The sequence below is a fragment of the Spea bombifrons genome, chromosome 1 (genome assembly GCF_027358695.1).
Source record: "Spea bombifrons isolate aSpeBom1 chromosome 1, aSpeBom1.2.pri, whole genome shotgun sequence".
NCBI classification, from domain to species: domain Eukaryota; kingdom Metazoa; phylum Chordata; class Amphibia; order Anura; family Pelobatidae; genus Spea; species Spea bombifrons.
Genome location: NC_071087.1, coordinates 125673247 through 125817425, shown reverse-complemented (window position 1 = coordinate 125817425; position 144179 = coordinate 125673247). Strand labels below are relative to the sequence as shown.

General features: G+C 43.2%; 3 protein-coding genes across 9 annotated transcripts; 2 read left to right on the top strand and 1 right to left on the bottom strand.

Annotated features, from left to right (window-relative positions):
* Positions 1 to 50398: 50398 nt before the first annotated feature.
* Positions 50399 to 57960, top strand: RNF34 (ring finger protein 34). 2 transcript variants are annotated; one of them, XM_053472696.1, is made up of 7 exons: positions 50399 to 50501; positions 52798 to 53010; positions 53537 to 53932; positions 54469 to 54522; positions 54809 to 55007; positions 55873 to 55902; positions 57757 to 57960. In XM_053472696.1, exons 1-7 carry the CDS (start codon positions 50496 to 50498, stop codon positions 57942 to 57944), a joined length of 1086 nt encoding a protein of 361 aa, XP_053328671.1. In that variant the 5' UTR covers positions 50399 to 50495; the 3' UTR covers positions 57945 to 57960. The 2 variants fall into 2 exon arrangements, with proteins under 2 accessions (XP_053328671.1, XP_053328662.1); XM_053472687.1 differs by having other exon boundaries at positions 57751 to 57960.
* Positions 57961 to 61058: 3098 nt separating this feature from the next.
* On the bottom strand, positions 61059 to 105796 carry KDM2B (lysine demethylase 2B). Of its 6 annotated transcripts, none has more exons than XM_053472624.1 (22): positions 105384 to 105792; positions 104239 to 104383; positions 100572 to 100650; positions 99566 to 99612; positions 93962 to 94140; positions 93125 to 93231; positions 87292 to 87385; positions 82819 to 82972; positions 81258 to 81373; positions 79206 to 79332; positions 77488 to 77942; positions 76783 to 76869; positions 69057 to 69281; positions 68686 to 68829; positions 68016 to 68102; positions 67495 to 67764; positions 67283 to 67321; positions 66157 to 66824; positions 63985 to 64148; positions 63678 to 63839; positions 62879 to 63097; positions 61059 to 62314 (listed from the first exon to the last, which is right to left on the bottom strand). In XM_053472624.1, exons 1-22 carry the CDS (start codon positions 105414 to 105416, stop codon positions 62115 to 62117), a joined length of 3801 nt encoding a protein of 1266 aa, XP_053328599.1. In that variant the 5' UTR covers positions 105417 to 105792; the 3' UTR covers positions 61059 to 62114. The 6 variants fall into 6 exon arrangements, with proteins under 6 accessions (XP_053328599.1, XP_053328609.1, XP_053328624.1 ...); XM_053472634.1 differs by having other exon boundaries at positions 67495 to 67755; XM_053472649.1 differs by lacking the exon at positions 67495 to 67764 and having other exon boundaries at positions 105384 to 105796.
* A 22963-nt stretch (positions 105797 to 128759) lies between these two features.
* Positions 128760 to 134450, top strand: ORAI1 (ORAI calcium release-activated calcium modulator 1). Its single transcript, XM_053472733.1, has 2 exons — positions 128760 to 129152; positions 133681 to 134450. The coding sequence occupies exons 1-2, from the start codon at positions 128919 to 128921 to the stop codon at positions 134233 to 134235; spliced, it is 789 nt and encodes a 262-aa protein (XP_053328708.1). The 5' UTR covers positions 128760 to 128918; the 3' UTR covers positions 134236 to 134450.
* Positions 134451 to 144179: the final 9729 nt, after the last annotated feature.

The following is a 144179-nucleotide window of genomic DNA, read 5'->3' as shown; positions in this document are numbered from 1 at the left end:
ATGAAAAACATAATGCTTCTATTAAATGTTTTTTCTGTGTACAAAGATCAAAAGGCCACTAAATCCAAAGCCCGGCCCTTAATATGCCTGTTTTATGCACAACATTTCGAGATTAAGGCTAAATGCCAGCGATGAGTCCTGTTAACTCTGTTTGGCGATTGCAAGCTGTTAGTCTAATGTGCAACAGCGAGAGGTTGTGATGTAATAAGGTGATACATTGTAGTACATTGTTACTGGTTTGCACGGCCGTCGGGGGAATAGGACTGACACCTGTAATGGATTTGTGAATAATATAATCTAGTTAAATGTATACATATAGGAGGGATGTGGCCCCCAAAATGCGTCACTCAGGGCCGATGATACCGGGCTCAGCCCTGGGAAAAGGAGATGCTGACGAGGAAGGATGTGATGGACATGCTAAGGAATCAAAGACTGAACAGCATTGATTAGCGGAAGTTATTTTAAAATACAGAATTTGATAATTATGGAAAAATAAAAAACCTTTAGAAATGAAGAATTATGGGGTCTGATATCACGTGAATGAAGTTAGATTTGGGGTCACATTAAGTGAATGACTTTAAAAGTACTTTTATTTGGGCCATTCCTGTCTCCATAAATTACAATATACTATCTGCTTATGGTGTCATAGAAGCAGAAGCTCTCTTGTGAGGTCATATGTATGTAGAGCTATCTGTGGATAATGGCAGCTGTAGTTATACAAAGTAAACAATAACAAAAAAAATGTAGGTGTTTCTCGAATTTATTCTGATTTTATGTTGTTATTTGGAAACACTCTTGATACCCTCGGCCAGGGCTTAGTCCATCCTTCAGGCCATCCAGTCTGGAGTCACAAAGGAAAAGCCAGAAAGACTCTGGCTGCTCGATAACGAGGAAGAGTCAGATGAAGATGAAGAGGACGTGTCCTCTGTGCTCAACAAAACTGATGGAATCTCCTGAAGTGTCTTCAAGCTTAGATTTGCTGTTGATGTCGGCCGGTACGGGGGAGTTGAACGGCGGCTCTCTATATCCTCCCAATGAATGTCCTGAAAGAATGGATGCCGCCTAATATACCCCGTGATCCAGAGGCGATGCTGAGGATCTTTCATCAAAAGATGCTTCAGGATGTCCGCAGCATCTTCAGAGATGTCTTTGCCGTACCGAGGGCTTCCATTTACAATGGAACCCAACGCTGCCCTCTTGCACTTACCGTGATAGAACGGTAACCTTCCGTTAAGCATGCGGAAAAGAATCACCCCAAACGACCACCAGTCCACGGCAACACCGTATGCTTCCTTCAGATGTATTTCGGGGGCCATGTACATGAATGTTCCGCAGTGTCCTTTCGTCTCTGCTGCTCCAAAAATGCCTTCTGCGACGATACCGAAATCGCAGATCTTGGCATGGCCCTCTCCGTCAAGCAAGATGTTGTCCGGCTTCAGGTCTCGGTGTATAACTCCGCGAGTGTGGAGGAACTGGATGCCGCAGATTATTTCGGCTGAATAAAATGCAGCTGTGGTCTCAGGGAGGCGGCCCACCCTCTTCATATATGACTGGAGGCTCCCACCAGCCATATACTCCATCATGAATAAGGCGCAGGTCTGTGTTTGGAAGCCTGCATATCCATGGCAAAGGAACGGGCTGTCCCGAGCCATCTCCAGGATTCTCCTCTCCTTCAGTAGGTACAGGGGCTTTAAGGCTTTCTTGCGGATGATTTTGACCGCTACCATAGAATCTCTTCTAGGTACAGAAGCCAACATGACTTTTCCAAACGCCCCTTGTCCCAGCACTGAATGGAAGATGAAGCCGGAGGGCGTCATGGGGAGAAGGCTCCTATATTTTTTTGCAATAACACCACTTTCTACCTCACTTCTGCGTCTTTTCATGGGAACCATTCCCCTTCTGCGCTCCTCCAGATGTTCCTCCGCTCCTTCTTTCTCCTGCTTCCCCAGAATCTGGATGTTTTTCTTTTTGGATCTACACCGCTTTTTCTTCCGTTCGGAGAAGCCTGTGCTGGTTCTTGGGCGTCTTTTAGTCCGCTTTGCCCTCAGACACAGGCTGCTCTCCTCCCTCTCATTAGCAGTACGTTTGTTCCTCTTCCTCGCTCTCCCTTTTTCTTCCTCAGTACTGCTGCTCTCTTTCTTCCTTTTCAGGACAGGGTCTCTACTGGCCAAGTGCTCCTCGTTCTGATCCTTATTCTTTATAGCGGTGTGGGCGAAAGCTGTTTTCAGTCGTTTGAAAAACTTCCGCACTTTTCTGGGACAGCATCTCCTTCCAATCCACCTCAGTCCATGGAGTAGACAACAGTCATCCATAGCTCTCCTTTTAAAAGGTTCTCCTTTTAAATCTCCTCAATCTCTGATGTCGTTGGTAACAACACTTCAAGTCCGCTACGAATAGCTGCTTACCAGTGCCGAGCGCCCAACTACACTGAGCAAGCAGGTGAGCGCACTACCGCTTTACAGTGGTGTTAATGTCACAGACGTGTATGATGTCACAGTTCACTCACCCGCACTGTGAGAATTCCGTGCTACTGCTTTATGGACGTAAATACTCTGGTGGATTTCTTTTAATTTATTGATGGGGCGCTATTGTATCTATCATGTAAAATGACCAGGGTGTTAATGTGTGCTGAATTTAAATGCTGCATATAAATGTTTTCCCTCCTGCGTGAAAAACCCATAAATCCCGTTGCCTTATATTTTACCGATTTGCCTCTTTTCTTTGCAGTCCCAATTTTCAGACCTAAATTCTTTTAATCTCCTGTTCGTCGTGGCATTAAAAATGCTTTACTATTATTACAGTAACAGTTTGTTTTTTGGTTATCTTTATATGTCCGTAGCGGCTGCATATTCGCCGTTTGTATGTGTTCTGTCTCTGTTATTTTAGACAATGTGCTTTAGAAGCACCCAGACTCCTTCATCGTACGGCCTGCGGAAAACCATACAATGTCTTAGAGGGACATTTTCGGTAAATGAAGAATTGGACTTTTAGATATTAAGGCTTTAGTTCCACTGCCGTAAATACTCAGCCCATAGAAGAGCATGAGAGAAAACCCACTTTTCTTTAATGCCAAGCAGCCTTATTGTATATCCGGCCCGTGACGTATTCTGGCCGAGGCTGACCGTCCAGAGACGCATTTTACCCTGTTTTTCCCTGTAGCTGTCTCCTGAATACCTGTCAGTACTAAAATTAACATGAAATCCCATTATTCGGGCTACCGCTGCCTCTCAGAGCTCCGCAGACCCAAAATGAAATAAATAGTATATAATATTAATGAAAACAAATTATTCTGTGTAATGATTTTCTGTACCTCCTAACAGTCCTGTTTTTTCTTCTCATATCCTCTGCATGAAAAAGCCCAAACCTCACTTGCCGCTCCTGCACCCCACCTGGAAGCATTTCTGTCGCATCCCACCCTGGCACAGGAGTGTCGCTTCAACTAGATTGACTCGTGTCCGTTGTCAACCCGACCATGTAATTATAGAAGATCGTTGATACCGAGGAGCGATAAAGGCAACATCAGGCTTGGAATATATCAGCTTTACGGCTGTTTGAGAGCGCTCACCTTTCTGTAAGTGCAATCTGGTTTTATTCTATCATATTTGGGCGAGATACTCCTCAGTCCTGTCCCTTTTCTCTATCACTACATTCAGATCCAAAGAGTTGGAATATCACAGAATACTTGTGAGTGCGATACTTACCAGTGACTGATTAATCACACATCACACTTGTAATTACTGGCTACACCAGTCAGTTTTTTTTTCTTTTTCCTCCCCGAATCGACACGCGCGCCCCTAAGTGGATGTGTTTTGGCAATTCTGTTAACAGCCAGAAATGTCCTTGTTTTCCATGAAAACAGCTGAGTGACCCGAAACTATTGAACGGTATTAAAGGGACAGTCCCCTTTTTAAAGCCAGTAACAACTAAATGTAAATGAAAAACATAATGCTTCTATTAAATGTTTTTTCTGTGTACAAAGATCAAAAGGCCACTAAATCCAAAGCCCGGCCCTTAATATGCCTGTTTTATGCACAACATTTCGAGATTAAGGCTAAATGCCAGCGATGAGTCCTGTTAACTCTGTTTGGCGATTGCAAGCTGTTAGTCTAATGTGCAACAGCGAGAGGTTGTGATGTAATAAGGTGATACATTGTAGTACATTGTTACTGGTTTGCACGGCCGTCGGGGGAATAGGACTGACACCTGTAATGGATTTGTGAATAATATAATCTAGTTAAATGTATACATATAGGAGGGATGTGGCCCCCAAAATGCGTCACTCAGGGCCGATGATACCGGGCTCAGCCCTGGGAAAAGGAGATGCTGACGAGGAAGGATGTGATGGACATGCTAAGGAATCAAAGACTGAACAGCATTGATTAGCGGAAGTTATTTTAAAATACAGAATTTGATAATTATGGAAAAATAAAAAACCTTTAGAAATGAAGAATTATGGGGTCTGATATCACGTGAATGAAGTTAGATTTGGGGTCACATTAAGTGAATGACTTTAAAAGTACTTTTTTTTGGGCCATTCCTGTCTCCATAAATTACAATATACTATCAGCTTATGGTGTCATAGAAGCAGAAGCTCTCTTGTGAGGTCATATGTATGTAGAGCTATCTGTGGATAATGGCAGCTGTAGTTATACAAAGTAAACAATAACAAAAAAAATGTAGGTGTTTCTCGAATTTATTCTGATTTTATGCTGTTATTTGGAAACACTCTTGATACACTCGGCCAGGGTTTAGTCCATCCTTCAGGCCATCCAGTCTGGAGTCACGTGAATGAAGTTAGATTTGGGGTCACATTAAGTGAATGACTTTAAAAGTACTTTTATTTGGGCCATTCCTGTCTCCATAAATTACAATATACTATCTGCTTATGGTGTCATAGAAGCAGAAGCTCTCTTGTGAGGTCATATGTATGTAGAGCTATCTGTGGATAATGGCAGCTGTAGTTATACAAAGTAAACAATAACAAAAAAAATGTAGGTGTTTCTCGAATTTATTCTGATTTTATGTTGTTATTTGGAAACACTCTTGATACCCTCGGCCAGGGCTTAGTCCATCCTTCAGGCCATCCAGTCTGGAGTCACAAAGGAAAAGCCCGAAAGACTCTGGCTGCTCGATAACGAGGAAGAGTCAGATGAAGATGAAGAGGACGTGTCCTCTGTGCTCAACAAAACTGATGGAATCTCCTGAAGTGTCTTCAAGCTTAGATTTGCTGTTGATGTCGGCCGGTACGGGGGAGTTGAACGGCGGCTCTCTATATCCTCCCAATGAATGTCCTGAAAGAATGGATGCCGCCTAATATACCCCGTGATCCAGAGGCGATGCTGAGGATCTTTCATCAAAAGATGCTTCAGGATGTCCGCAGCATCTTCAGAGATGTCTTTGCCGTACCGAGGGCTTCCATTTACAATGGAACCCAACGCTGCCCTCTTGCACTTACCGTGATAGAACGGTAACCTTCCGTTAAGCATGCGGAAAAGAATCACCCCAAACGACCACCAGTCCACGGCAACACCGTATGCTTCCTTCAGATGTATTTCGGGGGCCATGTACATGAATGTTCCGCAGTGTCCTTTCGTCTCTGCTGCTCCAAAAATGCCTTCTGCGACGATACCGAAATCGCAGATCTTGGCATGGCCCTCTCCGTCAAGCAAGATGTTGTCCGGCTTCAGGTCTCGGTGTATAACTCCGCGAGTGTGGAGGAACTGGATGCCGCAGATTATTTCGGCTGAATAAAATGCAGCTGTGGTCTCAGGGAGGCGGCCCACCCTCTTCATATATGACTGGAGGCTCCCACCAGCCATATACTCCATCATGAATAAGGCGCAGGTCTGTGTTTGGAAGCCTGCATATCCATGGCAAAGGAACGGGCTGTCCCGAGCCATCTCCAGGATTCTCCTCTCCTTCAGTAGGTACAGGGGCTTTAAGGCTTTCTTGCGGATGATTTTGACCGCTACCATAGAATCTCTTCTAGGTACAGAAGCCAACATGACTTTTCCAAACGCCCCTTGTCCCAGCACTGAATGGAAGATGAAGCCGGAGGGCGTCATGGGGAGAAGGCTCCTATATTTTTTTGCAATAACACCACTTTCTACCTCACTTCTGCGTCTTTTCATGGGAACCATTCCCCTTCTGCGCTCCTCCAGATGTTCCTCCGCTCCTTCTTTCTCCTGCTTCCCCAGAATCTGGATGTTTTTCTTTTTGGATCTACACCGCTTTTTCTTCCGTTCGGAGAAGCCTGTGCTGGTTCTTGGGCGTCTTTTAGTCCGCTTTGCCCTCAGACACAGGCTGCTCTCCTCCCTCTCATTAGCAGTACGTTTGTTCCTCTTCCTCGCTCTCCCTCTTTCTTCCTCAGTACTGCTGCTCTCTTTCTTCCTTTTCAGGACAGGGTCTCTACTGGCCAAGTGCTCCTCGTTCTGATCCTTATTCTTTTTAGCGGTGTGGGCAAAAGCTGTTTTCAGTCGTTTGAAAAACTTCCGCACTTTTCTGGGACAGCATCTCCTTCCAATCCACCTCAGTCCATGGAGTAGACAACAGTCATCCATAGCTCTCCTTTTAAAAGGTTCTCCTTTTAAATCTCCTCAATCTCTGATGTCGTTGGTAACAACACTTCAAGCCCGCTACGAATAGCTGCTTACCAGTGCCGAGCGCCCAACTACACTGAGCAAGCAGGTGAGCGCACTACGGCTTTACAGTGGTGTTAATGTCACAGACGTGTATGATGTCACAGTTCACTCACCCGCACTGTGAGAATTCCGTGCTACTGCTTTATGGACGTAAATACTCTGGTGGATTTCTTTTAATTTATTGATGGGGCGCTATTGTATCTATCATGTAAAATGACCAGGGTGTTAATGTGTGCTGAATTTAAATGCTGCATATAAATGTTTTCCCTCCTGCGTGAAAAACCCATAAATCCCGTTGCCTTATATTTTACCGATTTGCCTCTTTTCTTTGCAGTCCCAATTTTCAGACCTAAATTCTTTTAATCTCCTGTTCGTCGTGGCATTAAAAATGCTTTACTATTATTACAGTAACAGTTTGTTTTTTGGTTATCTTTATATGTCCGTAGCGGCTGCATATTCGCCGTTTGTATGTGTTCTGTCTCTGTTATTTTAGACAATGTGCTTTAGAAGCACCCAGACTCCTTCATCGTACGGCCTGCGGAAAACCATACAATGTCTTAGAGGGACATTTTCGGTAAATGAAGAATTGGACTTTTAGATATTAAGGCTTTAGTTCCACTGCCGTAAATACTCAGCCCATAGAAGAGCATGAGAGAAAACCCACTTTTCTTTAATGCCAAGCAGCCTTATTGTATATCCGGCCCGTGACGTATTCTGGCCGAGGCTGACCGTCCAGAGACGCATTTTACCCTGTTTTTCCCTGTAGCTGTCTCCTGAATACCTGTCAGTACTAAAATTAACATGAAATCCCATTATTCGGGCTACCGCTGCCTCTCAGAGCTCCGCAGACCCAAAATGAAATAAATAGTATATAATATTAATGAAAACAAATTATTCTGTGTAATGATTTTCTGTACCTCCTAACAGTCCTGTTTTTTCTTCTCATATCCTCTGCATGAAAAAGCCCAAACCTCACTTGCCGCTCCTGCACCCCACCTGGAAGCATTTCTGTCGCATCCCACCCTGGCACAGGAGTGTCGCTTCAACTAGATTGACTCGTGTCCGTTGTCAACCCGACCATGTAATTATAGAAGATCGTTGATACCGAGGAGCGATAAAGGCAACATCAGGCTTGGAATATATCAGCTTTACGGCTGTTTGAGAGCGCTCACCTTTCTGTAAGTGCAATCTGGTTTTATTCTATCATATTTGGGCGAGATACTCCTCAGTCCTGTCCCTTTTCTCTATCGCTACATTCAGATCCAAAGAGTTGGAATATCACAGAATACTTGTGAGTGCGATACTTACCAGTGACTGATTAATCACACATCACACTTGTAATTACTGGCTACACCAGTCAGTTTTTTTTTCTTTTTCCTCCCCGAATCGACACGCGCGCCCCTAAGTGGATGTGTTTTGGCAATTCTGTTAACAGCCAGAAATGTCCTTGTTTTCCATGAAAACAGCTGAGTGACCCGAAACTATTGAACGGTATTAAAGGGACAGTCCCCTTTTTAAAGCCAGTAACAACTAAATGTAAATGAAAAACATAATGCTTCTATTAAATGTTTTTTCTGTGTACAAAGATCAAAAGGCCACTAAATCCAAAGCCCGGCCCTTAATATGCCTGTTTTATGCACAACATTTCGAGATTAAGGCTAAATGCCAGCGATGAGTCCTGTTAACTCTGTTTGGCGATTGCAAGCTGTTAGTCTAATGTGCAACAGCGAGAGGTTGTGATGTAATAAGGTGATACATTGTAGTACATTGTTACTGGTTTGCACGGCCGTCGGGGGAATAGGACTGACACCTGTAATGGATTTGTGAATAATATAATCTAGTTAAATGTATACATATAGGAGGGATGTGGCCCCCAAAATGCGTCACTCAGGGCCGATGATACCGGGCTCAGCCCTGGGAAAAGGAGATGCTGACGAGGAAGGATGTGATGGACATGCTAAGGAATCAAAGACTGAACAGCATTAATTAGCGGAAGTTATTTTAAAATACAGAATTTGATAATTATGGAAAAATAAAAAACCTTTAGAAATGAAGAATTATGGGGTCTGCTATCACGTGAATGAAGTTAGATTTGGGGTCACATTAAGTGAATGACTTTAAAAGTACTTTTATTTGGGCCATTCCTGTCTCCATAAATTACAATATACTATCTGCTTATGGTGTCATAGAAGCAGAAGCTCTCTTGTGAGGTCATATGTATGTAGAGCTATCTGTGGATAATGGCAGCTGTAGTTATACAAAGTAAACAATAACAAAAAAAATGTAGGTGTTTCTCGAATTTATTCTGATTTTATGTTGTTATTTGGAAACACTCTTGATACCCTCGGCCAGGGCTTAGTCCATCCTTCAGGCCATCCAGTCTGGAGTCACAAAGGAAAAGCCCGAAAGACTCTGGCTGCTCGATAACGAGGAAGAGTCAGATGAAGATGAAGAGGACGTGTCCTCTGTGCTCAACAAAACTGATGGAATCTCCTGAAGTGTCTTCAAGCTTAGATTTGCTGTTGATGTCGGCCGGTACGGGGGAGTTGAACGGCGGCTCTCTATATCCTCCCAATGAATGTCCTGAAAGAATGGATGCCGCCTAATATACCCCGTGATCCAGAGGCGATGCTGAGGATCTTTCATCAAAAGATGCTTCAGGATGTCCGCAGCATCTTCAGAGATGTCTTTGCCGTACCGAGGGCTTCCATTTACAATGGAACCCAACGCTGCCCTCTTGCACTTACCGTGATAGAACGGTAACCTTCCGTTAAGCATGCGGAAAAGAATCACCCCAAACGACCACCAGTCCACGGCAACACCGTATGCTTCCTTCAGATGTATTTCGGGGGCCATGTACATGAATGTTCCGCAGTGTCCTTTCGTCTCTGCTGCTCCAAAAATGCCTTCTGCGACGATACCGAAATCGCAGATCTTGGCATGGCCCTCTCCGTCAAGCAAGATGTTGTCCGGCTTCAGGTCTCGGTGTATAACTCCGCGAGTGTGGAGGAACTGGATGCCGCAGATTATTTCGGCTGAATAAAATGCAGCTGTGGTCTCAGGGAGGCGGCCCACCCTCTTCATATATGACTGGAGGCTCCCACCAGCCATATACTCCATCATGAATAAGGCGCAGGTCTGTGTTTGGAAGCCTGCATATCCATGGCAAAGGAACGGGCTGTCCCGAGCCATCTCCAGGATTCTCCTCTCCTTCAGTAGGTACAGGGGCTTTAAGGCTTTCTTGCGGATGATTTTGACCGCTACCATAGAATCTCTTCTAGGTACAGAAGCCAACATGACTTTTCCAAACGCCCCTTGTCCCAGCACTGAATGGAAGATGAAGCCGGAGGGCGTCATGGGGAGAAGGCTCCTATATTTTTTTGCAATAACACCACTTTCTACCTCACTTCTGCGTCTTTTCATGGGAACCATTCCCCTTCTGCGCTCCTCCAGATGTTCCTCCGCTCCTTCTTTCTCCTGCTTCCCCAGAATCTGGATGTTTTTCTTTTTGGATCTACACCGCTTTTTCTTCCGTTCGGAGAAGCCTGTGCTGGTTCTTGGGCGTCTTTTAGTCCGCTTTGCCCTCAGACACAGGCTGCTCTCCTCCCTCTCATTAGCAGTACGTTTGTTCCTCTTCCTCGCTCTCCCTCTTTCTTCCTCAGTACTGCTGCTCTCTTTCTTCCTTTTCAGGACAGGGTCTCTACTGGCCAAGTGCTCCTCGTTCTGATCCTTATTCTTTTTAGCGGTGTGGGCGAAAGCTGTTTTCAGTCGTTTGAAAAACTTCCGCACTTTTCTGGGACAGCATCTCCTTCCAATCCACCTCAGTCCATGGAGTAGACAACAGTCATCCATAGCTCTCCTTTTAAAAGGTTCTCCTTTTAAATCTCCTCAATCTCTGATGTCGTTGGTAACAACACTTCAAGCCCGCTACGAATAGCTGCTTACCAGTGCCGAGCGCCCAACTACACTGAGCAAGCAGGTGAGCGCACTACGGCTTTACAGTGGTGTTAATGTCACAGACGTGTATGATGTCACAGTTCACTCACCCGCACTGTGAGAATTCCGTGCTACTGCTTTATGGACGTAAATACTCTGGTGGATTTCTTTTAATTTATTGATGGGGCGCTATTGTATCTATCATGTAAAATGACCAGGGTGTTAATGTGTGCTGAATTTAAATGCTGCATATAAATGTTTTCCCTCCTGCGTGAAAAACCCATAAATCCCGTTGCCTTATATTTTACCGATTTGCCTCTTTTCTTTGCAGTCCCAATTTTCAGACCTAAATTCTTTTAATCTCCTGTTCGTCGTGGCATTAAAAATGCTTTACTATTATTACAGTAACAGTTTGTTTTTTGGTTATCTTTATATGTCCGTAGCGGCTGCATATTCGCCGTTTGTATGTGTTCTGTCTCTGTTATTTTAGACAATGTGCTTTAGAAGCACCCAGACTCCTTCATCGTACGGCCTGCGGAAAACCATACAATGTCTTAGAGGGACATTTTCGGTAAATGAAGAATTGGACTTTTAGATATTAAGGCTTTAGTTCCACTGCCGTAAATACTCAGCCCATAGAAGAGCATGAGAGAAAACCCACTTTTCTTTAATGCCAAGCAGCCTTATTGTATATCCGGCCCGTGACGTATTCTGGCCGAGGCTGACCGTCCAGAGACGCATTTTACCCTGTTTTTCCCTGTAGCTGTCTCCTGAATACCTGTCAGTACTAAAATTAACATGAAATCCCATTATTCGGGCTACCGCTGCCTCTCAGAGCTCCGCAGACCCAAAATGAAATAAATAGTATATAATATTAATGAAAACAAATTATTCTGTGTAATGATTTTCTGTACCTCCTAACAGTCCTGTTTTTTCTTCTCATATCCTCTGCATGAAAAAGCCCAAACCTCACTTGCCGCTCCTGCACCCCACCTGGAAGCATTTCTGTCGCATCCCACCCTGGCACAGGAGTGTCGCTTCAACTAGATTGACTCGTGTCCGTTGTCAACCCGACCATGTAATTATAGAAGATCGTTGATACCGAGGAGCGATAAAGGCAACATCAGGCTTGGAATATATCAGCTTTACGGCTGTTTGAGAGCGCTCACCTTTCTGTAAGTGCAATCTGGTTTTATTCTATCATATTTGGGCGAGATACTCATCAGTCCTGTCCCTTTTCTCTATCACTACATTCAGATCCAAAGAGTTGGAATATCACAGAATACTTGTGAGTGCGATACTTACCAGTGACTGATTAATCACACATCACACTTGTAATTACTGGCTACACCAGTCAGTTTTTTTTTCTTTTTCCTCCCCGAATCGACACGCGCGCCCCTAAGTGGATGTGTTTTGGCAATTCTGTTAACAGCCAGAAATGTCCTTGTTTTCCATGAAAACAGCTGAGTGACCCGAAACTATTGAACGGTATTAAAGGGACAGTCCCCTTTTTAAAGCCAGTAACAACTAAATGTAAATGAAAAACATAATGCTTCTATTAAATGTTTTTTCTGTGTACAAAGATCAAAAGGCCACTAAATCCAAAGCCCGGCCCTTAATATGCCTGTTTTATGCACAACATTTCGAGATTAAGGCTAAATGCCAGCGATGAGTCCTGTTAACTCTGTTTGGCGATTGCAAGCTGTTAGTCTAATGTGCAACAGCGAGAGGTTGTGATGTAATAAGGTGATACATTGTAGTACATTGTTACTGGTTTGCACGGCCGTCGGGGGAATAGGACTGACACCTGTAATGGATTTGTGAATAATATAATCTAGTTAAATGTATACATATAGGAGGGATGTGGCCCCCAAAATGCGTCACTCAGGGCCGATGATACCGGGCTCAGCCCTGGGAAAAGGAGATGCTGACGAGGAAGGATGTGATGGACATGCTAAGGAATCAAAGACTGAACAGCATTGATTAGCGGAAGTTATTTTAAAATACAGAATTTGATAATTATGGAAAAATAAAAAACCTTTAGAAATGAAGAATTATGGGGTCTGATATCACGTGAATGAAGTTAGATTTGGGGTCACATTAAGTGAATGACTTTAAAAGTACTTTTATTTGGGCCATTCCTGTCTCCATAAATTACAATATACTATCAGCTTATGGTGTCATAGAAGCAGAAGCTCTCTTGTGAGGTCATATGTATGTAGAGCTATCTGTGGATAATGGCAGCTGTAGTTATACAAAGTAAACAATAACAAAAAAAATGTAGGTGTTTCTCGAATTTATTCTGATTTTATGTTGTTACTTGGAAACACTCTTGATACCCTCGGCCAGGGCTTAGTCCATCCTTCAGGCCATCCAGTCTGGAGTCACAAAGGAAAAGCCAGAAAGACTCTGGCTGCTCGATAACGAGGAAGAGTCAGATGAAGATGAAGAGGACGTGTCCTCTGTGCTCAACAAAACTGATGGAATCTCCTGAAGTGTCTTCAAGCTTAGATTTGCTGTTGATGTCGGCCGGTACGGGGGAGTTGAACGGCGGCTCTCTATATCCTCCCAATGAATGTCCTGAAAGAATGGATGCCGCCTAATATACCCCGTGATCCAGAGGCGATGCTGAGGATCTTTCATCAAAAGATGCTTCAGGATGTCCGCAGCATCTTCAGAGATGTCTTTGCCGTACCGAGGGCTTCCATTTACAATGGAACCCAACGCTGCCCTCTTGCACTTACCGTGATAGAACGGTAACCTTCCGTTAAGCATGCGGAAAAGAATCACCCCAAACGACCACCAGTCCACGGCAACACCGTATGCTTCCTTCAGATGTATTTCGGGGGCCATGTACATGAATGTTCCGCAGTGTCCTTTCGTCTCTGCTGCTCCAAAAATGCCTTCTGCGACGATACCGAAATCGCAGATCTTGGCATGGCCCTCTCCGTCAAGCAAGATGTTGTCCGGCTTCAGGTCTCGGTGTATAACTCCGCGAGTGTGGAGGAACTGGATGCCGCAGATTATTTCGGCTGAATAAAATGCAGCTGTGGTCTCAGGGAGGCGGCCCACCCTCTTCATATATGACTGGAGGCTCCCACCAGCCATATACTCCATCATGAATAAGGCGCAGGTCTGTGTTTGGAAGCCTGCATATCCATGGCAAAGGAACGGGCTGTCCCGAGCCATCTCCAGGATTCTCCTCTCCTTCAGTAGGTACAGGGGCTTTAAGGCTTTCTTGCGGATGATTTTGACCGCTACCATAGAATCTCTTCTAGGTACAGAAGCCAACATGACTTTTCCAAACGCCCCTTGTCCCAGCACTGAATGGAAGATGAAGCCGGAGGGCGTCATGGGGAGAAGGCTCCTATATTTTTTTGCAATAACACCACTTTCTACCTCACTTCTGCGTCTTTTCATGGGAACCATTCCCCTTCTGCGCTCCTCCAGATGTTCCTCCGCTCCTTCTTTCTCCTGCTTCCCCAGAATCTGGATGTTTTTCTTTTTGGATCTACACCGCTTTTTCTTCCGTTCGGAGAAGCCTGTGCTGGTTCTTGGGCGTCTTTTAGTCCGCTTTGCCCTCAGACACAGGCTGCTCTCCTCCCTCTCATTAGCAGTACGTTTGTTCCTCTTCCTCGCTCTCCCTCTTTCTTCCTCAGTACTGCTGCTCTCTTTCTTCCTTTTCAGGACAGGGTCTCTACTGGCCAAGTGCTCCTCGTTCTGATCCTTATTCTTTTTAGCGGTGTGGGCGAAAGCTGTTTTCAGTCGTTTGAAAAACTTCCGCACTTTTCTGGGACAGCATCTCCTTCCAATCCACCTCAGTCCATGGAGTAGACAACAGTCATCCATAGCTCTCCTTTTAAAAGGTTCTCCTTTTAAATCTCCTCAATCTCTGATGTCGTTGGTAACAACACTTCAAGCCCGCTACGAATAGCTGCTTACCAGTGCCGAGCGCCCAACTACACTGAGCAAGCAGGTGAGCGCACTACGGCTTTACAGTGGTGTTAATGTCACAGACGTGTATGATGTCACAGTTCACTCACCCGCACTGTGAGAATTCCGTGCTACTGCTTTATGGACGTAAATACTCTGGTGGATTTCTTTTAATTTATTGATGGGGCGCTATTGTATCTATCATGTAAAATGACCAGGGTGTTAATGTGTGCTGAATTTAAATGCTGCATATAAATGTTTTCCCTCCTGCGTGAAAAACCCATAAATCCCGTTGCCTTATATTTTACCGATTTGCCTCTTTTCTTTGCAGTCCCAATTTTCAGACCTAAATTCTTTTAATCTCCTGTTCGTCGTGGCATTAAAAATGCTTTACTATTATTACAGTAACAGTTTGTTTTTTGGTTATCTTTATATGTCCGTAGCGGCTGCATATTCGCCGTTTGTATGTGTTCTGTCTCTGTTATTTTAGACAATGTGCTTTAGAAGCACCCAGACTCCTTCATCGTACGGCCTGCGGAAAACCATACAATGTCTTAGAGGGACATTTTCGGTAAATGAAGAATTGGACTTTTAGATATTAAGGCTTTAGTTCCACTGCCGTAAATACTCAGCCCATAGAAGAGCATGAGAGAAAACCCACTTTTCTTTAATGCCAAGCAGCCTTATTGTATATCCGGCCCGTGACGTATTCTGGCCGAGGCTGACCGTCCAGAGACGCATTTTACCCTGTTTTTCCCTGTAGCTGTCTCCTGAATACCTGTCAGTACTAAAATTAACATGAAATCCCATTATTCGGGCTACCGCTGCCTCTCAGAGCTCCGCAGACCCAAAATGAAATAAATAGTATATAATATTAATGAAAACAAATTATTCTGTGTAATGATTTTCTGTACCTCCTAACAGTCCTGTTTTTTCTTCTCATATCCTCTGCATGAAAAAGCCCAAACCTCACTTGCCGCTCCTGCACCCCACCTGGAAGCATTTCTGTCGCATCCCACCCTGGCACAGGAGTGTCGCTTCAACTAGATTGACTCGTGTCCGTTGTCAACCCGACCATGTAATTATAGAAGATCGTTGATACCGAGGAGCGATAAAGGCAACATCAGGCTTGGAATATATCAGCTTTACGGCTGTTTGAGAGCGCTCACCTTTCTGTAAGTGCAATCTGGTTTTATTCTATCATATTTGGGCGAGATACTCATCAGTCCTGTCCCTTTTCTCTATCACTACATTCAGATCCAAAGAGTTGGAATATCACAGAATACTTGTGAGTGCGATACTTACCAGTGACTGATTAATCACACATCACACTTGTAATTACTGGCTACACCAGTCAGTTTTTTTTTCTTTTTCCTCCCCGAATCGACACGCGCGCCCCTAAGTGGATGTGTTTTGGCAATTCTGTTAACAGCCAGAAATGTCCTTGTTTTCCATGAAAACAGCTGAGTGACCCGAAACTATTGAACGGTATTAAAGGGACAGTCCCCTTTTTAAAGCCAGTAACAACTAAATGTAAATGAAAAACATAATGCTTCTATTAAATGTTTTTTCTGTGTACAAAGATCAAAAGGCCACTAAATCCAAAGCCCGGCCCTTAATATGCCTGTTTTATGCACAACATTTCGAGATTAAGGCTAAATGCCAGCGATGAGTCCTGTTAACTCTGTTTGGCGATTGCAAGCTGTTAGTCTAATGTGCAACAGCGAGAGGTTGTGATGTAATAAGGTGATACATTGTAGTACATTGTTACTGGTTTGCACGGCCGTCGGGGGAATAGGACTGACACCTGTAATGGATTTGTGAATAATATAATCTAGTTAAATGTATACATATAGGAGGGATGTGGCCCCCAAAATGCGTCACTCAGGGCCGATGATACCGGGCTCAGCCCTGGGAAAAGGAGATGCTGACGAGGAAGGATGTGATGGACATGCTAAGGAATCAAAGACTGAACAGCATTGATTAGCGGAAGTTATTTTAAAATACAGAATTTGATAATTATGGAAAAATAAAAAACCTTTAGAAATGAAGAATTATGGGGTCTGATATCACGTGAATGAAGTTAGATTTGGGGTCACATTAAGTGAATGACTTTAAAAGTACTTTTATTTGGGCCATTCCTGTCTCCATAAATTACAATATACTATCAGCTTATGGTGTCATAGAAGCAGAAGCTCTCTTGTGAGGTCATATGTATGTAGAGCTATCTGTGGATAATGGCAGCTGTAGTTATACAAAGTAAACAATAACAAAAAAAATGTAGGTGTTTCTCGAATTTATTCTGATTTTATGTTGTTATTTGGAAACACTCTTGATACCCTCGGCCAGGGCTTAGTCCATCCTTCAGGCCATCCAGTCTGGAGTCACAAAGGAAAAGCCAGAAAGACTCTGGCTGCTCGATAACGAGGAAGAGTCAGATGAAGATGAAGAGGACGTGTCCTCTGTGCTCAACAAAACTGATGGAATCTCCTGAAGTGTCTTCAAGCTTAGATTTGCTGTTGATGTCGGCCGGTACGGGGGAGTTGAACGGCGGCTCTCTATATCCTCCCAATGAATGTCCTGAAAGAATGGATGCCGCCTAATATACCCCGTGATCCAGAGGCGATGCTGAGGATCTTTCATCAAAAGATGCTTCAGGATGTCCGCAGCATCTTCAGAGATGTCTTTGCCGTACCGAGGGCTTCCATTTACAATGGAACCCAACGCTGCCCTCTTGCACTTACCGTGATAGAACGGTAACCTTCCGTTAAGCATGCGGAAAAGAATCACCCCAAACGACCACCAGTCCACGGCAACACCGTATGCTTCCTTCAGATGTATTTCGGGGGCCATGTACATGAATGTTCCACAGTGTCCTTTCGTCTCTGCTGCTCCAAAAATGCCTTCTGCGACGATACCGAAATCGCAGATCTTGGCATGGCCCTCTCCGTCAAGCAAGATGTTGTCCGGCTTCAGGTCTCGGTGTATAACTCCGCGAGTGTGGAGGAACTGGATGCCGCAGATTATTTCGGCTGAATAAAATGCAGCTGTGGTCTCAGGGAGGCGGCCCACCCTCTTCATATATGACTGGAGGCTCCCACCAGCCATATACTCCATCATGAATAAGGCGCAGGTCTGTGTTTGGAAGCCTGCATATCCATGGCAAAGGAACGGGCTGTCCCGAGCCATCTCCAGGATTCTCCTCTCCTTCAGTAGGTACAGGGGCTTTAAGGCTTTCTTGCGGATGATTTTGACCGCTACCATAGAATCTCTTCTAGGTACAGAAGCCAACATGACTTTTCCAAACGCCCCTTGTCCCAGCACTGAATGGAAGATGAAGCCGGAGGGCGTCATGGGGAGAAGGCTCCTATATTTTTTTGCAATAACACCACTTTCTACCTCACTTCTGCGTCTTTTCATGGGAACCATTCCCCTTCTGCGCTCCTCCAGATGTTCCTCCGCTCCTTCTTTCTCCTGCTTCCCCAGAATCTGGATGTTTTTCTTTTTGGATCTACACCGCTTTTTCTTCCGTTCGGAGAAGCCTGTGCTGGTTCTTGGGCGTCTTTTAGTCCGCTTTGCCCTCAGACACAGGCTGCTCTCCTCCCTCTCATTAGCAGTACGTTTGTTCCTCTTCCTCGCTCTCCCTTTTTCTTCCTCAGTACTGCTGCTCTCTTTCTTCCTTTTCAGGACAGGGTCTCTACTGGCCAAGTGCTCCTCGTTCTGATCCTTATTCTTTATAGCGGTGTGGGCGAAAGCTGTTTTCAGTCGTTTGAAAAACTTCCGCACTTTTCTGGGACAGCATCTCCTTCCAATCCACCTCAGTCCATGGAGTAGACAACAGTCATCCATAGCTCTCCTTTTAAAAGGTTCTCCTTTTAAATCTCCTCAATCTCTGATGTCGTTGGTAACAACACTTCAAGTCCGCTACGAATAGCTGCTTACCAGTGCCGAGCGCCCAACTACACTGAGCAAGCAGGTGAGCGCACTACGGCTTTACAGTGGTGTTAATGTCACAGACGTGTATGATGTCACAGTTCACTCACCCGCACTGTGAGAATTCCGTGCTACTGCTTTATGGACGTAAATACTCTGGTGGATTTCTTTTAATTTATTGATGGGGCGCTATTGTATCTATCATGTAAAATGACCAGGGTGTTAATGTGTGCTGAATTTAAATGCTGCATATAAATGTTTTCCCTCCTGCGTGAAAAACCCATAAATCCCGTTGCCTTATATTTTACCGATTTGCCTCTTTTCTTTGCAGTCCCAATTTTCAGACCTAAATTCTTTTAATCTCCTGTTCGTCGTGGCATTAAAAATGCTTTACTATTATTACAGTAACAGTTTGTTTTTTGGTTATCTTTATATGTCCGTAGCGGCTGCATATTCGCCGTTTGTATGTGTTCTGTCTCTGTTATTTTAGACAATGTGCTTTAGAAGCACCCAGACTCCTTCATCGTACGGCCTGCGGAAAACCATACAATGTCTTAGAGGGACATTTTCGGTAAATGAAGAATTGGACTTTTAGATATTAAGGCTTTAGTTCCACTGCCGTAAATACTCAGCCCATAGAAGAGCATGAGAGAAAACCCACTTTTCTTTAATGCCAAGCAGCCTTATTGTATATCCGGCCCGTGACGTATTCTGGCCGAGGCTGACCGTCCAGAGACGCATTTTACCCTGTTTTTCCCTGTAGCTGTCTCCTGAATACCTGTCAGTACTAAAATTAACATGAAATCCCATTATTCGGGCTACCGCTGCCTCTCAGAGCTCCGCAGACCCAAAATGAAATAAATAGTATATAATATTAATGAAAACAAATTATTCTGTGTAATGATTTTCTGTACCTCCTAACAGTCCTGTTTTTTCTTCTCATATCCTCTGCATGAAAAAGCCCAAACCTCACTTGCCGCTCCTGCACCCCACCTGGAAGCATTTCTGTCGCATCCCACCCTGGCACAGGAGTGTCGCTTCAACTAGATTGACTCGTGTCCGTTGTCAACCCGACCATGTAATTATAGAAGATCGTTGATACCGAGGAGCGATAAAGGCAACATCAGGCTTGGAATATATCAGCTTTACGGCTGTTTGAGAGCGCTCACCTTTCTGTAAGTGCAATCTGGTTTTATTCTATCATATTTGGGCGAGATACTCCTCAGTCCTGTCCCTTTTCTCTATCACTACATTCAGATCCAAAGAGTTGGAATATCACAGAATACTTGTGAGTGCGATACTTACCAGTGACTGATTAATCACACATCACACTTGTAATTACTGGCTACACCAGTCAGTTTTTTTTTCTTTTTCCTCCCCGAATCGACACGCGCGCCCCTAAGTGGATGTGTTTTGGCAATTCTGTTAACAGCCAGAAATGTCCTTGTTTTCCATGAAAACAGCTGAGTGACCCGAAACTATTGAACGGTATTAAAGGGACAGTCCCCTTTTTAAAGCCAGTAACAACTAAATGTAAATGAAAAACATAATGCTTCTATTAAATGTTTTTTCTGTGTACAAAGATCAAAAGGCCACTAAATCCAAAGCCCGGCCCTTAATATGCCTGTTTTATGCACAACATTTCGAGATTAAGGCTAAATGCCAGCGATGAGTCCTGTTAACTCTGTTTGGCGATTGCAAGCTGTTAGTCTAATGTGCAACAGCGAGAGGTTGTGATGTAATAAGGTGATACATTGTAGTACATTGTTACTGGTTTGCACGGCCGTCGGGGGAATAGGACTGACACCTGTAATGGATTTGTGAATAATATAATCTAGTTAAATGTATACATATAGGAGGGATGTGGCCCCCAAAATGCGTCACTCAGGGCCGATGATACCGGGCTCAGCCCTGGGAAAAGGAGATGCTGACGAGGAAGGATGTGATGGACATGCTAAGGAATCAAAGACTGAACAGCATTGATTAGCGGAAGTTATTTTAAAATACAGAATTTGATAATTATGGAAAAATAAAAAACCTTTAGAAATGAAGAATTATGGGGTCTGATATCACGTGAATGAAGTTAGATTTGGGGTCACATTAAGTGAATGACTTTAAAAGTACTTTTTTTTGGGCCATTCCTGTCTCCATAAATTACAATATACTATCAGCTTATGGTGTCATAGAAGCAGAAGCTCTCTTGTGAGGTCATATGTATGTAGAGCTATCTGTGGATAATGGCAGCTGTAGTTATACAAAGTAAACAATAACAAAAAAAATGTAGGTGTTTCTCGAATTTATTCTGATTTTATGCTGTTATTTGGAAACACTCTTGATACACTCGGCCAGGGTTTAGTCCATCCTTCAGGCCATCCAGTCTGGAGTCACGTGAATGAAGTTAGATTTGGGGTCACATTAAGTGAATGACTTTAAAAGTACTTTTATTTGGGCCATTCCTGTCTCCATAAATTACAATATACTATCTGCTTATGGTGTCATAGAAGCAGAAGCTCTCTTGTGAGGTCATATGTATGTAGAGCTATCTGTGGATAATGGCAGCTGTAGTTATACAAAGTAAACAATAACAAAAAAAATGTAGGTGTTTCTCGAATTTATTCTGATTTTATGTTGTTATTTGGAAACACTCTTGATACCCTCGGCCAGGGCTTAGTCCATCCTTCAGGCCATCCAGTCTGGAGTCACAAAGGAAAAGCCCGAAAGACTCTGGCTGCTCGATAACGAGGAAGAGTCAGATGAAGATGAAGAGGACGTGTCCTCTGTGCTCAACAAAACTGATGGAATCTCCTGAAGTGTCTTCAAGCTTAGATTTGCTGTTGATGTCGGCCGGTACGGGGGAGTTGAACGGCGGCTCTCTATATCCTCCCAATGAATGTCCTGAAAGAATGGATGCCGCCTAATATACCCCGTGATCCAGAGGCGATGCTGAGGATCTTTCATCAAAAGATGCTTCAGGATGTCCGCAGCATCTTCAGAGATGTCTTTGCCGTACCGAGGGCTTCCATTTACAATGGAACCCAACGCTGCCCTCTTGCACTTACCGTGATAGAACGGTAACCTTCCGTTAAGCATGCGGAAAAGAATCACCCCAAACGACCACCAGTCCACGGCAACACCGTATGCTTCCTTCAGATGTATTTCGGGGGCCATGTACATGAATGTTCCGCAGTGTCCTTTCGTCTCTGCTGCTCCAAAAATGCCTTCTGCGACGATACCGAAATCGCAGATCTTGGCATGGCCCTCTCCGTCAAGCAAGATGTTGTCCGGCTTCAGGTCTCGGTGTATAACTCCGCGAGTGTGGAGGAACTGGATGCCGCAGATTATTTCGGCTGAATAAAATGCAGCTGTGGTCTCAGGGAGGCGGCCCACCCTCTTCATATATGACTGGAGGCTCCCACCAGCCATATACTCCATCATGAATAAGGCGCAGGTCTGTGTTTGGAAGCCTGCATATCCATGGCAAAGGAACGGGCTGTCCCGAGCCATCTCCAGGATTCTCCTCTCCTTCAGTAGGTACAGGGGCTTTAAGGCTTTCTTGCGGATGATTTTGACCGCTACCATAGAATCTCTTCTAGGTACAGAAGCCAACATGACTTTTCCAAACGCCCCTTGTCCCAGCACTGAATGGAAGATGAAGCCGGAGGGCGTCATGGGGAGAAGGCTCCTATATTTTTTTGCAATAACACCACTTTCTACCTCACTTCTGCGTCTTTTCATGGGAACCATTCCCCTTCTGCGCTCCTCCAGATGTTCCTCCGCTCCTTCTTTCTCCTGCTTCCCCAGAATCTGGATGTTTTTCTTTTTGGATCTACACCGCTTTTTCTTCCGTTCGGAGAAGCCTGTGCTGGTTCTTGGGCGTCTTTTAGTCCGCTTTGCCCTCAGACACAGGCTGCTCTCCTCCCTCTCATTAGCAGTACGTTTGTTCCTCTTCCTCGCTCTCCCTCTTTCTTCCTCAGTACTGCTGCTCTCTTTCTTCCTTTTCAGGACAGGGTCTCTACTGGCCAAGTGCTCCTCGTTCTGATCCTTATTCTTTTTAGCGGTGTGGGCAAAAGCTGTTTTCAGTCGTTTGAAAAACTTCCGCACTTTTCTGGGACAGCATCTCCTTCCAATCCACCTCAGTCCATGGAGTAGACAACAGTCATCCATAGCTCTCCTTTTAAAAGGTTCTCCTTTTAAATCTCCTCAATCTCTGATGTCGTTGGTAACAACACTTCAAGCCCGCTACGAATAGCTGCTTACCAGTGCCGAGCGCCCAACTACACTGAGCAAGCAGGTGAGCGCACTACGGCTTTACAGTGGTGTTAATGTCACAGACGTGTATGATGTCACAGTTCACTCACCCGCACTGTGAGAATTCCGTGCTACTGCTTTATGGACGTAAATACTCTGGTGGATTTCTTTTAATTTATTGATGGGGCGCTATTGTATCTATCATGTAAAATGACCAGGGTGTTAATGTGTGCTGAATTTAAATGCTGCATATAAATGTTTTCCCTCCTGCGTGAAAAACCCATAAATCCCGTTGCCTTATATTTTACCGATTTGCCTCTTTTCTTTGCAGTCCCAATTTTCAGACCTAAATTCTTTTAATCTCCTGTTCGTCGTGGCATTAAAAATGCTTTACTATTATTACAGTAACAGTTTGTTTTTTGGTTATCTTTATATGTCCGTAGCGGCTGCATATTCGCCGTTTGTATGTGTTCTGTCTCTGTTATTTTAGACAATGTGCTTTAGAAGCACCCAGACTCCTTCATCGTACGGCCTGCGGAAAACCATACAATGTCTTAGAGGGACATTTTCGGTAAATGAAGAATTGGACTTTTAGATATTAAGGCTTTAGTTCCACTGCCGTAAATACTCAGCCCATAGAAGAGCATGAGAGAAAACCCACTTTTCTTTAATGCCAAGCAGCCTTATTGTATATCCGGCCCGTGACGTATTCTGGCCGAGGCTGACCGTCCAGAGACGCATTTTACCCTGTTTTTCCCTGTAGCTGTCTCCTGAATACCTGTCAGTACTAAAATTAACATGAAATCCCATTATTCGGGCTACCGCTGCCTCTCAGAGCTCCGCAGACCCAAAATGAAATAAATAGTATATAATATTAATGAAAACAAATTATTCTGTGTAATGATTTTCTGTACCTCCTAACAGTCCTGTTTTTTCTTCTCATATCCTCTGCATGAAAAAGCCCAAACCTCACTTGCCGCTCCTGCACCCCACCTGGAAGCATTTCTGTCGCATCCCACCCTGGCACAGGAGTGTCGCTTCAACTAGATTGACTCGTGTCCGTTGTCAACCCGACCATGTAATTATAGAAGATCGTTGATACCGAGGAGCGATAAAGGCAACATCAGGCTTGGAATATATCAGCTTTACGGCTGTTTGAGAGCGCTCACCTTTCTGTAAGTGCAATCTGGTTTTATTCTATCATATTTGGGCGAGATACTCCTCAGTCCTGTCCCTTTTCTCTATCACTACATTCAGATCCAAAGAGTTGGAATATCACAGAATACTTGTGAGTGCGATACTTACCAGTGACTGATTAATCACACATCACACTTGTAATTACTGGCTACACCAGTCAGTTTTTTTTTCTTTTTCCTCCCCGAATCGACACGCGCGCCCCTAAGTGGATGTGTTTTGGCAATTCTGTTAACAGCCAGAAATGTCCTTGTTTTCCATGAAAACAGCTGAGTGACCCGAAACTATTGAACGGTATTAAAGGGACAGTCCCCTTTTTAAAGCCAGTAACAACTAAATGTAAATGAAAAACATAATGCTTCTATTAAATGTTTTTTCTGTGTACAAAGATCAAAAGGCCACTAAATCCAAAGCCCGGCCCTTAATATGCCTGTTTTATGCACAACATTTCGAGATTAAGGCTAAATGCCAGCGATGAGTCCTGTTAACTCTGTTTGGCGATTGCAAGCTGTTAGTCTAATGTGCAACAGCGAGAGGTTGTGATGTAATAAGGTGATACATTGTAGTACATTGTTACTGGTTTGCACGGCCGTCGGGGGAATAGGACTGACACCTGTAATGGATTTGTGAATAATATAATCTAGTTAAATGTATACATATAGGAGGGATGTGGCCCCCAAAATGCGTCACTCAGGGCCGATGATACCGGGCTCAGCCCTGGGAAAAGGAGATGCTGACGAGGAAGGATGTGATGGACATGCTAAGGAATCAAAGACTGAACAGCATTAATTAGCGGAAGTTATTTTAAAATACAGAATTTGATAATTATGGAAAAATAAAAAACCTTTAGAAATGAAGAATTATGGGGTCTGCTATCACGTGAATGAAGTTAGATTTGGGGTCACATTAAGTGAATGACTTTAAAAGTACTTTTATTTGGGCCATTCCTGTCTCCATAAATTACAATATACTATCTGCTTATGGTGTCATAGAAGCAGAAGCTCTCTTGTGAGGTCATATGTATGTAGAGCTATCTGTGGATAATGGCAGCTGTAGTTATACAAAGTAAACAATAACAAAAAAAATGTAGGTGTTTCTCGAATTTATTCTGATTTTATGTTGTTATTTGGAAACACTCTTGATACCCTCGGCCAGGGCTTAGTCCATCCTTCAGGCCATCCAGTCTGGAGTCACAAAGGAAAAGCCCGAAAGACTCTGGCTGCTCGATAACGAGGAAGAGTCAGATGAAGATGAAGAGGACGTGTCCTCTGTGCTCAACAAAACTGATGGAATCTCCTGAAGTGTCTTCAAGCTTAGATTTGCTGTTGATGTCGGCCGGTACGGGGGAGTTGAACGGCGGCTCTCTATATCCTCCCAATGAATGTCCTGAAAGAATGGATGCCGCCTAATATACCCCGTGATCCAGAGGCGATGCTGAGGATCTTTCATCAAAAGATGCTTCAGGATGTCCGCAGCATCTTCAGAGATGTCTTTGCCGTACCGAGGGCTTCCATTTACAATGGAACCCAACGCTGCCCTCTTGCACTTACCGTGATAGAACGGTAACCTTCCGTTAAGCATGCGGAAAAGAATCACCCCAAACGACCACCAGTCCACGGCAACACCGTATGCTTCCTTCAGATGTATTTCGGGGGCCATGTACATGAATGTTCCGCAGTGTCATTTCGTCTCTGCTGCTCCAAAAATGCCTTCTGCGACGATACCGAAATCGCAGATCTTGGCATGGCCCTCTCCGTCAAGCAAGATGTTGTCCGGCTTCAGGTCTCGGTGTATAACTCCGCGAGTGTGGAGGAACTGGATGCCGCAGATTATTTCGGCTGAATAAAATGCAGCTGTGGTCTCAGGGAGGCGGCCCACCCTCTTCATATATGACTGGAGGCTCCCACCAGCCATATACTCCATCATGAATAAGGCGCAGGTCTGTGTTTGGAAGCCTGCATATCCATGGCAAAGGAACGGGCTGTCCCGAGCCATCTCCAGGATTCTCCTCTCCTTCAGTAGGTACAGGGGCTTTAAGGCTTTCTTGCGGATGATTTTGACCGCTACCATAGAATCTCTTCTAGGTACAGAAGCCAACATGACTTTTCCAAACGCCCCTTGTCCCAGCACTGAATGGAAGATGAAGCCGGAGGGCGTCATGGGGAGAAGGCTCCTATATTTTTTTGCAATAACACCACTTTCTACCTCACTTCTGCGTCTTTTCATGGGAACCATTCCCCTTCTGCGCTCCTCCAGATGTTCCTCCGCTCCTTCTTTCTCCTGCTTCCCCAGAATCTGGATGTTTTTCTTTTTGGATCTACACCGCTTTTTCTTCCGTTCGGAGAAGCCTGTGCTGGTTCTTGGGCGTCTTTTAGTCCGCTTTGCCCTCAGACACAGGCTGCTCTCCTCCCTCTCATTAGCAGTACGTTTGTTCCTCTTCCTCGCTCTCCCTCTTTCTTCCTCAGTACTGCTGCTCTCTTTCTTCCTTTTCAGGACAGGGTCTCTACTGGCCAAGTGCTCCTCGTTCTGATCCTTATTCTTTTTAGCGGTGTGGGCGAAAGCTGTTTTCAGTCGTTTGAAAAACTTCCGCACTTTTCTGGGACAGCATCTCCTTCCAATCCACCTCAGTCCATGGAGTAGACAACAGTCATCCATAGCTCTCCTTTTAAAAGGTTCTCCTTTTAAATCTCCTCAATCTCTGATGTCGTTGGTAACAACACTTCAAGCCCGCTACGAATAGCTGCTTACCAGTGCCGAGCGCCCAACTACACTGAGCAAGCAGGTGAGCGCACTACGGCTTTACAGTGGTGTTAATGTCACAGACGTGTATGATGTCACAGTTCACTCACCCGCACTGTGAGAATTCCGTGCTACTGCTTTATGGACGTAAATACTCTGGTGGATTTCTTTTAATTTATTAATGGGGCGCTATTGTATCTATCATGTAAAATGACCAGGGTGTTAATGTGTGCTGAATTTAAATGCTGCATATAAATGTTTTCCCTCCTGCGTGAAAAACCCATAAATCCCGTTGCCTTATATTTTACCGATTTGCCTCTTTTCTTTGCAGTCCCAATTTTCAGACCTAAATTCTTTTAATCTCCTGTTCGTCGTGGCATTAAAAATGCTTTACTATTATTACAGTAACAGTTTGTTTTTTGGTTATCTTTATATGTCCGTAGCGGCTGCATATTCGCCGTTTGTATGTGTTCTGTCTCTGTTATTTTAGACAATGTGCTTTAGAAGCACCCAGACTCCTTCATCGTACGGCCTGCGGAAAACCATACAATGTCTTAGAGGGACATTTTCGGTAAATGAAGAATTGGACTTTTAGATATTAAGGCTTTAGTTCCACTGCCGTAAATACTCAGCCCATAGAAGAGCATGAGAGAAAACCCACTTTTCTTTAATGCCAAGCAGCCTTATTGTATATCCGGCCCGTGACGTATTCTGGCCGAGGCTGACCGTCCAGAGACGCATTTTACCCTGTTTTTCCCTGTAGCTGTCTCCTGAATACCTGTCAGTACTAAAATTAACATGAAATCCCATTATTCGGGCTACCGCTGCCTCTCAGAGCTCCGCAGACCCAAAATGAAATAAATAGTATATAATATTAATGAAAACAAATTATTCTGTGTAATGATTTTCTGTACCTCCTAACAGTCCTGTTTTTTCTTCTCATATCCTCTGCATGAAAAAGCCCAAACCTCACTTGCCGCTCCTGCACCCCACCTGGAAGCATTTCTGTCGCATCCCACCCTGGCACAGGAGTGTCGCTTCAACTAGATTGACTCGTGTCCGTTGTCAACCCGACCATGTAATTATAGAAGATCGTTGATACCGAGGAGCGATAAAGGCAACATCAGGCTTGGAATATATCAGCTTTACGGCTGTTTGAGAGCGCTCACCTTTCTGTAAGTGCAATCTGGTTTTATTCTATCATATTTGGGCGAGATACTCATCAGTCCTGTCCCTTTTCTCTATCACTACATTCAGATCCAAAGAGTTGGAATATCACAGAATACTTGTGAGTGCGATACTTACCAGTGACTGATTAATCACACATCACACTTGTAATTACTGGCTACACCAGTCAGTTTTTCTTTCTTTTTCTTCCCCGAATCGACACGCGCGCCCCTAAGTGGATGTGTTTTGGCAATTCTGTTAACAGCCAGAAATGTCCTTGTTTTCCATGAAAACAGCTGAGTGACCCGAAACTATTGAACGGTATTAAAGGGACAGTCCCCTTTTTAAAGCCAGTAACAACTAAATGTAAATGAAAAACATAATGCTTCTATTAAATGTTTTTTCTGTGTACAAAGATCAAAAGGCCACTAAATCCAAAGCCCGGCCCTTAATATGCCTGTTTTATGCACAACATTTCGAGATTAAGGCTAAATGCCAGCGAAGAGTCCTGTTAACTCTGTTTGGCGATTGCAAGCTGTTAGTCTAATGTGCAACAGCGAGAGGTTGTGATGTAATAAGGTGATACCTTGTAGTACATTGTTACTGGTTTGCACGGCCGTCGGGGGAATAGGACTGACACCTGTAATGGATTTGTGAATAATATAATCTAGTTAAATGTATACATATAGGAGGGATGTGGCCCCCAAAATGCGTCACTCAGGGCCGATGATACCGGGCTCAGCCCTGGGAAAAGGAGATGCTGACGAGGAAGGATGTGATGGACATGCTAAGGAATCAAAGACTGAACAGCATTGATTAGCGGAAGTTATTTTAAAATACAGAATTTGATAATTATGGAAAAATAAAAAACCTTTAGAAATGAAGAATTATGGGGTCTGATATCACGTGAATGAAGTTAGATTTGGGGTCACATTAAGTGAATGACTTTAAAAGTACTTTTTTTTGGGCCATTCCTGTCTCCATAAATTACAATATACTATCAGCTTATGGTGTCATAGAAGCAGAAGCTCTCTTGTGAGGTCATATGTATGTAGAGCTATCTGTGGATAATGGCAGCTGTAGTTATACAAAGTAAACAATAACAAAAAAAATGTAGGTGTTTCTCGAATTTATTCTGATTTTATGCTGTTATTTGGAAACACTCTTGATACACTCGGCCAGGGTTTAGTCCATCCTTCAGGCCATCCAGTCTGGAGTCACGTGAATGAAGTTAGATTTGGGGTCACATTAAGTGAATGACTTTAAAAGTACTTTTATTTGGGCCATTCCTGTCTCCATAAATTACAATATACTATCTGCTTATGGTGTCATAGAAGCAGAAGCTCTCTTGTGAGGTCATATGTATGTAGAGCTATCTGTGGATAATGGCAGCTGTAGTTATACAAAGTAAACAATAACAAAAAAAATGTAGGTGTTTCTCGAATTTATTCTGATTTTATGTTGTTATTTGGAAACACTCTTGATACCCTCGGCCAGGGCTTAGTCCATCCTTCAGGCCATCCAGTCTGGAGTCACAAAGGAAAAGCCAGAAAGACTCTGGCTGCTCGATAACGAGGAAGAGTCAGATGAAGATGAAGAGGACGTGTCCTCTGTGCTCAACAAAACTGATGGAATCTCCTGAAGTGTCTTCAAGCTTAGATTTGCTGTTGATGTCGGCCGGTACGGGGGAGTTGAACGGCGGCTCTCTATATCCTCCCAATGAATGTCCTGAAAGAATGGATGCCGCCTAATATACCCCGTGATCCAGAGGCGATGCTGAGGATCTTTCATCAAAAGATGCTTCAGGATGTCCGCAGCATCTTCAGAGATGTCTTTGCCGTACCGAGGGCTTCCATTTACAATGGAACCCAACGCTGCCCTCTTGCACTTACCGTGATAGAACGGTAACCTTCCGTTAAGCATGCGGAAAAGAATCACCCCAAACGACCACCAGTCCACGGCAACACCGTATGCTTCCTTCAGATGTATTTCGGGGGCCATGTACATGAATGTTCCGCAGTGTCCTTTCGTCTCTGCTGCTCCAAAAATGCCTTCTGCGACGATACCGAAATCGCAGATCTTGGCATGGCCCTCTCCGTCAAGCAAGATGTTGTCCGGCTTCAGGTCTCGGTGTATAACTCCGCGAGTGTGGAGGAACTGGATGCCGCAGATTATTTCGGCTGAATAAAATGCAGCTGTGGTCTCAGGGAGGCGGCCCACCCTCTTCATATATGACTGGAGGCTCCCACCAGCCATATACTCCATCATGAATAAGGCGCAGGTCTGTGTTTGGAAGCCTGCATATCCATGGCAAAGGAACGGGCTGTCCCGAGCCATCTCCAGGATTCTCCTCTCCTTCAGTAGGTACAGGGGCTTTAAGGCTTTCTTGCGGATGATTTTGACCGCTACCATAGAATCTCTTCTAGGTACAGAAGCCAACATGACTTTTCCAAACGCCCCTTGTCCCAGCACTGAATGGAAGATGAAGCCGGAGGGCGTCATGGGGAGAAGGCTCCTATATTTTTTTGCAATAACACCACTTTCTACCTCACTTCTGCGTCTTTTCATGGGAACCATTCCCCTTCTGCGCTCCTCCAGATGTTCCTCCGCTCCTTCTTTCTCCTGCTTCCCCAGAATCTGGATGTTTTTCTTTTTGGATCTACACCGCTTTTTCTTCCGTTCGGAGAAGCCTGTGCTGGTTCTTGGGCGTCTTTTAGTCCGCTTTGCCCTCAGACACAGGCTGCTCTCCTCCCTCTCATTAGCAGTACGTTTGTTCCTCTTCCTCGCTCTCCCTCTTTCTTCCTCAGTACTGCTGCTCTCTTTCTTCCTTTTCAGGACAGGGTCTCTACTGGCCAAGTGCTCCTCGTTCTGATCCTTATTCTTTTTAGCGGTGTGGGCGAAAGCTGTTTTCAGTCGTTTGAAAAACTTCCGCACTTTTCTGGGACAGCATCTCCTTCCAATCCACCTCAGTCCATGGAGTAGACAACAGTCATCCATAGCTCTCCTTTTAAAAGGTTCTCCTTTTAAATCTCCTCAATCTCTGATGTCGTTGGTAACAACACTTCAAGCCCGCTACGAATAGCTGCTTACCAGTGCCGAGCGCCCAACTACACTGAGCAAGCAGGTGAGCGCACTACGGCTTTACAGTGGTGTTAATGTCACAGACGTGTATGATGTCACAGTTCACTCACCCGCACTGTGAGAATTCCGTGCTACTGCTTTATGGACGTAAATACTCTGGTGGATTTCTTTTAATTTATTGATGGGGCGCTATTGTATCTATCATGTAAAATGACCAGGGTGTTAATGTGTGCTGAATTTAAATGCTGCATATAAATGTTTTCCCTCCTGCGTGAAAAACCCATAAATCCCGTTGCCTTATATTTTACCGATTTGCCTCTTTTCTTTGCAGTCCCAATTTTCAGACCTAAATTCTTTTAATCTCCTGTTCGTCGTGGCATTAAAAATGCTTTACTATTATTACAGTAACAGTTTGTTTTTTGGTTATCTTTATATGTCCGTAGCGGCTGCATATTCGCCGTTTGTATGTGTTCTGTCTCTGTTATTTTAGACAATGTGCTTTAGAAGCACCCAGACTCCTTCATCGTACGGCCTGCGGAAAACCATACAATGTCTTAGAGGGACATTTTCGGTAAATGAAGAATTGGACTTTTAGATATTAAGGCTTTAGTTCCACTGCCGTAAATACTCAGCCCATAGAAGAGCATGAGAGAAAACCCACTTTTCTTTAATGCCAAGCAGCCTTATTGTATATCCGGCCCGTGACGTATTCTGGCCGAGGCTGACCGTCCAGAGACGCATTTTACCCTGTTTTTCCCTGTAGCTGTCTCCTGAATACCTGTCAGTACTAAAATTAACATGAAATCCCATTATTCGGGCTACCGCTGCCTCTCAGAGCTCCGCAGACCCAAAATGAAATAAATAGTATATAATATTAATGAAAACAAATTATTCTGTGTAATGATTTTCTGTACCTCCTAACAGTCCTGTTTTTTCTTCTCATATCCTCTGCATGAAAAAGCCCAAACCTCACTTGCCGCTCCTGCACCCCACCTGGAAGCATTTCTGTCGCATCCCACCCTGGCACAGGAGTGTCGCTTCAACTAGATTGACTCGTGTCCGTTGTCAACCCGACCATGTAATTATAGAAGATCGTTGATACCGAGGAGCGATAAAGGCAACATCAGGCTTGGAATATATCAGCTTTACGGCTGTTTGAGAGCGCTCACCTTTCTGTAAGTGCAATCTGGTTTTATTCTATCATATTTGGGCGAGATACTCATCAGTCCTGTCCCTTTTCTCTATCACTACATTCAGATCCAAAGAGTTGGAATATCACAGAATACTTGTGAGTGCGATACTTACCAGTGACTGATTAATCACACATCACACTTGTAATTACTGGCTACACCAGTCAGTTTTTTTTTCTTTTTCCTCCCCGAATCGACACGCGCGCCCCTAAGTGGATGTGTTTTGGCAATTCTGTTAACAGCCAGAAATGTCCTTGTTTTCCATGAAAACAGCTGAGTGACCCGAAACTATTGAACGGTATTAAAGGGACAGTCCCCTTTTTAAAGCCAGTAACAACTAAATGTAAATGAAAAACATAATGCTTCTATTAAATGTTTTTTCTGTGTACAAAGATCAAAAGGCCACTAAATCCAAAGCCCGGCCCTTAATATGCCTGTTTTATGCACAACATTTCGAGATTAAGGCTAAATGCCAGCGATGAGTCCTGTTAACTCTGTTTGGCGATTGCAAGCTGTTAGTCTAATGTGCAACAGCGAGAGGTTGTGATGTAATAAGGTGATACATTGTAGTACATTGTTACTGGTTTGCACGGCCGTCGGGGGAATAGGACTGACACCTGTAATGGATTTGTGAATAATATAATCTAGTTAAATGTATACATATAGGAGGGATGTGGCCCCCAAAATGCGTCACTCAGGGCCGATGATACCGGGCTCAGCCCTGGGAAAAGGAGATGCTGACGAGGAAGGATGTGATGGACATGCTAAGGAATCAAAGACTGAACAGCATTGATTAGCGGAAGTTATTTTAAAATACAGAATTTGATAATTATGGAAAAATAAAAAACCTTTAGAAATGAAGAATTATGGGGTCTGATATCACGTGAATGAAGTTAGATTTGGGGTCACATTAAGTGAATGACTTTAAAAGTACTTTTATTTGGGCCATTCCTGTCTCCATAAATTACAATATACTATCAGCTTATGGTGTCATAGAAGCAGAAGCTCTCTTGTGAGGTCATATGTATGTAGAGCTATCTGTGGATAATGGCAGCTGTAGTTATACAAAGTAAACAATAACAAAAAAAATGTAGGTGTTTCTCGAATTTATTCTGATTTTATGTTGTTATTTGGAAACACTCTTGATACCCTCGGCCAGGGCTTAGTCCATCCTTCAGGCCATCCAGTCTGGAGTCACAAAGGAAAAGCCAGAAAGACTCTGGCTGCTCGATAACGAGGAAGAGTCAGATGAAGATGAAGAGGACGTGTCCTCTGTGCTCAACAAAACTGATGGAATCTCCTGAAGTGTCTTCAAGCTTAGATTTGCTGTTGATGTCGGCCGGTACGGGGGAGTTGAACGGCGGCTCTCTATATCCTCCCAATGAATGTCCTGAAAGAATGGATGCCGCCTAATATACCCCGTGATCCAGAGGCGATGCTGAGGATCTTTCATCAAAAGATGCTTCAGGATGTCCGCAGCATCTTCAGAGATGTCTTTGCCGTACCGAGGGCTTCCATTTACAATGGAACCCAACGCTGCCCTCTTGCACTTACCGTGATAGAACGGTAACCTTCCGTTAAGCATGCGGAAAAGAATCACCCCAAACGACCACCAGTCCACGGCAACACCGTATGCTTCCTTCAGATGTATTTCGGGGGCCATGTACATGAATGTTCCGCAGTGTCCTTTCGTCTCTGCTGCTCCAAAAATGCCTTCTGCGACGATACCGAAATCGCAGATCTTGGCATGGCCCTCTCCGTCAAGCAAGATGTTGTCCGGCTTCAGGTCTCGGTGTATAACTCCGCGAGTGTGGAGGAACTGGATGCCGCAGATTATTTCGGCTGAATAAAATGCAGCTGTGGTCTCAGGGAGGCGGCCCACCCTCTTCATATATGACTGGAGGCTCCCACCAGCCATATACTCCATCATGAATAAGGCGCAGGTCTGTGTTTGGAAGCCTGCATATCCATGGCAAAGGAACGGGCTGTCCCGAGCCATCTCCAGGATTCTCCTCTCCTTCAGTAGGTACAGGGGCTTTAAGGCTTTCTTGCGGATGATTTTGACCGCTACCATAGAATCTCTTCTAGGTACAGAAGCCAACATGACTTTTCCAAACGCCCCTTGTCCCAGCACTGAATGGAAGATGAAGCCGGAGGGCGTCATGGGGAGAAGGCTCCTATATTTTTTTGCAATAACACCACTTTCTACCTCACTTCTGCGTCTTTTCATGGGAACCATTCCCCTTCTGCGCTCCTCCAGATGTTCCTCCGCTCCTTCTTTCTCCTGCTTCCCCAGAATCTGGATGTTTTTCTTTTTGGATCTACACCGCTTTTTCTTCCGTTCGGAGAAGCCTGTGCTGGTTCTTGGGCGTCTTTTAGTCCGCTTTGCCCTCAGACACAGGCTGCTCTCCTCCCTCTCATTAGCAGTACGTTTGTTCCTCTTCCTCGCTCTCCCTCTTTCTTCCTCAGTACTGCTGCTCTCTTTCTTCCTTTTCAGGACAGGGTCTCTACTGGCCAAGTGCTCCTCGTTCTGATCCTTATTCTTTTTAGCGGTGTGGGCGAAAGCTGTTTTCAGTCGTTTGAAAAACTTCCGCACTTTTCTGGGACAGCATCTCCTTCCAATCCACCTCAGTCCATGGAGTAGACAACAGTCATCCATAGCTCTCCTTTTAAAAGGTTCTCCTTTTAAATCTCCTCAATCTCTGATGTCGTTGGTAACAACACTTCAAGCCCGCTACGAATAGCTGCTTACCAGTGCCGAGCGCCCAACTACACTGAGCAAGCAGGTGAGCGCACTACGGCTTTACAGTGGTGTTAATGTCACAGACGTGTATGATGTCACAGTTCACTCACCCGCACTGTGAGAATTCCGTGCTACTGCTTTATGGACGTAAATACTCTGGTGGATTTCTTTTAATTTATTGATGGGGCGCTATTGTATCTATCATGTAAAATGACCAGGGTGTTAATGTGTGCTGAATTTAAATGCTGCATATAAATGTTTTCCCTCCTGCGTGAAAAACCCATAAATCCCGTTGCCTTATATTTTACCGATTTGCCTCTTTTCTTTGCAGTCCCAATTTTCAGACCTAAATTCTTTTAATCTCCTGTTCGTCGTGGCATTAAAAATGCTTTACTATTATTACAGTAACAGTTTGTTTTTTGGTTATCTTTATATGTCCGTAGCGGCTGCATATTCGCCGTTTGTATGTGTTCTGTCTCTGTTATTTTAGACAATGTGCTTTAGAAGCACCCAGACTCCTTCATCGTACGGCCTGCGGAAAACCATACAATGTCTTAGAGGGACATTTTCGGTAAATGAAGAATTGGACTTTTAGATATTAAGGCTTTAGTTCCACTGCCGTAAATACTCAGCCCATAGAAGAGCATGAGAGAAAACCCACTTTTCTTTAATGCCAAGCAGCCTTATTGTATATCCGGCCCGTGACGTATTCTGGCCGAGGCTGACCGTCCAGAGACGCATTTTACCCTGTTTTTCCCTGTAGCTGTCTCCTGAATACCTGTCAGTACTAAAATTAACATGAAATCCCATTATTCGGGCTACCGCTGCCTCTCAGAGCTCCGCAGACCCAAAATGAAATAAATAGTATATAATATTAATGAAAACAAATTATTCTGTGTAATGATTTTCTGTACCTCCTAACAGTCCTGTTTTTTCTTCTCATATCCTCTGCATGAAAAAGCCCAAACCTCACTTGCCGCTCCTGCACCCCACCTGGAAGCATTTCTGTCGCATCCCACCCTGGCACAGGAGTGTCGCTTCAACTAGATTGACTCGTGTCCGTTGTCAACCCGACCATGTAATTATAGAAGATCGTTGATACCGAGGAGCGATAAAGGCAACATCAGGCTTGGAATATATCAGCTTTACGGCTGTTTGAGAGCGCTCACCTTTCTGTAAGTGCAATCTGGTTTTATTCTATCATATTTGGGCGAGATACTCATCAGTCCTGTCCCTTTTCTCTATCACTACATTCAGATCCAAAGAGTTGGAATATCACAGAATACTTGTGAGTGCGATACTTACCAGTGACTGATTAATCACACATCACACTTGTAATTACTGGCTACACCAGTCAGTTTTTTTTTCTTTTTCCTCCCCGAATCGACACGCGCGCCCCTAAGTGGATGTGTTTTGGCAATTCTGTTAACAGCCAGAAATGTCCTTGTTTTCCATGAAAACAGCTGAGTGACCCGAAACTATTGAACGGTATTAAAGGGACAGTCCCCTTTTTAAAGCCAGTAACAACTAAATGTAAATGAAAAACATAATGCTTCTATTAAATGTTTTTTCTGTGTACAAAGATCAAAAGGCCACTAAATCCAAAGCCCGGCCCTTAATATGCCTGTTTTATGCACAACATTTCGAGATTAAGGCTAAATGCCAGCGATGAGTCCTGTTAACTCTGTTTGGCGATTGCAAGCTGTTAGTCTAATGTGCAACAGCGAGAGGTTGTGATGTAATAAGGTGATACATTGTAGTACATTGTTACTGGTTTGCACGGCCGTCGGGGGAATAGGACTGACACCTGTAATGGATTTGTGAATAATATAATCTAGTTAAATGTATACATATAGGAGGGATGTGGCCCCCAAAATGCGTCACTCAGGGCCGATGATACCGGGCTCAGCCCTGGGAAAAGGAGATGCTGACGAGGAAGGATGTGATGGACATGCTAAGGAATCAAAGACTGAACAGCATTGATTAGCGGAAGTTATTTTAAAATACAGAATTTGATAATTATGGAAAAATAAAAAACCTTTAGAAATGAAGAATTATGGGGTCTGATATCACGTGAATGAAGTTAGATTTGGGGTCACATTAAGTGAATGACTTTAAAAGTACTTTTATTTGGGCCATTCCTGTCTCCATAAATTACAATATACTATCAGCTTATGGTGTCATAGAAGCAGAAGCTCTCTTGTGAGGTCATATGTATGTAGAGCTATCTGTGGATAATGGCAGCTGTAGTTATACAAAGTAAACAATAACAAAAAAAATGTAGGTGTTTCTCGAATTTATTCTGATTTTATGTTGTTATTTGGAAACACTCTTGATACCCTCGGCCAGGGCTTAGTCCATCCTTCAGGCCATCCAGTCTGGAGTCACAAAGGAAAAGCCAGAAAGACTCTGGCTGCTCGATAACGAGGAAGAGTCAGATGAAGATGAAGAGGACGTGTCCTCTGTGCTCAACAAAACTGATGGAATCTCCTGAAGTGTCTTCAAGCTTAGATTTGCTGTTGATGTCGGCCGGTACGGGGGAGTTGAACGGCGGCTCTCTATATCCTCCCAATGAATGTCCTGAAAGAATGGATGCCGCCTAATATACCCCGTGATCCAGAGGCGATGCTGAGGATCTTTCATCAAAAGATGCTTCAGGATGTCCGCAGCATCTTCAGAGATGTCTTTGCCGTACCGAGGGCTTCCATTTACAATGGAACCCAACGCTGCCCTCTTGCACTTACCGTGATAGAACGGTAACCTTCCGTTAAGCATGCGGAAAAGAATCACCCCAAACGACCACCAGTCCACGGCAACACCGTATGCTTCCTTCAGATGTATTTCGGGGGCCATGTACATGAATGTTCCGCAGTGTCCTTTCGTCTCTGCTGCTCCAAAAATGCCTTCTGCGACGATACCGAAATCGCAGATCTTGGCATGGCCCTCTCCGTCAAGCAAGATGTTTTCCGGCTTCAGGTCTCGGTGTATAACTCCGCGAGTGTGGAGGAACTGGATGCCGCAGATTATTTCGGCTGAATAAAATGCAGCTGTGGTCTCAGGGAGGCGGCCCACCCTCTTCATATATGACTGGAGGCTCCCACCAGCCATATACTCCATCATGAATAAGGCGCAGGTCTGTGTTTGGAAGCCTGCATATCCATGGCAAAGGAACGGGCTGTCCCGAGCCATCTCCAGGATTCTCCTCTCCTTCAGTAGGTACAGGGGCTTTAAGGCTTTCTTGCGGATGATTTTGACCGCTACCATAGAATCTCTTCTAGGTACAGAAGCCAACATGACTTTTCCAAACGCCCCTTGTCCCAGCACTGAATGGAAGATGAAGCCGGAGGGCGTCATGGGGAGAAGGCTCCTATATTTTTTTGCAATAACACCACTTTCTACCTCACTTCTGCGTCTTTTCATGGGAACCATTCCCCTTCTGCGCTCCTCCAGATGTTCCTCCGCTCCTTCTTTCTCCTGCTTCCCCAGAATCTGGATGTTTTTCTTTTTGGATCTACACCGCTTTTTCTTCCGTTCGGAGAAGCCTGTGCTGGTTCTTGGGCGTCTTTTAGTCCGCTTTGCCCTCAGACACAGGCTGCTCTCCTCCCTCTCATTAGCAGTACGTTTGTTCCTCTTCCTCGCTCTCCCTCTTTCTTCCTCAGTACTGCTGCTCTCTTTCTTCCTTTTCAGGACAGGGTCTCTACTGGCCAAGTGCTCCTCGTTCTGATCCTTATTCTTTTTAGCGGTGTGGGCGAAAGCTGTTTTCAGTCGTTTGAAAAACTTCCGCACTTTTCTGGGACAGCATCTCCTTCCAATCCACCTCAGTCCATGGAGTAGACAACAGTCATCCATAGCTCTCCTTTTAAAAGGTTCTCCTTTTAAATCTCCTCAATCTCTGATGTCGTTGGTAACAACACTTCAAGCCCGCTACGAATAGCTGCTTACCAGTGCCGAGCGCCCAACTACACTGAGCAAGCAGGTGAGCGCACTACGGCTTTACAGTGGTGTTAATGTCACAGACGTGTATGATGTCACAGTTCACTCACCCGCACTGTGAGAATTCCGTGCTACTGCTTTATGGACGTAAATACTCTGGTGGATTTCTTTTAATTTATTGATGGGGCGCTATTGTATCTATCATGTAAAATGACCAGGGTGTTAATGTGTGCTGAATTTAAATGCTGCATATAAATGTTTTCCCTCCTGCGTGAAAAACCCATAAATCCCGTTGCCTTATATTTTACCGATTTGCCTCTTTTCTTTGCAGTCCCAATTTTCAGACCTAAATTCTTTTAATCTCCTGTTCGTCGTGGCATTAAAAATGCTTTACTATTATTACAGTAACAGTTTGTTTTTTGGTTATCTTTATATGTCCGTAGCGGCTGCATATTCGCCGTTTGTATGTGTTCTGTCTCTGTTATTTTAGACAATGTGCTTTAGAAGCACCCAGACTCCTTCATCGTACGGCCTGCGGAAAACCATACAATGTCTTAGAGGGACATTTTCGGTAAATGAAGAATTGGACTTTTAGATATTAAGGCTTTAGTTCCACTGCCGTAAATACTCAGCCCATAGAAGAGCATGAGAGAAAACCCACTTTTCTTTAATGCCAAGCAGCCTTATTGTATATCCGGCCCGTGACGTATTCTGGCCGAGGCTGACCGTCCAGAGACGCATTTTACCCTGTTTTTCCCTGTAGCTGTCTCCTGAATACCTGTCAGTACTAAAATTAACATGAAATCCCATTATTCGGGCTACCGCTGCCTCTCAGAGCTCCGCAGACCCAAAATAAAATAAATAGTATATAATATTAATGAAAACAAATTATTCTGTGTAATGATTTTCTGTACCTCCTAACAGTCCTGTTTTTTCTTCTCATATCCTCTGCATGAAAAAGCCCAAACCTCACTTGCTGCTCCTGCACCCCACCTGGAAGCATTTCTGTCGCATCCCACCCTGGCACAGGAGTGTCGCTTCAACTAGATTGACTCGTGTCCGTTGTCAACCCGACCATGTAATTATAGAAGATCGTTGATACCGAGGAGCGATAAAGGCAACATCAGGCTTGGAATATATCAGCTTTACGGCTGTTTGAGAGCGCTCACCTTTCTGTAAGTGCAATCTGGTTTTATTCTATCATATTTGGGCGAGATACTCCTCAGTCCTGTCCCTTTTCTCTATCACTACATTCAGATCCAAAGAGTTGGAATATCACAGAATACTTGTGAGTGCGATACTTACCAGTGACTGATTAATCACACATCACACTTGTAATTACTGGCTACACCAGTCAGTTTTTCTTTCTTTTTCCTCCCCGAATCGACACGCGCGCCCCTAAGTGGATGTGTTTTGGCAATTCTGTTAACAGCCAGAAATGTCCTTGTTTTCCATGAAAACAGCTGAGTGACCCGAAACTATTGAACGGTATTAAAGGGACAGTCCCCTTTTTAAAGCCAGTAACAACTAAATGTAAATGAAAAACATAATGCTTCTATTAAATGTTTTTTCTGTGTACAAAGATCAAAAGGCCACTAAATCCAAAGCCCGGCCCTTAATATGCCTGTTTTATGCACAACATTTCGAGATTAAGGCTAAGTGCCAGCGATGAGTCCTGTTAACTCTGTTTGGCGATTGCAAGCTGTTAGTCTAATGTGCAACAGCGAGAGGTTGTGATGTAATAAGGTGATACATTGTAGTACATTGTTACTGGTTTGCACGGCCGTCGGGGGAATAGGACTGACACCTGTAATGGATTTGTGAATAATATAATCTAGTTAAATGTATACATATAGGAGGGATGTGGCCCCCAAAATGCGTCACTCAGGGCCGATGATACCGGGCTCAGCCCTGGGAAAAGGAGATGCTGACGAGGAAGGATGTGATGGACATGCTAAGGAATCAAAGACTGAACAGCATTGATTAGCGGAAGTTATTTTAAAATACAGAATTTGATAATTATGGAAAAATAAAAAACCTTTAGAAATGAAGAATTATGGGGTCTGATATCACGTGAATGAAGTTAGATTTGGGGTCACATTAAGTGAATGACTTTAAAAGTACTTTTTTTTGGGCCATTCCTGTCTCCATAAATTACAATATACTATCAGCTTATGGTGTCATAGAAGCAGAAGCTCTCTTGTGAGGTCATATGTATGTAGAGCTATCTGTGGATAATGGCAGCTGTAGTTATACAAAGTAAACAATAACAAAAAAAATGTAGGTGTTTCTCGAATTTATTCTGATTTTATGCTGTTATTTGGAAACACTCTTGATACACTCGGCCAGGGTTTAGTCCATCCTTCAGGCCATCCAGTCTGGAGTCACAAAGGAAAAGCCAGAAAGACTCTGGCTGCTCGATAACGAGGAAGAGTCAGATGAAGATGAAGAGGACGTGTCCTCTGTGCTCAACAAAACTGATGGAATCTCCTGAAGTGTCTTCAAGCTTAGATTTGCTGTTGATGTCGGCCGGTACGGGGGAGTTGAACGGCGGCTCTCTATATCCTCCCAATGAATGTCCTGAAAGAATGGATGCCGCCTAATACACCCCGTGATCCAGAGGCGATGCTGAGGCTCTTTCATCAAAAGATGCTTCAGGATGTCCGCAGCATCTTCAGAGATGTCTTTGCCGTACCGAGGGCTTCCATTTACAATGGAACCCAACGCTGCCCTCTTGCACTTACCGTGATAGAACGGTAACCTTCCGTTAAGCATGCGGAAAAGAATCACCCCAAATGACCACCAGTCCACGGCAACACCGTATGCTTCCTTCAGATGTATTTCGGGGGCCATGTACATGAATGTTCCGCAGTGTCCTTTCGTCTCTGCTGCTCCAAAAATGCCTTCTGCAACAATACCGAAATCGCAGATCTTGGCATGGCCCTCTCCGTCAAGCAAGATGTTGTCCGGCTTCAGGTCTCGGTGTATAATTCCGCGAGCGTGGAGGAACTGGATGCCGCAGATTATTTCGGCTGAATAAAATGCAGCTGTGGTCTCAGGGAGGCAGCCCACACTCTTCATATATGACTGGAGGCTCCCACCAGCCATATACTCCATCATGAATAAGGCGCAGGTCTGTGTTTGGAAGCCTGCATATCCATGGCAAAGGAACGGGCTGTCCTGAGCCATCTCCAGGATTCTCCTCTCCTTCAGTAGGTACAGGGGCTTTAAGGCTTTCTTGCGGATGATTTTGACCGCTACCATAGAATCTCTTCTAGGTACAGAAGCCAACATGACTTTTCCAAACGCCCCTTGTCCCAGCACTGAATGGAAGATGAAGCCGGAGGGCGTCATGGGGAGAAGGCTCCTATATCTTTTCGCAATAACACCACTTTCTACCTCACTTCTGCGTCTTTTCATGGGAACCATTCCCCTTCTGCGCTCCTCCAGATGTTCCTCCGCTCCTTCTTTCTCCTGCTGCCCCAGAATCTGGATGTTTTTCTTGTTGGATCTACACCGCTTTTTCTTCCGTTCGGAGAAGCCTGTGCTGGTTCTTGGGCGTCTTTTAGTCTGCTTTGCCCTCAGACACAGGCTGCTCTCCTCCCTCTCATTAGCAGTACGTTTGTTCCTCTTCCTCGCTCTCCCTCTTTCTTCCTCAGTACTGCTGCTCTCTTTCTTCCTTTTCAGGACAGGGTCTCTACTGGCCAAGTGCTCCTCGTTCTGATCCTTATTCTTTTTAGCGGTGTGGGCGAAAGCTGTTTTCAGTCGTTTGAAAAGCTTCCGCACTTTTCTGGGGCAGCATCTCCTTCCAATCCACCTCAGTCCATGGAGTAGACAACAGTCCTCCATAGCTCTCCTTTTAAAAGATTCTCCTTTTAAATCTCCTCAATCTCTGATGTCGTTGGTAACAACACTTCAAGCCCGCTACGAATAGCTGCTTACCAGTGCCGAGCGCCCAACTACACTGAGCAAGCAGGTGAGCGCTCTACGGCTTTACAGTGGTGTTAATGTCACAGACGTGTATGATGTCACAGTTCACTCACCCGCACTGTGAGAATTCCGTGCTACTGCTTTATGGACGTAAATACTCTGGTGGATTTCTTTTAATTTATTGATGGGGCGCTATTGTATCTATCATGTAAAATGACCAGGGTGTTAATGTGTGCTGAATTTAAATGCTGCATATAAATGTTTTCCCTCCTGCGTGAAAAACCCATAAATCCCATTGCCTTATATTTTACCGATTTGCCTCTTTTCTTTGCAGTCCCAATTTTCAGACCTAAATTCTTTTTATCTCCTGTTCGTCGTGGCATTAAAAATGCTTTACTATTATTACAGTAACAGTTTGTTTTTTGGTTATCTTTATATGTCCGTAGCGGCTGCATATTCGCCGTTTGTATGTGTTCTGCCTCTGATATTTTAGACAATGTGCTTTAGAAGCACCCGGACTCCTTCATCGTACGGCCTGCGGAAAACCATACAATGTCTTAGAGGGACATTTTCGGTAAATGAAGAATTGGACTTTTAGATATTAAGGCTTTAGTTCCACTGCCGTAAATACTCAGCCCATAGAAGAGCATGAGAGAAAACCCACTTTTCTTTAATGCCAAGCAGCCTTATTGTATATCCGGCCCGTGACGTATTCTGGCCGAGGCTGACCGTCCAGAGACGCATTTTACCCTGTTTTTCCCTGTAGCTGTCTCCTGAATACCTGTCAGTACTAAAATTAACATGAAATCCCATTATTCGGGCTACCGCTGCCTCTCAGAGCTCCGCAGACCCAAAATGAAATAAATAGTATATAATATTAATGAAAACAAATTATTCTGTGTAATGATTTTCTGTACCTCCTAACAGTCCTGTTTTTTCTTCTCATATCCTCTGCATGAAAAAGCCCAAACCTCACTTGCCGCTCCTGCACCCCACCTGGAAGCATTTCTCTCGCATCCCACCCTGGCACAGGAGTGTCGCTTTGACTAGATTGACTCGTGTCCGTTGTCAACCCGACCATGTAATTATAGAAGATCGTTGATACCGAGGAGCGATAAAGGCAACATCAGGCTTGGAATATATCAGCTTTACGGCTGTTTGAGAGCGCTCACCTTTCTGTAAGTGCAATCTGGTTTTATTCTATCATATTTGGGTGAGATACTCCTCAGTCCTGTCCCTTTTCTCTATCACTACGTTCCGATCCAAAGAGTTTGAATATCACAGATTACTTGTGAGTGCGATACTTACCAGTGACTGATTAATCACACATCACACTTGTAATTACTGGCTACACCAGTCAGTTTTTTTTTTCTTTTTCCTCCCCGAATCGACACGCGCGCCCCTAAGTGGATGTGTTTTGGCAATTCTGTTAACAGCCAGAAATGTCCTTGTTTTCCATGAAAACAGCTGAGTGACCCGAAACTATTGAACGGTATTAAAGGGACAGTCCCCTTTTTAAAGCCAGTAACAATTAAATGTAAATGAAAAACATAATGCTTCTATTAAATGTTTTTTCCATGTACAAAGATCAAAAGGCCACTAAATCCAAAGCCCCGGCCCTTAATATGCCTGTTTTACGCACGACATTTGGGTCGAGATTAAGGCTAAATACCAGCGATGAGTCCTGTTAACTCTGTTTGGCGATTGCAAGCTGTTAGTCTAATGTGCAACAGCGAGAGGTTGTGATGTAATAAGGTGATACATTGTAGTACATTGTTACTGGTTTGCCCAGCCATCGGGGGAATAGGACTGACACCTGTAATGGATTTGTGAATAATATAATCTAGTTAAAAGTCAAAAGGAATTCCCAGTCTTCAGGAGACAGTAACTGGAATGTCGGGCATCTTATGCCCTGACAGTATATCTATAGCAGCTCACAAGGTGAACCTACTGCAGGAGAAGCCAACAGGTGATGGTCCAGGTGGTTTGGTTACAAAGGTTCCCAAAATGCCGAGATGGAAGCGTAGAATTTGACGGCAGATAAGGAACACTCTGCCCCTCATTTCTGCCCATTTATTCTATGTAATTAGGTTCCGTTCATAGTCTAGTCATATCCCATGCATGCTTACTTTCCCTTGCTCTATTAACCTTTACCACTTCTGTTGGAAAGTCGTTCCACTGATCTACCACCTCTACCTTTGCGTAAAGGTACAGGAAGAAGACTCCTGGCTCTAGCTCCACAGGTGATGTCATCCATCTGTGGAAGACCCCAGCACTGCAGTTCTGCCTGACTGCAAGGGACGCCTCCTGTCTACAGGGCAATTCTTTAATGATTATGGACCAAAGACACCGGCAATAAATATAATTAAAAAGACACTGCACACCGCTGGCCATTTGGTTTAATATTGATGTAGAAGTCACCTGAACAGGTAAACTCTTGTACTAATAATGTTTGAACGGGTATTTTTATTTTTAAAGGAGGATGCTGGCTGGCAACTACAACCTAGTTGTTATTGAGCTGAGCCTTTCTTTCTGGCAGAGAATAATGCAACATCGTAGTTTAGCAGCTATAGTGCAAGAAGTTATCAAAAGTGTGGGGTCACTCAGCTGTTTTAATAGAAAACTAGGACGTTTCTGTCTGTAACATAATTACAAAAGGGTTTCTAACTATCAATTAGCCTTTTAAACTTGAATCAGGGAACATAACGTGCCATTGGAACACAGGATTGATGGGAGTGATAAAGGGCCAGTGGGACATGGGAGTGATAAAGGGCCATTGGAACACAGGAGTGATGGGAATGATCAAGGGCTATTGGGACACAGGAGTGATGGGCGTGATAAAGGGCCATTTGAACACAGGAGTGATGGGAGTGATCAAGGGCTATTGGGACACAGGAGTGATGGGAGTGATAAAGGGCCGTTGGGACACAAGAGTGATGGGAGTGATAAAGCGATATTGGAACACAGGAGTGATAAAGGGCCATTGGAACACAGAAGTGATGGGAGTGATAAAGGGCCTCTGTATGCCTATGAAGAGATTACATTAAAAACCAGCTGTTTCCATCTATAATAGTAAATTCCAACATCAACCCCGTCTGCGCTGGATTTCTGCTCCAGTTCATGAAATTTCTTTGTGACCCCAAAGCTTTGAATGGTAGGGCAGCTCTACGAATAATAGGGATAATGTAAATGGAGTCTTCAGAGAATGTATTGGAGGATCTGTTTAATGAATATATGGTAACCATGGTTACAGATTAACTGAGATTTAAATTTGATTCACAGGTGTCAATGCCCAGTGCAAGAGATATTTAGATGAGGCTTATTTTGGGGGGTTTTGGTGATATTGTAGGCGGTATTCTAAAATAATGTGAATAGAATATTTTAATAGAGCATTAGTCCTTAAGATAAAAATACCTAAACATGTTTATATTTTATTTAAGATAAATGAATTGAGGGAAGATATCGTTATTCCGGATTACTGCTGCCTCGGAGAAGACGACAAAGATGACTTTACTTATAATGCTTGGTTTGGTCCATCTGGAGCTCTTCACAGGACACCCAACAGTTTCCTGGCTCAGGTCTGTTCCTAAGGCTTCTTTCCATGACATTATTTTAAAAACAGAAAAATCTTCTTCTGCTACATCACAATATTATCATGTTAGATTATTTGAATGCTTCCCTAACTAGATCGTAGGAAGGGAGTATATACAAGTCAGGGGAGTAAATCCTATCCCCGCGTAGAGAAGACGTTATGCAAGATGTTTAATCAAACTTTCGCTCCTTATTTTTAAAATAAATTCAAATCCCAGATCAGGCCGATTGGCCGGGTAATATAATCCGTAAAATCGATTTACAATATTTGTATATATTACATTAAATCCTCTCTTAAAAAATGTAATTGAGGTGTTTATTCCCTCTTATGGGGAGTCTCCTTCCAGTATCAACAGCGACAGTTCTACAGAAGACAAAGGTTTCAATGTAGCAAAAATAATCAATTTCTGAAAGAAATTTCTTAAGAAATCTTTAATTTATTGTCCTCTTTAATCATTTTTCGCTGTTCAGAAGTTAGTAACAATCCACGTCGTGTTTTTCCCACAGGGCCCTGGTGTGATAATTGGCCCGGGCCCCCTCCCAACTTCAACAGCTAATCTGTGCCATCATTGCCCCCTTCCAACATACACTCCGGCAACATATGTAAACACGCTTACACAAATTACACACACTCATACTCACTAACACACACCTCCACATTAATTCTAACATATACTCCATCTCACCCCACTTACACATCCATGTTCACACACACACACAGAATCACACATTCATGCTCACATACATACATCCCACCTCCCTTCCCTCTGCCCTCTCCAGCAGCTTTATCTTTGGCTTCTCGCACAGTGTGTGTCCTGTGACCCCGATACATTCCTGTCTCCCCGTGCTGCTTTAGAAAGGGCCCTTCCGACCTGGATCGGTGCGGTTCTTCCCCTCCCACAGTGTCATCCTAATGTCCTGCTGGAGTGACCATGATGTTTGGTGCTTAAGAGTCTCTGCCACAGTGAACTTTTTGAGGCTGTCCAAATCTACTTCCATCAGTATGTCCGCTGCCTAGTCCATATGCCCTAAAACATTTTGACTTCTTGTTTGGTGATACTCAAAATGCTTGGCATGAGCTCCGGCCACTCAGTGCCGTGAAGTTCAGAATGCCTAGAGGTTGGTAGGGATTCTTCACACAATTTTGATTGCAAAGATTCACTTACGTTCTGAATATGACTTGTGCATTCTATGAAAACTTTCACTGCTGCTCTTCTCGGAAAGCCCTCAGTGTCTCTGCATAAAATGTCCAGGAGATTTGCCAGGAATTTGGTGAAAAATAGAATATAGCGGTTTCTGACTGTAAGAGATTGCAAAAGATAAGCTATTCCTTCAGGTGCCCTACATGGACAATCACAGCTTTCAATAAACTGGAATATAAGATCAAGTCATGCATTTTAGTTATAAAATGTGTAAGCAGTTAATGTACCAACCTCTCTGCTCATTGATTCCCTGGACATAGGATCGCTGCATTTCCCCAAACATAATTCTCGGGATCTTTTAGAAGATCCAGGAGCAGCTGTGGGATACCCGAGGAGTTCAGCGCCTGCATGGATCCTTCTTGTTCTGTCAAAGGAAGCGGATTGATAAGCGTCCATAAAATGAAGCGCCGGCTACAGAAGAGAAGTTTTTATCAATAAACCGCCAGAAAAACAAATATTAATCCTGCAGCTCAACAAAACATGCCTCGGAGGAAATACACATTTCAGGAAGTTAGTAGTATGCGGGCGATACCTTTAAGGCTGTCCACGAGTTCAGTGACTGATTCTAATGCCACAGGGCTAAAAAATATGTTGCAGAAATGTGATATTTTATTACAAATTACCTGTGATATACAGTATAAATATCATCTATACATTATATATATACTGATCAGCCCTAACATTAAGACCAGCTGCCTAATATCGTGTCGGCTCCCCCGTTTGACCCGTCGAGGCTCGGACTCCACTAGCCCTCTGAAGCTGCACTGTGGGATGCGGCACAGAGACGTTTAACTCCTGTAAGCTACGATGTGCGGGCCCCATGGATGCGTCCCGGTGCCGCGTGTTCTTCAGCGACGCACCCCACCATCCACGTGATGTAAAACAAAACGGGATTCATCAGGCCAGCCACCTTCTTCCATCGCCCCGACGTCCAGTTCTTCTGCTCACGTTCCCCATGTTGGCGCTTTCGGCAGCGGACAGGGGTCAGCTGGGGCATCCTGACTGTTCTGCAGCTCTGCGTCCCCCATACGCAATAAACTGCGATGCTCTGTGTGTTCTGTTGCCTTTCTATCAGAACCACAGCAATTTGAGCTCCAGCAGCTTGTCTTCTGGATTTGACCCCACGGACGGCATTCGCCCCCAACATGCAATAACGAGCCCTGGCCGCACATACGCCTTTTGCTGGTTCATCACTTTTCCTTCCTTGGACTCCTCTTGATAATTACTGACCATTGCAGACCAGGAACCCCGCAAGATCTGCAGTTTTGGAGATGCTCTGACCCAGTCGTCAGAGCCGCTCAGATCCTTACACTGCCCATTTTTCCTGCTTCTAACATCAACTTTAAGGAGGAAATGTTCTCTCACTGCGTAATAATATAAGCTGACAGGAGCCATGATCATTATCAGCGTTATTCACTTCACACACAGTGCGCAGAATGTTATGACTGACCGGTGTGTATATATATATATATATATATATATATAATATTATGGCTGATCGGTGTGTGTTTGATTATAAGACGACCCTGATTATAAGATGACCCCCAAAATTTGAATATTAATTTAGGAAAAAAAGAAAAAGCCTGAATATAAGATGACCCTATAAGAAAAAAGTTTTACTAGTAAATATTAATTCACTATTTTTTTCATATTTAATAAAAATTATGATTGAGAAAAATGTTTTTTTTTGTTTGTTTTTATTTCTTTTTATTTCCCAACCTGCCCCCAGTTATGCACATCTGCCCCCCAGATTTGCCTTATACCTCCTATATGCCACTCTGCCTCCTAGATATGCCTTTCAACCCCCCTATATGCCACTCTGCCCCCCAGATATGCTTTATAGACGGGACAGTCCTGATTTTGGATCTCTGTCCCGCCTATCCCTACCTTTGTCCCGCTTTGCAGGGGCAGAAGTAGAGTGATGCAAGAGCTATTCTCATCTCAGGTGCAGCTGTGGGGGGCGCACAGACGCCCGATCAGCAGCTGCAGCCTGCAGGACTAGTTGGGAGATCACAATCTCCATCTAGTCAGCTCAACATTAGGGAGCATGAGGTCTGGCAATTCAGACCTCGCTGTACTGCTCCCTCATCACTACACGCCAGCAAATAATGTCGAGCGCGGGGGTATGAATCCATCCCTGCGCTCTGCAGCAATAGCCGGCGCGTAGTGATGATGGAGCAGTAAAGCGAGGTCTGAAGTGACAGGCCTCGTGCTCCCACCACAGGATGGAGGATGGAGGATGAAGGATGAAGGATGGTGGAAGAGGTGTGTGTAAGGGCAGATGTGTGTAAAAGCAGTATAGGTATTTGTAAGCTGTGTGTAAGGGCAGTGTCTGTGTATATGTGTGTGTAAGGGCAGTGTCTGTGTATATGTGTGTGTAAGGGCAGTGTATGTATATGTGTGTGTGTAAGGGCAGTGTATGTATATGTGTGAGTGTAAGGGCAGTGTATGTGTATATGTGTGTTTATGGGCAGGTGTGTATAAAGGCAGTGTGGAAGGGTCCTGGGAGGGAGGCTAACATATATTATTATATATATATAATAATGACAAATGTAAAAAAAAAATAATAATAATAAATCGTTCTTTCATCTTAGCCCTTAGTAGGTAACACCATTTTCCATGGAAACAGAACCGCGCCTAAATGCTTTTTTCAATCCCTCATCTAAGAATTAAGTCCGGATGACTCAGACGCCATATTTGGTTTGGGCTAAACCACAGCAGCATCCGCTGTCGGTAGAATGTTTCTACTGAAAACGGGAACTCAGGCGTGGATATGAATTAAAAGCGCAATGCCGCAAACCTGCTGATATGGGTTGAATGATTTTATGAATTCGTTCGCATTGTACTGCGAGTGAAATTTGAATAGTAAAAACTGCCCAAAATAAAAATGTCTGCCGAACGTGCCATGTTTGATGACGTAACTGGGGCTGTCGGGCGGGTGTGACGCAGCCTGTTGGGGATGGTGTTCGAATCGGTCGGCTGATGGTCGCCTGTCAGAGACCTGTTCTTTGGAGAACGCAAAGCAGGCGGTGTCATGAAGGTAATTGTTTCTCTACCACGAGGTGTGGGGGGCTCTCCGGTAACTCCCGGGCCTCACGCGGACTTGGCGCTCTTTTCTTTGCCTTAGTCACATGTGTTGACATGGCTCGTGGGAAGTGTTGCTTTACTATTAGTGGCCCGAGTGTGATTGGTGTACGTTACCGATTTGTATTGTTTAGCAGTCCTTTCTCCTGCTATAACCTGACGCCCTGTACCGGGGCAATGCGCAGGAAATAAAGTGCTACCTCTTATGCCTCACACACATGTCTCAATGGGGGACATTTACAAAAAGAAAACATGCCATTGTTTTTTTTTTCTTTTCTTTATGCATTTTCCCAGTCTTGGTCTTAGAGAAATCTCTATATAGCGTTGGCTTTTGATGTTGGTGGCCATATATTATGATGTAAGGAATAATACTTGGGGCTCTATCGTCCTTGTTTGTGTGCATGTATGTTTACATGCGTGGGATGTCATGCACTGTGGAATTACATGCTATGCATTCTTTAGCTACAATATATACATTTTGTATTTCTATGCATTTTATTGATAAAACATTATGACAAAACTAGAGTCGTCAGACAAACCGCTACATAGGGAAGGAGGGCCCTGCTCACAATCTTAGAAATAGTGGATTAGTACTTAGGGAATGGCCAAAACATATGAGGTTTATGTTATCTCTTTGGTATTTTCATGATCTATTCTTTACTGGTGTGTTTGCATGTCTATTACTGTCTCGTCTCTTTTGGTCACTTGTCAGATTTGCATCCATTAACCTGTCTGTGTGTCTGGAGATAGATTGTTAAAAAAAAAAAACACCCTTATCTTTTTATCTTTGAGCCTACATTAGAATGCTAGTGGTATTCTTTTTAAGCCAAATTGTCTGCACCAAACTATCCTTATTGTTTTGCTGTCACGCCATGTTACCTAAAAAGTTGCACTTTTCGCTTCATAGAACATTGTTCCAGATCTCACAAGGAGAATCCTTGCTTTTTGGCAATCTCTCATTTATGCTCTTTGAAGCACACGAACGCCAGACAGACTAATCTAGGAGCCAGCCATACATTTTTTTTTTTATTTTTTTTTAAGGACCGTGAGAGACGCACACCCATTGACATCAATATACAATGGCACAAAAGTTAGAAGCAATGGCTCCTAGGGTTTGTCATTATCCTCTACTCTGCCACAAATCTCATGTTTAGTTAATATTTCTGTAACAGTGGAATCATGAACACTGACCTCAGGCTTAGCAGAAACGACAGAAGCCTACAGATCCCAGAGAGTTGTTTTAGGTACCTTTTGTGACTTCCTCCATGATATTTTACCTTCCTCTGTTTTCCTTTCTTTTTGAGAGATTTTCACAGAGAATACAATACCTTTCGTTGGGCTGACTTTACTAGGAGGCAGAGGCAATAATGTTTTTGCAAATGAGCTTTACCTAGTACCTAGCTCATCAAACAAGGTAACAAACCCCAGATTGTGGTATCGGTAACTAGGGCTCCCGCTATATATTATATGATTAAAACTCCCTGTGAAAGAATATGCAGTGATGCAGAAAACGAGGCAGGGGTAAATACTTTTTCACACATGTGCGTGTGTTTAAGTGCTGTGCTGTTAGGTTGTGTCTCTATAGTATGGCTTCCAATAAGAGACGGTTTCTGTGGGCACTCTGAACTCCCTTGACATCACTTCGGCCATTGATGGGCTTTTCTCAGAATATCATCCCAACAACACTTACGCGGAGCTCTTTGAATGCTAGGAAGCTCATCATGTAGGTGCAGAGGGATAGCCATGGTGTTAAATGGGAGAGGTAGGATATACACTTCACAGAAGACTGTGACATGCTGAATGCAAGGAAGCAAATCATGAGGGAATAGTTATGAGCAGATTCTTTAGATTTGGATAAGTGTAGTTTATCTGTAAGGACATTTATTTTATGCTATGATAAATCTTGTGAGTTCAATAAAATGATCACGCTGCTCAACCGGAAGGGAGTATTATTTCTCAGATCCTGCTTAAACTGTCTAAATGGTTATGGGGCTCTTGTATTTCTTTGCTGTTTAGTGAATAAATCATATCATGGGGAGATGCTGTGTAAGAGCCCCAGGAGGTCTAATGAGATGCCTCACCCCTTCATGCAAGAAAGCACTCCCATTGATTTCAATAGGAGCTGCTGAACATTGTGGGACGTGCAGCCCATTACCTGACAATGGATTAGTGCTGCTCTGACCTCATTGTATAATGGTTTAACCAACATTTTCTTCATATATTCGTAATATGTTCTCTTTTCGTATTGACAGGCGGGGGCCAGCTCCATGTGGGCTTCTTGCTGTGGTTTGCTGAATGAAGTGATGGGCACTGGAGCTGTGCGAGGACAACAGGCTGCCTTTGGAGGAGGGACAGGGACATTTAGATTTGCTCAGAGTTCTGATTTTTCACCGTTTTCTTCCTCTTCACCCTCCAACATTGTATGTAAAGCTTGTGGTCTGGCGTTTTCTGTCTTCAGAAAAAAGGTAATGAAAAAATATGCTATGATAGCTGTACTGTAAAACAAAAAGGAAACAATACTTTGTGTCAATGTGATTGCTATTTCATCTAGGGACAAAATATTAAAACTTTTTTCTTCCCGAATATATAGTAAAACAGAAGCTTGCTGGTATAACATCATTCTCTCAGACTATTTCTTTGAGGTAGTGGGTACTCATAATGCCTAAAAGGTATACTTTAAAGAGTTTTTATATACCAAAGCAGCAAGCAAGATGTTTCCATTGCCATATTTAATTGTGAAAATATACAGCATAGCAAGTTGAGCAGCACTCTACCCCACCTTTCAATTAATTTATGTCCCTGTTTGAGTGTCCCAGAAGCCCATTTTCAGAATAAGATATCCTGCCTTTTGTAAAAACCCTTGCATTCACTGCATCTACAATTTTTTTTAGAACCAATTCCACCCACAGTTAGGACATAGATGTTTTGATAGATCTAGTGTGGTTTTACTTACTAAAACAGTTTAACTGAAAGTTTCTTCTCTTCATTTAGCATATTTGTAGCGATTGCAAGAAAGATTTCTGCTCCGTGTGTTCTACACTTCAAGAGAACCACAGACGGTGTTGTACATGTCATTTATTAAAAGAAACAGCATTTCAAAGGCCTCGATTAATGAAGCTGAAAGTTAAAGATCTACGACAGTACCTGTCCTTAAGAAATATCCCCACTGATAGTTGCAGGGAGAAAGAAGACTTAGTGGAACTAGTGCTTTGCCATCATGATTCCTGCTCTGAAGAGATGGATCTTGGTATGGACAGCTCCGCAAGACCACAGACTTCTGGCTTCTTTACGCATCCATTTTTTTCTTCACCTTCTGCGCCTTCACCCTCAGTGTCCTCATCTCAGGGAGAAACATCTGAGAGCCTAGGAAGTGCAACTACATCCCAGGTACTCCTTTATTTCCAGCTGGTATAATGGATTATATAGCATTGTCATATTCTGCATATTCCATAATCGGCTTCAGCTTCCAAAATGAAAATAACAAAAAAAGGCAGACTTAAAGTCTAAAGATTAAAAAAAAATGGATATATAACCAAATTATACTTATAGGAAATTTTTTTTCAAAAATTACTTTGCCACCCTCCAAGTCAAAAGTTCTTTTAAAAGAGAAGAAAAAAGAGCAAAGCATATTTTGGCCCAACAAACCATAAGAAATGTATGTACTGGGGTCGGGCCTAGGGGTGTGCTGCTGAACCCAGTCTGCAGAGGAAATCCACGCAAAATATTCTTCTTAATTTATAATCTATTCATAAATTATATACTTTATAAAAAAAATATTAAATAAGCACTAAGAAATATATAATATATATATAAATTTGTGTTGGTATACATGAAAAAGTGAAATCATGGCAAAAAAAAGTGACATCCAAAGTAGGTTGACTAATTCTTCCATTTATAGAACAATATATTTTCCTGTGTTTCAGGGAACAAGTGAAACGGTCTCTGTGGCATCTGATACAGAACCTCCAGAACAGCAGGTGCGTCAGGACTGTTTTTGCAGGTGTTTCCAAATTAAAATCATAGTATGATGCTTATTTTTCCACACGGTCCATTGCTTTTGGATTCAATAGCTAGTTTTGCTTATGAATAACAAAGAGTGAAGCTATAGATTTAATGAAAACGTTTAGTTTTGTGAAGAAAACCTTTATTTTGCTTTTAATATGTGGCTTAGTTTCAAATATAACATTTGAGTGATGCAAAACCATCAATGACAAAGTCCATGGGCTGATTTTAAAGTGTGTTTGCCCCCCCCCCCCGCTTCAGGTTGAGCTTTCAAAAAAGCGTGCAAGAGCATCACTTTCTGATTTATCAACACTGGAGGAAATTGAAGGGCTGACTATCCGACAACTAAAAGAGATCCTTGCGCGGAACTTTGTCAATTACTCGGGCTGCTGTGAGAAATGGGAACTTGTTGAGAAAGTTAACCGCTTGTACAGGGAAAATGAAGAAAACCGGAAGTCATGTACGTAAAGAAATACGTGTGCTCTTGGTGGCTACTGCATGGAAAAAATGTGCCCTCAAAAGCTTAGTACCAAAATTCTGAGTCCCTGCTATTTCTACATTACCTGTCCTTTGAGAGAAGTAATAAAAAACTGTCCTTTTTTATGCTCCAAGAATAGCTTGGCTGGCTCAGATATGAAACATTTAAAATCCGATTAATTGAAAGTCCTCTCGTTGATTTAAGAACGCATTATATAGGGTCGGCTCAGCCTTTCTTGCTGGGGATCACCCTTTCTTATGTATAACCACAACTTTTCTGCCAACTCCTCCTTTAGAGAATTAACCTCAAAATTGGACAAATTAAAGTAGTCAGGCAGGTAGATTCAATAAACACAACTCAATGAGTGAATGAACATCACAGACTGAAACAGTGGAAGAAAGACAAAGCGTATTGGCATACACCGGCTCATACAGATACGCGCACGGACTCCATGCATTGACACGCCGTTTCCAAACTCTGCAAACTGCAGAGTAACAATTCATTTCCCTGCAGCTTCCAAACCCCCTTGTATTAAACTCGCCAAACAAACACGCATTATATTTAAAGTCCGCTATAATACATAAAATTTAGATTTTTTTTAAGCTCCTTTTTAGCCAGAAGAAACAAACGTGCGTTATACAAGCATTGGATTTACACACACCAGCTTTCACCCAGAAATAGCAGACTCTGAACACAACTTTTCAAGCCCTGATGTAATTCAACAGAACGATTGGCGTCGCTGCTGAAAATGAGCGCTTCCTTTTGGCTTAATAAGCTTAACTTCCATTTTTAAAATCTGTTGTATTTGTGGCACTAGTCTTATTTGTCATGTTTGTTTCTGTTTCAGTGGAAAATCCAGACAACAAAGCTGATTCAGGTATGTGGAATGTTTTCTGCAGAATACCCATACACTGTTTACCAGTTAAACATCTTTAGCGATGTGTTTTGCAATGTTGTAATACTTGGGTTGACTTAAATGCTGAAATATTCCGTAAAGCAGGGGTGTCCAAGTTTTTTCTGCAGTGGGCCAATTCATCAGAATTGTATACGTGCAAGGGCCACACATTTTTCAAATAGTCTTTAACCCCTTCCGTACCGGCGTTCTCGTACTGCATCTTCCCTTGAAGACCGCAGTTTTATTTAAATATTTTAATTCCGTGCTCTTCATTCGCTTCAAAGCGATCACATGCACGGAATTGAGGGGGGAGTGGCTGCTACGGATCACTGGGGACACCCAGCAGTCAGTAGCAGCCCCCCTCGCGATCCCATTGTCCATAGCGACGCCGGATCGCGCATCATCGATGACGTACCTGGTAAGTCCTGGCCTGTGGGTGACGCCCAACCAGGAAGTACCAGGTATGTCACTGGTATGGAAGGGGTTAATAAAATATGCAGATTAAAATAAAGTAAACCTTTACTTTTCCTCTCACTGATTTCTGGACCTAGAAAGTTTTGTGACTACAAATTAAGGATTCTGGATAAGTAAAAATGAAATAGTTCTATTTATGAAAATTCAGGGTTCACTTAGCCAAAACCGGAAATGACCCCCCACCTTTAAAAATAATTTTAAAAAAATCCCACACTTTTAATAAAAGTAAGTTACACACCAAAATTGAGCAAACAATTTAATAATGTTATATAAATATATATAATCGGCAATTTCAGGCATACCCAGATTACAGCATGTACTGGTTGGCTGGGCATGATAGCAGTGTGATTGCTGTCAACAATCATATATAAATTAATATTGTTGTTGTATTTTTTTGTCCAATTTTGGTGTGTTCACCACACTTTTATTAAAAGTAAGTAACACACCAAAATTGGACAAAAAATTCAACAATATGACTTGGCTAACAGCAATCACACTCGTATCATACCCAGGCAACCAGTAAATGCGGGAACCTAGGCATGATGGGACTGTGATTGCTGTTGGCATGATAGGAGTGTGATTGCTAAGTCAGCCAGTACATGCTGAAACCTGGCTAGCTGCCCCCCTTGTGTATTGATGCTGCCTGCACTTAGACGCCCTGTACCATGCCCCCCCACTTACACATCCATCGCACACTCATTCATTCCCTCAATCACGCACACTCATTCAAACACCCTCCCCCACCCCCTTACCTGCACTGCAGCTCTCTCAATGCCGCTCACAGGCTTCAGCAGGGGGGACCCTCCCACAGGTATCCAGCGCGGGCCGCACCTTGAGGTCCCGCGGGCCGCACCTTGAGGTCCCGCGGGCCGCACCTTGAGGTCCCGCGGGCCGCATCTTGGCCGCCCCTGCCGTAAAGGCTCATTTTGGGGAGAAGTAGTAATTTTATAGCTAATTTTTCTATATTTATTTCTGAATATCATGGCTGATTATATATAGACTGCTTTTGAAGGGCTTTTTAGATATATATTTTTTATCTATCCATAGCTCATGCCTCTGTTCCTAAAACATATTGTTTACAATCTAGATAGACCGGGATGCAAAATGTATTTGAAACAAGATTACTCCATGCCTTTGCGTTTTGCTATTTATTGGTAGAGCACCATAATATTCCACAGTACCTTGCAATGGGATGCATTGCAATGTACACAGATAATATACTTATTTTTCCCCATATATAGCTTGTTCTTGTTAACTAGAACTTTCCTTAAAACTAGCTGGTCCGTTTCCATCTTAATGCACGAGAAATGCTATTTCGTTGATTGATGCGGTTCTCACGCAATGATCATCTTTGAGTTCCAGAGAGAGAACGGCTGCAGTTGGCTGGCAATGACGACAACCTGTGCAGAATCTGCATGGATGCTGTTATCGACTGTGTGCTCCTGGAGTGCGGCCACATGGTGACCTGTACCAAATGTGGGAAAAGAATGAGCGAGTGCCCTATCTGCAGACAGTATGTGGTACGGGCAGTCCACGTCTTCAAATCATAAGTATTCACACCAAAAATTACCCGGTGAGGTTAACCCCCATGTTGGGGCTTTGAAGTTTACCCAAAAACAATATATAGTGTTTTGTAGGACTGTTGCGTTTAGACAAGTTTGAGATGTTGTTTAGAATGTATTACAGGACTAATGGAGGTATAAGCTTTTCAATGGCATTGCATGCTAGTGTGTGTACGAGTCAGGCTCCTGGGGTTTGGTATCCGAATCATCTGTGTGATAGATCAATCAAATGTTAAATTCTTATTCATTTGAGGTTTTGTAACACATCCTGATTGTAAAGAATTAACTTTTTTTTTTAATTGAATTTTAATGCAGTCTGAAAACCATCCAACCTTAATTTGAATTTTGTCTTCTCCCTTCCTGCGTGGATGCGGATTGCATGCGGTGTGTAGCTCTCCAACACAACCTGCTGCACAGTTCATTAAAGGGCGCTTACCGTTCCTTATAACCCCCCTTCGGAACATGCTTCTCGCTGTCTGTGCTTGCATTCTTATTTGGCAAAACATTCGCAGTGATACAAGTTTCAACCTTAAATGTGTTTTAGTTAAAATACTGGCTTTAGGCACATCTATACAATAATATGTGAACCATTTTTTTTTTTTTATTATTCAAAGCGATTTGTTTACATGGGAAAACCATGTATTCAAAGGTAACTTCCCATCTTATTTGTCAAGCCCTAGACTAGTCAGAATATTTGAGGGCTAATGAGTAGTAGGCAGTGTGGTCCAAACAGGCAGCAAGCCCTGTCCAGTAAGATTAATCTGAAAGAGCATTCTGACAAAACAAGAGCCACGTGATACATTATATGATTCATAACTAAATATTGAATTTACATTGAAAAAAAAAACCCCAAAGGCCTTAAAACTACAACACTATATCCCTGTGTTTTTTGGCTTAATGATGAACTCTATCGAAAGAATATAATAGCCATTGATTTTTTTTCTGTTTGCATGTATGTGGCCTACTTTAGATCGAAACAGTAATGTAGGTTCTACAAGACATTGGCCTTCTAGGATTAAACGTCAACATCACTAAAGCATGCTTTATAATCGCCATGTTTTGTTAATACACTTTTTTTTTTTTTTTTTTTTATTCTGAATGACTGTTTTTTGCAATTATTTTTACAAAACTGTTGTTCAGTGGAATGAAATTGCCCCATTGACCATTTATTCATTAATTGTCGATGGCAGGAGCTTGAAGTTGTCAGGGTGGAATGGCTAGATTTCCTTTAAAAAAAAAAAAAATAATAATAATTTGAAAGTTTTTTTTTAATGTTTACATACAAGAAAATGACAGCATAAAAACATTTATGACCGTACTGAAATGTGCTATTTTTGTAAGGAGCATATGTACTGAGCAGATTTACTGGGAGTATAAACTTGGCTTTAATAATTCATATATCTGTAAGGTGACCCACTTGGCCTCCATGAGTTACCACACTATATCAAGTTAAGGGAAATGACTACCATAAATTGGACGTAATTCTTTGTATCACTACGTGTGGTCTCTTGTCACCAGCTAATTCCTACTATGCAGTTGCTAAATTCTTATACACATGAACACGGTTGGTGATCTAAGGTGGATGAAAAGCATCTCGTGCCCTTCTAGCAGATTATGTGCTGCAGCCACAAGGAAGGAGACAGATGTATGAGACCAGTTTTTTGGGGCAAAATGTATATAATTTGACAATTACATTAATTGAGGTGAGTGTTACAGTAAGCTTCACCTGGGAAAAGGACTGAGCCTATATAATGCATAAATACTCCCCGTTAACTGTGCATTATACAGAGCCAGCAATAGCCGTGTTTCCTGGGGAAGCTCCCCGTGAAATGCAATTCAAAATGAATATCAGAGCAGTGAATACAGGAAGGCAGGAAAACCTTACATTTCTCTTGTACATGCCTTTAAAGAATGATCCCTGTTTGTCTTTATAAAGCAGATATCTGACATATTCATACATAGTTTTTTTCTAGTTTCTTTAAGTTTCAAAATGTACATTTTGTATTATTGTTTAATCTATTATATTTTCTTATGCCGATGGAATTTATTAATGCATATTTTATTGCATATGTATCCAACTTTTTTTTTTTAAATGTTTTTTTTTTTCCTGAAGTTAAAAACCAAGTAACTCCATGTTAAGTAAGGGAATTGTGTGTATATTTGGAAAAGTTGTTAAATATATTAAAAAGGTTTGTGGCAGGAAAATATTTGTTGTGTTTTTTGTTACTTTGCTAAAATCTTAGAGGTCCACGCACCCCTTACCTTTTGGATTGCAGTTTACCTAAAAACTGAAAATGTGGGGCATTGAACAGAGCGGGGCGTCCTCATTTGAAACTCTTTGCTTTGTATTGGACATATTTCATTAAAACAAAAGAAAGGGCGAGGTAGGAAATAGAACACCTGTGGGGTTTGGTGTTTTATCAAGTTATTTACTTTGCGCACATGGTCATTTTTGTTGTCTGGTGTGTGTGTGTGTGTGAGCGCGCATTCTCGTTGTAAATAACTGTGGAGCAGTAAATCAGATCACTGCACTGTGTTTATAAATGATACAAATAATGAAAAAAATGCCTTAACAAACTCATGGTAAAAATGGGAAGAAAGTTTAGGGTGGGAGAAACATCTGAGGTGAAAATGCTTCTTTTCGGCTAATATCCCTAACTAGGATTAAGGACATCTAAGTAATGTACTCCGCAGTATGACAGCTTTGTATGAACTAATGCATCTCGTTGCTAACAGACTATTGCCCAGAATATCACTTCTTGACCTTTTGGCTAAGATCAAGTGTAGTACCCTAGTGGTAGGGGGGAAAAGCTTGATCCTCTGGCCTTAGTGCTTCTATAAACCTTAATGCAAAGTAAGCAGCAGTCCCTATTTAAATGAACACATTCTCCTTTTCAAATGGATGGGTTCATGGGAGATTGGTACAGTGTGCATGCATTGTATACTCGCTGCCTGAGAGCTCCAGCTTGTGAAGGGATCTAGGATGTCTTCTAAACCTTGGAACAGAAGGGGTTGAGCCTGTTCTAGATCTTTGCAACACCACCCTGTCTTAATATATGCCCAACCAAATTATGTCACAAAACAGTAACACAACACACACAGTCTAGTAAAACTTTTTTTTTTTAATGTGTTCATAAATAAACATGATACACTTAATTCCAACAACATTACTTACATAAAAAAGTATACATCTGACTCCACTGAGCAAGAGTGGAAAGACTTGGCTATGCATTCACTTCTCTATGCTCACATCTGAATAACCCCATTCTTAATTTTCCAGTGCAAGGGGCATCTATTGTACAAAAGGAGGTGAACCGGCGGTGGCTGAAGATACCCAGCTAAGAAATGAATTATTCTTTGTAACTGATCAGGCTTTAATGGAATAATTGCAAAACCTTTTCATCTGCCAAACAGAGAAGCAGGGTTTAAATATTGGAAAAAGAAATAAAAACCCAAAACTGGCACTTTTTCAAAAGGTAGGTAACTTACAATCAGACCCTGCACTGTTATAAGCTGTGATGGCACAGCAGAGAAAAAAAGCCTGAGCACAGATTATTATACACTGGTTTATGATGTAGCAGTGATGTGAAAAGGTTGGTTGTGCTATGATGCCATAACATGTCTGATATGAACATCTCTGCATGCATGTCACATGAAGAAAGCAGGTTGAAACATGCTTTAAGTGGTCACACCTATGATTTTTTTTCTTGAACTTGCTGTTTAGATATCTCACTGTACATGGAAAGAAGAGCAGTCAAAACCAACCAACAAACACATGTATGCTCCCAAACACTGCAAATATAACTCTTTAAATAGGTTTTATACAAAAATATTTCTGCATAATGTATGACAAATTCTTCTTGTGAGATTTTGGAAGGCTTTAATGCATTGGATGGCCAACTTCTCAGAGACATTAAAAATGCAACAGTTTAAGAGCCAATAAAAACAAAACATTAACAGGCGCATGCCCTTGGAGCTTAAATAATTGTCCTTGGAAGGTAAACTCTAGTTCCAGCGTCAACCTTCGACAGCTGGTGTTTGAGGTGCTGGAGAAACCACTGAAGGAACTCAATCCAGAGGCTGGTGGGCATCACACACCCCTTATTATTACTTATAAGGCCAGTGCTGTCTTTCAGATGCATCTTTAAACAAAACTATTTACACTCCATCCTGAAATTCGCTGATCTTCTGAAGAAGTTTTTCTTCTGTCTGTCCAAATTGTACAATGACTGACATTTCTGCTATGAACTGTTCACAGCTTTCCTTGGTAACCTGTTTACAGAATCTGAGGTCAATCAGACAGATGTTTGCACAGCGTTTAAAGTACGTCAGGCACTGGTCTGTAACATTATTGCAGTCTGGGAAGAAAAAAACAAAATAAAAAGAATATCTCATGCAACATGTGAAGAGAGAGGAGTTTATTCAATGAAAACGAACAGACATAATTATGCAACTCAAGACCCCCCCCCATTCTAACTCTTCTTATAAACCCCTGCTTTAGCAATTAAGTCCCCCCACACAATTTCAAAACCACAAAATAAAAAATCCATATAGGTAGCCGAATACCAAGCATACAGGCGCCAACAAAAAAGACAAACGAAACAATGTTGAAAGGTAGAAATAGCATTGTTACGTATTCTTAGGTTTTTGGTGATGACTATTTTAGAAAATGTAAAAAGGCACTAGCAATTAACACATTAGAAGTGTAATCGGCCTAATCTATTTCAAATGACTTTCAATAATACTGTTTTCATACGAGGAAATATTTCGTTTAAGATCATATGCACATCTGTATGCATGCATGCATGCATATTGTAAGGGTTAACAAGGCAATGTGGGCCTGGGGCATAAATTACCTAACTATAGGGGGGGTTCTCAATGTTTCCATTTACAGACAATTAGTCCAGGACAGGACTAGTTACCTGATAAATTAATCTCTGATAAAGAATCCCTGGTGGAGGTCCCCACGGCTGTGAGGAGGTTGATGGACTGATCGGTAACATGGTTACAATAACTCAAGTCTAGCTTGGAAAGAAGAGGCATGTGTCGAATCATGAGGCGTAGAGAGGCGTCAGTAATATCAAGTCCTGCCAGACGGAGGTCTACGATGTTCCGCAACTTGCTACGGTTATCGATCTGACCTAAAGGGAATAATCACGGTGCACAAATAAATCGGGGTATATAAAATGATATAAAAACAATAGGATCTTTCTTGTTAATTACGTTTAGTCACCAAAAAATCTGGCAAGTGTAGTATATGTGATTTTGTGTTTAAATACTGCAGGGAAAACCTGTGCATTTTTATAGAACCCAACACGTGGGTCTCATGGAGATCCCGTGTGAATGTTCTCCTTCACAGAGCTTGTGCTAGAAAGGTTGTATAATACCTACTATGTTAATTGGTTTCACTGGTGATTCCTGACTCAAATGCCCACTTGCAGGTGCTAAATTCTGACTTGGCAAGATATATGGGAACGGGTAACAATCCAGTGTCACCAAAAGAAACCAAATTTATTTCAGACTTACTAATGCGGTCTCTATAGCTCAAGTGTTTCTACAATAAACAGACAAACAATTAATCCAATGATCTGGTATATTATTATTATATAGTGCAGCACTTCTTACAAGGGGAATGATGAGACTAGACACCCTGATACATTGGTTGTATCTGCATAGCACTGTTCCTAGAAATGGTAGCTTTATTAAGTCGTAGGGATGTACCTGGCCTGTTATCTGTTGGGGGAGACAAGAGGTCCCTCATCTGTGCATCTTTGAGCCCTTCCACCCACTGGACGTTGAGAGACCTCAGCAACGGGCAGCTGGAGCTACAAAGGGCTGAAATGGCAATCCAAGAGCACCCGGACACATTGAGATTACGGAGGGCTGTGAATAAATCAGGGAAACAGGGTTATACAACCTTTGTACGTAAAAGGTACACTCACAAACTTTGAGTGGGGTATTACTCGTGTTCATTGCTTTCCATGCAATTAATGGAAAATAGGCAGACTGATAAAGGTAAGTAACGGACCTGGGAGCCGGTTTATGAGCCAGCTGAGCTGCTTTTTGGATATGTTAGTCCAGCTCAGATCAAGCGACACCGGCTGCCTTCTGATTATTCCGCTGAGCATTAGTGGAGTGATGGATTTGCATCGGTTTAAGTCAATTTGTGTCCATAGCCTTTTGTCGCAGCACCTGGAACACCAACACAAGGGAAAATGGTGTCACGCTTTATTTAACAGTAAATGCAGGTAGATGCTTCTTGAGACAAACTAGAAATGTTGCTATTGCCAATATATCTCCTAATTAATATATGATTAATGCAGCAAGAGGCTCTTTCACAAAACAATTATATTTCACACTTACATGTAAACGGTTTCTCAGACATGGACTGTCTGAATCTTCATAATGATTTATAACATAATAAAATTACACTCAATAAGTTCTATCGCATACTATTGGTCTCAACAGCAATGTATATACTGAGAAGCATTTGTAAAGGTCCCCCCCATTGACATCTGTACAAAAGCCATTAAACAGTATCACCACTTAGTGGGGAGGATTAAAAAAAAGGCCATCAACATGGGGAACTAGATTACAATGTATACCCGTCTAGCATCATAATATTCACACACACACAAGGATCCACCTCACTACCTATGGCAGAGGCATTGAAATAATGCACATTACACACACGTGGGAATTGTTAGTCACTCCGGGCAGCACTAAAGATGAAGTCTGAATCAGAGCGCAGGTGCGGCCGTCGGACTGAACCGTCATATCGTGACCAGCAATTGCCACAGTGAGATGCTGTGCGAGTTGGGAGCAGCCTGAGACCACCAAATAACGGGGTGCACAGGGCAGGTAAAGTAAGGAGGGGAAGAGCAAGAGGGAGAGAATAAAAAGAGGCAGAAGAAAGTGGGAGAGAAAAGAGAGCGTGGATAGAAAAAAAGGGGGGGGGGCAACTCCATGTCATTTTTAGGATATATGTCAAAATACAGCTTTCAAACAACATTAGTAGAAACATTCCTTACAATCAGTACAACTTATTAGGTTGCATTATTACTGAGGAAACAATGTTACGCTAAAATTAGAGATACTTTGTTGCCATGGAAACATTACAATACTCCTAGTAGATTATTTGTGTATTTTATCTGTTGCTGGCACTTGGTACTATTTGAGGCACAGAAGGGTCAGTCACATAATCTTACTTTTGCAATTACTAATACGGGTAACAGTTCGCCTCGCTATCTGAAGAGAACCCTGTCATCAATGACTGGATCAATGGGGTTAAATCAACAAAGAGGGAGTTGTTAGAGTTCAACTCACGCGATTCACTGTACGCTGTGAGGAGCCAACACGTGTTTCCACTAAGGCGGCCTTAACTGGCATAATTCTGCATGTACAAAGACTTTGAATGCGTGATATAACTATGCATTACGCAGGGCAGGCCGAGCTTCCTAAGGTTGGCCATTCATAATGTATAATGAAGTCAAGGAGTTAAAACCACAACTCTGTCAACCCTCATTTTAGCGAATACAATATATATATGTTTTTAAGCAATAACCATAGCACCTTTTTTTAAATGTATAAACTCTTATCCCAGAGATTAATGCAGAGTTCATCAACTCCATGCATACAGATGGAGGGGGGGGCAGTCAGATGGGGCATTTGAGATTAATCATCCATTTTTAATAAAAGGCAACAGTAACAGAAACTACAGAATCCATTTTCCTAACAGTCCCCCTACTGTAAGTGAAGCCATTTCACCCTGTAGAAGAGACCCAATAAGGAGATTTAACATAATCCTCATATATCCTCAGGTTAAGTTGTGGATGAAGTGGCAATTGTTATTTTTGTAATATATACGAGGGACGTTCGAAAAGTTTCTGCACTTTTTTTGGAAATGTAAAATATATAAAAATGTGGAAACTTTTCGAACGTCCCTCCTATGTTCTTTATTTCTTCGTGGAGTCTTAAACATAACATCTAGTTTATCTCAGGATCTCAGAATTAACCGAATCGCAGCTGTATAATAGCTGTTTTTATTGTTATTATCACCCAATCAATGGTACACATTTAATCGACCTCGGGAGGATGAAGTTGAACTTTAAAAAGAATATGTTTGGGCAACATACACTAGACACTTTTCAAAGTATTAGTCTCACACGTATCCAGAAACAAAAATCTATAGTTTTCTTACCATCTGTTCCATGTTTTGCAGACCCTCATACAGATGCACAAGTCCCTATGGCTGAGGTAGCTAAAGATTGCCATCCAAACCTCCCTCTGCATTACGTGCGCTGTCCCATTCTCCAGCATCAGAGAATCAGGGGGTGGGCTGATGGGGGGCGGCCGAATCACGTGCCTCTCCATCTGCACACATTTAGAGGGGGACAAGGAAGGCGGTGGTCGCGTAACAACCCTTGGTGTGCTCCGTGGGCTGGGAAAAGGCTGGTGTTTGAATTCTTTTGGGGTGCCGTTGGGGTAGCCTTTGCTAAATCTGTGCATCCTGTCCCCGCTGTTTATACATCTAGGCTCATCTTCCTCGCTCTCAGGCTCAGATTTGATCGGGTGATGGTTCTCGTTGGCCAGACTGCTCTCAGTTTTCTGTATCTCTTGATTTAACTCCTTGCTCAACTCCTTGCTCAGTTCTTTATTGGGTACTCTCTTTTTCCTACGAATTTTCTTTATCTCCTTGGAATCTGAAGCTTCCGTGCTGGGGCCAGCAGTGGGCGAACTGGACCTCGACTGGTCACTTTCCTTGGCTCTAGGGGCCGACTCCGGCAAATCATCTTCTGGCTCCTGCTTTATGCGTTTTAAGGTTTTGGCCATTAGTGCTCGTTCTTCTGGTGTTTTCCATGTTCTCCTCTGAAATCAAGAACAGCAGAATGACTGTAGTATAAACACAGTTGTCTACCCTAAGTAACACAACAGGGTGGGATGGGTCACAGCATGAAATACATGATGTAACCAACTTACAATAAATTGTAAATAAGTTAAACTGTGCATTTGACTTATGTCTCAGATGGGTGGTAGGCCTTCTGCCCACTTAAATATTAAAGAATAAAAACAATTGCATGAACGGTCCGGTAGTGTACATATTAACAGCAGGCAACGTCGGAAAAGGACATGCTGCAAGATTCCGGTCTGCCTCTGACACAATAGAAATGTATGGGAGAAATAGATTATGTACAGAAATGTCTTTGAATGACTTTCAATACATTCATACATTTAATGTACATCATTTTTAGAGGATCTTTACAACCTGTACTGTACCATGCCCTCAAATATACTTAGAAGCATATTATTCTCACACTAAAGCGTACCTTTTTCCTTAAGAGCTTCTCTTCTTTTCCAAGTTTTAACTGTGGAAGCAAAATGGAAACTACTATATATAATAATAATAATAAAGTCTTTCTGAATCTACAAAATAAATATTTTCTTGGACATAAATATATTTTACACCTGCAGTTCTAATATACTCAAACTTCACCAATTCGCCTGCCAATGTCATTTAAGGGCACCTAGGCCAACTCACTCGTTTTCTGACTGTCGGCTCTGGGGGCTTCTCGAATGGCCGTTTCTTCCTAAACTGGCCTTCCTCAGGCTTCTTTTTCACAATGCTCTCTATAGGTTTCTTTTTTGACTGCTCCTCTGTGTTCTGCCTGGGGGTCTCTTCACGTTCTACTTTCCTCTTTGCAGTGTCCGTTACTTCCTTATTATCTCGGTTAATCTTTTGTTCCTTAAGGAGTGACCCAGGCAGGTTTGAAGCATACTTAAATCCCGGGCCTCTTTTTTGCTTGTAGGCCAAAAAGGGAAAAAAAGAAGAAGCAACTTTATATCTTATGTCTAAAGGTACCTACAAAACGATTCAATTATTACTATTTCGTAAAGAGTGGTCAATATTCATTCACTACGACACTGCATAACATGAAATACTGCATGTCTACAATTTTAGCGCAGCAGGTGGAACTGCATCTATAAACTTTCCCACAAGGCCCAGCACTGTAACTATTACACCATTATAACCGCATCTTTGCACAGTTACTATAAACTCACTTTCCCAGTTTTTCCAGCATGGTTGCACTTCGGACACTCCCAGCAGTTTGGAAGTTCATCATTCACCACACCATCAGATTCCTTTATCTAGAACATAAAAGAAAAATAATCTTTAATAAATATAGTATCATTTAAACCAATTTACACAGGAAAAGTGTAATGCTTGGTTGCCCCAAAAACAAATGGCTGCTTGTTAAATTGACATTTTGGGGAATTCTGTGTTGTAACAGCTGCTGATTGGTCAATATACATATTGTTTTTATAAATGAACACATTTTGGCCCCAGCTCTCACAGGGGAGACCAGACTGCCATTTGCCAAGCTTTTTGTGACGCATCTTCTATCAACCATTAAGGAGTTAAAGAGGATGCTAATTTGCAAAGATCTTTACAGTGGTAATTATTAACTCTAGAAAACAAGTTTCCACAGCTTTTCTCAATACATCTTGTATCTGCTAGTATCATGAGGAAAGCAAATGGTTCTTTTAATGCAGGGACTCCTTCCAGATCACCGGCATACGTGACAGCAGCACAGAGGAAAGGGTTATTTTAGCAATGCCCAAGTGCCAACCATTCCCTCAATGACAAGACCCAAAGAGCAGACGTAAGATTTAATTAACCACTAGTCCCAGCAAAGCTCTATGAACCTCCCACTCCCTCAATACAACTTACTTTAAGGCATCCAGGATGGATTATTTCATTACATATGGAGCACTCCATCAACATGACATTAAACTTCGCCTCTTGTCCATCTACACAATCCTCCTTCCCAGCTTCTCCGCACACCAAGCAAACAGCTGTATGAGGCAGTACCGGCTATACATAAAGAAGAGGAGAAAACTATTACTCACAAAAGCAAAGATGTAAATACAATGCACTAATATGAAAGAACAATGACTTTATAAGCTGGGGTAATATTCATAGACAAAGGGAAGAAGGGAAGAAATATTTCAGAAGGAGGAGGAAAAACATTCAAAATACACTATATGCTAGTACGGTGCAACAACAATCATATAAAGAATAAATTGAAAGAGATCACATACAGCAATGCACTGCCTCATGATACAGGACTGCTTCATCCTCCCTGGACCCCCAAATTTCTTCATATCTTTGCAAAAGTGACATTCCCCACACTCTGTGCGCAAACACGCCTCACATTTCCGGCATCGCGTCCGCCTCCGGCGTGCTCCAGCACTGGTGCGGTTAGCAGACAGTTTCACGGCGGGCGATGTCGCAAGCTTTCCTTTGGGTCTTCCCACTGCCTTGTTCTGGCGATGGAGAAAAGTGAAAGGGACAACAGATGTCAATGAGTAATCTTTATATATTCTATAAGAACATAGCTAGGAGGAATAAACGCAAGGTCACATATCTCCCACTGCTTCGTCACAGATTTCTACAACGTAGTCATAACCGTTAATACGGACTTCAGACATGCCCCGACTTCTGTGGTGGGTGCTGCTACATTCATTGCTGCAGTGACACACGAGGTGCTAATCGTAACAAAGACCATTATATTTGTATGGAATTGTAGTTTCCGCTCTTCCTTCAACTGTAGATTGACTTGGTTAAGGCGGACTTTCTATGAAACCAGTACTTTATTAATGCACGTGGTGTAAAAATTGTAGCTTAGATCTTATTCTGCAATATTGTGCCATGAAGTTTTTTTTTTTTTCTCATTTATCACAGTTTGACAATGAAATACACATTTTTCACATGGTCTGGAGGTTACCAAATAATTCTCCTAAATTTACAACCAATGAGTAACTACACACCTTTGCACTTTATTGTTCTAGTATAATACAGAAAGTTCCTCAGCCAAGTCCTGTCTGGAGCGTTATCTGTTTGGCAATAAAGCCTGCATAAGCACCGACAATTAAAACTTATGCATTTGTATTCGCAAGAACATGAAAACGAAGACAAAGTGTGTGTTTTTGTTTTTCAGCTCGAAGAAACGAACATGGCGGCAGCAAAATGTATACGAAGAGACACAACACGAAGAATCTTTGTTAATATATCCAACTAATCTCCCTGGTCCTTGCCCCATCTAGCCTACCTCATCTGCACAGTATTGAGGAGTTAACATGATCTAGTACAGGGGCGTCCAACATACGGCCCGCGAGACCTCGAGGTGCGGCCTGCGTAAGATCGGCAGCCAGGGCAACCGATCTTACGCGAGCCGCACCTCAAGCCCTGCTACTTACTTGTGGGAGGGTCTTCTGGACTGCACAGAGGAAGCGGAGCTCACGTGACATCCTACTTCCTCTGTGCTTTAGCAGAGAAGGCAGAGGGAGGCCGCGCCCCCTGCTGAAGTCTGTGAGCGGCATCGAGGAGCTGCAGTGCAGGTAAGGGGGTGGGGAGGGTGTTTGAATGAGTGTGTGTGATTGAGGGAATGAATCTGTGAATGAATGATTATATGAATAAATGAGTGTGTCTGTGTGTGATAGCATGGATGTGTAAGTGCTGGAACCTAGGCATGATGGGACTGTGATTGCTGTTAGCAATCACACTCCTATCATGCCAAGTCAGCCAGTACATGCTGAAACCTGGCCAGCTGCCCCCCTTGTGTATTGATGCTGCCAGCAGTATGGGGTCTGCACTTACAGCCACCCTGTACCAGCATGTACTGGCTGACTTGGCATGATAGGAGTGTGATTACTAACAGCAATCACAGTCCCATAATGCCTAGGTTCCAGCATTTACTGGATGGATGTGTAAGTGCTGGAACCTAGGCATGATGGGACTGTGACTGCTGTTAGCAATCACACTCCTATCATGCCAAGTCAGCCAGTACATGCTGAAACCTGGCTAGCTGCCCCCCTTGTGTATTGAGGCTGCCAGCAGTATGGGGTCTGCACATCACTTACAGCCACCCTGTACCAGCGTGTATTGGCTGACTTGGCATGATAGGAGTGTGATTGCTAACAGCAATCACAGTCCCATCATGCCTAGGTTCCAGCATTTACTGAATGGATGTGTAAGTGCTGGAACCTAGGCATGATGGGACTGTGACTACTGTTAGCAATCACACTCCTATCATGCCAAGTCAGCCAGTACATGCTGAAACCTAGCTAGTTGCCCCCTTGTGTAGTGATGCTGCCAGCAGTATGGGGTCTGCACATCACTTACAGCCACCCTTTACCAGCATGTACTGGCTGACTTGGCATGATAGGAGTGTGATTGCTAACAGCAATCACAGCGAGCACAGTCCCATTATGCCTAGGTACCAGCATTTACTGGTTGCCTGGGTATGATAGGAGTGTGATTGCCGTTAGCAATCACACTCCTATCATGCCAAGTCATATTGCTAATTTTGTCCAATTGTGTGTTACCTACTTTTATTAAAAATGTGAGTTTTTATTATTATTTTTAAAGGTGGGGGTCATTTTAGGTTTTGGCTAAGTGAACCCTGAATGTTTTGGTCCAGAATTTTCATTTTAGTTCATCCCTAGAATAAATCTAGGGAATCCTGAATTTGTAGTCGCAAAACTTTCTAGGCCCAGAAATCAGTGAGAGGAAGAGTAAAGGTTTTGTGTCATTTTACTTTATTTTAATCTGCATATTTTATTAAAGGCCATATTTTTTGTCACAGTGAAAAATGAGTGCGGCCCTCGTACGTATACAATTCTGATGAAGTGGCCCACTGCAGAAAAAACTGATCTAGTACATTTTTACCCAAAAACAAGATCTTGGGTTGCAAATGCGTATTGATTTCACAAACGTACAGCCAGTTGACCTCACTGGCATCATCATCCTGTAACTGCGATGCAAAATAAAACCCTGTGAACTTCGCACGCACAACGTCTCTTAGTTGGACATCCCTGGTCAAAAGTATTCTTGGCACAGTCAGTTTTCCCAATATATTGGATTCCTAAAATGGTTGAAAAACTGGATACTGATTTCCATAAGTGAAATGTCCCTGATAAAGTCTCAATTGGTGGGATTTAAAGGATTTGTAACATTTACTAAAAGTCAGATTCTAGAACAATAGCTGCCATACTGAACATAAACCAACCGAAAATGTGTATTTCCTTCATGTCATTGCAGAATATATTACCAGCTACCAATGAGATTAATGATTGCTTAATAAAACAATGAAGTATCCACAGGGTAGGGTATGAAAGCCAATATACCCTATGAAGGAGTGGACAAAGTATGTAAAAATAACAACTATATTAGCAATACATTCCTGTATACTACCCTCATTGCATTATTGCGCTTTCTGAACGGGGAAAGACGTTCTGATCAGCCTTCTGATCTCATTCTACAGCGGGTATAGCAGTCGGGTATCTTCCCAGCTCATGCTAGTCCGCTACTTCCATAGCCTTAAACCAGCGGCTAGTTAGACATGGGGCAGACAATCACAGGGGGTTGAAGCCCTTAAAGAGGTGTTGGCCACCACTGCTCTTTAGCGACTGAGTCACCTCTTAATTCTTTGACTCAAGTCAAACAATTCTGAAGGAGTACAGCCATAAAATGGACAGTTATAGTATTTATAGAGAGGGGGCAGAGGTCATTTGATTATTTCACAGGCAAGGGAAAAGATAAGCAGAATAATAATTAAAACAAATCGGATCCACATCATTTGAATACATAAAACAAATAATAATTGCCATGTGCTTTTACATACATTATTTTGTATGAATACAATCTATAAAAAAAAGAAAAAAAAAGAAAGAACCCCACCCGCTTTACAGATATATAAAATGTACACAGCTAGAGCGTATTTTTTTATATATTACTACTTTTTATTTTAAGGGCTGTAGATGATTTTAACAATTTCTGATAGGGCTAGATATAATAGGAGTTTAGTAAAAACACTTTTTTACATGTATATTCTTTTTTAGATTAGATAGGACTGCAGCATACCCGCACACACACTGAAATACTCTGGCAGTAGTATTGGGGTCCTACAGACCCCACAAATCCCTTCCGCATCAAGAGGATTCCCTGGCGACACCAGTGACGACGTGGCTGGAAGGAAATTCAAGAAAGTATGGGCATTTAACTTGGCGCCGTTACATTCAACAGGGTTTTAGAGCGCGGCCACATTCGATCTGACAGGTCAGGGTCACACATTTTAGCCCCAGCTGTCAGAGGGGTGGAGGTGGAGGGAGACAAGGATGTGAAAGCCAGATCTTGGTCCCTCCCGCAGGGATTTGATCCTGCAGGTGCCAAAACCCCATGACATAGGCGATATGTCCTTGGACCTCAAGGACTAGTTTTTCATGAGATACGTCAAGGTTGTTAAGGGGTTAAAGAGAGAGTTTGTAATGTATAGCGAGGGAGTTGACAGCTCTCCTGCAGAGGGCCAACACAGGCTGAGCTGGGCCTGTGTAACGCAGAGCGTGACAAACCCCTGGGCGCCTGTGTGATTTAGCTTCAGGTCTTATCTTTATTAGCTTTCTGCTATAAAGAGGTGGGCGCTTCATGGGAAAAGTATAAATTAGCTATTGTTCTTATTTGATTAAATAAATAAAAAACACTTTAGGAGCAGAAGTAACATCTTCTAACAGTTTCCACAGAAGGCTCTATAATGACTCAAGAAAGATCTCCTCTAGCCAAAATGTTTAAAAATGAGGGGGAAAAATGGGGAGATGAGTGCTAAACCCATTTCAATGTTTTACTTTTATATTTTGATGCTAATGGTTAATATGTATTAGCATGCATATGGTTTACTATGAAAGCTTAAGAGAATGTAACCCCAGACAGGTACGCTAAAACAGGAAGAGGATTAAGGGTTAAAATATAAAAGCTTGAGTCTTTATGAAGTAAAATATTTTTTGTCATGAGGGGTTAACTGTGATACTGTACAAAGCAGTGCTGCAGTGAAGAAAGGTGTGTTTTATTTCATATTGCCCCAATAAACATTTAATTGCTGACCAGGGGTTAATATATGAAAATAAAACCATGACCGGGGTCCAAACCAGATTTGTCGAACCCCTGGTATAACACAAAATTCAATGGCAGAACGAAGAAACCTCACCAATTTAACTATACATTAAACAGGGCCAGTCAAGCTCTTCCTGCTACTAATCACACATTGCATTGGCTCAGACTCCACGTTGATGGCATTATTTATGATCAGGGTTAGCGCAGTAAATGCTAAAGCAGTTGAACCACTTTTCTGGCCAGGTATTCACTATCTTTACACCTGATGGGTGAATCCGGATGTCCGCAGATGAATACCCCCCCCCCAACAGCCTTACTATGCATTATGAAGGGTTATCATTTCTCCTATATAAAGGGCTAAGCAGGCTTAGTTTAAAAGGTATTTCTTGAATGTCATCTCCCCAATATAACCGTCTGCTAGTTGGGGGTCAGCTTAATCTCCGTTCAAATGCAGTCCGATTTGTTTTAATATAAAATGTACACACACACACACACACACACGAGACTGAGTGTGACATCTTGGTGGTAAGTAAATTGTGCGATGTTCCCAGGGACAGAATCCCTCAGATGTAGTTTAGTCATTAAAGACAGAGTTGCCATGCTGCACAGAGACGGTGAGTAGAAGGGTTTTGGGATATATTAGTAAGTGCCTGCTTATCCCTCACTCGGCGTTACACATGGTGCATCATGACGGGGCATTATACCCCACGAGAGCCAGGAGTACCACAACTACTGAAGTACATCTTCTCGTAGGGCTCACCCAACCTGTACATTTACCTAAAGCATACCTGCAGCTACCAGTATAGCGTGAAATGTAAAGCATGTAATACTAATGCCCCTAGGCACAGGTGCTTGCTATCTAACCACATATTGTGTCGCTGTTAAAGGGGTAAACACTGTGCTACGGAAGCTGAAGGGGTTAACTCGTTAAACGTGTACATGGCTGTAGGCCACCCGTATACGATGCCTTTAGAGGCATCAGGTGATCTACGGATCCCGCTACTGTAATAATTAACCACTTCTTGCCCGGGGCGATAAACCAGACTTCACATTTTCCTGAGCAGCATCCATCAGACATTTTAGACCCGTCGCTATGACGGCAGCTCAGCGAAACCCCTACCCCTCTCCGGCCGCAAGCTGATGAAGCCCCTCCGCTTCCGAGGGGAACTGTCACCCAGCAGCCATTACAAGGTATAGGGGCAGCGGGGTAAACACGACAGCCCCGCGAAGGCGATCATTAATTGCTCCGGGCAAATCCCTCCCCCACCTCTATAGTGAAATGTGAGCTAAAGCCCAGCTTCCTGAAGCCCGGAGTGAATGTGGAACTTCCCTCGGCCTGCCAATACGGCCCCATGCACCGCGGCACCGACCTGCTCCTGCTCGGAATCGTACTCCTCGTCATCGTTGCTCAGGGAGAGGGCCATATCGCAGGAGCCGGGCCCAGGCCGGCATAGAGCTGGGGACGCTGCAGCCCGAGCCTGCGCTGCCGTTGGAGGAACACACCGCTCGCACAAAGCGGGAGGAGGGGATCTGCTCTGCTTATTATTCATGAGCTCTGCCCAGGAAAGGGTTGGCCACCTGCCGCCGACCAATGGCGGTCCCCAGCCCGGCACGTCGCTCGCCTGAAGGCCAACAAGGGCAGGTTAGGATGGGCGACAGGGCAGGATGCTATTAGAATACAGGCACCTGAATTAGCAGATCACGGAGGAAACCCGGATACACCGTTAGCTTTCATTACAATACACTGAGCGCTGACTCGGTATCGTGTCGCCTACGGAGATAAACGTGCTCGGTTCGCTGTCAGGCAGCTGGCCGCAAACCCCTGAGGTTACCGTTACGGAAACTACCAGCACTTTAATAAACGAATGCAATGTTCCAAGGGCCAAGCATATCTGCCAACACTCCTGGAGCTCTAAGCAGTCTCTAGTAATGCTTCCCCCATAGATGGAAGACTTTTTTTTTTTTTACAATCTACTGCTACAGATCTGGTATTAAGACTCAAAACATTGTGTGACCAAGTTAGCCAAGCCCCGCACAAAGTGTAATTATTCTCCCTTTACCACCATTGTCAAGAATTTCATGTCACAGAATGCCAGGGCTTTCACATCCTGGGTGCCAACAAGAAAATCCCAACCCCGTCTGCAGAAGAGCCATCACAAGTTAGCTCTGTATGCTCCTAAAACTGCAAACCTGAAGGGACATTCCAGCCATCAGGGGCAGATCCAGAGCCTGACCTTGGGACGGGTACTTACACTGACACCAACACAACTAGAAATTCAACAATAACATCCCCAGACACTCACACTATCACACACATCCAATCATTAACATAACCAAACATTCACACAAACACAGACCCCCCCACCCCAAAGACAGATATATAATGTAATGTAAATACAACTCACTCCAACTCTGCTCCCATGCTACTCCAGTGGGGTCATGCTAAGTGACATTATGTGACCCTTCTCAACCCTGCCTCCTTTAAAGGAAGGGGCATAAAGAAGCAAGTCTGGGACCTCTTTATCCCTGCTGCCTGCTTTTCACTCACCAACACACCCTAACACTCACACTAGCGCACATATCCAGACGCTAACACACACACTAACATAACTAAACCTTCAGACTAACACGCATGGACACAGACACTTACAGTACCTCACACACACGAACATACCCACACATAAAAAAAGTAAGGTGAAGGTAAAATGCTAGTGAATTTGGGCTCAAACATTATTGATGCCCTACTCATAAAATCTATATTTATAGGACAAATAACTTAAGATTTCATTACTTGAATAAAGTTAAATTGGATGGGCACAGTAATTATTGAGCTGCACTATTCCCTAGATGATTGTTAAACAATGAGCTAGCTAAGCTTACCTTAATGGGTTTCTTGGGCCATGACACCACCGGTATCCCAGAAATGGCCAGAGTTTGGTCATCATCAACATGTTCCTTAAGTACTGTCTGTGTGACAGAGACAGACAGGAGAGTTAGCAGACAGTACTTTAATATACAGACATTGTCTTCATACTAAATATGCTGCTCATTTCCAATGGTTCACCCAACCGCTGCTTGGCAGTCTAAGACTGCGTCACCATTGTTGAAAACAGTGTTAAAGTCAAGCTTTTGATATTAAAAATGGGGCTGTTATAGACCTACATTAGGCCTGCTTATTTGGCCCCATCTTTCAGCGGTTCTGCCACTGGGAGTTGGGTCACATCAACAATGTGAGCTCTATTAAAAAGGACATTCCAGTCATTATATGTACTTCAATGTGTGTTCCACTTGCAAATGCATGGGGGTGGGTCTGCAGAATCCCCCACATATGAACTTCCCCCACTATTTTCCACCCACGATATGTGATATACTTACCTCTAGTCAGCCCCAACCCTGGCTTGGCAAAGGCTATTGGTCTGTGTTTATATATGTCTTCTAAAAAAAAACCTTTAACTGTAGATATACTAAACATTAAAGTGGAATATATAGTGAAAAGCTCCTGTTCAAAATACCCCTTACCATGAAGGGGTTAATAACTTATTACGGCTAATATTTTTAGCCTACAATGGGAAAAAAATCACTTACCTTCATGTCCTCCAGGAGTGCATGTGGATCCTCAATTCCTTCAGGGACACATTTCTTATTGTCCGGGAGAGACTCTAGTTTCTCCACCAGGGCTTTCAAACCCTTCAGTTCAAATTCCGTAAGGTGCGTCCACTTTGCTGGTGCCTCAGTAGCTGGAGATCCTGTTGGAGTTTTTGGAAAGTCACTCTGGGCAATGGACTTTCCGCTTTCATCAGAGTCATTAGATAAAGTCCTCTTTAGGTACTGAATCAAGGTGGCTTTTTGCATCTTGTCTGCCATCTCCTTTCCATCGGAATGCGTGCTGGTAGGTGTTGAGTCTCCATCACCTGAAAGTTTGGAGGCTTTTTCCATAGTATCATCTTTATCCTCCCGTGTGTGTGCATCACATGATTCTTCCTCCATTTCTAACCAGGAATCAGATGAGAAGCTGTCTATACTGGTCTTTCTCGTTACATCTGCAATACATTGGAACATATTTGTGTCAGGCCTATTTTCTCCTTACAATCAGGAATTACTGGTTCTATCCGGGGCTTGACTGGCTCACTGGGATACCGGGGCTAGTATGGAAGCCTCGTCCATATGTCAGGCTGCCACGGAGATCTATAGACGGCCACAGGGTCACCTAATGTCTGGAGCTGCAGCATCCTGAGAGTTTTAGGAGAAGTATGCGAGTATGTGTTCAGTTAACCTCTTTGCTAGTTTGCAAAACTTCAATTACTTATAAATTCAGTATCTATGGAGCCTTTACTGTATTTTAAAAGTGGGAGACAATACAACAGCTGCTGCAGAATGTGTATATAGAATAGACTGCAAGCTTATATGGCCTGGATCAATTTTTTATGTGTCTAGTCATGAAAGGGTAAGGGCCCTTAAAATCTAACCGCTAGCAGGATAAGCATGTTGAATACAGCGCATGTAAGGTGGTGAGGGGATTCGTTAATGGGCTAATGATAAAACAATTACAGGAAGTAGCACTCCACAAAGGTGACATACAATAATGGCACTATGGCAGAGCTGGTATATTCCCGGTCCGGCCCTGATTTTAATGCAGATTTATTTAACCAAAAACAACTTATTTTACGTGCAGACCTGGAGATCGCCATTCTCGTCAGGCACGGGATACTTTTCCTACTCATCCACTCTGAGCGGATTCTCATTGACAACTCTAAAGAAGTCTGTTCCGCCATAGACTGTTAGTCAGAATGCCTGGCTGGGTTATCGCGACTGAAAAATTCTAAGGTTACCACAAGGCGGATGGATAAGGAGTAAAGGTGTTTGTCTAGTAGATTGGGCTAAGAAACAAAGTACGAATGGCTCATATGCAGCTGCCTGAAACATATTATACAAAAACTAGAACCGTTTAAAAAAAAAAAAAAAAGTGTTATTTTTTCCCCCAAAGTATTTTTCACCCCTTCGTGACTGTTTTGTGAATTTTTTATAACATTTCTGTGGTCTTTGTGTTAAACTGTAATGTTCTTCTTTCCTGGGACAAAAATGCTTTCTTTAGATACTGTTGTTGTTATTTTGATCATATCCTATAATGTATTATGTAAAAAAATTGTGAAAAAATGAAAAACTTCCTCTGACTTTTATTTGAAAAATCTTTTACTCATTTAACGCTGCTAAACTCTAGATTTTAGTATTACATTCTACACTATTTTTATACTTTAGCATTTTTCATTTTTTTTCTTATTCCTGTAATAAACACCAGTACTTACCAAATAGCATTGACTCTCTCTGATACTCTTTAATTAGGTGGGACCTTTTGGTCAAAGTGCACACGTATCTCTCCAAGACATACCAGCACATCTCATAATAGAAAGGATAACGAAACTTGGCTTGTACCTGTTTAGTTAAGAAGAGAACAAAACAATTATTATAAACAGAAAACACATGAGGGGACATTTGGAAGATTTAGCTCTATTCCTTATCTATTCCTGAAACTCGTGTGCTGAAGAAAATAAAAATACAACTAGATGATCACACTGGGGTTGGGGTCCAACAAATACTTTAGAAGGTAAATCTTTCTGCCGTATAATTAACATTAACGGATGAAATCCCTATTGAAGCTTGTAATGTTTGAGCCATTTGGTATTTCTTTTCTATGATGATGGTACCTCTCAATTTGCTCTGGAACTCCAATCCCAGTAATGCTCTGCAAGCACCCAGTTTGTCTTTTAGGGTACTGAGATCATGGGAGTTGTCGCTCTACAAGAATCTCAGAGCGGCCCGATGTTGGACATAAAAGAGAATTTAGGAAACGCAGTACAGGAGGCCTGTCTTTTGTTTGTTTTTTTTTAAACCCCAAATTGACTTAAAAAGTGCTCTGAGCAGATAATGGTTACACTTCTCTAACTTAATTTTTCACAGCATGTATACTCTTCATAGATCGCTCTTTCCTCTTGAACGTTTGGTATGGTTATAGATACAATGTAAAATTTTGTTATTTTTTTCCGAATAGATAACGGAGTCAAGAAGCAAAGGCCTGGAGCACACATCTTTATGGCAGAAGGCCTGTGTTCTGATATTAATGGTGCGGGGGGGGGGGGAGACACTGTTTTCCTGCCTTTGGGAAGATGAAAAATAATGTTTCACTAGTGACAAATACATTTAACCGTTTCAGTCTTTCAGGAGTAATGAGTGGTTCTCACCTCATGCACTGAAAGTTTTTGTAGTGTATTTTGTTTGTTTTACCAGATTTAGAAACTTCCTACATTAAAGAGGCACCACTACTGTGCCCAAAATATCCGGCTTAATGTAGCCACGTGATTATTACATATGGAATTAATATTTTCAAACCCCAATGTTTTAGGGATCAGCTTGAAATGTATAACCTTGCTCAGTTTCCCTCAACTGTCATTCATTTTATAACATGCTGAGACGTGGAAGGAAACTCAATTAACAAACAGATCAAGAATCTACCAAGATCCGGGACACTGCTTTCAGCTCCTCGTGTGCCCTTGTAATGTTTAAGCCACTATTAGAATACATGGGTCATTTTTAAAACAAACGTGATAGAGATATATATACATATACATACATATATATACAAAATATATATACAAAATATATATAGTTTGTGTTCCTTATTTTTCAACAGATTTTTTACCAATTTGAAAGGGAAAAAATATGCTGAACAGAGGCCTCTGTCTGATGCACAGTACAGCCGTATCCGACAAGCTGGGTTAGATTATTCCAGTTCACTTAAAAGAACATTCACCAGAAAGTAGAAGTCTCGCTTGCAGAGGTCATGACGATGTGGTACGCGTTAACATTTCCGCTATGGTGGACCAATATCGTCGCCTAACAAGTATACAAGGCAAGGCATTTCATGGCCGAGAAAGGGCAACCGAAGGTTGTGCTGATGCATTATTCAGTGTAATGGTTTGGTGTGCCTGAAAAGAAGGGTAGCTCACACAGGGCGCGACTTGTGTCTCTATCTGCAACGTGAAGGGATGCAGTTTGTATTTTAGCACTAAAGGGTGTTTGTTTGTCTTAATACATGTAGTTATACTAAAAATAAGTGCACAAATATCTGGCATTTATTCTTACATATTTCGATTCCCCCCTCCCCCTTTATATGTACAATGCCAAAGAACAAAAATCTTCACACAATTCTAAATTAACTCTACAGTGACCAGTAAATATGCAAGCCTGTTTTTCAGTGAATTATACACTTACAAAATGTAATAAACTTACGGAACTAACGATCAATCTTCACACATGGACAGAGACAACATTTTCAGATTCAAAGCCACCAGAGATCTTACCCTCGTTCTGTCTTCAATCTCATAAACATGAAGTTGCATGGGAATATTAAAGCTGTGTAATATGTTGCCACCAAATACCAGGGAGTCTGCTGGAGTGTACACTGCATGGATCCATCCTACAATCAGAAAGTAACCAGCTGTGAGACGGCCTGCAAACACAGATACAATGCCGCTTCAAGGCAGAGGTGGCCTGCGGCAGGACAAAGCTGGCTTTTTCCAGCAACTTGATCTGGGAAGATCCACACACCATCCTTCATTCCAGAGAGGATTTGATTAAAAATGCTTTTCCTTCCTTCCCAAGACGCCAGTGCTGCAGCCAGAAATACCTTTCTTCTGCATTATATGTAACACACAGAGGCTGCCTCTCAGCAGCTAACCGGCGGAGGAGAAAAAAAAACACAAAAAAAACAGGCGGACTCGGAGACCAGTGAGAATGAAAGGATTCAACCCCCCCCCTCGCCTCCACACGACCCAAGGGGGGGAAAAGGACTTGAGCCATTAAACACGGCCTGAGCCATGTGTGCTTCGAGGAAGCAATTCCAGGGCTGATTAGTACAAAAAAACACAGCAAGAAACATTTAAAACTCTTTCTGAGAGTGCATCCAATTGGAAAGTCACAAGGGCAGGAGAAAGGAGAAAAGCAGAGATATTACACGTAACATTCTGATTGAGATTGTAGTATGTATCTCTTAAAAATGCCAGCATTCTGCAACAACCTAGGGGTAGTGAACAGATGCCCATCCAGCCCCTGCTCAGCAATGTATGAAGAACCGGGAGTTAGCATAGTGCAAATTTATTATATATATATTTATTTATATTAACATGGAAACATATTAACATGTTGTATAGGACAAACCCTATAAACAGACTACATAATACAAAGTGTCACTGCACTTCCTTGTAGGGAGACCAAACTACCTTACTATACACTGACACACGCGAGTGGGAACACGGAGCTTTTCAACAGATGGAGCCCATGTAAGTGGCATGCACAAAATACTCAGCAGCCTAACACACATTGAAAGACAGTATACAGTCTGTTTCACTCAAATATTTCAAGCAAAGTAACCACTATTTTGTCTGCTCTGTCAGTTCTCAGGCAAGGATATGCTTAAAATAAGGCGACTTATCCCGTTCATAAACGATCAAGCTGCATGGTTTTTGTACTTTAACTTTCTGTGTAATTGCCAAGAACACAGAGCTCAAATGGTTACACGTGTATTACACCAGAAACTAACAGTATAATGGCCCCTTCTTTCATCTAGAATCCGAGCTAGCTGTATCATGCAGGCCAACGAGGCTGCTGCCTAGGGTACGGCGTTGGTAGATGATGTCATCATGAGGTTGTTTACAAGCAAGCTAGTGCATGCAGGAAGGGTGCAAGAATAGCTTGTCTAGGGGGCTAGAAATCCTAGGGCCAGGCCCATCTATAATGAATTGTTAAAGAACCTGCAGCTGTTCTATATGGAAAAACAGATGCCAAAGAAATCATTAAGAAACTTACTAAGCATCAATAACACTAACATATAGGTTATGGAGACAAGTCCAGAATAGATTTTACCCGACGGGATGAAGAATGTGTAACCTTGCTTCAGCTCAATCTTCTGGCATCCTTGTGCTTGGTCTCCTAAAAATATATCAGTTTGTTTCCCTGAGGTCAGCCATTCCTCATAAAGTTGCAAATTGTACACAGTGGGAGGAATCAACCAAAATACCTAAAGAAAAAAAATATATATTTGTTATACCATTATGGGGCTTATTCACTAAATAAGGAGGCTGCAGAAGAGTTCCAGTTTTAACTGGCCGGCTTTTTTGTGCATTATGAAGGGCCAACCACTCTTGCAAACAGGCACGAGCAAGTGCTGGCTATGCCTGGCCACACGCTACACCAGACCTGGGCAAAGCACGGCCCGCGGGCCACATCCGGCCCGCTGAATAGCTCGGACCGGCCCGCAAAGAGTGTCCTGGTGACTCACCAATGAGTCCGGTGTCCCCCCCCGCCCCGGTCACTTACCTTAAACTCCTGTGTTGGAAGCGTTTGTCTCGGGTGCCGGCGCTTTACGCTGGGCGCCGGCATATGACGTCAGACGCCGGCGATCAGCAGTGAAGCGCCGGCACCCGAGACAAATGCCTCACGCTTCCAACACAGGAGTTTAAGGTAAGTGACCGGGGCGGGGGGGGAGATCCTGAGAAGGGGGGGTTAGGGAGTTAGAGGGGAGATACTGAGAAGGGGGGGTTAGGGAGTTAGAGGGGAGATACTGAGAAGGGGGGTTAGGGAGGGAGGTCTTACTGTGTGTGTGTGTCTTACTGTGTTTGTGTGTGTGTGTCTTACTGTGTGTGTGTGTATCTTACTGTGTCTGTGTGTGTCTCACTGTGTCTGTGTGTGTCTTACTGTGTCTGTGTGTGTCTCACTGTGTCTGTGTGTGTCTTACTGTGTCTGTGTGTGTCTTACTGTGTCTATGTGTGTCTCACTGTGTCTGTGTGTGTCTTACTGTGTCTGTGTGTGTCTCACTGTGTCTGTGTGTATCTTACTGTGTCTGTGTGTGTCTCACTGTGTCTGTGTGTGTCTTACTGTGTCTGTGTGTGTCTCACTGTGTCTGTGTGTGTCTTACTGTGTCTGTGTGTGTCTTACTGTGTCTGTGTGTGTCTTACTGTGTCTGTGTGTGTCTTACTGTGTCTGTGTGTGTCTTACTGTGTTCATAGCTTATTCAGTTATTGTAATAAATATTTTAGCCCATTTTTTAGCTCAAAATATTTTTTCCTTTTTTTTCTCCTCTAAAATCTAGGTGCGTCTTATCAGCAGGTGCGTCTTATAGAGCGAAAAATACGGTATGCACTCCGAAGCCTTGTTCATTTTGTTCACTTCTGTGCTGTGCTAATAGTTATTCAGGCCTTACTTATTCAAGCACCTCTACCAATGACGTAGGCTTGAATAACTTTATTAAACAGCACATAAGTTAACAAAATGGACAAGGCTTCGGAGTTTGTAGAGGTCTGGCCCTCTAAAACCATTCCAATTTCTCATGTGGCCCCATGGGAAAATTAATTGCCCACCCCTGCGCTACACGCTACACAGAAAAACGCAATGTGCGGCCTGCATATCCACCATCAGACAGCCGCCAGACTTAAAGTACCTGCCGCCCAGCCATCCCCAATCCATTCCTGCTTGCAAGAAAAGCTTGGTCCACACAGTATAATTTGCTCTCCCATTATGCAGGACAAAGTCACCATTATGCTGGAGAACCTTTTCAGTATTGCCCTTCCGTGATACATAATGAATTCATGAGCTGAAAATATACAACTCTCCTGTAAACTCCCACTTTAGTGAATGAACCCCAAAGTATGATAGATGTGTTCTTCATGAGATATAAAAAAACATTCTAAACCCTTTTCTACTTTTGTAAAAACAAAAATGTACAAACAAAGAAACAACAAATTTGGAGAAAACTGTTCTTTTATTCAATGCCAGGCTCAGGTCATGATGATAACAACGCAGCTGGCTGTAAAGCAACAGTTTAATAAGATTAATTAAATCCGAAAGGGTTATAGTGTTGCTCTTTCCTATAAACACTGTGGAAAAATCATATTGAAATCATTTACATTTTTATGAGTTTATTCTAATTTAAGAATAAATTAGGTCCAATTTGTAATTAAAGTGGTTTCCGTGTAATAAATGTGCTAAAAAAAAATAAAAAATAAATAAATAAATTAATTAATAAAATAATAATAATAATAAAAAAATAACAGCACTGACCTGAAAGTCCAGGGTGCTTCCAGGTCAAATGCTGGGCTGGGCTGATCAGATCGCTCCTAGCCAATAGGAGTGATCGGATCATTATGGCAGCCCATGGATGACCCTGCTCTACAAAGAGAGAGGGGTCATCTAGGTTAATTATGAAAAAACACAAATTATTAATAAATAAAAAAATCATAATTATTACCTGATCACTTGTCGGTGACATTTTAAGTCGCTGATTATTGATCGGTCTCCCTGATTGATGTCAGCGGCCTAAACCTGTCACTTACAAGTAATCTGATAAAAAAAAAAAAAAATTTTAAAAAATGTAAATGCACATGTTCCAGTTTTGCCCTCATAGCTTCCTCAAAAAATGCATGAACCATGCATGTGAGGCCTTGTTGGAATCATGGGATGTTGGTGAACAAAATGTGGTGTTTTCTTCCACTGTTGCACTTATGCTGTGCAAGAAATTCAGTGCAACATTGAAATGTATGCGTTAAAAATGCAATAAAATAATTTCCCTGTGAAGTTTGGCAGACATCAGTGAAGAAATGGCTGGCTGAAAACTGTCAAAACTACCCTAGTTGAACACCTTGACTCGTCTACTGTTCATAAATATATACTTTTATGGGGTAATTTACAGTGGGGGCTTCCAAAATGTCCCAAATGGGATATGGGCCCAGGAAACCAATTTCTGAAAATTCCAAATTTGAAAACTAAAATGCGCATGTTCCAGTTTTGCCCTCATAGCTTCCTCAAAAAATGCATGAACCATGCATGTGAGGCCTTGTTGGAACCGGGGGATGTTGGTGAACACAATTTGGTGTTTCTTTCTGCAGTTGCACATATTCTATACAAAATATAATATAAAATCTAAAGCAACATTGCAACATATGCAAAAAAAACCAAAAAAATATAAAAATACCTCAAAATTTGGCAGCAATTGGCGATAAAATCCCTGTTTGAAAAGTGTCAAAATGACCCTAGTTGTACACCTTGACTTATCTACTGTTCATAAACATATAATTTTGGGGGGATAATCAGTATCTGTGACAACTATTGCAGTTATTAGACTACCATGCCAAATTTGAAAAGAATTACATTTCAAAAACGTAATGCATGCCTTGCAATATTTGCCCTATACTGGTAAAAATAGATAAAAATCCTGGCCATGTTGGGTGGTTTCCAAATCAGGACAACTTAATGAATATATTTGGGATAATTTTTTCCCATTGGTTCAATGTGTGCACAATTTGTATGTATACAAAACTGTAAAAAAATGCTTTTTTTTCATTTTTTCCCCACTTTTTCCAGTTTATTTCAAACAAAACAATGTACTACCCAGCTTAATATGGTTTCAAATGAAAGCCCTACTTGTGCTGAAAAAAACAATATATGATTTGTGTGGGTGCACCAATTGATAAGAGAGAAATTACAGTTGAAGAAAGACATGGCAAAAACACAAAAACGGCTCTGGTCCTTTAGCGACACGTTAGTATCAAAATCCCGGTCCTGAAGGGGTTAACTGGAGTCCATGTTTGTTTAGATGACAGGAAAAACACCGCTCAAACTGCAGCGGGAGATAAATGTTTGAATTTACTTTCATCAGGAGCTTGAAAGTAAGTACTGTCTGAACATATTGGGGTGCATAAATTGGTAGAATAAGTGAATGGAAAATAATAATCAAAGTTATATGGCCAAGATGAGTGTGAAGTTTTGGGAAGGTACGAGGTCCGAGAGACTGGAGTTATGCGGTCCTGTTGAAGGGGGCAGATTTTTAGCTGAAAGCCCGTTATATATTCTCATTTTTAGCAACAAGGAAATCATTTTGGTTATCTTCTGTTCTAAGACTTGGTTCTCCTCTTCTGCTAAATTTGGTTGGAGCTTAGTAAACTATTGACCTTGGGCATTAGGCATACAACTCTTAAAATAAAAATTAAAAAAAAAAAACACACCAATAATTTCAGCAAATTCACAGACACAAGCTGTGCCCAGATTTCTAAAGTTTTAGCTCAATACAGCCAACATTATAATCTTTATCCCTTATGTTCTACTGGCATAACCAAGGATCAATACATATGTGAACTATGCCTATCTTGCCCAACGTAACTACGTAATACAAGTGCCTTTACGCACCAAACCATGTGTTTGCAGGGGAGCTGTAGAGTGTTAAAGCATTTACATTTGAAATCATTTATTACCAAGGCTAGAGTTAAATTCCCCCAATTAGGTCCCAGCCTACTACTGTAGTAGTTTGCTATACATTTTAACAAAATTTCACCAAGTTTGTCTTACCTTTCCGCCACGAAATATGTGATACCAAACTGAGGTCCCTCCAAAATCAACATGGAAGTCTGTGAAGCATCCCTTAACACTCATCAAACAGTATCTACGGAAGGCAAAGATATCATTTTAATGAAAAGTTCTTAGTAGCTACAATAGTAAGCTTGTAAATGCAGATATTGGTACACATCTTCTGAAGGACTGAATGTAGAAACGTGATACAGTGTTCTGGAGGAAAAAAATGGTTCCGAAAGAAAAAGAAAAAAAAAAAACTAGACTTTTCTCTATAATGCAAAAAGTATTGTATACATTTGTGGCAGACAAAACTAAAATATCTACAGTAAGAACAAGAATATGAAAAGTATACTTTAGAGTACAGGTATATACATTTGCAATCCTTTCCCCTACCTTACAGTATGGGTTTGTCTGTTAATATCAGGGGATTGGGTAAATAATAATTTTGTCCACATGATATACTTAACGCCAGCCAGCTCCAGCACTGGTTCGGCAAAGGGTCCAGGAGGGGGGATAGACAGTGTGCATGTTTCAAGCAGTCTATCAGTAGCAAAGAGTGTCACTCCGCAGAGGAGGGTGTCACTCCGCAGAGGAGGGTGGCATCTGCAGCAACAGGGCTGCAGCTTCTGTGCCAGGTGTTCCCCCCCCCCCCCCCCCATAATTTTGGAAGAAGCGCTCAGAGTACTTTAATACGTGTTCTTGTTTAATAGAAATGCAAGGGATATTACACAACCTTCATGAGTGCATAAGAATATATATATAATAAATTAAAAAAAATGGTATCATCATAGCATAAGATTCTCCGAGGCATTGTGTCTGGGGGAGAGATCTAAGCTTTGTCTAACAAAATGCAATAAAGGAAACAGCAGCACCTACTGAGGTTGATATAATAGGTAGCAAATTTGCTACAGAAGCCAAACAGGCCACCAAGTTAAGCATGCTATATAGTTGACTACGTAGCATAACATGTTTGCAACAACAGACTGTCTCTACTGGAACCAAATAGAAAGAACAAGTGAAAGAACTGCCGTCAGTGTCCTAAAACGTTCCCCTGGCTTCCATCTCCATGGGGCAGATGGGTTCATTATTGAGCTGGTTACAAAAGGTAAATACCATGAAAATAGTAGCTAACTTTAGATACCATGGGCAGCGTAAATAACGGGCAGAGTATCTCAGTTACCTCAGCTCTTGAAATATAGGAAAGACAGTGACACAAACTTGGTTTGCTACTCTGTTACAGCGGAAGACGTGACGGTCGTGTGGTGGCACTGCTAGTTGGCAATGGCACACCCTGGATAGCACGAGACACCCATCCGTCACACAGTTATCACCCTGGAAAGTTATCCAAACCCAGAGAGCTTCCAGGTATGCGGATTACTTGTATATCAATAGGCTTTGTAGCTATCCACAGATACAGAAATTATTCTAATAATAATATATACAATATATATATATTGCCTGGTATGGGTAGTAACTGCAGTACGGGTTCCTGTCAAACTGTTCACTTATCTTACTAGACAACTATTCCAACAAAATGTTCTTCTCTTCTGTTAAAATAAGCACTGGATACCGGTTTGTGATTCTTTTTATTCTTAAAACTATGCAGGCAGCAGTCATATACACAAAACATCTGTAGCTAAATGCTATGGTGTCAATGTTGATCAGCCAATAGCCAGAAATATAAAAATAACGTATTTCCGCACAAATACCCAGTTCTCCTTTCTGTTCCTCATGTAAATTGATGATTTTTGCACCAAAAAACCTTTACCTTATACTTTTACTCCTGTATCACATCTTTATTATTACCTTGACTGGTAATCATAGCAACACACACAAAATAGATCTTTTGTAAAAATACACTTTTCCCAACTGTAGAATGCCAGAGTACCATCTGTAATTATGTAAAGAATATTTTGATACGCTGCTTCAAGTTTGATACAATATCTGTAACTACTGGCTTCACATTATATTTCAAGGCAGGCTCAGAAAGACGGCAATTAATTTGGGCTGGAGGAAGCTGCAAGGACAGCAAAAAAACAGCATGCATTAAATAAAAATGTTAAGTCCTTGGTAAGCAGTAACCAACTAGTAACCAAAAAGACTGATTCTCCATTACAGTGTCCATTACCTCACTGCAGCTGATGGCACGGCCGGTTCAGGAAGAATTCACTTAGCAGTAGCATTCTCCCCACCTCCCTAAACACTAAGCTGGAGGATGTCACCAGTTTGCAGACAGTATGCGATGGTCTCTGGAAACGATAGGCTAACTCGGAAGAGAGACACCTCCGGTACATCCGTGCTGGCTGCCTAGCAACCACATCCAGGGCTGGGGTAGAAGGAATGATACGCAATGCTGTCAGAAAGGCAATCTGAGTGCTTCGCAAATCTCCATAGCAGTACCCACCCTTCCGAGATTCTATATCCCCCCTGAGATGCACACATGCGGCAGTATACGGGGCCAACTTGTAACCCTCCACACAAGACACAACCTGCGAGACAGCAAGGTTTGCTCACCAAACAAAAAAAAAAGGGGCAAACATAAAATTGCTGGCAGAAAAGAACCATTCGGCTCAACTAGTCTCTTCCTCCACCACTTCCCATGAGAGGCTGATCCATTTATATACCACATAAAATAAACTATGAAGTAAAACTTCCTGCATATAATGCATATCTTTGGCTAATATCTAATATCCTTTATGTTGTTAATAGAGTTGATTAAACATCCTTGAGACATTTGGACAAACCTCAGGTCAGGGATATTGCCCACTTATATTGTTCATGTAAACATCAAATTTGAATTATTTTACCTTATTTTCCTGTAACCACAGAACTAAAACTAGCAACTGCAAAGAGTGTATTACCGGTATATATAATATGCCTGCTGAATATTGTTAGTGCTCTTGTCTGAAAAACATAATACTCAAAATGACTTTTTAATATTCAGACTTGAAGTTTCTATTGCCCAAATAATTCTGAATAATAAATTAGTTGAGTACATGTTGCATATTTAGTGATATTATGAGGATTTTCTTAAATAATTGTATTAGGGCAGGAGAAAATTAAGTATTTGGTTACATTTAATACCATTTATCAGATGTAAACCCATACATAGCTTTGTCAGGTTGTTTGGGGTAGAGGACTGCATTCCCGCAGGATCCATCAAAAAAACATGCGGGTGCGGGCGGTATTCCATGTGTTGTGGGCGGTATTCCTTCACATTGTTCGCATAACATAGTCTCTTGTTCCGCCCAGGGGAAGCAGGAACCCAGTGGAGTCACGTCAATGTACGTCACATCACATGACTCTGCTCCGTTCCTGGTTCCCCTATGCGGGGAAAGAGAAGTCGTTCTGTGCAAGTTTTGGAAAACAATGGTGGCCACACAAAATATTGACACTTTGGGCCCAATTTGGACATTTCCACTTAGGTACTCAATTTTGTTGCCAAGATGGCTGTGTTGAGTTATTTTAATGGGAAACCCAAATTTACAGTTATACAGGTTGTACAAACACTACGTTACATTGTAGCAGAGTGTAATTTCTTCAGTGTTGTCACATGAAAATATATAATAAAATATTTACAAAAATGTGAGGGGTGTACTAAGGATTCAGTCATCCCATGTCACCTGTTCACATCTTGCATGACAAGACAACACATTTCCCTGCATGGGGTTTAAGGAGCAAATGCATTCTGGAAAATGCTCCATGCATTTCCAAAGGAACACCAGGTAAATTTAAAGTAGGGCTGAAACAACTAATCGATAATAATCGATAATGAAAATCGTTGACAACGATTTTCATTATCGATTAGTCGAATCGATTTTTATCGATTATAAAAAAAGAGGTTTTTTGCAGAGCAAATGCTCTGAAAAACTCCTCTCCTTATATAATCCGACCTCAAACAGAGATCAGATTATAACACTAGAATCCAGATCCCCCGCAACGCTGCAGGGGACCTGGATTCCCCTCACTGTCAGCCGGTGGGTGTCCGTGAGATGTGCTCCACTTCCGCTCCTACGATGCAGTGGCAGCATCACATGATGCTGAAGCCCCAGTGTAAGTGAAGGTGAGTAACGGAGGTAACGGAGGCTGTCTGTGCACATCATGCAGACCCCCACCGGCTGACAGAGAATCGAGGTCTCCTGCAGAGGATCATCCTCTCTGTCAGCCGGTGGGGGTCTGCGTGATGCGCACAGACAGCCTTCGTTACTGCCCTTCACTTACGCTGAGGCTTCTATGAAGCTGCAGTGAAAGTGCCTGTCAGCAACGGAGGTTCACAAAACACCAGGGAGTCGGGAGAAAGGCAGAGTAGTGTATGGGAGGGGGGAAGAGTCAGAGGGGTGTATGGGAGCCACCCCCCCATACACCACTCTGGCTCCTCCCCCTCCCATACACCACTCTGCCTCTCTACCCGGCTCCCTGGTGTCTTGTGAACCTCCGTTGCTGACAGGAGTCAGAGTGGTGTATGGGAGGGGGAGGAGTCAGAGTGGTGTATGGGAGGAGGCAGAGTAGTGTATGGGAGGAGGCAGAGTGGTGTATGGGGGGTATAATGAATTTCAGGGTATCAGAGTGGTGTATGGGGGTGTAATGAATTTCAGGGAGGCAGAATGGCATATCTGGGGGAGTTAGAGTGGCATATCTGGGGGAGGCAGAGTGGTGAATCAGGGAGTATAATGAATTTCAGGGTGGTGCAGGGCATTTATGGGGGGCGGAGCGGCATATCAGGGTGCACAGTGGCATATAGGGAGGTATAAGGCATAAATGGGGGCATATTGGAAGTTATAAGGCATATCAGGGGGCACAGTGGCATATAGGAGGTATAAGGCATATCAGGGGGGCATAAGACATATATGGGGGTAAAAGGTATATTAGGGGGTTCAGTTGCATATCACTGGCATATAAGGAGTATAAGGCATATCGGGGGCACAGTGGAATCTCCAGCATATAAGAGGTATAAGGCATATATGGGGCAGAGTGGCAAGCTGGGGGTCAGATGTGCATAATTGGGGGCAGTTTGGAAAATATAAACAAGGCTTTTTTCTCATAGTTTTTATTAAATATGAAAAAGTTAACATATGAATTAATATTTACTAATAACTTTGTATTAAAACCTAGTTTGAGAAACACTGTGTTTGGGTTCTTGTAGCTTTTATTATTATGTCAGTAAAATAAGAAGGTGAATAGAGAAATGCCATTGTGATAAAGAGATGAAAGAGTAAAATGTCAGTTTTTTTTATTACATTATTTTAAATAAAAAAAAATTGCATTTTTTTAAATCTGATTAATCGAAAAAATAATCGGCCAACTAATCGATTATTAAAATAATCGTTAGTTGCAGCCCTAATTTAAAGGAATCACTTATGATAGCTAAAATGTCCTTTTAAAAACCGGTAGGGCTTTATGGGACACTAGATTATACCTTTAATGGTGCCTGATAGGCGGCAGCCACCAATAAAGTGAATGGTTACTACTTCCAAGTGAAACACATGTCTCGTTGGACCACATGGTTTGCTTTGCAAACCCCTGGAAAGAAGAAAAATGGGCATCAATGCCCCTTTAAAAAACTCAATGTCAATTGAAAATAATCTAAATGGAATTGCACAAACATGATCTGATATTCATAAAGGTAAACCGCTAGTCCCAAATAATATACAATATTCTCTCCCTCAACAAGCACATGTACTATTTCTACTATAATTTCATATGACCGGACAACTTTTTCCTGCCAGTGCTTTCTATATATCCACAGATGTAACCATGGCTGGTTTCTCACAGAGTTAATTATAACAGGGAGGAAGGAAATGTGTATAGCACACAAAACAAACAAACTTACTTTTTTACTTTAGGGTATTTCATTTCAGATATTATGTTTGTTGAATCTTTTTGCTTCTGCTTTAAATGTTGAGGCCACATGTTATCCACCCAATCTACTGCATCCACCTGAAAGCATTAAATGAATTGTAAGAACATTGTCAATCAATTTGCATTATTGAATACAGATTCGCGCACGTTACCTTTGTTTTATTTTTTTCACATGTCTCTATGCTTATTCAGGTCCAGTGGGACTTTTGGAACATTGCTAGATAAGTATTTTTACACAAGCTTTTTGCTTTATTAAATAGTATGCTGCACATATGGAATATATTAAAAATAAAAGTTTCCTACGGTTATTTATCACCATAAAGAATTGCCAAGCACAGTTTAAAGTTTCAGCTCATTCTGTTTCATTGCTTTTTTTTAATTAAATCCAGGCTACAAGGAAATTCAGAAAGAAATGCTATGTAGTTCCTAGGCCCTCTCTCTTTGGTTTCATAAGCACCCTACCCCATCTAGCAGTCATCCATGCTGCCTGCACAGGCAGGGTGCAACCGTGTTTTTTGTAGACCCAGGTGCCAGAGCAAATGCACAGGTAGTGCAGGTAATCTCCTTGTACATGTGCAAAAACAGTAACCTTCTAATACCATTTAAATAGGTACATTTACTAGATGACGTCAAGACGTTGTTAGGAGTTATTAGGGGGCCTTCAACTCAGAAAAGCACAGTAAAGCCTAAATAAATACAGTCACAATAGGCAGCTTTGAGGCTGGTTTAAAGAAGGCCGACAGTACAAGAGTCTTTATTGTAAAGTTTAAATGAGAGCCCAAAACAAATGTACGGTAATCTGTCATACCACAGTAGGTCTCTTGACCACTTTCTCTAGCTTCGTGTGGCTGAACTCCAGGCTGATCACGTTGTAAAGTTTTTCCCTTTCGTTCTCTGGAGTTTCGTAGTATCTGACAAACTGAGACATACTCATGTCAATGCCCTTCTGTGTGTTCACATCCATCACATCAATGATACGACGGCTTCCTGCAAGATGGCAGGCATTTAGTGTCAAAATGTCACAATACAAAAGTACAGTAACGTTCATCATTGTGGCCAAAATATGGCAGTTCTCACCCTTAATATGTTGAATGTGCCAATCTATATACGACATGCTACAGGCTTAGACATACACCATCTTCACCAGGTTGGTAAGTGGATCAGTTTAGGCACAGTAGAAACATGTTTGAAAAGGGGACTTAAAGCTACTGATCATTGAGATCATGCTAGTATCAGCAGACAATTCAGAATGCTGCAAACAAGCAAGATCTGAACTCGGGTTCCGTTATGCTTCTAAAAAGATTGTACAACTTCATAGGAAGAGATTTACCCATATTTTTGATATTAATATTGTTGAAAGTATAATTTTCCTCTCTCTATGAGTCAGGTCTAACGCTATGACAGAACTGCTACAAGTAAAAATGTATACAGTAGATGTCTGCGTAATCTAAAATGTAGTATTTGTTTCATTCCACTGGCCTTCGTTTACATAGAAAGTTAGCACATTTGTGACTTTTGCCAACAAGAATCCTTAATCGATCACCAAAAGATTACTGTAAGAAAAAGCTAAAATTCTTACCAAAGACAAGCATCTACGCGATCTGCTAGCACAAATGTGAGATTAGCCCTTCTATCTAGGCAGGCACTAAAAAACATCCCCCAAATGCTTCATCGTAATAAAGAAGACTGACTACCAAACAGAGGCAAAAAAAAGTTACATTGGATGTGAAAACTACAGCTGGGTGAAAAAGTATTTGCTCTCATCATTGTTGCATTAATTTTGTTTTCCACGTTGAGATTAGTACAATCATTTTGTGAGTTGTAGTAATATACAGATTAAGTGACAGCAAAGCTCGGTGCTGGTTTTCAAATCCACATTATATTACATTCAAAGACATCCTTGACCTCCTCAAGGAAAAAATACTATGTACTGGATATACGTCTGGAAAGCATTACACAGTTCTTTCTGGGGCTCCACAAAAGCACTATCGCAGGCATATTGACCAATGATATTTGGTGATCTTTCCACAAGTGGAATCCTGCCAAATTCCATCAAAGAGCAAAGTGTAAAACAAGCCAGGAAGTCACAAAGGACACCTAAAGCAACATTCAGAGATCTGCAGGCCTCTCTCGCCTAAGGTCAGGGTACGTTACGATCAGAAAGATACCAGACAAACACTGGATTCATAGCAAACAATCAAGGTTGGAACCACTGTAGGAAGAAAAGGACTGTGTGTCTAGTGTTTGCCAAAGAGCACATGGATGCTCCTGAATAGCTTTTGAACAAACATGGATGGATGAATTGAACATTTTGGGGAGATATGGGCATAGAATATATATACATACACACTATACATTGCATTCTAAATACATAGACATTAATGTGTAGTTGGTCCCCTGCCCCCCTTTGCAACTATAACAGCTTCCACTCTTCTGGGAAGGATTTCCACAAGATTTTGGAGAGTTTCTGTGGGAATTTCTGCCCATTTGTGAGGTCAGGCACTGATGTTGGACGAGAAGTCCTGGCTCGCAATCTCCGTTCCAGTTCATCAAAAAGGTGTTCGATGGGGTGGAGGTCAGGGCTCTGTTTAGGAAAGTGAAGTTCTTTCACACAAACTCATCCAACCATGTCTTTATGGACCTTGCTGTGCACTGGGGCAATGTCATGCTGGAATAGAAAAGGGCCTTCCCAAACTGTTCCCACAGAGTTGGAAGCATACAATTGCCTTAAATGTCTTTGTATGCTGTAGCATTAACATTACCCTTTACTGGAACTAGGGACCTAGCCCAAACCCTGAAAACAGCCGCAGATCATTATCCTTCCTTCACCAAAGTTTGCAGTAAGCCCTATGACTTTCTTTAGGTAGGATTCTCTGCCAACAGCCAAACCCAGATCAATCAGACTCCACAGAACAAATTTCCACTGCTCCAGAGTCCAGTGCCCCTGTGCTTTACACTGGAGGACTGCATTGGGAGGCGGGTCCCACGGGTCCCGCCAAAAAACTTGCGGGCGGTCAGGCACTGTACCTGCGGGTCCCGGTAATCCTGCGCAGTCCCGCAAGGATGCCTTCTCGCTGCTCCATTACAGTGTCTCCTATCTTGCTCCGCCCATGAACAAGGCGGAGTCACGTGATGTGATGTCACTTCCTATGACTCCGCCTTGATCCTGGGCGGAGCAAGAGAAGAGACGCCGTGAGGGAACAACTCGAGGGCAGTCTTGAGGGATTGCGCGGGAAGTCAGGTAAGGAGGCGGGCGTGATTAGCCACAAATGTGGCGGGAGCAGGTGGGACCGGCCACATATGTGGCGGGAGCGGAACACCCACATTGCGGGAGCGGGATTCAAAACAGCGGGAGCGGGATTCAAAAAGCAGTCCTGTGCAGGGCTCTACTTTACACCACTCCAGATAATGCTTGGTGTCGCACACAGTGATCATTGGCTCATGTGCAGCTGCTCAGCCATGGAAACCCATTTCATGAAGCGCCTGACACAGCGCTTGTGCCGATGTTGCTTCCAAAAGTAGTTGGAAAGTCTGTGTAGAGTGATGCGACGGAGGACAGATCATTTTTACGCTCTTCAGCACTCTGCAGCCCTGCTCCGCGAGTGTGCGTGGTCTACCACTTTGTGGCTAAACTGTTGCTGCTATCAGACTTCACAATACCACTTACAGTGGACTGTGGAAGATCTAACAGGGCAGATATTTCACAAACTGAATTGTGGCAAAGGTGGCATCGTATGACACTGCCATGTTTATTTATGGAGATGACTGCCTATGTGCTTGATTTTATACACCTGTTGGCAATGTGCGTCTGACACAGTTTAAATCAATCCCCCAATACTTTTGTTATATATATATATATATATATATATATATATATATAAACACACACACACACAAATATACATATATACACATACATACCGATCAGCCATAATATTATGACCACTGACAGGTGAAGTGAGTAACACTGATAATCCCCAGTGGGTGTGATATGTTAGGCAGCTCATGAACATTTCATCCTCAAAGTTGATGTTTTAGAAGCAGGAAAAATGGGCAAGCGTAAGGATTTGACAAGGGCCAAATTGTGATGACTAGACGACTGGGTCAGAGCATCTCCAAAACTGCAGCTCTTGTAGGGTGTTTTCTCTGTGGCCAGTACCTATGAAAAGTGGTCCACGAAAGGAAAAATCGGTGAAGTGGCATCAGGGTCATGGATGGTCAAGGCTAATTGATGCACGTGGGGGGTGAAGGCTGGCCAGTGTGGCCAAATCCAACAGACGAGCTACTGAAGCTCAAATTGCTGAAAACGTTAATGCAGAGAGAACTTGGCTACAGAACATTTCATCATGCTGAGCTAAACAGCCCAATTTGTAGTGCCAGCATACTTGTGTTGGGTTTTCCAAAGCTCCAAAACTTTACAGATCTGGTCTGGAAATACACTTGCTAAGCGGGCCTAAAATGTTAATTAAGATCTACTAGAATGAGAGCTCAATCCAGGGGCAGGTTCCCTGCAAGCTTCTTTAATGGTATCTAAAATCAATCTGCCAACAGAGCTACTGGAGTCCTTGTGTTCTTTCCAATGCCCGACAAAGTAGACCGGTGAATTCCTCTGCTCTGTCAGGATAGATACAAAGGTTTGATATTTAAAGTTCCCCAGGATTTATGTAAAGGAGGAGAAGAACATTGTCTTATCAATGTAAAATATACATTTTGTTACATAAATAAGTAGGTTGAAGAAACAAAAAAAACATATAGTCCATTACGTTCAACCATATTAGTTGATCCAGAAGAAGGCAAAAAACCCACTGAGAAAGTAGCATCATCTCAAAGGGGGGGAATCTTTCTTGACCCCAAGGCAGTCACACTGGCACTGGATTAACATTATCTTATCTACTTTCAGATCCTGTGTGCATTTCATACCTAGAAAAACATCCAAATGTTTTTTTGACTATATCAACTGAATTGGCCAAAATGAGTTCAGATGGCAGTCTAGCCAACAATTTAACTATACTAACAGTAAAGAAACCTAAAGGACTAAAGCTCCTTTCTTCCAATCTTAAGGGATACCCATGTGTTGTCTGGAAAGTCGGATTTATAAAGTCCAAAAAAGATCTTTGTATTGACCTTGAACATGCTTGTAAAGGTTTATCATATCCCCACGAGGACAGAGAAAACAATCCCAATGTGAACAGCCCTTCTTCATATTTTCCATTACTTTAATCATTTTTGTAGCCTCTCTCTGAACCCTTTCTATTTCCAGTATGTCCTTTTTTGTACCGGTGCCCAAAACGGCACTGCACTACCTGCAGTAAACACAATCAACGGTTTGTCCCAATAATATATCTTTTGCCTAGATAGGAAAAGCTAATCTCACCTTTGATATGATGTCATATCATAGCCGATGATGAGGGTATAGAAGGTCTTGGGGATTGCTACCCTGGATCTACAGCAACAACCCCAATAAATAATTCACTGCTCCCAATGCATGTTCCATTGTGAATTAACATTGGGTTGTTTCTTTTTTGGAGCTTTTAATTTAACCCTGTTACCCACTAGCCACTTTAAAAAACAAAACTACCCAGATCATTCAGAAGTTAGTCGGTTTACATCCCTCAAGATGCTGAATACAAAGGGGGTATTTATAAAGCAATATTCTGGTGCAAATTTTTTAAAAAGTGGTGATGTGATAATGATCAATGGAATGTAGACTGTTTGGACTATTCTTTTGGTTGCTATAGTGATAAGACCGCTTTGAAAACTTAGGGGTTATTTATACAGAGCAGTCCTGGTGTATTGTGTTCAGATGAACCTGTCCGTTATACAAGCTGCTAATGTGAGAGATTAGCAATGGCACCCCCTAGTGGAATAAAAGGGGATGGCCTCCTCATGTTTATGTCTGGAATAATTGGTAGAATTATAATACATTGCTTCTCCTTTTGTGAGGGGCCATAATACGGAGCCAATAATAGAGGCCCTCTGTCAATTGCAAGACTATCATTCCCATATCCAGAGATTTTTTTTGTTATATTTTTTTTTTTTTTTTTTTTTTAGAAACCTGTTGTTTCTTTAAGTCAAATTTTTATGTTTTATACTAAATGTTATGTCTACCCTTTGTACAGCGCTATGGAATCTGATGGCGCTATATAAAACAATACATAATAGTAATAATGCTGATGATGGCAATCCATCTGATAGGATTCAAAATCCAGGATGTAAAAAAGGTCAATTCTAATTTAAGACATTGAGTTAAAGCTTTGAAGCACATAATGGCAGATAAGCTACATTTTAGTCATAACGAATTTAGTACTTTTTTTTTTAATTCCCATAACCTGCATGTATTTTATTTATACGTGAATATTCAAGTACATATTATTTTGTGTGCGTATTAATTACATTATCATAAAACACTTACCTACTAGCAACTTGACATCCCTAACAGTGAAATCTTGCTCTGGCATTCTAAAAGAAGAACCCAAACATTAACCTTTATGTTGTGATTGAAGCACGTGTTAGAAGGACTGCATGACGGCAAATTAATCAGACTTAAGTAAAAGAACTGTCCATATGACAAGAGAGTTAATTCATGGAGATGTGTTCTCTATGCCCTGAGTTTGCAAGAAAGTTCATTATTTCACAATAAATGATTAATCATGGTGAACTTATCCTTCAATAACAACTATGCTGGCCCTGTATAATGTATGTATAATGTATGACATTCAAGAAACACAAAATAAGATGTACAGGGCGTGCTGAGCACTTCTTGCAAGAGACATGGTGAGGTAGGGGAAGTTTAAATATTCTCGCACAAACCCTAAGTGAATACTCTTTACAGATGGCATGAAGTCACTAATATCGTTCAGAAAGGAGGCCACAATTGTATTGTGTATAGAGTTTATGATGAAATAATGCAAATGGGGAGTGGGATGTGCAGTTCAGCTTTTGGAATCAAACATCATCTAAATTATTACTGAAGTGGACCTGTCACCTATTTACCTTCTACATGGTAAGCTTTTTTATTTATGTAAATCCAAATTATTGTCTCGTTTACAGATTGTACAGCATTAACAAATATGACAGTGCTATATAAAACAATAATAAAACCCTGCATTTTTAAATAGAGCTCCAAGAAGTTCCCTTCCTGAAGCAAACCTCATCGCCCACAAAACAAAGAACTTGGGCAGCAGAAATACAACCATAAAAGAAGGTGTTTCATGTCTTTGGTCACATTCGGTTTACAACCAGCTCTGCTTGTAGCCCTGTGAGCAACTGCACATCTCCAAATCACACTGTTGCACCATGCCCTAAAACAGCTTTACTATGGCCCTTTAAAAGAGTCCCATCACATCTATAATACATCTGTAACACGTACCTCATATCAAAACAATATTAAAAAAAAAAAAAAAAAAAAAAAAACTTACTTGATACCCAGACCTTCTTTAGTGCGAAAAAGTAGAGGAACCCGCAGAGCTTCCCTTTGCACATATTCATAGGTAAAATCTATGCAAGCAAAAAACAAAGCAACAATAAAAGCTGTGAACTGTACATCATGTGCTCCAAACACTAGAGATCACGTACGCTATGCTGTACCATTTAAACAAAACTATGTACAAATAAACCATAGATCTGTCATTTGTATTTTTTTCCTCTTATGGTTTTATCACATAAACACCGTGGGGCTTTTCCAGTTTTTCTGTCAAAGCATGCTTTTGTGTCATATGACAATTTAGCATTCCTGGAAAATATCATGAAATAAGGGAAAAATGATTTCTGGTATGAGTTTGGGCAGTACTAGAACATGTGTTCCTGATGGTCTATTTAGTTACAATAATGTTAAATTCTGCAATATAGGAGGAACAGCATCATTAAGTCACCTCGGATTTATATCCACATAAAGAGCAACAAGGCCACAATTACAGTGTAATAATATATATTATATATAGTAAGAGTTGGCCAAGCGCACAAACTAGCTGACAAACCTTATTGGACATACCAATGTATGGCATGAAGAAGTTATAAAATGATTTAAATTAAGTTTACAAACCTGGGGTATGTAAAAGGATTTTGTTACTGTTAATGGAATGGGGTCACATCAATTAATTCACAAGTTCAATGATGATATTGATAGCATTTATTCATAGGTTTTTACATGTTTGTCATCAACAAATTAATTTCGCAACTCTATATACTGTTAAATCGAATTCTTAAAAATGACCATCATCCCATAAAAAAACATATATACTGCAACCTCTTTCTCCAGATTTTTGATTTCATTATTATTTTATTTATTATAAGTACACTTAACCCTTCGTCCTCCATGTTACAAGTCCCTACTTGTGGCATTGGGGTTCCCAGTTGCTGTACCGACCTGGTAGCCCTAATCCTAGCCATCTCTGTCCTAACTGACTAAATGTGTTCTAATGTGTCAGACTACCAAAAAAAAAGATGTTTTCTCTGAGCTGCACTCAAGAAAAGAAAAATATGTCTAGCATAAAGTTGTGGAGAGGGATACAATATGTTCATGACTAATATTTTTGGGCACTTAAATACAGAAATCAAAGCAGCAGAAAATTTCAAAAGGGCAAGAAATCTGGGAGAAGAAAGACAATTATCTTTGCTTTACTGCATAGGAAGCGGACAATATTATGTAACCACTCTTCTAGTTACTGTCACAAGTCATAACCAACATAAGACTCAGAGTGACATTTACATGAAACGCTTTTATACGAGTACGCCAGCCTATGCTTGTCACTTCTAAATGCAATATTCGTTTAAGGATGAGAGAATCTCTCATTCTAAGCCAAGGGTTTAAGCGTGTGTTTGTGTGTCTGCGAGAGTATATGACTGTGGTGTAAGCATGTTACTGTGTGTGTCTGTGTGAGTATATGACTGTGGTGTAAGCATGTTACTGTGTGTGTCTGTGTAAGTATATGACTGTGGTGTAAAGCATGCTACTGTGCGTGTATGTGAGAGTATATGACTGTGGTGTAAGCATGTTACTGTGTGCTTGCGTGAGTATATGACTGTGGTGTACGCATGTTACTGTGTGTCTGTGTGAGTATATGACTGTGTTGTAATCATGTTACTGTGTGTGTGTCTGTGTGAGTATATGACTGTGTTGTAATCATGTTACTGTGTGTGTGTCTGTGTGAGTATATGACTGTGGTGTAAGTATGTTACTGTGTGTGTCTGTGTGAGTATATGACTGTGGTGTAAGCATGTTACTGTGTGTGTCTGTGTGAGTATATGACTGTGGTGTAAGTATGTTACTGTGTGTGTCTGTATGAGTATATGACTGTGGTGTAAGCATGTTACTGTGTGTGTGTCTGTGTGAGTATATGACTGTGGTGTGAGTATATGACTGTGGTGTAAGTATGTTACTGTGTGTGTCTGTATGAGTATATGACTGTGGTGTAAGTATGTTACTGTGTGTGTCTGTGTGAGTATGACTGTGGTGTAAGCATGTTACTGTGTGTGTCTGTGTGAGTATATGACTGTGGTGTAAGTATGTTACTGTGTGTGTCTGTATGAGTATATGACTGTGGTGTAAGCATGTTACTGTGTGTGTGTCTGTGTGAGTATATGACTGTGGTGTGAGTATATGACTGTGGTGTAAGTATGTTACTGTGTGTGTCTGTATGAGTATATGACTGTGGTGTAAGCATGTTACTGTGTGTGTCTGTGTGAGTATATGACTGTGGTGTAAGTATGTTACTGTGTGTGTCTGTATGAGTATATGACTGTGGTGTAAGCATGTTACTGTGTGTGTGTCTGTGTGAGTATATGACTGTGGTGTAAGTATGTTACTGTGTGTGTCTGTATGAGTATATGACTGTGGTGTAAGCATGTTACTGTGTGTGTCTGTGTGAGTATATGACTGTGGTGTAAGCATGTTACTGTGTGTGTGTCTGTGTGAGTATATAACTGGTGTACGCATGTTACTGTGTGAGTATATGACTGTGGTGTAAGCATGTTACTGTGTGAGTATATGACTGTGGTGTACGCATGTTACTGTGTGTCTGTGTGAGTATATGACTGTGGTGTAAGTATTTAAGTATGGTACTGAGTGTGTGTAGGAGCTTGGGGAGACTCCACCATGTCACTGGAAGGCCCAGGTATTTTTTGTTACGCCATTGCACATAAGATAACATGGTCATTTATTTAGGAAGAAAATAAGAATGCCCTCAACTCTCTCTTGAAAAGGATGGGCTGAATGGCTCTCATATGCCATCAAATTATATGTTTACGCAATGTGTCGCGGGACAGAAAAATGACTTATGAGGCTTTGTTCACTTTATTGGTGTGTATTTCCATAAACACTTTTATACAAGTGTTCATACATAGTGGGTCTTTTGAAACCCAAACAGAAGCCTCATATTTAACAGCAGTTTGCCTTCTCTGGGCATAAACCTCAGGGCGGCAACAACAAAAAGCAGCCGGGTTCCAGCCAAAGCGAGGCATTAACCCATTAAATACCATCCAAGAGTAAATTTGATAGCTTTGTACTCTGCATTAGATATTAGTGCCACACAAAGTACATAAAACTGAAAAACACATCACTTCATACTTTGGGGAGAGCTCAGGCTATAATGACTGAGGTGTCAATAAAGGAGCATACTAAAACCAGCTGTGTACCTAATTCTACAACTCTAATCATCATTGCCACCATTAATTTCCCACGTACCCTGACACACAGCAACAAATAAAGCATGCGGTGCCCTGAACATGATCCCCTAACACAAGGATGCGTGCATCTGTGACGTCACCACATCTCCCGAAACCTGGCGGGAAATTCGAACTCCACACGTGCGCGGAACGCTTTCTCTCACGCAGCCAAGGCCTGCTTAGAATACTCCGCGTCACCCACCCAAAATACACACGATATTTTAATACCCCTCCCACGTGACGTACAGATAGACTGAACCCGGAGATTTCTCAAGGCTGTTACAAACCCAGTGATCTCTGGCCATCACCTGATTAAGGGTCGTGGAAAATGGAGCCTCAGTCCAGCCGTGCTCTATCGGTTTACTGTCCCCGTATTAATTAACCAAGCAGCAATCCCCAGCGCAGAACCGCGGCCGTGTCTACCTTTGCCCTCCATGAACTGCACGAAGTCTCCTCGGTAGGAGTGGCTGCTGACCTTCTGCTCCAGACTGAAGCTCCTGACGCTGACCATTTCCTCCATGTCAGACATGTCTTCATTCTCTGCGTATCTCGTCCGTCCGATGGAGCGCTGGGGAAGGGGTTAAACACATGAGATTTGGCCAAGACCGATTGCCACCAGTCCTTGGCACCAGCCCAGCCACGGAATTAACAGCACTGAATGAGTTAACACAAGCTGTCAGACACACCTATCTGGCAGCACACGCTCCAAGGGTTGCATAACATTTAATGTGTTTATAGCCCACATATATTTCTAAAACACGCTCCTCAAAACAGTGCATCGTGCGTGGTTTCCATCACCACCGAGATCGATAAAATATTATTAGCAGCAATAAAGTTCCTTGATATTATACTACGAATACAAAAACTACATCGCCGAGATATTATACATATCTCCATATAGCCCCCAACATTTAATCGAATGGAATTCTACACTTCGCGTTGCGGGCCTCCGGCGCAGGATGGGTTAATGGAATCCCACACCGAGGCATTTAAACGCCATGTGCAAGCTTCGCGTATATAAACAACCCGGCGGGATGGATGCGTGCAGGCTGCGCAGGGCATACAAGTCGAAGGCTATGATTTGATTGCGGCTAGTTGTTTATTTCAGTCACTTATTTAGGCGACAGGGCATCGTATTGTTCGGTGTGATGTGCAGCTGGGGGGCTCGGCCTTGCGAGTAACAAGCAAACAGCCATCATCAGTTGTTTTAATCGCCTCCTCCCATAGAGAAGGCTTGAAGTTGTTGCTCATGCAGCCAGCAGGGACTGAGAGAGCTGCGCGTTCCCACCAGCTGCTGAAAAATAATAACAAAGCCATGCTACCATCCGGCTCATCGCACTCACACCGATGCCCTTTAATTCCCAGCGCAAACCGCTGATTCAGTACAAAATACACACGAAAGCCCCCTCTAACCATCTCCCGTACAAAGAGCTGCTCACTGCTTTTACTATAGCAACCCACCCCTTGTGATGTGACTTCAAACCCACTCGCCCTCTACGCCCCATATAAAAAACACAATAAGGCAAATAGACCCACTATCTAAAAAGAGACACGAAACGTGTACACACCAATCTTCTTCCAGATTCTTTCTTTGCCTCCATTTTTTTGAGAAGCAGGGAGTTGTGTGCTAGGGAATGGTTGCTGTAGAGGAGGGCTCCTCAATTAAAGAATCAGTAGTCTGTACTGCATTATGCCTGGGAGTGGGGGGGCAAATCTCCGTATGTAAAATAAAAAAAAAAAGTTAATGCTCGAAATACTGAAATCCCCGATCCGTATTACAAAGTACAAGGAAGCATTTCTAGCTGTGCAGTAGTAAGGTCGGTGACGTCTTGGCACATATCAGATAATATTGTTTCCAGGCGCATCGTGGGCCACATGACTTAGAACTTTGTAGCGAACACGCGTGGGTTCCTGGTAACAGTGATCAGACATTTCCTGACATTCGTGAGCCTTTCCTATTGATATTTTGGTCGGTCACGGGGGCTGGCATGTGCGCATGCGCCAAGCGAGCTCGCTTCTTTATTTGTTATGACTGCTTCGTGAAGTCCCCACTTTTGAGCAGTACTTTCCACAGCACTGATCAAGAGTGGGCGGTGCTTCTACTGCTTTCCACACCCCTGCTTTTTTTGTATCATCTAATTGGTTGATGAGCATTTCAATAACAACATGACAGTAACATGCATAGGGCAGCTTATTGAAATCATGTACCTCCCAAGTGTCTTTATTCAGGAGTAAAGTCCTTGGCTTTGAAACTTAAATCTTTCCCTCCCCTTTTCCTTCTCTGTTGTCTTTCTTTTCTACACAATGATTAACAGATAAAAGCACCAAGGTCTAAATAATGTGTATATAAGCATCAAAAAGCATTAACATTATTAAAACACATGGGCAAGGCCAGATTAACCCCTTCTGCTGTGCTGGTGTTTAGCTGTAATTTTCCTCTCTCTCGTTTAGTGTACCAACACAAATTATATTTTTTTTTTTTCAGGACCAGAAGGTCTTTCTTTCGATACCTTTTTTTGATCATATCATCTAATTTACGCTTAAAAATATAACATTATTAAAAATTAAAAGAAAAGCTTTTTCTCACTTTTATTTGAAATACTGCTAAATAGTATGTATTTGTCCAGAGTTTTGAAATATGCATTGTTTTTATGTTTTTTGCAAGTTATAGCGCAAGTAGCATATTGCTATTTTAAAAACTAGTCACACTGCCCCCATGTCCTATTTGGGAGATCTTTAAAGCTGGTCAGCTCAATTTACGCCCAGCAAACCATTTATTTTTGAAAACTAGACATCCCTGGGTATTTCAAATGCTGGCATTTTAACTCTTTCCATGCATTTTAGGACTTCCTCATAAAAATTATTTATTTATATTTTTTTGGACATATTTTCTTTAAATGAGATGCTCCCTTTCTGATGTCATGGTGACATCACTAGAGTCTCTTTTTTAAAAATTGTATTCATTTTTTTTTAATTATTTTTACATTTTATTTTATGGCTCACATAATTAGTGAGCTGGGCTCCACTGACCTGCATGGTTGGCTGCAGTACCTGCAATACAGTACCACAATACAAAAATCTCTTGTTATCTCTTTTTCTCCTATTTTCTCTGGTTTTTGCCTTCTTCTTGGAGTCCTTCTACTTCTGTTGTATACTTTCCTCCCAATTTGGCAGGTTAATTTTGCTCTATATTTTCTTTGCTCCACACTTTTTGTCACCTTTTTCTATCCTCTTGGCCTTTTTTCTTTTACCTTTCACATTTGTCCTCCTACTTCTATTCTCCATATTAACATCACATAATACACATGCGCATACTGTGAAACTGTAAAGCCCCAAGGAGATATTTTGTTTAGATTTTGTGCACAAGTACATCCGGAAATGCAGTCACTTCCTGGTGCTTGGTGTCAGTGAGGGAGTTACAGGACACAGTCCTTACATGATGCAGTAACTTCCTGGCACGGGGTGTCAGTGAGGGAGTAACAGGGCACAGTCCTTACAGGATGCAGTCACTTCCTGGTGCTTGGTGTCAGTGAGGGAGTTACAGGGCACAGTCCTTACAGGACGTACTCACTTCCTGCCGCTCTGTGTCAGTGAAGAAGTTACAGGGCACAGTCCTTTCAGGATGCAGTCACTTCCTGGCGGTCGGTGTCAGTGAAGAAGTTACAGGGCACAGTCCTTCCAGGATGCAGTCACTTCCTGGTGCTTGGTGTCACTGAGGGAGTTACAGGTCACAGTCCTTACAGGATGCAGTCACTTCCTGGTGCTCTGTGTCATTGAAGGAGTTACAGGGCACAGTCCTTACAGGATGCAGTCACTTCCTGGTGCTTGGTGTCAGTGAGGGAGTTACAGGCCACAGTCCTTACAGGATGCAGTCACTTCCTGGCGCGGGGTGTCAGTAAGGGAGTTACAGGGCACAGTCCTTACAGGATGCAGTCACTTCCTGGTGCTTGGTGTCAGTGAGGGAGTAACAGGGCACAGTCCTTACAAGATGCAGTCACTTCCTGGTGCGGGGTGTCAGTGAGGGAGTTACAGGGCACAGTCCTTACAGGATGCAGTCACTTCCTGGTGCTTGGTGTCAGTGAGGGAGTTACAGGGCACAGTCCTTACAGGATGCAGTCACTTCCTGGCGCGGGGTGTCAGTGAGGGAGTTACAGGGCACAGTCCTTACAGGATGCAGTCACTTCCTGGTGCTCGGTGTCCGTGAGGGAGTAACAGGGCACAGTCTTTACAGGATGCAGTCACTACCTGGCTCTCGTGTCAGTGAGGGAGTTACAGGGCACAGTCCTTACAGGATGCAGTCACTGCCTGGTGCTTGGTGTCAGTGAGGGAGTTACAGGTCACAGTCCTTACAGGATGCAGTCACTTCCTGGCGCGGGGTGTCAGTGAGGGAGTTACAGGGCACAGTCCTTACAGGATGCAGTCACTTCCTGGTGCTTGGTGTCAGTGAGGGAGTTACAGGGCACAGTCCTTACAGGATGCAGTCACTTCCTGGCGTGGGGTGTCAGTGAGGGAGTTACAGGGCACAGTCCTTACAGGATGCAGTCACTTCCTAGTGCTTTGTGTCTGTGAGGGAGTAACAGGGCACAGTCCTTACAGGATGCAGTCACTTCCTGGCACGGGGTGTCAGTGAGGGAGTTACAGGGCACAGTCCTTACAGGATGCAGTCACTTCCTGGTGCTTGGTGTCAGTGAGGGAGTTACAGGGCACAGTCCTTACAGGATGCAGTCACTTCCTGGTGCTCGGTGTCCGTGAGGGAGTAACAGGGCACAGTCTTTACAGGATGCAGTCACTTCCTGGTGCTCGGTGTCCGTGAGGGAGTAACAGGGCACAGTCTTTACAGGATGCAGTCACTACCTGGCTCTCGTGTCAGTGAGGGAGTTACAGGGCACAGTCCTTACAGGATGCAGTCACTGCCTGGTGCTTGGTGTCAGTGAGGGAGTTACAGGTCACAGTCCTTACAGGATGCAGTCACTTCCTGGCGCGAGGTGTCAGTGAGGGAGTTACAGGGCACAGTCCTTACAGGATGCAGTCACTTCCTGGTGCTTGGTGTCAGTGAGGGAGTTACAGGGCACAGTCCTTACAGGATGTAGTCACTTCCTGGCGTGGGGTGTCAGTGAGGGAGTTACAGGGCACAGTCCTTACAGGATGCAGTCACTTCCTAGTGCTTGGTGTCTGTGAGGGAGTAACAGGGCACAGTCCTTACAGGATGCAGTCACTTCCTGGCGCGGGGTGTCAGTGAGGGAGTTACAGGGCACAGTCCTTACAGGATGCAGTCACTTCCTGGTGCTTGGTGTCAGTGAGGGAGTTACAGGGCACAGTCCTTACAGGATGCAGTCACTTCCTGGTGCTCGGTGTCCGTGAGGGAGTAACAGGGCACAGTCTTTACAGGATGCAGTCACTACCTGGCTCTCGTGTCAGTGAGGGAGTTACAGGGCACAGTCCTTACAGGATGCAGTCACTTGCTGGCTCTCGGTGTCAGTAAGGGAGTTAAAGGGCACAGGTCTTACAGTATGCAGTCACTTCCTGGCGCTCAGTGTCAGTAAGGGTGTCCGTGAGGGAGTAACAGGGCACAGTCTTTACAGGATGCAGTCACTACCTGGGTCTCGTGTCAGTGAGGGAGTTACAGGGCACAGTCCTTACAGGATGCAGTCACTTCCTGGTGCTTGGTGTCAGTGAGGGAGTTACAGGGCACAGTCCTTACAGGATGCAGTCACTTCCTGGCGAGGGGTGTCAGTGAGGGAGTTACAGGGCACAGTCCTTACAGGATGCAGTCACTTCCTGGTGCTCGGTGTCCGTGAGGGAGTAACAGGGCACAGTCTTTACAGGATGCAGTCACTACCTGGCTCTCGTGTCAGTGAGGGAGTTACAGGGCACAGTCCTTACAGGATGCAGTCACTTCCTGGTGCTTGGTGTCAGTGAGGGAGTTACAGGTCACAGTCCTTACAGGATGCAGTCACTTCCTGGAGCGGGGTGTTAGTGAGGGAGTTACAGGGCACAGTCCTTACAGGATGCGGTCACTTCCTGGTGCTTGGTGTCAGTGAGGGAGTTACAGGGCACAGTCCTTACAGGATGCAGTCACTTCCTGGCGTGGGGTGTCAGTGAGGGAGTTACAGGGCACAGTCCTTACAGGATGCAGTCACTTCCTGGTGCTCGGTGTCTGTGAGGGAGTAACAGGGCACAGTCCTTACAGGATGCAGTCACTTCCTGGCGCGGGGTGTCAGTGAGGGAGTTACAGGGCACAGTCCTTACAGGATGCAGTCACTTCCTGGCACGGGGTGTCAGTGAGGGAGTTACAGAGCACAGTCCTTACAGGATGCAGTCACTTCCTGGTGCTCGGTGTCCGTGAGGGAGTAACAGGGCACAGTCTTTACAGGATGCAGTCACTACCTGGCTCTCGTGTCAGTGAGGGAGTTACAGGCACAGTCCTTACAGGATGCAGTCACTTCCTGGTGCTTGGTGTCAGTGAGGGAGTTACAGGTCACAGTCCTTACAGGATGCAGTCACTTCCTGGAGCTTGGTGTCAGTGAGGGAGTTACAGGTCACAGTCCTTACAGGATGCAGTCATTTCCTGGCACAGGGTGTCAGTGAGGGAGTTACAGGGCACAGTCCTTACAGGATGCAGTCACTTCCTGGCACGGGGTGTCAGTGAGGGAGTTACAGGGCACAGTCCTTACAGGATGTAGTCACTTCCTGGTGCTTGGTGTCAGTGAGGGAGTTACAGGGCACAGTCCTTACAGGATGCAGTCACTTCCTGGTGCTCGGTGTCCGTGAGGGAGTAACAGGGCACAGTCTTTACAGGATGCAGTCACTACCTGGCTCTCGTGTCAGTGAGGGAGTTACAGGGCACAGTCCTTACAGGATGCAGTCACTTGCTGGCTCTCGGTGTCAGTAAGGGAGTTAAAGGGCACAGTTCTTAAAGGATGTAGTCACTTCCTAGCACTCAGTGTCAGTAAGGGAGTTACAGGGCACAGTCCTTACAGGATGCAGTTACTTCCTAGCGCTCAGTGTCAGTAAGGGAGTTACAGGGCACAGTCCTTACAGGATGCAGTTACTTCCTGTTGCTCTGTGTCATTGAGGGAGTTACAGGGCACAGTCCTTACAGGATGCAGTCACTTCCTGGTGCTCGGTGTCAGTGAGGGAGTAACAGGGCACAGTCCTTACAGGATGCAGTCACTTCCTGGCGCTCGGTGTCAGTGAGGGAGTTACAGGGCACAGTCCTTACAGGATGCAGTCACTTCCTGGCACAGGGTGTCAGTGAGGGAGTTACAGGGCACAGTCCTTACAGGATGCAGTCACTACCTGGCTCTCGTGTCAGTGAGGGAGTTACAGGGCACAGTCCTTACAGGATGCAGTCACTTCCTGGTGCTTGGTGTCAGTGAGGGAGTTACAGGTCACAGTCCTTACAGGATGCAGTCACTTCCTGGAGCGGGGTGTTAGTGAGGGAGTTACAGGGCACAGTCCTTACAGGATGCGGTCACTTCCTGGTGCTTGGTGTCAGTGAGGGAGTTACAGGGCACAGTCCTTACAGGATGCAGTCACTTCCTGGCGTGGGGTGTCAGTGAGGGAGTTACAGGGCACAGTCCTTACAGGATGCAGTCACTTCCTGGTGCTCGGTGTCTGTGAGGGAGTAACAGGGCATAGTTCTTACAGGATGCAGTCACTTCCTGGCGCGGGGTGTCAGTGAGGGAGTTACAGGGCACAGTCCTTACAGGATGCAGTCACTTCCTGGTGTGGGGTGTCAGTGAGGGAGTTACAGGGCACAGTCCTTACAGGATGCAGTCACTTCCTAGTGCTCGGTGTCTGTGAGGGAGTAACAGGGCACAGTCCTTACAGGATGCAGTCACTTCCTGGCGCGGGGTGTCAGTGAGGGAGTTACAGGGCACAGTCCTTACAGGATGCAGTCACTTCCTGGCACGGGGTGTCAGTGAGGGAGTTACAGAGCACAGTCCTTACAGGATGCAGTCACTTCCTGGTGCTCGGTGTCCGTGAGGGAGTAACAGGGCACAGTCTTTACAGGATGCAGTCACTACCTGGCTCTCGTGTCAGTGAGGGAGTTACAGGGCACAGTCCTTACAGGATGCAGTCACTTCCTGGTGCTTGGTGTCAGTGAGGGAGTTACAGGTCACAGTCCTTACAGGATGCAGTCACTTCCTGGAGCTTGGTGTCAGTGAGGGAGTTACAGGTCACAGTCCTTACAGGATGCAGTCATTTCCTGGCACAGGGTGTCAGTGAGGGAGTTACAGGGCACAGTCCTTACAGGATGCAGTCACTTCCTGGCGTGGGGTGTCAGTGAGGGAGTTACAGGGCACAGTCCTTACAGGATGCAGTCACTTCCTGGTGCTCGGTGTCTGTGAGGGAGTAACAGGGCACAGTCCTTACAGGATGCAGTCACTTCCTGGCACGGGGTGTCAGTGAGGGAGTTACAGGGCACAGTCCTTACAGGATGTAGTCACTTCCTGGTGCTTGGTGTCAGTGAGGGAGTTACAGGGCACAGTCCTTACAGGATGCAGTCACTTCCTGGTGCTCGGTGTCCGTGAGGGAGTAACAGGGCACAGTCTTTACAGGATGCAGTCACTACCTGGCTCTCGTGTCAGTGAGGGAGTTACAGGGCACAGTCCTTACAGGATGCAGTCACTTGCTGGCTCTCGGTGTCAGTAAGGGAGTTAAAGGGCACAGTTCTTAAAGGATGTAGTCACTTCCTAGCACTCAGTGTCAGTAAGGGAGTTACAGGGCACAGTCCTTACAGGATGCAGTTACTTCCTAGCGCTCAGTGTCAGTAAGGGAGTTACAGGGCACAGTCCTTACAGGATGCAGTTACTTCCTGTTGCTCTGTGTCATTGAGGGAGTTACAGGGCACAGTCCTTACAGGATGCAGTCACTTCCTGGTGCTCGGTGTCAGTGAGGGAGTAACAGGGCACAGTCCTTACAGGATGCAGTCACTTCCTGGCGCTCGGTGTCAGTGAGGGAGTTACAGGGCACAGTCCTTACAGGATGCAGTCACTTCCTGGCACAGGGTGTCAGTGAGGGAGTTACAGGGCACAGTCCTTACAGGATGCAGTCACTTCCTGGTGCTCGGTGTCAGTGAGGGAGTAACAGGGCACAGTCCTTACAGGATGCAGTCACTTCCTGGTGCTTGGTGTCAGCGAGGGAGTAACAGGGCACAGTCCTTACAGGATGCAGTCACTTCCTGGTGCTCGGTGTCAGTGAGGGAGTAACAGGGCACAGTCCTTACAGGATGCAGTCACTACCTGGCTCTCGGTGTCAGTGAGGGAGTTACAGGGTACAGTCCTTACAGGGTGCAGTTACTTCCTGGCTCTCGGTGTCAGTGAGGGAGTTACAGGTCACAGTCCTCACAGGATGCAGTCACTTCCTGGTGCTTGGTGTCAGTGAGGGAGTTACAGGGCACAGTCCTTACAGGATGCAGTCACTTCCTGGCGCGGGGTGTCAGTGAGGGAGTTACAGGGCACCGTCCTTACAGGATGCAGTCACTTCCTGGTGCTTGGTGTCAGTGAGGGAGTTACAGGGCACAGTCCTTACAGGATGCAGTGACTTCCTGGAGTGGGGTGTCAGTGAGGGAGTTACAGGGCACAGTCATTACAGGATGCAGTCACTTCCTGGTGCTCGGTGTCCAGGAGAGAGTAACAGGGCACAGTCCTTACAGGATGCAGTCACTTCCCGGTGCTTGGTGTCAGTGAGGGAGTTACAGGGCACAGTCCTTACAGGATGCAGTCACTTCCTGGCGCGGGGTGTCAGTGAGGGAGTTACAGGGCACAGTCCTTACAGGATGCAGTCACTTCCTGGTGCTCGGTGTCCGTGAGGGAGTAACAGGGCACAGTCTTTACAGGATGCAGTCACTACCTGGCTCTCGTGTCAGTGAGGGAGTTACAGGGCACAGTCCTTACAGGATGCAGTCACTTCCTGGTGCTCGGTGTCCGTGAGGGAGTAACAGGGCACAGTCCTTACAGGATGCAGTCACTTCCTGGTGCTCGGTGTCCGTGAGGGAGTAACAGGGCACAGTCTTTACAGGATGCGGTCACTACCTGGCTCTCGTGTCAGTTAGGGAGTTACAGGGCACAGTCCTTACAGCATGCAGTCACTTGCTGGCTCTCGGTGTCAGTGAGGGAGTTAAAGGGCACAGTTCTTACAGGATGTAGTCACTTCCTGGTGCTCAGTGTCAGTAAGGGAGTTACAGGGCACAGTCCTTACAGGATGCAGTTACTTCCTTGTGCTCTGTGTCATTGAGGGAGTTACAGGGCACAGTCCTTACAGGATGCAGTCACTTCCTGGTGCTCGGTGTCAGTGAGGGAGTTATAGGGCACAGTCCTTACAGGATGCAGTCACTTCCTGGCACGAGGTGTCAGTGAGGGAGTTAGAGGGCACAGTCCTTATAGAATGCAGTCACTTCCTGGTGCTCGGTGTCAGTGAGGGAGTAACAGGGCACAGTCCTTACAGAATGCAGTCACTTCCTGGCTCTCGGTGTCAGTGAGGGAGTTAAAGGGCACAATCCTTACAGGATGCAGTCACTTCCTGGTGCTCAGTGTCAGTAAGGGAGTTACAGGGCACAGTCCTTACAGGATGCAGTTACTTCCTGGTGCTCTGTGTCATTGAGGGAGTTACAGGGCACAGTCCTTACAGGATGCAGTCACTTCCTGGTGCTCGGTGTCAGTGAGGGAGTAACAGGGCACAGTCCTTACAGGATGCAGTCACTTCCTGGCACAGGGTGTCAGTGAGGGAGTTACAGGGCACAGTCCTTACAGGATGCAGTCACTTCCTGGCACAGGGTGTCAGTGAGGGAGTTACAGGGCACAGTCCTTACAGGATGCAGTCACTTCCTGGTGCTCGGTGTCAGTGAGGGAGTAACGGGGCACAGTCCTTACAGGATGCAGTCACTTCCTGGTGTTCGGTGTCAGCGAGGGAGTAACAGGGCACAGTCCTTACAGGATGCAGTCACTACCTGGCTCTCGGTGTCAGTGAGGGAGTTACAGGGTACAGTCTTTACTGGGTGCAGTTACTTCCTGGCTCTCGGTGTCAGTGAGGGAGTTACAGGTCACAGTCCTCACAGGATGCAGTCACTTCCTGGTGCTCTGTGTCATGGAGGGAGATACAGGGCACAGTCCTTACAGGATGCAGTCACTTTCTGGTGCTTGGTGTCAGTGAGGGAGTTACAGGGTACAGTCCTTACAGGATGCAGTCACTTCCTGGCGCGGGGTGTCAGTGAGGGAGTTACAGGGCACAGTCCTTACAGGATGCAGTCACTTCCTGGTGCTTGGTGTCAGTGAGGGAGTTACAGGGCACAGTCCTTCCAGGATGCAGTGACTTCCTGGAGTGGGGTGTCAGTGAGGGAGTTACAGGGCACAGTCCTTACAGGATGCAGTCACTTCCTGGTGCTCGGTGTCCGTGATAGAGTAACAGGGCACAGTCCTTATAGGATGCAGTCACTTCCTGGTGCTTGGTGTCAGTGAGGGAGTTACAGGGCACAGTCCTTACAGGATGCAGTCACTTCCTGGCGCGGGGTGTCAGTGAGGGAGTTACAGGGCACAGTCCTTACAGGATGCAGTCACTTCCTGGTGCTCGGTGTCCGTGAGGGAGTAACAGGGCACAGTCTTTACAGGATACAGTCACTACCTGGCTCTCGTGTCAGTGAGGGAGTTACAGGGCACAGTCCTTACAGGATGCAGTCACTTCCTGGTGCTCGGTGTCCGTGAGGGAGTAACAGGGCACAGTCCCTACAGGATGCAGTCACTTCCTGGTGCTCGGTGTCCGTGAGGGAGTAACAGGGCACAGTCTTTACAGGATGCGGTCACTACCTGGCTCTCGTGTCAGTGAGGGAGTTACAGGGCACAGTCCTTACAGCATGCAGTCACTTGCTGGCTCTCGGTGTCAGTGAGGGAGTTAAAGGGCACAGTTCTTACAGGATGTAGTCACTTCCTGGTGCTCAGTGTCAGTAAGGGAGTTATAGGGCACAGTCCTTACAGGATGCAGTTACTTCCTTGTGCTCTGTGTCATTGAGGGAGTTACAGGGCACAGTCCTTACAGGATGCAGTCACTTCCTGGTGCTCGGTGTCAGTGAGGGAGTTACAGGGCACAGTCCTTACAGAATGCAGTCACGTCCTGGCTCTCGGTGTCAGTGAGGGAGTTAAAGGGAACAATCCTTACAGGATGCAGTCACTTCCTGGTGCTCTGTGTCATTGAGGAAGTTACAGGGCACAGTCCTTACAGGATGCAGTCACTTCCTAGTGCTCGGTGTCAGTGAGGGAGTAACAGGGCACAGTCCTTACAGGATGCAGTCACTTCCTGGCACAGGGTGTCAGTGAGGGAGTTACAGGGCAGAGTCCTTACAGGATGCAGTCACTTCCTGGCACAGGGTGTCAGTGAGGGAGTTAAAGGGCACAGTCCTTACAGGATGCAGTCACTTCCTGGTGCTTGGTGTCAGTGAGGGAGTAACAGGGCACAGTCCTTACAGGATGCAGTGACTTCCTGGTGCTCGGTGTCAGCGAAGGAGTAACAGGGCACAATCCTTACAGGATGCAGTCACTACCTGGCTCTCGTTGTCAGTGAGGGAGTTACAGGGTACAGTCCTTACAGGGTGCAGTTACTTCCTGGCTCTCGGTGTCAGTGAGGGAGTTACAGGTCACAGTCCTCACGGGATGCAGTCACTTCCTGGTGCTCTGTGTCATTGAGGGAGATACAGGGCACAGTCCTTACAGGATGCAGTCACTTCCTGGTGCTTGGTGTCAGTGAGTGTATCGCTTCACCATGCGCTGGCTGGACTTGTTTATTCTTTTCCTTATTCATTTCATGTTTCCAGCCAGTAGTGGCCGCCCTTGCTATTCAGAACCTCTCAGACTAATTATCAGGTCCAGCTGCAGTGGCTTACCTGATCAAGTCAGCCTTTATAAACCTGCCCTGCCCTGCAGTCTGGGCCTTGACATTAATGTTGGAGGACTACCTGTTTGGTTCCTGCCGTGTTCCAGTGCCTTGCCGTGTTCCAGTGCCTTGCCGTGTTCCAGTGCCTTGCCGTGTTCCAGTGCCTTGCCGTGTTCCAGTGCCTTGCCGTGTTCCAGTGCCTTGCCGTGTTCCAGTGCCTTGCCGTGTTCCAGTGCCTTGCCGTGTTCCAGTGCCTTGCCGTGTTCCAGTACCTTGCCTTGTTCCAGTACCTGCCGTGTTCCTGAGTTGCGGCCTGCGCCCCACTAAGTGGACTCCTAAGAGGAGTGCCCTGCATCGTGACTCCCAGGATGACTGCCACTAGCGGACTACCCTGGTTGTGTGCCCTGCGAGTGGGCAACCTGCCGTGTGCCCTGCAAGTGGGCAATCTGCCGTGCTCCTGAGTTGCGGCCAGCGCCCCACTAGTGGACTCCCAAGAGGAGTGCCCTGCATCGCGACTCCCAGGATGACTGCCACTAGCGGACTACCCTGGTTGAGTGCCCTGCTAGTGGGCAACCTGCCGTGTGCCCTGGAAGAGGGCTTCTAGTCGTGTGCCCTGCAAGTGGGCTTCCTGCCGTGCCGTGTGCCCCGCAATTGGGCTTCCTGCCGTGTGCCCCGCAAGTGGGCTTCCTGCCGTGTGCCCCGCAAGTGGGCTTCCTGCCGTGTGCCCCGCAAGTGGGCTTCCTGCCGTGTGCCCCGCAAGTGGGCTTCCTGCCGTGTGCCCCGCAAGTGGGCTTCCTGCCGTGTGCCCCGCAAGTGGGCTTCCTGCCGTGTGCCCCGCATGTGGGCTTCCTGCCGAGAGTGCCCCATTCTGAGGGCTTCCAGCCAAGAGACATTCCTTTCTTAAGTTCTGCTTCCCTTATGAGGTTTGCCCCATCCGTGTGTTCCGTTTGTCTCAGTCTGTAGTCCAAAGGTATGTCTCTGTGTTATGTATTTTGATTACATGTCTGGTTTGTTCCGTATCTATGTCATGCAGGGATTAGCGTTAGGACCCACCGTCATTGGAGTACTTTGGCGTAGTGGTGGGCTAAGCATACTATGGCCATAAGATGTGACGGAATCTCCAATAGTTATCTAATAGTCCTAGGCTAGTTTCTGTATAGTGTGTCCTGTCTTGTTCATGTATGTTGTATCCCCTGCACCTGGGCTCCTTATCAACCTGTGTTCTCAGCTCGTGACAGTGAGGGAGTTACAGGGTACAGTCCTTACAGGATGCAGTCACTTCCTGGCGCCGGGTTTCAGTGAGGGAGTTACAGGGCACAGTCCTTACAGGATGCAGTCACTTCCTGGTGCTTGGTGTCAGTGAGGGAGTTACAGGGCACAGTCCTTACAGGATGCAGTGACTTCCTGGAGTGGGGTGTCAGCGAGGGAGTTACAGGGCACAGTCCTTACAGGATGCAGTCACTTCCTGGTGCTCGGTGTCCGTGATAGAGTAACAGGGCACAGTCCTTATAGGATGCAGTCACTTCCTGGTGCTTGGTGTCAGTGAGGGAGTTACAGGGCACAGTCCTTACAGGATGCAGTCACTTCCTGGCGCGGGGTGTCAGTGAGGGAGTTACAGGGCACAGTCCTTATAGGATGCAGTCACTTCCTGGTGCTCGGTGTCCGTGAGGGAGTAACAGGGCACAGTCTTTACAGGATGCAGTCACTACCTGGCTCTCGTGTCAGTGAGGGAGTTACAGGGCACAGTCCTTACAGGATGCAGCCACTTCCTGGTGCTCGGTGTCCGTGAGGGAGTAACAGGGCACAGTCCTTACAGGATGCAGTCACTTCCTGGTGCTCGGTGTCCGTGAGGGAGTAACAGGGCACAGTCTTTACAGGATGCGGTCACTACCTGGCTCTCGTGTCAGTGAGGGAGTTACAGGGCACAGTCCTTACAGCATGCAGTCACTTGCTGGCTCTCGGTGTCAGTGAGGGAGTTAAAGGGCACAGTTCTTACAGGATGTAGTCACTTCCTGGTGCTCAGTGTCAGTAAGGGAGTTATAGGGCACAGTCCTTACAGGATGCAGTTACTTCCTTGTGCTCTGTGTCATTGAGGGAGTTACAGGGCACAGTCCTTACAGGATGCAGTCACTTCCTGGTGCTCGGTGTCAGTGAGGGAGTTACAGGGCACAGTCCTTACAGGATGCAGTCACTTCCTGGCACGAGGTGTCAGTGAGGGAGTTACAGGGCACAGTCCTTACAGAATGCAGTCACTTCCTGGTGCTCGGTGTCAGTGAGGGAGTAACAGGGCACAGTCCTTACAGAATGCAGTCACTTCCTGGCTCTCGGTGTCAGTGAGGGAGTTAAAGGGCACAATCCTTACAGGATGCAGTCACTTCCTGGTGCTCTGTGTCATTGAGGGAGTTACAGGGCACAGTCCTTACAGGATGCAGTCACTTCCTAGTGCTCGGTGTTAGTGAGGGAGTTACAGGGCACAGTCCTTACAGGATGCTGTCACTTCCTGGCTCTCGGTGTCAGTGAGGGAGTTCCAGTTCTGCATCGATAGAGACCATGTTGCAGGACCCAATCGAATCAGTGCTTCATGGGAATGATAAAAGGTGGGAACCCCTCAGAGTGCCTGGGACCCTGAAAGAATTGCTGCATCTGCTCCACCATTAATCCGGCCCTGCATATGGGGGTTTATGCGCCAAAGGGAGAGCTGTCAATAGAGTTTGCGGCAGAGTTGCTGTTTCAGCTCTTTCACTTCACTATGCATTAAGAAGGGCCAACTCTGTGATCTTTTGCTGCAGGAGAGCTTAACAGGTCCCATATAGCAATACCTGGGAACTCTCCGGGTTTTGCCCGCAGACTCCGGGAGAAACAACCGTTCAATACCCAAATGGTCCAGTTTGCGGCATGTGCAATGGGCATGTGTCCTACTACGTCAGCATGTAGCCCTGGCAGCGACCCACAAGGGTAGCCTCCGGGTAGCCAGATATTTATGATTAATGGAACATTTCGAGAAGTGCTACAAAAATTATTTAAAATAGTCACATTTGCAAATTCGGCATATATATATATATATATATATATGTGTGTGTGTGTGTATATGTGTTATGATTCAGTTTTACTTTTATTTTCTGAAGGTTAGTAACATTAGAATATGCAGACCAGGGCCCCCTACTTTCCTTTAGACATATTGGACCCCTGTCTCTAATGATTCAGACCAGATCAAATGTTAGTGTCTAGTATTATGCGTGCTCATGGAAGCAAATTAATCACCGTCAAATCTTTTAGGAAAAATAATTAATTCATTGATTTTCCCCCGCGGGAGTATATGAATGCTTAAGAGCAGCATGTGAAATGCTGGTATGATCAAAAAATCAAACCGATCAATTAATTAATAACTAAAACAGTTGGCAACTATAAAATAATGGTAGATGTGTACACTTAAATTGAAGGACAAGCTCTAGTGTGCAGTTTGCAGAACCAATCACACTTACTGTTTCAAAGCCCACTAAACTCTGCTGCCATTCACAAACTTGTATCATCATCTGTTCCTTTACAAACCATCTGGCAGACCATCTGGATGGACATTTGAATATGTGCAATGTTACAGGATCACCATGTATCCCCTTAACCAGAAATTTCTATTTAAGAAAATACTGTGATGTAGCTGCAATCTTCAGTGGCCCTGAAATATAAATTTTTTTCATAGCTCACGTGAAATTTTTGGCTAGTGTGGTAACCCAAGGGTTAAGGTACCCGAATTGTAACCAGATATCAAATAACTAATATCTCCCCATTCATTGTCTTGGTTCTAGTGTCTTATTTTTGTTGTTCTTTTTTTAAATGAATAAGAATATTTTACATACCCATCCCAGGGATTGAGACATGATTTTATGACACAGGGGATTTTGTGTGCACATATGTGGGTCTTATAGTCACCTGCTATAAAGAAAGTTACCCGTATTAACTCTTGTCTCAGTGTCTTATAAATGACAGCGTTTTTTTCTTTTTTGTTGCATGTCCCATGTCCCAGTAACTTCACATGATCCTCTGCCACTTCTGCAGGAAAACTATTTAACTTAATCATTACTGATCCAAAACATTACGCCTCTGACCCTCTATTGTTTTGCAAATAAAAGAGCCCTGCTCATGCGCTGTTGCTGGATTCATATTGGCAGAATGGCATGCCACTACAATGGTCAAGGCAGGTTGTCAAGGCAGCATGGAACGGTTGGCAACAATGCAAGCTGTCTGTTAAATTTGCACTCTTGTAGATAAGAGGTCGATACCACATATGGAGAATATACCGTTTTGAATTAAACCTTTTTGCATAGATTAGCAGAATATTAAAAGGCATAAAACTGTAACAGTATAATAAGTCATCTTTTCCTCTTTCCAATATACGATGCTCCATATATTTGATGTATTTAACCTGTGACTGGCCTGTGGGATAATTCAATTAAACTCAGCCTGTCTGGCTGTTTTCTGTCAGAAGTACTATTCACAGAGCCATCTTTGTAACTACTTGAGTATGAAGTGGAGCAAACGCTGGCACACACAATTTAAACTAGTCTACTCGCTCAAACTAAGAATAACTTTCAAACCCTATAAAAATCAGGGCTTGACATTTTTAGCTGAGGCATTCTTACCCATTCAAACCCTACTTTGGACACCTCCACCACACTGTCTGCCACTTACTAAAAGGCCTGGCAGCACAAGGGAAACACCTCAAAAATGAATTCACCGATATTCTTTGTTTGACATATGGTGGATCAACCACCCTTTAGACAAGGATTATGCTTTTTACTCCAACTCACTCTCTACTTACTCAAGAATTGACCTACTGTTAGTGGACAAAAATACTCTTCAAGAATCTGTTGAGGCCAGAATAAGCAATATCTTCTGGTCAGATCACACTCTAGTGTGGATATCCTTGGCGACCGACCTACCCCCTGCAACGTGATGCCGGTGGCGATTAAATGAGAGTAAGAACACTACCTATTTGGAAACCAATCAGGAAGTTCCCATGCGATGGTATTATGTTCCACAGAACCAAATCTTCCCAACCTCTTCTCCCATACACTGGAGGAAGTGTGGTGAAATCGGTACAATGATCCACATATGGTGGAGCTACCATCAACTTTCACAATTCTGGAGAGATGTTTTCACAAACATCTCTTTGTTTCACATCGTAAACTTTTGTCCCATGTATTGACTGCTGCGAAACTCTGCATAGCCAAGAATCAAATATCTCCGACTATTCAAGAGGCCCTCTATTCGTTGACAATACATGCATCTATGAGAAAATGGCCCACTCAGCTTCCAATACCTCACATATTTTTGCTAAGACACGGAGCCAGTGGGATGAGTTTTGCCCTGCACCACTGGGTTTCATTCCCCGTTCTAGACGTACACCATGGTATACTAAAGCTCTCAGTACCTGCTGAACCCCCCACTTTCTCTCTCTCCTGTCTCTTTCTCGTGCCTCCTCTTTTCCTTATTTCTGTCTTTTCTTCCTTCAATGCACTTTGTGCAATCTAGAGCCCTGCGCGGGGCTGTTTTCTTAATCCCGCTGAATTTAAATGATTTAACAATTAAGGTGATAATAACAATGTTATAATGTTTTTTTTTATAAGACATTCAAATTACATTTGAATAATAGTTACAATTTATAATAGTTATGATAGAAAAAAGAGTGGTGTCTTGCTTGTGCTCTACTACTATTTACCTAAAGTTTGAAGGCTCTCGGGACCGGTGGCAGGGTACAGCACCCATTTGGCATTTCCAGCTGCTCAGCGTATTTAGTTGCATTCCCAGGAAAAACAATGCAAATATAAAACGTATTCAGCAAAATACTGAATACAGGATTGTGCAAAGATTTTAGACCTGTGTGAAAAATGCTGTAAAGTAAGAATTCTTCCAAAAATAGACAGGTTTAGTTTACCTTTATCATGTTACAAAATGTATAGTGAGTGAACAGAAGAAAATCAATGGTGTTTGGTGTGACCACCCTTTGCTTTCAAATCATCATCAATTCTTCTAGGTACACTCACACACAGATTTATAAGGAACTCAGCAGGTAGATTGGATTTAGGCAGGCTTAGTTGCTTCTTTCTCTTCATGTAATCCCAGACAGACTTGATGATGTAGAGTTTAGGGCTTTGTGAGGGTCATACCATCACTTCCAGGAGTGCTTGTTCTTTCCGATAAAGGTAGTTCTTATAGACTTGTACATTTGTATCAGGGAGAACATGAAAACGAATGCCAAATCAACCAGTGGCGTCGCTACAGGGGGGCAAGGGGGGGCAATTGCCCCCCCTAGGTTAATCCTTGCTCCCCCTGTTGCCCCCCTGCCGAATTTGGAATAAAGTCGCATCCCGTCTTTTTTTTTTTTTTAATGTGGAGGAGAGAGAGGCTGCGGCCCGCATAAGATCGGCAGCCAGGGCAACCGATCTTACTTGGGCCGCACCTCGAGCCCTGCTACTTACCTGTGGGAGGGTCTTCTGTACTGCATAGAGGAAGCGAAAGCTAGCAGAGAACGCAGAGGGAGGCCGCGCCCCCTGCTGAAGTCTGTGAGCGGCATCGAGGAGCTGCAGTGCAGGTAAGGGGATGGGGAGGGTGTTTGAATGAGTATGGGTGATTGAAGGAATGAATCTGTGAATGAATGAGTATATGAATGAATTTGTGTGTGTGTGTGTGTGTGTGATAGCATGGATGTGTAAGTGCTGGAACCTAGGCATGATGGGACTGTGATTGCTGTTAGCAATCACACTCCTATCATGCCAAGTCAGCCAGTACATGCTGAAACCTAGCTAGCTGCCCCCCTTGTGTATTGATGCTGCCAGCAGTATGGGGTCTGCACATCACTTACAGCCACCCTGTACCAGCATGTACTGGCTGACTTGGCATGATAGGAGTGTGATTGCTAACAGCAATCACAGTCCCATCATGCCTAGGTTCCAGCATTTACTGGTTGGATGTGTAAGTGCTGGAACCTAGGCATGATGGGACTTTGATTGCTGTTAGCAAGCACACTCCTATCATGCCAAGTCAGCCAGTACATGCTGAAACCTAGCTAGCTGCCCCCCTTGTGCATTGATGCTGCCAGCAGTATGGGGTCTGCACATCACATACAGCCACCCTGTACCAGCCTGTAGTGGCTGACTTGGCATGATAGGAGTGTGATTGCTAACAGCAATCACAGTCCCATCATGCCTAGGTTCCAGCATTTACTGGTTGGATGTGTAAGTGCTGGAACCTAGGCATGATGGGACTGTGATTGCTGTTAGCAATCACACTCCTATCATGCCAAGTCAGCCAGTACAAGCTGAAACCTAGCTAGCTGCCCCCTTGTGTATTGATGCTGCCAGCAGTATGGGGTCTGCACATCACTTACAGCCACCCTGTACCAGCATGTAGTGGCTGACTTGGCATGATAGGAGTGTGATTGCTAACAGCAATCACAGTCCCATCATGCCTAGGTTCCAGCATTTACTGGTTGGATGTGTAAGTGCTGGAACCTAGGCATAATGGGACTTTGATTGCTGTTAGCAATCACACTCCTATCATGCCAAGTCAGCCAGTACATGCTGAAACCTAGCTAGCTGCCCCCTTGTGTATTGATGCTGCCAGCAGTATGGGGTCTACACATCACTTACAGCCACCCTGTACCATCATGTACTGGCTGACCTGGCATGATAGGAGTGTGATTGCTAACAGCAATCACAGCAATCACAGTCCCATCTTGCCTAGGTACCAGCATTTACTGGTTGCCTGGGTATGATAGGAGTGTGATTGCTGTGTGGGCAGTGTGGACGCAACCTGTGATCTATGCCTGTAATTTAGGGGGTTTTAAATATACCTTTTAATGACGTGTTTTTATGTGCATTTCAGTTGATCTATACCTGCAAAGCTGGGTTTTTGCGTTATTCTGTAGAGCCATATCTATATATTTCCATACATTATTTATGTATACCTGCAAATACAGTGTTTGTATGTCTTATTCAGTTGATACCTGCAATGCTGTTTCCATGTATTTATTTGATCTATACCTGCAATGCTACGTTTTATATACTATTGTATACCTGCAAATACAGGATTTGTATGTCTGATTCTGTTTATTTGATATATACCTTCAGTGCTGAGATCACAAGTGAATATCAGTTGATCTATACATATAAAGCTTGGTTTGTGTGTTAATGTGTTGATCTATACCTGCTATCGGCAACTGGGGCTAATATTAATATATATGGGCAGCAGGGGCATCAATACACAAGGGGCAAAAACACTAAGGGGGGTATAAACGACAATGCAGTGTGAAAAATCCATCCTGATGTAGACGTCTGTGACGTAGATTGTGTCCTACTGTTTGTGTGTTTTTGGTTTTCAGTGTAGCAGAGCCTGTCCTCGGGTGTGTGTGTATAGGTGTTGGTGCTCTGACAGTTTGTCTGAGTCTGAGACAACCAGTCTGAGCAACTTGGCCTGGGAGGAACAGTGAGTTGATTCCCCTGGCAAAGGGCATGCAGGGCAAGGTACACCTGGGAGCACCTTGGCCTTGGGAAACCAATGGCTTCAACGTCAGAAGTTCAAGGATGGATAAGAGAGACTCTGTTTGTCGCCGACATTGGTTGATGCCAACGAGTGGGCTCGTCTGGCATCAACCAATGAAGCGGATGAGCCCCCTGCTGAGTTGCTCTTACAGACCTTTAAAATCCTGACAGCAAAGCTCCTGCTAAATGTTAACCCCCTTATTAACCCCTGCTATATAACTGGCACAAAAAAAAGAGAAAACCAAACACGAATATTCGCGCGAACCGAACAAGGGAATGGGTGAATATTCATGGAATATGAGGGGTTTTTTCCCAGGAAGACGAACACGAAGAGGAACACAAAGACTTGGCCAGCGTCAAGTCTAGTTCTTATTTTTCTTGGTTGTATGTTAGTATTGCCGTGGTGTATGACTTTTGACATTAAACTGTCTTTAATAAGTTCACCTTGTTACAGAGTTTGGATGTTCCGCAGCCATTTTTATTCCTCCTACACAACTGTTTCTGTTTCAGTTAATGATGTGTTTGGTATAAATGTTTAATTATTTACCTAACTATAAGCCTACAAAAGCCATGGCTTTGTGCTAGTGTACCGAGGAGAATTGCTGCTGTTTTGTAGGCAAGGGGTGGTCACACCAAATATTGATTTGATATCTCTGATATGCTGGTACTATAATAAGATAGCATAATACCTGCTCTGGGCTGGTCCAAATTCTTTATTCAGGCCCGGTATGAAAGGCTACTCATGGAGATGAGATTGGGGTCACATAATGTTATGTTAAGTGGTCCCAGGGTAACAGTGTGCGAGCAGCTAGAAAAAGACTGCAGTGAAAGTAAGGGTCTGTGCATGCTATGATTTGTGTAATAGAATATATATGTGTGTTTGCATTAAAATGAGCATGTGTGAGTATGTATTAGTGTGTGTTAGTGTCAATGTGTGTTTGTATGCGTCTAATTGTTATTATTGCACCACACATTTATGCAGTGCTTCTTATATTTATCCAAGGGCGTTGGCAAAACTAGAATTGACAGAATAAAACTAACTGATTAGGTAGATAAGGTCTGGTTTGCAACCTTACATTTTAGAGGGAATGGGGTGAGGGGAAGCACTGGTGTGCCTTAGTGTATTATTTCAAGCATTCTTCTAATCCACTTACACAATTAGCCATTTAACTTTTTATACCATGAATGTCTACCTTGCTGCAGATCTTGGTATCGTCTGCAAAAAGCCATAGCAGAGATATGGTTGGGAGCATCTAATAAAAATAGTTTCAATTTTGTTTGGAAAAGAGAAATGGAAATGAAGCAAATCACACAATTGAGACATGTATTGGTTTACCCATTTACTTAACCATCCTATATTCTTATCCTAAACGTATTCTATTTTGGCCCCTGGAGTCCTGTGTGGTCTGGTGGAGCTTTAGACGCGGGATGGCTGGTGACATCTTTGATTGCTGGCCGTGTTCTCTGTTTCTGACGTTGGTGTCTGGTGCGCCCAGCTTTATCAGCATCCAGAGGACTCATACTTTTCTCAAAGTTTTTTGATGAACTTTGAGCTACAGGGAGGGACTCTTTTGACTCCTGGAGTCCTGCGCGAGCTGGTGCTTTGGACTCAGGACGGCTGGTGACATCTTTGGGTGCTGGCCGTGTTCTGTTATTTCTGACGCTGGTGTCCGTTGCGCGCAGGCTTCTCAGGCTTCTTGGAGTTACAGGGGGGAAGCCTTTGGTCCTGTGTTAGCTGTTGTTTCAGACTCAGGATGACTGATGGCTGCTGGTTGTAAGCTACAGCTTCTCTGCCATGTGTCCAATTTGCACTTCAGGCTCACAATGTTGGAATTTGCATTCTCTAATTCCTTTTTTTTGATATTGAGCACTTTTTGGATGTCAGTGAGAGACATCTTGATGACATTGAGCTCCTCTTGTGAATTCTGAAATTTCATTTCAGCTTCCTGAGCCCGATTGTTAGCTAAACCCACTTTGATTTCTAACTTCTCAGTCACGTTCAAAGATTCTTTTTGAGCCTCCTTCAAAGTGTTATAGTTCTTTGTAATTATGACTCCGTATGCTGCCAATTCCTCCAAAGCGTCCGGTAGGTTCCCTATTTGCCTCATAACCATCTCAACCTCTTGGGCCTGAGACTGTAGCCGCTTTTCTGTGCTCTCCAAAACCTTTATTTTGTTTCTTTAGAGCCATTCAGAGGTGGACTTGTTTGCATGCTTCAGATCATTTGTGCCGCTGCATGCTTGAGCTTTAGGTCATGAAGTAGTTCCATCAATTATGGAAAATTGCCCAGGTCAAAGCAAGCAAAGCTGTGAGATGTGTTAGCTTAAGCAAGATATAACAAAACCCATGCCTTCCAAAAAGGTATTTTTGACTCTTTTTTTTTTTACTTTTGACACATCAAGATGTTTTTTGGCAGATGTGAGATAAGCCTTTGTGGTCTTGTTGGTCAGCTGTTGTTTTCACTCTCCTGTGGATTCCATTTTTGTATACTTCTAAACCAGGGAGAGACTAGGGACAAGTCCGTAGATTTTGAATATTCAAGCAAATATTGTTTTTTTTATTATTATTTTGTTTTATTTCAATCACATTTACAGCAAGTTATCGTCTGTAATCTAAACCTCTTACTGACTCTGTAGCTCTTACTTCTTTTCTTTTCCCAAAGGACAAAGCCATAACTGATTAAACATTCTTGCCTAGTGTAAATTTGCAACAGATTAACTTCACTGTGCATTATAATGGTCCAACAACGGCAGATTTACTCTCAACAGAGGCTGCACTGGCCCAACTCTGATTGTGAAGCGCTACGAAATCTGACGGCACTATATAAATAACTGTAACGCCTAATAAATACACAAAAGAAGTGCATTCTTATCAGTCAATCAAACTGTTGAGGAGCAGTGATTTCCCTGCTTGAAACCCAGGGGACAGATCTCTCTCCTGGTGATCATGGTCACCAGTGTGTTGCCGCTCAGTGGCCCATTTACTGAGCTGGCACAGCCTCCATTAAACGGCTCTGCTGAGACGGAGCTCTGGGATATGACATCATGGTGCCAACCATGGAACTGGTTATATTAAAATGGGATGCTTTCTCTTATCTCCTTTTTGATTTGGCTTTGTGGTCTAAATACTTCTGCCCCTACCAAATATGATGGTGGATGAGATCTAAAGCTAACAGCATTTGCAGATTGTGTCCTTAGAACTTGTCCTTGTGTCCTGTTATCTAGTACTGCATTTACCAGTGGTATTAGAAACGTTGACTGAATGTGAAAAAATAAATGTATATATCCAAGAACACGTCTAAGCCACAAGTGGTTATCAATCGCCGTCTTAACATCCCTCTTGCACTTTTTGGGGGACCTTGTGTATGTCTGTTTGCTATGGTTGGCGGATTCTAATATCATTTACGTACTGGTTGGCGGAAGCTCCAATACGTCCGCAGTGGTTGGCGGAAGCTCCAATACGTGCGCAGTGGTTGGCGGACTTTGCAAGCATGTAGTCATTGGTTGGCGGAAATCCGAGAACTCTTGCTCAGTATTGTGGGAAAGGGCTGGGTCCGCAGCCCCCTGTCAGAAGAGGCCTCAATTTTTTCCGCTAGGTGCCATCTGAGCCCGAGCCCTGCGGGTGATTCACGCCAACGCAAACTGAGGGGTTTGGGCGTAAAATGAGGAGACAGGACATGCTGCACTAGCGGCCGAGCAAATGGTCCTCGATAACGGCGTGTCCCAGAAAACCCGTCCGCGCCCCCAGCTGCCGCCGCAGGAGGTGGAGGAGGAGGTGGTGTCCTACCCAGAGTGGATTAGCAGGAGCTACGTGGAGCTCATGAGTCTGAACGAGCACTCGATGCAGGCGCTGTCCTGGAGGAAGCTCTACCTGAGCCGGGCAAAGCTCAAAGCCTCCAGCCGGACCTCGGCTCTGCTGTCTGGCTTTGCCATGGTAAGTGGGCATCGGTCTCCTTCTCACCACTTCTAAGAGTGCCACCCCCCCGTTACTACTGCACCCCCCCCACCCGTTACTACTGCACCCCCCCCACCCGTTACTACTGCACCCCCCCCACCACCCGTTACTACTGCACCCCCCCCCACCACCCGTTACTACTGCACCCCCCCCCCCACCACCCGTTACTACTGCACCCCCCCCACCCGTTACTACTGCACCCCCCCCACCCGTTACTACTGCACCCCCCCTTTACTACTGCACCCCCCCCGTTACTACAAATTTAGGACACCCTTAAATCGCTAGTAATGGAGGTCATGCAGCGCACATCCTCATCTACTAGTCGCATCTGCACTAAATTCTGGTAGATGTGCCTTTGGCTCTCATTGAGCGGGCCCCGGGTGCCTGAGCCGTGCCGTGCCGTGCTGCCCCTAGCTATGGCTTTAGTGTGTTAGCAGCCGATCAGAAATGTTTTTGGCTTGATAAAGGGAAGACTTCCAAAAGCTCGTCATTACATTGCAGTTAGTCCAATAAAAGGGCATCGCAATACTCCGCAGCCTTCTGTTACTTTGCATCTACACTGCTGGACTAATAACTCCTGCGCTACTCTTATAGCCTTGTGAATGCCCCATTTACTTATTTTCATTTTTTTTTAATTTCCTAGATATTTGGTTTTGGTCAGGATTTTTTATAAACTTTATTGCTAGAGTTATTGTGTGTTAATGTGTAGTATGTACAGTATGCCTACTGTAATGTAGTGCCGGATTCAGTGTGTGTGTCCATAGTGTTATGGTGTGTATTTTATATATGTATAGTGTTAGCCAGTGTGTGTGTTTGTTACAGTATGGCATTGGCATGAGTGTATATGTCAGCATATGGTGTCAGTATGTGTGTACATGAACGTAGAATGTCATTGTGTTAGATATTACCATGTGTCTGTTACAGTATGGTGTTAGCGTGTAAATGTATGTATGTAAGGGTCGACAAACCTGGGTGCCAGGTTGGGTAATAAATGAAAATAAGAATATAACCATTAAAATATTCATTTATTCTGTTACTAGAAATGTTACAAGTGATGTAAGTACCCTACTTGTTATTAGTGGTTCGGAAGGGGCATGTCTTGCTAGACTAGTGGAAATTTCCAACCTCCCTTGGATTTATTTTTGAGGAATTCAATGAATGACAATCTCTCCCTGTTGTTTGATCACTAAAGTAGAAAATGCCCCAAACCTGCCTGTTTCTGTTATTGTGCTTGGAATCCTGTTTAAGAGTTAGTGGCGTTTATCTCTGTAGTGCTCATCAACAGTAGATTCACTTTTTAAATTGCAAGTAGTAGAGATATGACGAGCCAATAATATTTACGTGTGTGCTGGGTAAATAGCCTGTGTAACCACCCAACCAGTCACTATTTACAGTCAATCCAGAACAATATAATAAAGGGAAAAAAACTTGCCACTTACATTTATGACACTGAACGTTCGCTAAAATAAAGCTTAAAAGCTGTGAATAAAAAAATAAAAAAAAGCTGACTCCCGTCGTCTTAAAGGATTTTCAGCATTAAATGTTCTCATTAACTTTCCTTGCAATACATGTAGTCATTGTAGACTCTCTCCCTCTCTTAATCTACATTTTTTACATTGTGTTCTTTCTTTAGCCTTCTTTCTCTCCCCCTCTCCAGTGTGGCCGGTTGTCCTAGACCTAGTTCTTGATGTTAAGCCTCTGCATAGTTTGGGATTATGAAATCAAGTATTAATAGATTAGGACATTTCCACTGGGCTATTTAGCTACCGTGTTTCACTGCAGAACTCAACGGAAATGCAGTTATTGTATATTCCATGAAAAGAGCAAACGTGCCGGTAAAGGGTGACGCTGGTTAGATTTTCTGGTAAATAACTTGTGCGGTGCTAGAGAGGAGGTCACCTTCATAATAAAGGGTTAATGACCACAAAGGGGGGAGGGGGTGCTGCCCTTTTCCATGTCTCATTTTCTTTGGTTTCCTCATAATTAGGTTCTAAAGTATAATAGTGGCTTCTGATGCCAGACAAATGCATGCTGCCATCTAGTTACAGCTCCAGTGTAAGTGTACAGTTACAAAACGGAGTGTTGTATTTGTGTTGATTTGAGGTTGGCGTTCACGTGAGTGACAGACAGCTGTTCTTACGCTTGTGGAGTATTTCTTTCGCCTTGAGGCTCAGCTGTGCCTAGTTTTAGTAAGACCCGAGATATCACTACTACATTCCAAGGTTGGCTAAATCTAAGAATGACCTTTGAGTATTTTAAAGGTAGAGAGACTTTTTGCAAAGATGACCCTCCACACTGCCGCGTGAACGAGCTTGTACCAACCTAGCGGCCTGGAGTTGTTTGTGTTAAAACACTGCAAATAAAATAGACTTTTATAGAATGACAAATATTTGCAACAAATGCAGTCTTGTGTTGTGTTGACCTGCTCTGAATGACCACAAATGCTGAGGTTACAGCAGGGGTGGACAAACTTGGTTTGGATCTAGGAGCCACCTTTTTTGTCTCCCCCCAGTCATCTTTTATATTACCAACTGGTCCGCAGTGAAACAATGTTTATTGGGGCGATACAACATAAAACCTTTCTTTAGAGCTGCACAGTATCCCGCTTAACCCCTTCATGACAAGGGATATTTTACTCCATAAAGTCACAAACTTGTATGTTTAACCATTATTCCTCTTTGTATGTTAGTGTACCAGCTAAAGATTATATTATTCCAAGGTTTATATTAAACTGTATTCATGGTATTAGGTATTGGACTTGTTTAAACTCTCTAATATACTGTGCAGCCGAAGGTGTTAGTGCTTATAAATCTGTAATCATTTTATAGATTAGTAAATACATGCATACATACATGCACTGCTCTCCCCTCTTACCATGTGGAAACCTGTTTGCACTGCTTAGAAGTTGCCTACTGCTGCTTCTCTACCACCGCGGGGTCTCATAACATAATAACCATGCTCCTGCAGACCTGGAGCCTGGGGTTTGTTGAGCCTTGCCATCCACTAACTTACACATGCTAGCATCTAATGCTCACAAACACTAACACCTTACAACAACACACCACTGCCTGTCGTCTGCCATTGTGAATCTGGCACCCTATCCTTTCCTGCAGGGGCACAGTGAGGCGTCCAACGGGGTTGATGGCAGCCCTGACCAGTTTTTTGGCCCCTTGTCCGGCAAAACTCTGGGCGCCAGGAAATAGTTTCTAGTCACCATGGCAACCTTGTTTTCTGGGGTTTGTCGACCCCCCTTCCCAGCCCATGTGCATTTGCCCCTTTCCCCACCAGTCAGCTATTTTACCAGATTACCGTCAGTCAGCTCTAGCACAGGGGACACTATAGATGGCGGTTTGTCTCAGAGCCCTGTGTGCATGCCTGGGAAGAAAGGTTTGCCACGGTTTGCCTGCTTCAATCAGTGGCAATATACATGGGACCATGGAGGAGGGGGTCCCCTCTGTTCAGGTAACGTTCTTATTTTTCCTTTCTTAAGCGCGCATTATGAAGTACTCAGTGTTCTTTAGTAGGGCTGTCACAGACTATAAACTGTCTGTTTCGACATTGTCCGTTAATACTTTGTACATTCTGTGTATTTTGACTGAAGTGCTGTGCACCTTGGAGCGTTGAAGGCAGAGTTGGTGGAGTAATTAAGAACTTCTCCACCCAGGGGCAGGATTTCTGAATGGCGCTTCCCATTCCTAATTGTGAAGATTTGCAAAGCTTCTCTTTCCTGCCCTTAACTCGCCATTGAGCCCAGGGCTGCTGCTTCTCTCTCCCATCCAAGTGACTCCTGTCACTCCTGTGGTGTAAGGACAGCGGGTACTGCAGTTGCTTTATATACCAGTCCTGTCAGTTGTCTAGTACGGTATATATTACACATTCATGTCTGTTTAGTCTTCTGAATATGTGTGGACCATTAACAACATACACATTTCTACTTATCTTTTATCAGTCTGCAGCGAAGTTAGGGTCAGCAGCTAATTTGTGGCTGTGATGATATCCTTTTTAGGTATAATATTTATGTATCGCTCGTAATGGGGGGGGAAGCTGCTGTTTGACAGTAAAACAGATTGTGATCTTTCTGTACACTATGGAAAATTTTATATTTAAGGATTCATCTTATTTGTTTGAAAGTTGTTTCTTTTTTTTACTCTGTTTTATTGTTTTCTTTTATAGTAGGCCATGCAAATGTAAGACAGGAGGACCTTGACAAGTTAATGATTCATACTTCTCTAGTTTCCATGTACTTGCGTTTTTTTACCTATATGTGGCATGTTTGTGTTGTTGGTAGGATATATTAATTCCTGGTTTTCCAGCGTGATTTACCTGGAGCTGTGGCTTCTAGTCTTGCGTGGGTAGACGTTATGAGAATATGGAAAGTTCCAACTTAATCCAATTGACTTATATCTGTACTGGGTATGCAGTTATGTACTTGTTGGGTTGCTTTTAGGTATTATCTAAGTAGATTCTGACTATGTCCTGAAATTTATTTTCTTTTTCTTCCGTGTAGGTAGCAATGGTGGAAGTTCAGTTAGATGCCGCACATGTCTATCCCACCGGCCTCCTGATTGCTTTCAGTGCCTGTACAACAGTACTGGTTGCAGTACACCTGTTTGCACTCATGATAAGCACCTGCATTCTTCCCAATATCGAAGCTGTCAGCAATGTCCACAACCTCAACTCCGTCAAAGAGTCTCCGCATGAACGAATGCACCGTCACATCGAATTGGCCTGGGCATTTTCAACCGTTATTGGAACTCTCTTGTTTCTGGCAGAGGTGGTGTTGCTTTGCTGGGTGAAGTTTCTCCCAGTGAACAGTCCAAAATCCTCTGTCAATGATACCTCTTTAAGCCCAGGAAAAGCCGCAGCGATCGCCTCAACAACCATAATGGTCCCATTTGGGATAATTTTCATTGTTTTTGCTGTGCATTTCTACAGGTCTCTAGTTAGCCACAAAACAGACCGACAGTTCCAGGAACTGAATGAATTAGCAGAGCTGGCTCAGCTTCAGGATCAGTTGGATCACAGAGGTGACTCTGTACAATCTCCTGGTCATTATCCATAAATATTGACACTCGTTTCTTTAAAGGGTTAAAATCTCCTGTCTTATGCCTTGAATGCAAAAAAAGATTGGCTTATACTGAGGTTTCAATAAAAATGTTGTTTTTAAATATGCATTCATGCTACAAAGAAAGACGGAAGCAAACGTTTGGGAAACTCCAAGGATCCCTGAAGATTCTGTGTGTTACAGGAAAACACTGTACCTTCCAGGTCACCAAAGATTCTGTCCTTTCAAAGCAGAATGCAGACCAACATATGCATTTTCCAGCCACTGTATGTGCCAAATTGCACTGAGTTCTAATAAGCCACAAAGGAATCTTACCCCCCCCCCAAAAAAAAAGGAATCTAAGCCCATTGTCTGTTTGGCTTTTCTTAAAAAGATTGATGTTAGAAATCAAAATTTGGGGACCAGTCCTAAATTAGTTTTTGCAAGCATGAACTGTTACATTAGACTACTTATTTTTTATTTTTTTGATGTAATAAGTCTCAAACTACTTTTGCAGTATGCACTTCAACAGATGGGCAAACAATATATTGCTTTGCATGTCACTGTAAGCTGGAGGTGATGATGAGGCAGCAGTTCGGTTAATTTCCCCTCCCCTCTAATGCATGATATTATATTTGTGTGATTCACTGGATTGTTTTGGATGCAGAACACAGTGTATAAATGTATACGTTTGAAACACTTAATTGTTAAAGTTAGGGATGCACATACATACATACAATTGCTAACAGCAATCACACTCCTATCATGGCCAGGCAGCCAGTACATGCTAGAACCTGGGCATGATAGGAGTGTGATTATAGACTCCCTATGCCATGCTTTCCCCCCACACACACACACTCACTCACTCACTCATTCGCAAACTCTCACTTGCAGACTATTGCAGGGGCCGGGCTTCTTCCCTCTGCAACTTCTCTTGTCCCGCCCCGAGGGGAAGAAGGAAGGGATCAGAGTCATGTGAGCTGGGTTCCTGTTCTCCTGGCTGGTACAAGAAACACTGCTCACACTGTGTGCGACCAATGCACAGGAAGCGGCCTGGCCCCTGCGGACGATTATTTTCGGCATTTTTTTTTTCTTAGGAATTTTGCCGATAATGCCCTTTTCATACGATATATTTCGGCCACTGATATATCGTTGCATCCCTAGTGGAAATTTAGCTTTATTTATACTGGCACATTTAAAATTCTATTTTGAGGTAATCTTGTTGCTGGAAGTGTCTTCCGCGCATCATTTGACATGCGTTGCACATTTTTCCAAAATAAATATAAATATATATATATATATATATATATATTATATATTTGTGTGTGTATTTGCAAATACCATATTAAATGGTCAGTGAACACACCATTTCAGTTACAGAGCGGTTAGCTGCAAAGTACTGTTGGCCCTTTGACTGTGGCCCTATATCACAGTAGAGAGTGGTAGTGGCCTATTCTTCCTTGAGAAGAAAATATAGTAGATGCATTGAGGCAAATTTATTGTCTAAATTTTACTGAATTTCAAAAAATGAGTATGCTTGTTGCTGTCATTGAAGATATTTTGATAAAAAGAAAAACGAAAAAAGGTAAAAGACTTTTTAAATATGTAAAGTGTGCTTTTATAGAAATAAATCTTAAATCACCAACAGTGAGGTGCGTTGACTGTATAATCAGTATTGTTTTTATGGTATAGTTGTGCTTCTGCTGAGAGGTTCTCTGTGTTCTGGCTCATGTAAAATTATATGAAAGATAACAAAAGGGAACACATTTTCTACGCATGCATTTTCTGCGCACTGCTTTTAGTAGGTTCTGTTTTGAATTTTATGGCCATTATATATAAAAAAAAAAAGTGTATTTTGGTTGTGAGCTGAGACTGCATGCCATACTTTATTAAGAACCCACTTATATTATCTGAAATCTCTTTTCAGTGCTTTATTAGGTAACAAGCAGTAAGAAGCATGCACACTACAAGATGTAGCCAAGGAAACTTATCCTTTATTGAAAATACCAAGCTTACAGTCTGTGGTTGGTTTGATTTAGTTGAATCTCCAACTGAGAATTGCGTATTTGCATACCCATGCTTCTTTAATATTGGCTGCTTACTTAAAGGTGCTGTGTAGCATTTTCTTTGAATTTAAATACATTTCACATAAGAAACATAATTCCTAGTAATGTTGAATGCCAAACTTCTCAATGAAATGTCTCATTCATGATGTTTGCTGGGATGATTGTCATGTCACACAAAAGCATGCACTGTTAGGTGATTGCCATAGAAACGAAAACAAACTTTTTAAGGTTACAGTTTAATGTACCGGACAGCCTCGTTGAAGAAGAATGCATATTAAAGTACTTTGAGTATAATATGCATTCTTTAAAAGTTCCCCTTTTTGTTTGTGGTTGGACAGTTCTTTCCACCAGTTGGCTGCTTGAAAAGCTAAAGGGACCTAAACAATCATGAATTAAAGTCTATATGATGGCTGGAGTGTCCCTTTAAAGGTTTGTTTTTTATGTGACTTAAACTTCAGAGGAAAGTATAGGATGGCAGAATTTAAATTATAACATGTTTATAGCTTTTGTGGAAAACAAATTCAAATAAGTACGAAGGTCGAAGTCTTCTATAACAACATAAAAAACGGTCATGGCTAGATATGTTTAACACAACCAAACAGTTTGTTCTACTGACCGTCAAGTTTTTGGGTGACAGATCCACTTAAAATCTTATTTTACATCTAGTCCAGTCTTTTTCCATTTTTGACAGAATGGAAAGGCATGCCTTACGAGAAGGGTTCAACCATCTAGTTACTTAGTAGGGTGCTGTGAATAGAAAGGGAGTGTTATAAGGTCATTTAAAATGTACAACAATAAAGATTCATATTCTTTTTACTAAAATCTGTACTGTTTTTTTTTTGTAATGTGTTATTATAAACTGGGAAATCAGATGTTACAAGTGTACATTAAATCAAAAGCAGAAGGTATCATTTAAAAAAAAAAAAACCTTGTAAATAAGTGTATTCATCACGGAAAAAATCATTAAGTCTATAAAACAAATGATCCACAAACAAGTGGATAGAGAAAGGGTGGAACAAGGCAAGAAAAGAGACAGCTACCTGATGTTTCATGTCAAGAGAAGAAAGATTTGCGTAAACGAAATAAACCTTTACACGTATTCGGCAGATACTCGGGGATATGAGTGCTATATGTTTGCTTCTTATTGTCCAAATCCTGCAAGGTTACAGCCATGCTCATTGATTTTTGTTTGGCATAAAGAGTGCTTGCTGTATTAACGTCTCAGCACCGGTGTAATAAGTGCTGCTGCGTTCCCACTCTAAATACCTTATATAAGAAAGATGCTTTTTTCGTATTTCTTCGTTACGTGAGGTATTGTCATGTTTATCTAAATGCCTTGGTTACGTGTGTCGGAAATGGGATATATTTGGGGAAAAGGGGATTCCAGGTGCCGACACACCTTTGTCTAGGGGTTAATAACTTAAATCCACGTAGCTCAAATAATTAGAAGAAAATGCTTCTTTGATAGGAAAATGGAGGGTTTAATGCTGTAATGAAGCCTATGAAAGGCTAACACACACAGGGTTACATTGGGAATGAAGTTGTACTTGTGACTACAACAATGATGGAAAGATTGTGTCTAAGTGCAGCAAGGAAGGAAAGATTTTGTGTAGAAACCTTTCATCTTTGTTACAGCTCAGTTATTTAGCAATAGAGCACGCAGACATCCGACGGCTATTACTTTCTAGCAGTTTTTGGGTATGTTGCAAGTTGTACAGATCCTGGTTTTAAAGGAGCACATTCAGTTTTACTGCAAGCAAATCCGAGCAGCCATTCTTCAGTTATTGGAGTTCTTCTGCGTCACTAAGTTGCTCCCCACCTGCCTCTAATAGCAGCAGGCAGCAAAGCCCAACGTGCCTCTAGCACAGTGATGGCGAACCTATGACACGCGTGTCAGTGCTGACACGCGTAGCCATTTGGGGTGACACGCGCAGGATTTCCTGCGATTCATCCTCGGCTCCTGCACGGCCTCCGAGGATGAAAGAATCTGTGCTGGAGGACCCGTTCCTCCAGCACAGATTCTTTCATCCTCGGCGGCCGTGCAGGAGCCGAGGAACAATCGCAGGAAATCCTGCGTGTGTCACCCCCCCAAAAAAGGGGGACGGACGTGCAGTAGCGTACCTAGCGGGGGGCGGGGCGGTGGAGGAGCAGGCTCGCAAGGGAGCGGTATCGGAGGTCTTTAACAGACCACCGGCTCCCTTGAGTGATTTTAAGCCGGTTCAAGGATCTCCCTTGAACCCGGCTTAAAATCACTCAAGGGAGCCGGAGGTCTGTTAAAGACCTCCGATACCGCTCCCTTGCGATCCACGCGGCAACAGGTGTTGTGCGCCGGGGTTTGTTGTCAGATCCCGGCGCACAACACTGAAGCCGCGCCCACCGCTGTCCGTGCCCTCTGACCCGGAAGAAGACAAGAACTGAAGAAGAGGAGCGAAGAGGAGCTGTAAGGAGAAAAGAGGAAAGGTAGGAAAGCATACAGTGAGAGTGGATTGGTGTATGTGTGTGGCTTGGTGTTGTGTGTGGATTGGTGTATGTGTGTGGATTGGTGTATGTGTGTGGCTTGGTGTGTGTGTGTGGCTTGGTATGTGTGTGTGGATTGGTATGTGTGTGTGGATTGGTATGTGTGTGTGGATTGGTATGTGTGTGTGGATTGGTATGTGTGTGTGGATTGGTATGTGTGTGTGGATTGGTATGTGTGTGGATTGGTATGTGTGTGGATTGGTATGTGTGTGGATTGGTGTATGTGTGTGGATTGGTATATGTGTGTGGATTGGTATATGTGTGTGGATTGGTATGTGTGTGGATTGGTATGTGTGTGGCTTGGTATGTGTGTGTGGATTGGTATGTTTGTGGCTTGGTATGTGTGTGTGGATTGGTGTATGTGTGTGGATTGGTATGTGTGTGTGGATTGGTATATATGTGTGGATTGGTATATATGTGTGGATTGGTATGCGTGTGGATTGGTATATATGTGAGGATTGGTATATGTGTGTGGATTGGTGTATGTGTGTGGATTGGTGTATGTGTGTGGATTGGTGTATGTGTGTGGATTGGTGTGTGTGTGTGGATTGGTGTGTGTGTGTGGATTGGTGTGTGTGTGTGGATTGTTGTATGTGTGGATTGGTATGTGTGTGGATTGGTATGCGTGTGGATTGGTATACGTGTGGATTGGTATATGTGTGTGGATTAGTATATGTGTGGATTGGTAAGTGTGTGAGAGTGATGGGTGTTATGCTGTACCATTTCCAATGTATTTTTCATTATATAATTATGCTCTAAAGTACATCATAACTCCCATCACTCTATACTGTTCCATACAGTGGCAGAGCTGGGAGGCAGAGGCCTTGCACCCCCACCGCAGGACTCCTGAAAGGTAAGTAGTTACTAAGCAGGTATGTTAAATAATTTGTTTTTGGTTTATTAAATACAATTATATATTGCAATTATACATTTTTGTAGTTTAAACTATAAATTGCGCAAAATTATGTTTTTTTGTCGAAGTGACACACCACGCGAGTTATGCTCGATTTTTTGCCGATTTTTGACACACCACGCCAAAAAGGTTGCCCATCACTGCTCTAGCACATGTTCAGCACAACTCCCATTGATCAGATGTGCTGCAAGCATGGACCCAACTTGCATAATTAATAGCTCAGTTTGTCCTGCGTATTCCATTGTTAATGTGAGGTATTGTATGAGATTTAACAATGCATTATTATTCTGGGGTAACTTTAACTCCTCTTGCATGAGATGCTTATTGGGGTAATAATCTTAGACTCTCTTCAAGACTGATTGTAACAAAATATTGTAGCATGTTCATGGATAATTATGTTTCGCAAAAAGTAATAACTAAAGTAGACTTTAAGCTATTTTTTGTTCCACATATAAACAAATACCAGGGGTCTATGAGAATGCTGTCACCAGACACTGACCGGCCTGCGCACGGTCCCTTGGTCATCAAACTGCAGCAGTATTTCTTCGGGGTGTGTAGTATTGTAAGATTTTACCCAGTATACTGATAGTACTGCCCCCAAATAAATGATTTACTTTGTGATTGCTTATTACCCATTGCTTGTGAAACTAGCTAAAAGTGAAGTCCCATAGAAATAAATGTATCCCTGAGCATGAAGTAAGCACTGTATTGAGTCACGCATCATTGTGCTCAAACTTTTGCATACTCTGGCAGAAATATGACTGATCATGCAAAACAAACAGTCTTTTATTTAAGGCTGGGGAGGGGGAGCCCTAAAGGCACACAGAGTCTTGTAAAAACCAACGGCAAGATAAATGCAGCATGTTATTAGAAAATACTGGCAGACAATTTGCATTCTTCCTCAGGAAAGCTGCGCATGGTACGCTCTTGGACTTTCTAGCATGACAATGACCCTAAGCACAAGGCCAAGTTTACCCTTCAGTGGTTACAGCACAAAAAGGTGAAGGTTCTGGAGCGGCCCTCATAGTCTCCCGACTTTAATATCATCGGAGGATCTCAAACATGCAGTTCATGCAAGACGACCAAAGGCTTTGCGTGACCTGGAGGCATTTCGCCAGGACGAATGAGCAGCGATACTGCCTGCAAGAATTTGGGACCTCGTAGACAACTATTACAAAAGACTGCACGCTGTCATTGATGCTAAAATGGGGCAATACACAGTATTAAGAACTTAGGGTATGCAGAAAAGGGGGTCATTTCATTTTTTTCTTTGTTTCCATGTTTCATTTTATTATTGTCGTTCTGTTATAACCTACAGTTTTAATATATGAATCAAATAAGAAATTAAAGAAATGTGTTTGGCCTGTTTACTATATTACCAATTCTCCAAGGGTATGCAAACTTTTGATCATAACTGGAGGTAAGCATGGACAAAAAATGGTTTTATTAGGTGATTGTTAGGCAGGGTGATTGAGACTGAGCCATTCTATTGTATGCAGGCAGTGTGATAAGGTTTCAACGTGTTTGTCACTTAGTTTGGGTGAAGAACAGAGCTAGAATGCAAACAAGTGATTAAGATGCTGCTGTCTCAAGCATATTTTTGTTTAAAACGTTTAATTTGATACTAGTAATACATTTTTAGTGGGAGTTCAGTTTATGCTTATACACATTGAGAGGTGCATTGTGCCCTGAAACATTTGTGTATTTATGGATTTAAATTTATGATAAATTAATTAAAAAATGGTGCACTGTTAAGGTTATTTTAAGAAATGCTAGTTTTTGTTCCCTCTGAGTTTATATCTACATTATTATTTTTTTAAATGTTTAAACTCAAACCTCCATAGACTTCCTCTTACAATTACTTCGGAAATATGCTTCCTGTATTTCAAAAGTTTAACACAGAACAAAGGAGCAGCATAGTCACACCCTTTCTTCCCGTGAAATATTATGTAAACCATTCAAACAAACACCAGCTTTTGTGTTGTTAAAGGCACAGGGTGTATTTTGGCATCCCAAATTATGGTGCAGCTTTCGCTTGTATATCTTCCTACATGATCAAAGAAAAGGGAAGCTAAATAATTCTTTACCTGCAACGCTGCACACTTGATAAGCTTAATACTTTTCACTTTACCCTCAACAACTCTGTACCCCCTGTATCTCCATACCTGGGAACTGTCTGGGTTTGACCCGGTGATCTCCGAGTGAAGAACCGGTTCTCCGGATCACGCCCCGCTCCCCACCCATTTGCCCTTTAAATGGGGGTGTTTCCCGCCACGGACATCAGCAGGAACCCCCACTGATGCCAGTGGGCAGTTTCGGCCGCGTCCCACAAGGGATGGCTCCGGGTAGCCAGAGTGAAGAGGTTCCCAGGTATGTGTATCTCTACTGTCATCTCCCAACCACCCTTGCTCTTTCAATGACTTGTGTCTATCTTCTACTGTTATCGCCTCTTCTTACTACCATGGGAGGAGAGAGAAAGAGAAGAGACAGGGGAAATGGGAGATAATGAAAACACTGAGAAAAAGAGAAAGAGATACAGGGAAGAGATAATGAGGCAGATAAAGTAGAGCGATAAGGCAAAGGAGAAGATAATGAGAAAGAAGAAAGACTGGGGAACAGTGGGTAAATAATGAGAAAGGGGAGAGATAAACAGAAAGAAGAGATATAAAGTAGTATCCATTACTATATAACTCTTTTGCACCTAAAGGGCATAGATTTGTTCACTCTACAACATATTAACCAAGTGGGACTATTTAGTATTGCTTTAAATAATAATAAAAAAATATATAGTGTACTTCACTTAGTCCAGTAACTGTGAAAATGTCTGCTACGAACCATGTCCATGCCTATCCCTGCCAAAGAACCCATCTGCAATGTCCACCTGCAAGATCAATATTGCCATTGCTGCAAACAACTGATCCCTACACAAAAAAACCTGCCATCCACCTCTACCCTCCTACAGTCTGCTCCTATATAATGTAATACTACATGCACATTTATACTGTATAGGGCTGAACAGACGTATATACCTGCTAACATTTGTAAAGGGCTATGAGCAATAATATACTCATCAAACTTCCTTGAAAGAGAAGAACACTGGGGGAGAGTCGTGGGGCAGAGGGACTGAGGACCTAACGATGGACAGTCCTTACTAGGGACACTTGGGAGGCATGAATATAAAGCCATAAAAAAAATATTTTCTGTGTTATTTTCATTGTAATATGCATTTAGCAATAAACCCAAAACATTTTTAGGAAAAAAAGAATGTACAGCCTTTGCAATATGATGACTTAATGTTAAATGTGCACTTTGAAATGTCACTAGAGAGAGAAAACGGATGCATGCATATGGTTTGAGGAAACAGATGTTGCCCTTGGCAGATAAAATAGTTTATCAACAAACTGCATTCTATGACTGTATCCACAGAACTTTGTTAAATTGATGGAAATGACTTGTAAATGATTAGTTTTCCACAAAACAGTATATTTTTAGTAGAGGTAATTAGACACCCATATTTTGCACTTTGCACCTTTGACAAGTAGTGTTTGAGGAAACATGACATAAAAAACATTTTGTGGCAATTTTTAGCTATCCACTTATAGAAATCACCTGCCTCTGGTATTGCATACTGTGTTGGCGATGGCGCCTCTGCACATCCAACGTCAATGATCATCTCGCATTTTGGGATATCGTTTACCCACACGCCATCATACAGCACGTCTTTATCAAAATAGTTAAATATGCTTGGACCGTGCTTATTTCCACTCTTCCATGAGCCTTCGTAACGGTTTTAATTTGCTGTTAATGGACAAAACATTTTAAAATAGTGATTCCAAGGTGATAGAATCCTGGAGGTAACACGTCTGAGAAATGATGACTTATAATAAATGTAATCTTGAATTTAATAACTGCCGAGATACTGGTAGAACTACCAAGCCTTTCTGCTTGGCAGCTGAGCCTTGGGTATTTTTGGCCAATCTTTAAACTTTAAAGTTGGGCTTTTTGGTTAGGCAAGGACTTTCTTGTTGTTCTTAATCACATTGATTGCTACCCATTACTTGTGAAAAAATAATGACGTAATTCTTATTTAAAGCTAATTTAATCTGAATGAATTTAATCGTTTTTCTGCTGATGGCAGATCTTTTGACAGCAGGACGCTGTGTCTTGCAGGAACACTGTAATTCAACCCTAAGAGGGCAAATGGGAAATGTCTTAATAGGACAAAGCGAAACCTAACCGCTTCTATTTATACGCAGAGGATCTTTTACCAAACACACTCAACAGGAAACATGTTCAAACCAAGTGTGCTGACGATAATTTTCCTTACAGATAAAAGCTTATGAATGAAAATAAATCATTGGCAAAGGCATTGCAGTTTTACATTTCAGAATTCCTGGGCTCCATGCCGATATTGGGCCTAGTAATGAAATTCATGACGATCGATCAAAAGACATGATTCACTTCCT

Bases quoted from the DNA above. Each gene is read 5' to 3' on its own strand.
- RNF34 (XM_053472687.1), top strand. The intron at 53,933-54,468 runs GTACTCCTTTAT...CCTGTGTTTCAG, and splicing joins GAAGTGCAACTACATCCCAG to GGAACAAGTGAAACGGTCTC. The intron at 54,523-54,808 runs GTGCGTCAGGAC...CCCCCGCTTCAG, and splicing joins CAGAACCTCCAGAACAGCAG to GTTGAGCTTTCAAAAAAGCG.
- KDM2B (XM_053472624.1), bottom strand. From the start codon at position 105,416: ATGGAGGCAAAGAAAGAATCTGGAAGAAGATTG. The intron at 99,613-100,571 runs GTAAGTTTTTTT...TTCTTCTTTTAG, and splicing joins AAAGAAGGTCTGGGTATCAA to AATGCCAGAGCAAGATTTCA. The intron at 76,870-77,487 runs GTAAGTGATTTT...TCTGTCACACAG, and splicing joins CACTCCTGGAGGACATGAAG to ACAGTACTTAAGGAACATGT.
- ORAI1 (XM_053472733.1), top strand. From the start codon at position 128,919: ATGGTCCTCGATAACGGCGTGTCCCAGAAAACCCGTCCGCGCCCCCAG. The intron at 129,153-133,680 runs GTAAGTGGGCAT...TCTTCCGTGTAG, and splicing joins TGCTGTCTGGCTTTGCCATG to GTAGCAATGGTGGAAGTTCA.